Source organism: Pleurodeles waltl, chromosome 6 (assembly GCF_031143425.1).
Source record: "Pleurodeles waltl isolate 20211129_DDA chromosome 6, aPleWal1.hap1.20221129, whole genome shotgun sequence".
NCBI lineage: Eukaryota > Metazoa > Chordata > Amphibia > Caudata > Salamandridae > Pleurodeles > Pleurodeles waltl.
Genome location: NC_090445.1, coordinates 86,360,941 through 86,505,119, shown reverse-complemented (window position 1 = coordinate 86,505,119; position 144,179 = coordinate 86,360,941). Strand labels below are relative to the sequence as shown.

At 45.6% G+C, this 144,179-nt stretch overlaps 1 protein-coding gene across 6 annotated transcripts; it reads left to right on the top strand.

Moving 5' to 3' along the window:
• The first annotated feature begins 30,278 nt into the window (after positions 1-30,278).
• SH3BP5L (SH3 binding domain protein 5 like) lies at positions 30,279-86,693 on the top strand. 6 transcript variants are annotated; one of them, XM_069237398.1, is made up of 7 exons: positions 30,279-30,405; positions 36,582-37,276; positions 46,348-46,410; positions 50,097-50,225; positions 50,814-50,975; positions 65,593-65,766; positions 84,608-86,693. In XM_069237398.1, the coding sequence occupies exons 2-7, from the start codon at positions 37,094-37,096 to the stop codon at positions 85,004-85,006; spliced, it is 1,110 nt and encodes a 369-aa protein (XP_069093499.1). In that variant the 5' UTR covers positions 30,279-30,405; positions 36,582-37,093; the 3' UTR covers positions 85,007-86,693. The 6 variants fall into 6 exon arrangements, with proteins under 6 accessions (XP_069093499.1, XP_069093501.1, XP_069093503.1 ...); XM_069237400.1 differs by having other exon boundaries at positions 30,289-30,754; XM_069237402.1 differs by lacking the exon at positions 30,279-30,405 and adding an exon at positions 30,461-30,548.
• Positions 86,694-144,179: the final 57,486 nt, after the last annotated feature.

Genomic DNA, 144,179 nt, shown 5'->3' with positions numbered 1-144,179 from the left:
AATTCAATGTACACCTTATGCAAGCAGGTACCATAAGACTTAACTCATGGAAACTTCACAATTCAACATCCTCGAAAAACATCAAACATCAGTTTAACTTTATTTGCAAACCAGCAGAAACACTAGAAGCAGCACAGAGCAGCATGAGAGGGATATGAGAAAAGGTTACAGCAGTAGAACAAAAGAACTTCAAATCTGGCATGTTGTCGTGACAACAGGTCCAGGGTACGACTTTATCAGCAGGTGTAGAAGAGCAAAATGTGCTTTATGTTCCTTCTGTCATCATTCTGTCAGCAAAAATATCATTACATTGTTGCGGTTGGCCTGAATGGGCTGCACTCTTCATCATATCTGCATTAACTTCCCTGTAGCGTTTCAGGTACACACAGCTGGAAAAAACCTGAGCGGACCAGTCATCTGACTTACTTAAATGACGTTAGATGTATTGTATTGTATTGCAATAGTATTTATACTGTGCTTACTACCCCTGACGAGGCGTCAAAGCGCTTTTCGGCAAGTAGCACGCTACTCCGGACCCCAAAAGGAAATTAATGGTGGATTAGGATAGGGAAATATGAGTACAGTTTTAGTATTATTATGAGTTAATTTGAGCCGCGGATATGTGAGTTTGTTAGTTGGATTGACTAGAGTAATGGAGGGGTGGAGGAGGGAAGAATCCAGAAGTGTTTATTGGGAGTCTATAGTAATAGGATTTAGGCTTGGGATGAGTAATGGGGGGGGATGGAGGAGGGAAGAGTCTGTGGAAAGAGTTAGGGAGATCATAGTAGCAGGAGGGGTTTTGGATGAGTTAAAGGTGAGATAAATGAGGGAGAAGTTAGTAGGGTTGTTTGGGAGATCATGGTAGTAAACTGAGGTTCGGGTGAGTTAGATGTGGAAGAGGAGGGACAAGCTTAGGCAGGGTTATTTAGGAGATGAAAGTAGTAGAATGGATTTGGGATGAGTCAGAGTGGGAATGGAGGATAGATTGATAAGAGACATGACATGGTGATAGGTAGACACATACATACACACATGAATACACACACATATATGTACATATATATTTAAACCATGAGTAAATATACATTAAACAGGTTTAAAGAGCATGTGTTTAGTTTATTGTTATGACATAATAGCGATACATATTTTCTAACAAACTATATATAACTAGAATATACACTTAATAAGATAAAAAATATTTATAAACACAGGCATATACAGTTCATAGCTGTTTGAATATGGTGGTTATGAAGGAAAGAGACAACTCTTGAGTAGTCTTTTTAAGACAAGATAGTCATCTGTGGATCTTATAGTTGGGGGTAATGAATTCCATAGTGTGGCATCAATATAATTTATCCTACAAACCCATATAACACAATCCCAGGATATGACACAGCATTTGACATGGCCACTGTTCTGGAGACTACAGTGAGGAAGTATGCCCTGATCTGCATAAAGGGTATCTTCTAGTTTTCATGGTTTATGGAGGCAAAGAAAGAAAGATCAATCAGGGATCATTGTTGGACGATATTGTGATTTTATTTATAAAATGGATCAAACTAGTTTCTCCACAAAAACTGTTAATGGGAGCTACTACTGAATTCGGAAGGTCGTAAACCTTACTTCGCATTGCCAGAAATTAAACTTAGTGATTGACTGTCAGCAGTCACAATCTTTCTAGCATATTTGCAGCAAAGACTGCACTGGCCCGGCAAAACAGTATGACTACCGAACCATGGCTTTCAAACATGTAAAGCTTCAATGCAGCACCCTATCATGTAAACTAATTTAATCAGGCCCATCAACAGTTCCTAATATTGTAAATGACAAAAACTAGTTGTCTGAGGTGTTTTTCAATGCACCGCAACAAATATGGCGAGTAAAATATAGCAAGCAAGCCAACTATCTGATCGCAAGGCCCGTGGGTATTATAAAACAACTATTAAAAATAAATGTTATGTTTGATGTTTACTTTCATTTTGCTTTAAACCCATATCAAGCTAGCAAGTTGTCCCAGGTCATACACTTCCAGTCTATCCCTAGATTTGAGCCAAAAACACTTGAATACTGAATTTGTTGGGCCCATTCTTTCATTGTTAAATGTAAGACTACAAGCGAGCCTGAAGGTGCGGCAATACATTTTAGCAACCTGAACATTGCAGCTGTAGCTTTTAACAGTTTCAGGTAAACTAAAACTGAACTCCAGCGTAGCTCAAATCACTGTATTCTTTAAATGAAACCTCAGCACTGAGTTTTTTTCTCAAGTCTGATATCCACCCCCGTCTTAAGAGCGAGCCTAGCCCTGGTGACCCATTAGAACTGGCCCATAAGGCACTTTGTAGAAAGGCCAGTCATCACACTGTAGACATCCATACTTTGCAATAATATCACAGGTCCCTGCAGTTTTTTACAAAACAGTGTCAGTTGCAGGCGTGCTTTTACACAACACGCCCAATGTGTGCTTTCTTCTCTGAAACAAACGATCCCAGAGCTGTTTACAGGGGCACAGGAACAGGGATCTAAGCAGGATGGATTGACGGAAGGAAACAAGATGGAGGCGGTGGTGGTAAGTTAGGGTGACAAGACGTCCCGGATTTCCCCGGACAGTCACGGTGTCCCAACGCTTCTCCTAATTTTAAATAAATGTCCCAGTTTTTGGGACAAAGGTAAGATCATCTAGGGAAGCGTAAGTTAGAGAGTCCTAAAAAGTATGAAATAATGTAAGTATTTTATCTGTTACTCTCCGGCGACACAGTCCTCTGTCTGCTCCGAGCAGAGAGACCAGTGGTGGGGCGGAATTCTTTTAGCTGACTATAATGAGCAAGCCGGAAGTAGAAACGGGGGTTCTTCCCCCGCAAGACATTTTCAGAAAAAAAATATTAAAATGGTGGATTCTATAGCACATATTTACTACAAATTGTTGAATAAAGTGGTTCCAAATATAGCTTTTCAAGGCACAAGTGTGAAGAAAACATTATAAACATGTAAAAAAAATCCCAAACCCTAAAACTGGTCTGCTTGCAAAATGACTCCTGAGCAAAGCACATCAAACCAACAATCAAGTCATCAAGACCTACACAGGTGGTAACACTGTTCATGGCAGCTGCATCTGGCATGCAATGGCAGATGCAAACTTGCAACAGCGTAGGTGTACTTGTTTAGTAATTTCCAACCAAGTGACCGTGTTAAGCATGCCCCTAAGTAGACCCAAGGAAGATAAGGAGTTGCTTGCCATTGGCACCTTGAATGCTCCTAAGACATTAAAGGAAGTCAGCCCAGGGCGTGGGAGCTCTTTCAAGACCTAATGCAGAGCAGAGACCTCTGAGGGTGTTGATACCGAGAGGATGGACGGAAGCCAAGAATGTATTTTTGCAAAATGATTGGAGGAGAAAAACGGGTGGGTTGGGAGGGTGGTATACGTAAAGCTCCACGAGTCCTGTTACCAAGGCCCTTTCTTTAAATAATCCAGCACTTCTGACCAGGGTCATAGCTTGGTTAGTAATGTTGTGGCTATGTGAGCCTCAGATTTCCCAACAAGCAAGCAGGACATGAGAAGGGCATAAGGGGCAGCGCATATTGTTAGAGACAATTGTTTTGAAACTAACCAACATTTTTAAGACCTTCAAAACAGATGAGAGAGCGAGTGTGTGTGTTTGTTTTTGTCTAGGTGTATGTACAAATCTCAGGTGGAATCTGACAGGCACCTCAGCTCACCCAACTGAAAGCATTTATACTCAACTATTTACAACAGAATACATTTTGAGGGAGGTGTAACACCTCAAACAACCCCATGAAGCTACGCCTCTTCTTCTGGCCTGACAAGATAACACCCTATCCCTGCCAGCCCACACAAAAACAGACCACCACTTTGAACTTTCCGAGGAGAGTGTTTGTTACTGTTAGAAGAGGGTGCACTCACTGCCATATTCACTATCCCTACACCCCCACCATCACCAGAAAAGACACCTCCCCTGATGATCACATATTGGGTGTGACCACCTTCCCTCGGTGACGCATTCTCCCGTTCCCTGAAATCGCTCTGGGAAAGCAAACAGTATCTCAACATCTGAGTAGGAATGTGCAAACCAGCCCCCACCTCACCTCGCACTCACTCTTCACAAGCCCCTTCTGTTAGCCCCCCTGTTCCCTGTGAGGCCCGCTTCCTTAGCCACTTGTGTGACACCTCAAACCCCTTCCATCCTTCTGCCCTGCAGGAGCCTCTCATGTGACCACACTTCTGTATTCCCCCTCATATGAGCCCGTGAATATCCGTGTAAAGAATGCCTTGTTAAAGAGGCCCAACTTAAGAATCCCCACACCTCTCCTTCAAAGAAACTTCTTCAGTAGGGAGCTCACAAGAGGGCTTAGGAAGCATTGCCTATACAGGCACTGTACCGACTTGGTTCAAACAGAGGACATCTCAAGCTCCTGGAAGACTTCACCTGTTGCCATGTTGGCGCTGCCTTACCACACCCTAACGATATTCTTTGCTAAGGGGCCCCGATCCCTCAGCACACAACTATATAAGGGGGGGTTCCTGGTGGTTATTTACCGTCACTCACCCGTTCACCGTCCCACTTACCACCGCGCTGGACACCCTCCCTCCCCCAGTGAACAGAGGCTTCCAGACTGGCTGAACTTCCAGGAAATTAAATGGGGAAATGTCCCTGGTACCCGAAGCCTCCCCCGGCCGGCGGACACTGAGTCAAAAATAAACCGTCCTCCAGTTTCTACGCCAGCATGTGCAACGGCGGCCATTGGAGCGGTAAGGAAATTCCGATTACGACGTGGGCTCCCAGGCGGCGATCACCCCGCTCCAGCCCCGGCGGCGAAGGCCTCACCGCCACCACCCCGCCTGCAGCAACGGCCGGCAGAATCAGGGTCAGCAGTGATGTGAAACCATCCATTTGTAATTGTGTAAGGGAGAAAAGCATGACAACTTCTTGGAGGGCAGGGAGTTTGTATTGCTGCTTTAGGTTTTTGTTTTGTTAACAACTGGTGCATTCTGGAAGTAGTAGTACTGGTTCATTTCTGTTGATCAAGTAAACCTATGCACCTAAAAACAAGGCCAAACTTTAGGAAAAAAGCTTATCAATGCCCATCCCCGCTCCTTGATCTTATTGGACATATCTGTCTCTTTGACACCACTGAACGCCAGGTGCTAATAGTATGATTAACAATCCTGGCCTGCATTCGAATGGCACTGGCATAGTTTACCTCATTCTTACATTATTGCTCTCATCAAGTCAAATTGGGCCCATTTCTCTCCAGAGCAGCAAATACCAATTTTGGTGTCCCTTAGGATTAAAGTTGTCAGCATCGCTATTCACTGTTTACACGCTTCCCTTGCCTACATCTGAAATTACAACAAGATCAGCTATCACATGGATATAATGACACTCCTTCAAGATGAACCCTTCGATCTTCACAACTCACCCCACTGCTTTCTTATAAGTTCACCTACGGATGCAAAACAATTGACTCTGACTCGATGGTGGAAAATTGAAATCCTGCTTCTTCGCCCTGTGAACTTCACCAACTTCTATCTTGGCTAAAGGAATTAGGAGCATTTTCAAACTACATGAATAGAGTTTGCAACTTTGTTTCTTTTTTAATGTGGTCTCAAAGCAGTAGACCATCATCTACAACTGCTAAGATGGGTTTTGCTGTTGCTCCATTACACACAAAAAAAAAATCTAATTCTCAATGTCATAATTACTTGCTTAGACTACTGCAACAGTATGTACACTCTGGTGGTACTCTTATCTCTAAAGCTACTTAAAGCTAAAAACTACACACCCAACTTGGTGTTAGGGAATGAAACAGGATGCACATCACTCCAGACCTAAAATCCCTTCCCCGGCCTCCAATGCGAAAAACAACAGTTAATGAGCACAGTCAAGGACATAACATGCTCTATGTTTGTTCACAGAGCTACCTCAGACTACCTTAGACTATGCATGTCTGCCAACAGATAGCTTTTACTGACCATTCAACTAGATCAAAGAGATTTGGTGGTGGAACTCTTTACATCCAAGGGTCCTTTCTGTTGAGCTCTATAAGCTATTGACTAATTGCCCTACTGGACATGGAAGCAGAACCCTATGCATGAATCTCTGAAGTGAATTAGAAGACTGGATTGACAGTAACACAATAATTCAGTCTTATAACACTGGATTTAGACAGGGATGCTGCACTTTAGTATCTCTGCCATACATTGCATGTAATACCATCCTGCCTTTTTGGAGCCCTGCGTTCACCTGGTTCGTAAATAACTCTGAGGCTTTTGACAGCTAGACCATTAGATATGAGATAAATTGATGAACAGGGTTACTGAAGCAGATATGTTAATTAAAAATATTAATGAGAGTTTATGCATTTTGAATAATAAGAACAATGTAGAAATAAATAACATTGAAAATGTGCCCATGGAGAGTGGTCACCAAGATTCACAAATTATATTAAAAATGACTAAAAATATGTGAAATGTTGAAAATATGTAATAATAATTTAGTAGTAACTCATATTGAGATATATAACCTATGTCTTGCATTATACTGTAGAGCTAACTTAGCCGACATTGTGGCCTAGTTTTGCCAGGCCTCATGCAGAAGCTGAATTAACACGCAATGTACAGAAGCTAATGTGCTGAACTGACCATGAACCGCTCGTTGTTTAATAAAACTGCTTAGCTAAAATTCTCTGCGATGAACCGACGGACAGGAGATGATGGAATCAATTTTGTATATAAACTGGTGTGAAGCAGACGGGATGTACTTTCCCAGGAATCGAACAATGGAGACTCTGACTAGAGAAGAAAATGCAACATTCGATACCTGATGAGCCGGATGATGAGGACATCATACAGTGAACCAATCGACACCTTGAGAACTGCGTAATATTAGAATTCATAGATTTGAAAAACTAAGACTATTGGATAGAGTCATAACTGGTGATTAACTGACCAATTAGGAATTGGGGGATAGCCTGGGTGACTTTTGATATAATGACGTGAAAGAAGGGGACAGTTCAGATGTTACGTGCAGATGACCGGAGAGAGACTACAAGAATTAAGAGATTTGAGATTCTGTCATTGGGCTCAGGTTCTTGAAAGCCTGACGCGATGCTGATTGACTGAGGACCTGAAGACGGACTTTGTTGCTGATCCATACCGTGGATAGGTAGCTATGACAATGTGACTGTATTAATTCTTTGTGCCTTTTCTTTCTAGGTACCAACTGCGCTGTTTTAATAGCTTTCCTTAGTTAGAAGTTTCCAAATTTATGTTCTAAATTGTTTTCGCATGAAGCCCCATATGTTAATGCTAATCTGGGTTAGGTGAGGGTCCTATGCTAAGACGTTGACATATACAGTGACAAATGATTGACGGACTGCTTTGCTGAACTCTGCTACTCATGTTGATATATTCACCTTTGTTGGCTTATGTTGAAGCATTAGAATGCATGTTTTCTCAAGTTCTGATTAGATTGCTATTGGAGGTCACGAATGAATTAATCTTGAGTTGATTGAATAAAGTTTGAATTAATCCCATGAATTAGTATTGTAACCAATAGGGAAATAAAATTGCTAAAACGTATACTGAGTTGTGATTATTCATGAATGTTGACGTTATTAACTGCTGATTAATGATCTGATTATTGATTTGTGTATTTGATTGTTGATGGACATTGATTACTACATGACTAGGATATTCTATGCGAATGAAAAGGTTCATCAACCTATACGCGTCCCCTTGTAAGTTTACTTATTTAGGACCGGGCGCGCCAGCAGTTTTTGGTACCAGCTTGATAGTTAGTTTCCTTAGAAAACTAGTTATGTGGTGACTGATAGTTATGGTGGTAATTTGAGTTTTATTGTTAGTTGTTCATTATTATTGTGATTTGGATTTTATTTTTCGTAGTGGCAATTGCAGCAAGAATGATGTCCCCTTAAACCCAGAAATGGCTCTCCCACATCCTGGATCCTGGTAGTAAAGTTGGGTATGTTCTCAGCGTTCTACTGATAGTGTGAAAGTGGTAGTTTGCGCTTGGAAAGGCTTATGCAAATCGCAGGTGAATTGTGATGTATGAGAGGGAAGTAGGGAGTCTGCGTACTCTAGTTGAGGTTTAGTAGGAGTGTGCGTACTCCGCTGTATGAGAGTAGGGAAGTCGTCGAACTTCACATGTGTGTGGCGCTTTGTGCTAAAAAATTGTCCACGTGGTTGTTGATGATGTACAGACCCTGCATGATCTAAGACTCCGGAGTATATTGACAAGTGTAGGAGACACTTGGTTATATTTTGTAATCGGTCTGGTTTAGTAGGTTGATCGGGCGTGGTCAACAAATCGGTGTATAAGTTAAGTGAGTAAGAGAAATTTCAACTGAGATTTGGCGAGTCCTATGTGCACCAGGACAGACACATTGATGAGTTGAGGATGAAATTTGCGGGTCGAATTTTGCTAGCGAATGTGGGAGACTGAGAAAGAGGAATAGCTGCATGAGCAAAAGGGCCATCAGTGAAAATCCGTAAGGTCTCTGAAGCGATTGTGTACCTTCCTGTAGTATACCAGCAGGTTTGTTTTTGGTTTTTGGTTAGTGCTCGCGATAATTTGTATTTGTTACGTGTGAATTGGAGTTCAGGAGGACAAGCAGCAAGACTTTGTCAGCCGCAGTGTGTGAGTGTGGCGTCAGAGTGAGCCGCGCTGGGATAGGTTGGTTAGTGAGAAGAGTCGCGAAGGGATTGGCAGACGTCCGTGAGAGGCAATAGGTTGAGAAAGCGGGTAAAGTGAATCTTGGGAGTAAAAGTCTTTTTCTTATTGAATCGAATAAATACAACAGAAGACAGATTACGTTTTTCAAAGCGTTTAGGAGTGCCATGAAGGGCGATACATACAGAAAATGATCTGGCTTATATTGTGATGGAGGAGCGAGGTGTCGAGCCATGTCTTTGGTTAAAGCAGTGGTGCAAATTGACTGACAAACAGGGCTTTAATGTTTACGGAGCATGGAATGTTTAATTTGAGAATTTTGGATCCGTTGCGAATGACACTGTATGAGACAAAACCTCTTCCGAGACCAGCACAGTTTGAGGCATTAGCAGTCTGGGAGCTCATAGCAAGACAGCAGCAAGAAATCAAATTCCAGAGAAGAATAAGGAAGGTAGAGAAGTCCCTAGCAGAGGCAAGATGGGATTGGGAACAGAAGTGGTGGAGAACAGTGACATTGCAGGATGTTAAGTTGTTTCCTGCGATCACAGGGGAAGATGAGTCGGAAGGAAAAGAGGAGACTAGCAAAAGTGACGAGTTTGTCAGGGAGTAAAAAGAAGAAAAGGTCTTACATAGTAGAAGAAGATTCAGATGTCGAGGATCTTATTACTCAGATGCTGAGGAACAGACCTCCACCATATGCAGTGCATGAAGGGGGTCCAAGTACTGGTTCTGCTCCAATTGCCCCAGCTCAAGTGACTGGGACAGTGGGACTGGTGCAAACAGATAATGGACAGGTAGAAGGGGTAGTGCAGAGTACTCCTAATGCAGTGACTACTTCGGTAGTCCAGGCGCAGGTGCACCCACCACTGATACAGAGAATATACAGAGAGATACCAATTCTTGAGACAACCTTGAACTTAGTGGTTCCTACGGAGCAAGTGGTTCCGAGGCCCATGCTAGTTCAGACCGAGTCGACTCCAATGTGGATGCCTCAGGCACAGCCACAGGGTTTGCCGAAGTTCACACCAATGACAGGGACACAGTCAGATGTGACACAAGTGTTGAATTAAAGCATTGGAAAAACCGTTCCACCAAAAGCGGGTGTCAGAGCAGCACCAGATGCAATATCGCTGCCAATTACTGTTGGTCCAGCAGTACAATTGTTTGCACAAAACAAGCCGATTACAGGAGAACAGGGTGAAATGTCACAGAGCCTCGTGAGGAGGGGGGGCGAGAGACCATGTACAGGTAATATCATCTATGGGGTAGACCTTTGACGGATCTAGGCCATTAATCGATCTTAGTCCACTTGTTGCGCTTCCAGATACCGTAAATGGCCAGAGTGCAAGTCACAGATTGAAGCTTTTGATGCCACAAACTCCAGGTGCAGTGGTACAACAGGTGCCATTGCCGAATGCAAGTAATGTTTCATTACAGGGATTGACAGCACAGCAGTTATAGGAGTGATTAAATAGTATGAATACTCCACGAAACACATCCAAGGGTGAAGAGCAGATTGATCGTGTAAGGCTGGCTACAGAAATAACTGAATTAGTTGAAGGATCAATGGGAGTGAATAGGTTAGAATCATATACTGAAGAAGAGCTGAGATACTTGTGTCCGAGAATTACAAGAGAATTGGGCAAGATATATCAGAAACTGGCAGATCTGGCAGATAAACATGACACAGAAACTGAGAAAACAAAGCACTTGACAAGGAGTTACAGATTGGATTTTGAGTCAGAGGATTTTGAACACATGAAATCAGCAGGGATGAAAGCGCACCTCAAAGAATTATTGCAGAGTGCTCCGATTTGGGTAGCATTAAAAAAGTGGGACGGTAGATGGGCAAAGAAGAAGGACAAACGAGAATGAGATTCACAAGAAGGGTCTGAAAGTGTGCAGAAAGAAAAAGGATCCAGTAAAAGTTTTACCAATGAGGGAAATTCCAGGAGGGCAGTTTGTTCATGTTCCCTGGCACAGGAGTGATATCTGTCATTCACAAATGATTATCCCAAGCTGAGGGATAAACCGGTTGAGTGGTATCAGCAGACAGATAGATGTGTAAAGCTTTCAAAATGTTTGTGGGAAGACTTGAATACTCCTTTGGAGATAGTGGTGCCAGCTGATTTGTGGGTTCAGTGCAAGAGAGAGGTGGATTGGTCGACGAGTGAACCAGAAAGAGAGAGAGTTACAGGTGAACCATCACCCGAAGTGATGAAACATTATTATAAGGTGTTTGGATTCCTGAAGACAAGAATCTTGCCTAAAAATATTGACTGGCAGAGAATTGAGAGGACCGTGCAGGAAGTAAAAGAGTCAATACATACATACTATGAGAGATTGTTGAAAGCGTTCAAGGAGTACAGTGGTGAGGAAGCGATCGAGCCAAAAGACATGTTGCACTTTGTGTTCAGGTTTGTGGAAGGATTAAGACCTAAAGTAGGTCAGATGATTAAAAGTCATTTGATTTGCTGACAAGCAAAGCCGATTGATGAGGTGCTACAGTATGTGAAATACTGTAGTTGTGAGACTGAGTTGAAACAGAAGAAACTGAAAGAGAAAGCACTGGTGATGCAGATTAAGTTGCCACAAACAGGGGTGCAGGGAGCTTTTGTTCAGCAGATACCGCAGCAGCAGGGACTGTTATGTTCCAACCCCAGGTGCGAGGTAGGGGTCGTGGAATCACAATGAATCGTGGTCCGGATTTGAGTATGGTAGTGGTTCAGAATGATGTGCAGGGGATGAAAAAGATGCAGTGCCATGTCATCTTTGCGGAAACGTGGGACACTGGAAGCTGGAGTTTGCGATGATGGTGCAGGATGGTTTTGTTCAGCAAAGTGGTGGTGTCAATACATTTCAAACTGTGAAAGTTTCTAGAATGAGAGGACTTAATCCAAATTCCCAGAATAATATGAATCAAGTGCAGAATTTTCAACCCATGCAGCAGGTGCAATTGCCTTGTGCACAAATGACACAGTTGCAACCAATGCAGCAGCAGGTTTCTATGGTACCTAGACAGCAAATGTAGATACCTCAAGCCCAGATGGAACAGCAACAGATGATTCTTACTCAAAAGGTCACAGGTCAGAGACAAGACAGAAATAGTGACACAGTGCACCAATTCCCATTACATAGTGAGAATGAAACAAACGACGAATGGATGTGTGATAGTTTGGATGAGGAGCCATGTATGCTTGCAGCGTCCCTAGAGGTAGATCAAAGAGGACCCTTTGTGAGAGGAAAGGTGATGGGCCATAGGGTCTTATTTCTAGTGGACGCAGGAGTCACACGTTCTACAGTGAGAAGTGCAGAAGTTACGAACTTACCTCTTTCAGGCAGAACAGTTCAGGTTGTAGGGGTAGAAAATAGACAATTGATAAATCTAATCACAGATTCAGTTCAGGTTGAGAGTGGCAACTTCCAGGGACTGCAAAAGTTTGTAGTCTGTGACTCAAGTCCAGATGTTCGATTAATTGTTTAACTGCTGGAATAGACGAATAGTGATGATGAGGAAGAACAAACTCCTTAAACTGAGAATGGAACCATTAATGAAGAATACCCGTTGATTGAGTTTTTTCCAATGTTTACTGTGAAAGAATTGCATGCAGACCTGCAGGGGACAATACAGGAGAACGTGTGGGACCTGACAGGTAAAGAAGTGGGTTTCATCAAGGGAGTGAAGCCAATTAAGATCACTTTGAAGCCAAACGTAGTGTCCCTGCAGCTTCCACAGTATAACATGGTACAAGATATTTTGATTAAAGTGGCGCGGATAATTGGAGATTTTCTGAAACAAGGGGTTTTGAAAGAAGTGTTGAGCAGTCCATGTAATTCATCGATAATGGGCTTGAAGAAGCCTTGTAGGAAAGTACGCAGTGTGCAAGACTTGCGAAAAGTGAATGACATGGTGGTCAGGTGTTGTCCCGTAGTGCTAATGCCAGCGGTAATATTGTTTTAGATTCCATGCGATGCAGAAAGGTTCACAGTGGTTGATTTTTCACAAACTTTCTTCTCTCTGCCTCTTCATGAGGATAGTTAGTTTCTCTTTAGTTTAAAATTCCTAGACAGAGTCTACAGCTGGTGCAGGCTTCCTCAAGGGTACATGGAGTCACCGTCTCTGTTCAATCAGATCTTGAAAAAGAATCTGGAGTCGTTGGAACTAGCGTACCAATCAACTCTGGTGCAGTACATTGATGACTTACTGATTGCATCCAAAATGAGGGACGAGTGCAAGTACGACTCGATTGGCCTATTGAATCGTTGGGAAAATTTGGATATAAAGTGTCACCTTTGAAATTGCAGCATTGTCAGAAGTCAGTGAAATATTTGGGACACCAAATTGAGAAAGGGTCAAGTAGAATTTCCAGAGAAAGGATTACAATGATATTGCAGAGAAGTCCCCCGACTTCACAGAGAGATGTCACAATGTTTCTGGGAATGGTAGGTTATTGTCGTGAGTGGATTCCAAATTTTGCAGAGATTGCCAAACCATTGCAGCAGCTGACACATAAAGATGTTACAGATCCCATGACATTAGATCAGGACCAAATGAAAGCATTTACTGAGTTGAGAGAGTTGGTACAGAACTCCAGCGTTGGGAATGCCTGACTACACAAAGCCATTCACATTGTTTTGTCATGAACATGATGATTGTTTTTTGTCTGTCTTGACACAGGTCCATGGAGGTGCTTATCGCACAGTAGCCTATTTTTCAGCTAACTTGGACCCAGTTGCCGCAGCCTTACCGGGTTGTCTGCGAGCAGTTGCTGCAGTTGGTCAAAGTCTTTCTCAATGTGAGGGAGTAGTGATGGGATACCCTCTGACGGTAATGGTACCTCACTCTGTTGTGATCTTACTGACAAGGACGAAAACACAGTATTTGACTGGTGACAGACTGACAAGGTATGAGATGAGCAAACTAGGTGCTCCAAATGTAACATTGAAAAGATGTACAGTGCTGAACCCGGCAACATTACTTCCAAGTGATACTGTTGAAATTGAAAAGGAAGAAGACATTAAGCATGTTTGTCTTGAGGTAACCGAGTTGTGCACAAAACCAAGTCCTGATATTAGAGATACACGATTGGAAGAAAATGATCAAATTGTCTTTGTTGATGGCTCATGTCTCAGACATGGTACAGGAACATTGAGAGCAGGATATGCTGTGTGCAAAATTACAGGTACATTAGAAGCTTCTTGGCTTTGAGGTGTATATTCTGCACAAGTAGCAGAATTGGTAGCTCTTACTAGAGCGTGCCATGTATCTGCTAGACTGAGTCACTATCTATACAGATGGCCAATATGGATTTGGAATTGTTCATGATTTTGGTCAGTTGTGATCTCAAAGGGGTTTCCTAACCTCTACTGGTACACCAGTAAGAAATGGCGACAGAATAAAGGAGCTGCTGTATGCAATACAGTTACCTGAAGAAATTGCCGTGGTGAAATGCTGTGCACATCTAAAGTCACAGGACTACATCTCACTAGGAAATGGATATGTGGATCAAGTCGCAAGGTTTTTCGCATTGAACTGTATATCGTTCAAAGACAAGTGGGAACTGATGTCAGAAGAAGATAATATGTGTACAAGTTTTGCATTGAAAGTGATTGATACTTTGGAAGAGTTGAAAACACTGCAGAGTAATGTTGACAAGGAAGAGAAACAACTTTGGTCCAAATTAAAATGTGTTCAAAGACCTGATGAAATATGGGTTTCTGTGGAAGGTCAGATGGTCCTGCCAAATAGATTGTCACAAATGGCCAGATATTATCATGGCCAGGCACACATTGGGAAGGATGCCATGGTCCGTTTGTTCAAAATAGACTGGTTCAATCCCAAGGTTGGGCAGGCAGCAAAAGCAGTATGCCATCGCAGTATAATCTGTCAGCAGCTAAATGTGGGAAAAGGAACAGCGGTCAATTTGAGCCACATTGGAAGAGCAGGAGGTCCATTCAGCAGAATGCAATTGGATTTCATTGAGATGCCTGTGTGTGGAGGTTTGAAGTATGTGTTGGTGATTGTGTGCGTTTTTCGTCACTGGATTGAAGCATACCCCACAAAAAGGAATGACAGTCTCACAGTAGCAAAGTTGTTGCTTAGGGAGTTGATACCACATTTCGGGTTTCTGATCTCTTTAGAATCAGATAGGGGAACTCACTTCAACAACGAGGTGATTAAACTCTTGTGTGCAGCACTAAACATTGAGCAGAAGTTGCATTGTAGCTATCGCCCTGAAGCATCAGGACTAGTGGAACAGATGAATGGTACCTTGAAATCAAGAATTGCTAAGATGTGTGCAGCTACGAATCTGAATTGGTCAGATGCATTGCCTTTGGTGTTAATGTCGATAAGAAATACACCTGACAGGAAGACAGGGCTGTCGCCCCATGAGATCCTCTTGGACAAAGCAATGTGATTACCAGCAGTTCCAGCCAATGCACTTGTGAATATTACAGATGATATGATGTTGGACTACTGCAAAGGTCTGGCTGATGTGGTTTGTTCTTTCTCTCAGCAGGTGCAGGCCACTACCCTGCCACCCATCCACGATCCAGGGCACAATCTGAGAGCCGGCGACTGGGTCGTTGTCTGAAAACATGTTTGCAAGGTGTGTTTAGAGCCACGCTGAAGAGGGCCTTACCAGGTGGTCCTAACGACTATGACAGCTGTGAAGTGTGCAGGAATCCCAAACTGGATTCACGCGAGTCATATGAAGAAAGTGGCGTGTCCACTGGATCATGAAAAAGCGTTGTTGAGAGCACCGACAACAGTGAAACAGGTTTCCGCAACTGAACCAGAAAATAAACCAAGAGAGCCTGAAATTGAACAAGAGCTTGTGGAAGATGGTTCTATTACCCCTGTAAGAGACTAAAGTGAAGAATTACAGGAGGGTGTGGAAGAATCAATCTCAACGGAGACAGCAGGAGAGCCTAGCTCAATAGGGGCTCTCCCAGAAGCAGACGGTGCTGAGAAGCAAACAGAGCAAGTGCCAGACCAAGAGGGGAAAAGAGTTGACACAGATCAAAGTCAGTGATCCAACTCCTCCTGGGCCCGTTGCAGGTCCAGCAAGAGAAAACACCATAGAGAAAGAGAAGGAGAAGAGTCCAGTTCTGAGAAGAATATTGTCAGAAGGATCGAGAAAAGGAGATAATTGGCCTGAGTCACAAGTAGAAAAAGGAAAGGAAGTGGTCATAAATGAAACAACAGAGGAAGAAATAGATACCACGGGAAAGGGAGAATTGAGTTAAGGAGAACTAAGTGGTGACCGGAAATTGAAAAGAAAGAGAATAGCAAGTCGATGTTATGCAGGTCCTTAATGGGCGTATGCAACTTCTTATGAATGGCAACACAAGTTTATGTCCTTTTGTTTTGATAGAGAGGTTCTGAGTAAATACTTTGATGTAACCTGAAGGTGAACAAGAAGCTGAACTGTCGAACCAATCTGAAAAAAAACCTTAAAGAGACTGTCAAGTATAAACCGGAAAGAGACACTGATGAACTGATTTTGTATTAACCCGGATGTGACAAGCTGCCAATCGATTTTGACAAAGGAAAAGGGTTCCTGAATGTGAGACTGAACTGGGTGAGAAGAATTTTCCTTTATTTTTTATTTTTACTGCACTTTATATAAGAGTTACTTCTGCTTTCTGATTCTTTATAGATCATGGCTGAGTTGAATAATCAAGTTAGGAATGCTAGGCTCTGTAAATATATGAGTGTTGGATTGGCAGTTATGTGTGGAATTTTGTTCATAATAGTGATTGTGGGAACGTCTGTTCTTGGTGTAAAAGGAGCTAATTGTACTTCTGCTTTTGAGACTACTACACTAACGGCTTTAGAGAAGTTTAAGTTAGATGAGAAATATTTGCATGATTATACTAATGCTCAAGGAGAGCTTTCTTCTAATGTCTTCTATCGCTTGTTGAGGTGAATATGTTGAGACGATGCATGCAAGAGATTCTCTCGTGTATACTAAATTCCTTCGTCAGTAGAGGAAGGATTTACGTACCACAGTCTTCCGCTAACCTACAGAATAAGCTGTAGTTTGCTACTAACAAGGTTCTATAATCAACAGTATATACGTTTTTTTTATTCTAACTATGATTGGTGTTTTCATTTGTTCCTATTATTAGATATTTGAGTAAAGTAGCTAAGGATCATTATATAGTATTAGTTAGAGGATTCTTTGAGCTACACTAACATTTGTAACTGCATATGCGCACAAGAACCTCACATGCTTGCTTACACCTTTAGAGAAGAGCTTCATAGGGCATACTGATGACAGGAGAAAGGCATTCAAAGAAAAACCAGAAAAAGGCTTAGAGAAAAGGACTTATAAGAATGATTATGCTTACACTGCAATTAAAACGCAAGGGAAATTAGCACTAAATGCATTACACGTAGGGAAGCTTTGTATATATAGGCCAAAATCATGCACTGACACTATATTTATGGGAACAAGTGAATGTAGGCATGTGTTTTTGTTTCAGAGTAAATGGACCTTTATGCTGAATGGTCAGGACCCTGCAATTCATGGTATCTATTATATTTGTGGACTTAATGCTTATTACCGTCTTCCAAGAGGATGGTATGGGGCATGTTATTTGAGGATAGTTTTCCCAAAGATTTATCAGATAAATTACTTAAAGAAGTTTCCGAAATTGACCGAATTACATCATAAGCGACAGAGGAGGGAATCCTCTTCTGCAGTTTTGGGAGATATATTTGGTGTGGTGATTCCTTCACTGGGAGTCATCCTGAATTCGATCAAAATACGAACGTTGTCTACTATTGTGGATAACATGCTGATAAATTTTACAGGGGCAATACTTCTGATAGATACCGAATTAGCTGCGGATAGAGCTATGACGCTTCAAAATTGCCCAGCGAAGGACGGCGGGGTCTGTAAAATGATTAAGGCATTGCTATTCTTACATACCTAACAACAGTAAGGAGATAAGAGACTTACTAACCTGACTAACTCAAGTAAGGATTTAAAGGAATTGAAGGAACCAGGTGTTTGGGAAAAGGTTGGAAAGGGATTTGCTTTAGTGGGAAATTGACTTAGTAACATTTGGAATGGGGTATTATTAAAATCCATACAGGGAGTATTAATTGTGATTGCTTGCATATTAGGATTATGGGGTTCATGTAAATTGTGTCAAAAGATTAAATTGAAAAGGTCTAAAAATAATCAGAGGAGGGAAGAACGAAACAGGGAAAGAATTTATAGAGAAGATTTGAGAAGGAAACAGAATACTGAAGAAATTGAGTTATGAAAATGTTGATGGTAAAAGTAGTGTGAGGACATATTTAGTCATCAGAGGATGGATCGCTGAAGCAGGTGTGTTAATTAAAAATATGAATATGTGTTTATGCATTTTGAATAATAAGAAAAATGTATAAATAAATAACATAGAAAATGAATGTGCACGTTTGAAAATGTGCCCACAGAGAGTGGTCACCAAGATTCACGAATTATATAAAAAATGGCTAAAAATATGTGAAATGTTGAAAATGCGTAATAACAATGTAGTAGTAAGTCATATTGAGATATATAACCTATGTTTTGCATTATATTGTAGAGCTAACTTAGCCGACGTTGTGGCCTAGTTTTGCCAGGCCTCATGCAGAAGCTGAATTATTAACACGCAATGTAGAGAAGCTAAAGTGCTGAACTGACCATGAACCGCTCGTTGTTTAATAAAACTGCTTAGCTAAAATTCTCTGCGATGAACCGACGGACAGGAGATGATGGAATCAATTTTGTATCTAAACTGGTGTAAGCAGATGGGATGTACTTTCCCAGGACTCGAACAATGGAGACATTGACTAGAGAAGAAAATGCAACATTTTTTATACCTGATGAGCCGGATGATGAGTACAACGTACAGTGAAACAATTGACACCTTGAGGACTGCGTAATATTAGAATTCATAGATTTGAAAAACTAAGACTATTGGATAGAGTCATAACTGGTGATTAACTGACCAATTAGGAATTGGGGGATAGCCTGGGTGACTTTGATATAATGACGTGACAGAAGGGGAGAGTTCAGATGTTAGGTGCAGATGTCTGGAGAGAGACTATGAGAATGAAGAGATTTGAGATTCTGTCATTGGGCTCATGTTCTTGAGAGCCTGATGCGATGCTGATCGATTGATGACCTGAAGACGAAGACTGACTTTGTTGCTGATCCATACCGTGGATAGGTAGCTATGACAATGTGACTAAATTACCTTTTTGTGCCTTTTCTTTCTAGGTACCAACTGCGTTGTTTTAATAGTTTTCCTTAGTTAGAGGTTTCCAAATGTATGTTCTAAATTGTTTTCACATGAAGCTCCATATGCTAATCTGGGTTAGGTGAGGGTCCTATGCGAAGACATTGACATATACAGTGACAAATGATTGACGGACTGATTTGCTGAACTCTGCTACTCATGTTGATATATTCACCTTTGTTGGCTTATGTTGAAGCATTAGAATGCATGTTTTCTCAAGTTCTGATTAGATTGTTATTGGTGGTCACTAATAAATTAATCTTGAGTTGACTGAATAAAGTTTGAATTAATCCCATGAATTAGTATTGTAACCAATAATGAAATAAAATTGCTAAAACATATATTGAGTTGTGATCATTCATGAATGTTGACGTTATTAACTGCTGATAAATGACCTGATGATTGATTTGTGTATTTGATTGTTGATGGACATTGGTTACTACATGACTAGGATAGTCTATGAAAATCAAAAGGTTCATCGACCTAAACACATCCCCTTGTAAGTTTACTTACTGACTCCCCATGAGCGAACGTTACGTGGTACTCCGCTTCAACAGGACCACGTTAGGACTTACCAAGGTCCTTCTATCCTAGTACACATTATTTGATCTACAACTTCCTACCTGGGCGCGCTTATCTACTTGTCTCGAACAGTTTCTACTTTGTGTACGAAATCCCAACTTGGAACTTTCTACAATTTTGCCCATATTTTATAGAACAAATCTGTTTATTAAGTTTTAAATTTTAGAACATCGCACATGTATATGTACTACATCACAATATTGTGAACAGGCACATAGTTAGCTTATTCCATGCGAAACAATGAAAGAAAAAGGATTATATAGTTAACACAACTATGTTTCCCCACTGCTGGTTGGAAATACATTAATCAAACAATCTCAGGCTCTATTACCATGTAGTTCTAGTCCAGAATAAACATCCCCTCGTAGGTGACCTCCCAGGTAATCAATTCAAGTTCAGAACCCTCAGATAGGTTGGGCATGTCAGCTCTGAAAACTCCCCAGATAGAATATGTAAAAACGGTTGCCAGAGTTCCCTAAAGTCCCCACTCCGCAGCTGTGAAGCCAGGGACAGCTTTTCCATGGCGAGGATAAACCATAGCTTGTGCAGCCAAGAGACTGTTGACGGGATCTGCTCTGTCCCCCACACTGATAGCAAAAGCTGTACGGCAGCATTCAAGACCAAGGCCATCTGCCGACCCTTCAAAGATCTTAGGGGAAAAGTGAGCGGGTGGGGAGACCCAGCAAAATATAAGCAGGAAATCTAGGGATCTGAGTGTCAAAAGCCCTGTCCACAGTGTCTATTATATCCTTCCAATACCGGTGTAGTTTGGGGCAATGCCATAATAGGTGCACAAGCGTGCCCCCAACTCCCCCTCCAGCAGAGACTAGATTTGTCATGATTCCAAGCATGGATCCTGTTAGGGGTGTAATACCAGGAGGAGGCTACTTTATAAGCTGTCTCTGTACCTGCTGAGTTATAAGCTGTGTGGTGCACCCTATAAAAAGCACTCTCCCACTCATCCTCTGATAGCTCCCTCTCAAGCTCCTTCTCCCATCTCAATTGACCCTTAGTCTTGGTTGAACTGATCTCTCCCCGCAGGAGGGCATAGAGTTCTGAAACCACACGCTTATCATCCTTTTTCATTAGAATCCATTTTTCAAATGGGGTTAACGGCCTATTGATTAATATCCTATTGGCTGGGAGCAGTGCCCAGTGTCTTATTTGGTAGTACATCATCCTATCGGCCTCAATCAGGCCATATTGCTCCCTCAATTGGTCAAAGGGGATAACCCCCTGCTCATCGAATAAGTATCCTACCCTTTTGCATCCCCTCTCATACCACCGACGCAGTGCTTCCGGCTGTAGGCCAGGGCCAAAATCGGGGTTCGCGCCCAGTGGAGTCATTGGGGACGGGAAAGTCGTCAAACCCGCCCTGCCAGCCACCCGGTCCCACACTCTCATCGTAACCTCTGTAATCGGTGATATATACAACCCCTGCGCCCTGTGGCGGCGCCTAAGCCAGGGTTCCTTCCATATGTGAGAGCCCGCCACTGCTTGGTCCATGAAGCACCAATGCTTCTCCGAAGATGGCCGGCTCCATTCCAAAAGGAAGCGCAACTGTGCTGCCTGAAAGTATCGAAGGAGGCAGGGGACCGCCAGCCCCACCTCCCTCTTAGGACGGTACAGAACCTGCTGTGATATCCGTGCCGCCTTCCCTTCCCAAATAAATCTTAAGACCGCCGTTTGGAGGGACGCTATCGTTCGCAGGGGAGGTTCCAGCGGGAGCACCTGGAACAGATAAAGTATACGTGGTAGGATGGTCATCTTCACCACCGCAACCCTGCCCAGCCAGGACAGTTTAAGCCTCCCCATGACTCCAAGTCACGCTGCACCTCTCGCATTAGTTTCGAATAGTTCAACTTCGCTGTACTGGCGATCGTAGTGCCCAGCTCAATCCCCAAATATGGGAACGCCGAAGAGGTCCATGTAAAATGGAAACGGGCCTTCAGGTCCCTTTCATGCTCCGCAGTGATAAACTTGCCCAAAGCCTGCGATTTAAGCATGTTCATTCGGAACCCCGAAACCTGCCCTAATTCCTCAATAACACCCATTAGTGCCGGTAGTGAGTTAATGGGCTCCGCCAAAGTAAAAATGACGTCGTCCGCATATAGCGAAATGAGATGCTCATCCCCCCCGAACCTCATGCCCGTGATCTGAGGGTTGTCCCGGAGCCTCAGCGCCAGTGGCTCCATGTAAAGCGCAAACAGGAGGGGCGAAAGAGGACACCCCTGCCTGGTGCCTCTTTGGACGACGAATGGCAAAGAGAGTGTCCCATTAACCCGGACCGCTGCCTGAGGCTCTTGATAAATGCATCGAATCCATGTTATAAAACCTGAGCCCAGTCCAAAGCGTTCGAGCACCCTGAACAGGTATGGCCAGTGAACCCTATCAAAGGCTTTCTCAGCGTCAACAGACAGGAAGAGCGCCACCCTACGGGAACGTTCAGTTTTATCCAAGAGATGGAGCAATCGCTTGGTATTATCGCTGCACTGTCTATGAAGTATAAATCCCGACTGGTCGGGGTCCACAAGCCCCAGCATATAATAGTTGAGACGGTGTGCCAAAATGTCAGTAAACAGTTTGGCATCGATATTCAGGAGGGAGATCGGCCTATACGAGGCGCATTCCTTGGGGTCCTTCCCCGGTTTCGGTATAACAACGATAGTAGCGTCTAACATACTAGGCAAAAGCACACCCGTTTGTTAAAAAGTCGCACAAGAACGGGAACGAGTTCCGCACAGAAGGATTTATAAAAAAGCGCAGAAAAACCATCGGGCCAGGTGACTTCCCGGTCTGCAAGCGAGCAATCGCAGATATAACCTCCTCAGCCCTTATAGGTTGGTCTAACGAGGCTAAGTCTGTCACCGACAAAGGCGTGATTGCTATGTCCTCTAAGAAAGATTCTGGGGCTAGGTCACCGGGCTTCTCTGCCATATACAGACTTCGATAGAATTCCGCAAAAGCCTGCGCTATTTGGTCGCTCGTACGTGCCTCCGCCCCAGAAGGGAATCGTACCATTTTTATCAGTGACGCTGCACGCTGTGCTCTCAACCTATGCGCCAGTAGCTGGCCGCACTTATTGTTTCCTACATAATACTTTTGTTTGAGTCGGACTACTGCATACTCTGCCCTGTCCCAGTCCAACCTCCTCAGTTGCTTTCCGACCTTCTCGAGCTCTCGCCATATTCTAGGAGCACCGGTGCGTTTATGTGAGCGCTCTAACACCCTCACTCGCTGCTCCAAGTCCCCCCGGAGTCGAATCCTCGCCTTATTATCCATAGAAGAAAGCGACATCACCTCGCCCCTCAAGACAGCCTTCAGTGCTTCCCACAGTGTTGCAATGCTTGTTGTCCCGTTGTCGTTAAAGCTAAGGTAATCTATTATTGCCCTTTGGATCGCCTCTACCGTTGCGCCATTTTGAAGCATTGAGTCTCTAAATCGCCATCCCGATGGACTAACCCTCTCCATGTCCGTGTGAATCTCAACTGTTATCGGAGCATGATCCGACAAGACCCGCGGCTCGATCGCCGGGTCTCTAACTCTGGGGAGAAGCTCCTAGGATGCCAGAAACAGGTCTAATCTAGCGTATGTTTTGGTTGCCGGTGAGTAGAAGGAGTAGTCCCTCAATGTGGGGTGCGTGCTCCTCCACACATCCACCAGACCATACTCATTAAGCCACTGCCGCCCAGAATCCGACAAGGACCCAGTCTGACCATACCGTTGACCTGAGCGGGTAGGGTTATTTAGCCCCCTAACATTTAAGCTTATACATTTGATGGTCATAGCCTATACTGAGGAAAGCAAGCAGGGAAGACAAAAGCACAACCTAGGACTACCACCCACAATATTATCTAGACCGCCTAGTGCAATCATGCCTGAGGGTGTCTTCTCAAAAGACCAACATCGCGGGGAAAACCAACAACGAAAAACCAAAATGCACAACAGGTGCATATGACACAAAAGTCCTCGATCGTCCATCCTCACGAGGTAAAGTCTCCACGGGGCAGTATATTCCACCATGTCAGTAACTCGGTCCATTGCCCCCGCCGCCCCGACCCTCTGCAACAATCAACATATTATTACGACTGGGGCCTGCAGTAATCCCGGGCGCCTCCGGGTGCCCAAACTAGGTCGAAGTACCGGCGGCCACGCTGTTCAAATCGGCTTCTCTCTCCGATCTCAGCTCCAAGGCCGTCGGGCGTTGCAACTTCCTTTTCTTCTCTTTTCTCCGCCACCGAGGAGGGCCCCCCGCCGGTAGAGCCGCCCCCTCACTCGCCTCCCGGCCTATGTCCTCAAGGCCCAGGACGCGGCCAGCCTCCGTAACCAATTTCACCTGCGGAAGCTGATCCTCCCAGCGGAACACCAGGCGGAACGGATGGCCCCAAGAGTAGGACACATTGCGCACCCTCAGGTGATCCGTGATCGGCCTAAACTCTCTCCGTCTCTGCAAAGTCCGCACAGATAAATCATGAAAGAGCTGAAGTTCATGCCCTCGAAAGAGGACACACTGAAGGTTGCGGGCCCGCTGTAGAATCTTTTCTTTAAGGACAAAATTGTGGAGACAGGCTAAAATGTCTGGGGGCGGTCTCCAGGGGCCCCAGCGCGCCCAACTCGATGCACCCTGTCCAGGACTACCTCATGTGTCTCTTCTGTGCCAAGCAGGGAGCGAAACAAATCCACCACGTAGCCCCCAATGTCCCCTTTTTCCGCGCCCACCGGGGCCCCTCGTATACAAATATTTTGTCTCCTCAAGCGATTTTCCAAGTCCTCGACCGCCATCTGAAGAAGGTCCTGTTGCTCTCGGAGGCGGACTACCTCCTGTTGCAGGCCCGCGACCTCTTCACCGCGAGGGATCTCACTGTCCTCTAGCTGCGATACACGTTCACCCAAGGAGGTAACCTCCCGCGGGAGTGGCGCAACCTGGCCCCGACCGGAGCCGCCGCGCCCGGAACACCCGGGGGGAGCTGCGCGATGCGTGGAAAGCCTCCAGGCTTCCCCCAGGTCGCTTTTCCGGGCCGAGGCGGGGGAGCGCAAACAGGAACGTCCTAGCGCTCCTCCATCTTGACCACACCCCCTTGCCCATATTTTAGCCTTGAAAAAGTCACTTGTGTGACGAAACACGTGTTGGCTGTGTTTGATGGACGTTTCTTCTCATTGAACCAAACTGCGGTTTCAAAATAAAAAGATGTTTCTTATGAGGAATGTGGAATATTGATGTACTTCACTTACCGACGAATCCTTCATACTTTGGACTTTCCTGTTTATGCATTACTGCTCTGTACGCTGTGTGCTGTGGTCTCTTTTGCTCACTGTCATTTGTGTATATCCATACATAGCGACCTCTGACCTGTTTTCAGTCAAGAGCTCGCCCCCCCACATCCGCAGCACCACCCTGCTGTGTCTGTGTCCCTGACCCCCACCCACGATGCTGCTAGCGTGTTCGAGGCCCGTCTAGTGGGCTTCTGGTAAGCTTCGTCGAACCTGTGCGCATTGTGCTGTTTTCGCCGTATTTGTGACTGTATTCTGTGCCTTGCTTTATTGTGCCTTTTGACCCATTTTGCTTCCATTTGTGCTTTTGCTTCCATTTGTGCCTTTTTTGACTGTTGTAACCGCTTTTTTCGCCCCTTGTGCGCTCCCCCTTGCCGCTGCCTCCCTGCGGCCCCGCCCCCCTCGCGCCCCCATTCGCCGCTCCCTCCCCCCTCCCTTCTTAATGGCTGGCGCTGCGCGTCGAGGGTGAGTGACCTCTGACCTGTTTTCGGTCAAGAGCTCGTCCCCCCACGTCCGCCGCAGCACCACCCTGCTGTGTCCGTGTCCCTGACCCCCGCCCACGCTGCTGCTAGCGTGTTCGAGGCCCATCTAGTGGGCTTCTGGTAAGCTTTGCTGAACCCGTGCGCATTGTACCGTTTTCACCGTATTTGTGACTGTATTCTGTGCCTTGCTTTATTGTGCCTTTTGACCCATTTTGCTTCCATTTGTGCTTTTGCTTCCATTTGTGCCTTTTTTGACTGTTGTAACCGCTTTTTTCGCCCCTTGTGCGCTCCCCCTTGCCGCTTTCCCCTGCCGCTGCCTCCCTGCGGCCTGCCCCCCTCGTGCCCCCATTCGCCGCTCCCTCCCGCCTGCTATATGCTCCTCCCTCCCCCTCCCTTCTTAATGGCTGGCGCTGCGCGTCGAGGGTGAGCGACTTCTGACCTGTTTTCGGTCAAGAGCTCGCCCCCCCACGTCTGCAGCACCACTCTGCTGTGTCCGTGTCCCTGACCCCCACCCACGCTGCTGCTAGCGTGTTCGAGGCCCGTCTAGTGGGCTTCTGGTAAGCTTCGCTGAACCTGTGCGCATTGTGCCGTTTTCACCGTATTTGTGACTGTATTCTGTGCCTTGCTTTATTGTGCCTTTTGACCCATTTTGCTTCCATTTGTGCCTTTTTTGACTGTTGTAACCGCTTTTTTCGCCCCTTGTGCGCTCCCCCTTGCCGCTTTCCCCTGCCTCCCTGCGGCCCCGCCCCCTCGCGCCCCCATTCGCCGCTCCCTCCTGCCTCCCAGCTGCTCCTCCCTCCCCCCTCCCTTCTTAATGGCTGGCGCTGCGCGTCCGCGCCAGAGGCAAGCCCGTCTGCGCCCATCCGCGCCTGGACCGCGCCCAGCGCCACCCCCCCTGGTCCACACGACCCTTGCACCACCAGACGCCGCTACTCGGCCAACCAGCTCATCGCCCTTAACCCCGGCCGCTCCACAACATGTTTCCAGTCATCCCCAAAGAACACCAAAGGACCTTTCTTCTGCCACGCCTGCAACTTCACCTGCGACAGAACAAGGAAACCTGCAACAACCGCAACAAACCACCTCCACTGCATACTCCTCAACACACGCTCCGCACGCAAGCACGCCATCGAGCTCTGGGACCTGCTCAACACCACCGCCCCAGACGTAGCCTTCCTGACCGAAACCTGGTGGAACGGCTCCTCAGCACCTAACATCGCCATAGCCATCCCGGACAGCTACAAGATCACCAGGAGGGATCGCCCCAACGGAATCGGAGGAGGAATAGCCATCGCCCACAAATCCACCATCAAAATCCACACCCACACGGACGACACCCTGAAGACCGCCGAACACCTTCACTTCCGGATCCACACTGACCCCAACACCACTCTCAGAGGAACGCTCATCTACCGACCCCCAGGACCACGAGCACCCTTCTGCGACTCCATCGCCGACCTCACGAGCACCCACGCGCTCACCTCCACGGACTACATCCTCCTTGGAGACCTCAATTTCCACCTGGAGAACAACAACGACGCCAACACCACATCTCTAATCGACAACCTCTCCAACCTCGGCCTCAGACAACTGATCAACACACCCACCCACATCGCCGGCCACACACTTGATCCGATCTTCTCCGCAAGCAACCACGGCACCTTTAACCACACCACTGAACTCCACTGGACCGACCACCACTGCATCCACTTCACATTCAAGAAGCACATCAAACACCTCCGCACCCAACTACCACCACACCGCCGCTGGAGCAAAGTCACCGAAGGCCAGCTGACCAACACCCTCGCCCAGAACCCGCCCTCCGACTCCACCCACCCAGGCACCGCCGCACTCAACCTACGACAGTGGATCAACGACTGCGCCAACACCCTCACACCACTCAAGAGGTCCACCAACAACCAAGGAAAGAAAAAAGCTGCCTGGTTCACTGACGAACTCCTCACCTCCAAACGCGCCTGCCAGAAACTAAAGAAGAAATGGCTCCTCGAACACACACCCGACAGCCTTGCAGCCCACAAGGAGGCCACCCGCAAGCACCACCAGTTAATCAGGCTCGCCAAACGATCCCACTTCACAGAACGCCTGAACAACAACGCACACGACAGCAAAGAACTCTTCTGCATCGTGAAAGAGCTCTCCAACCCCAGCGCCAACGTCAACTACATCCCACCATCCCAAGAACTCTGCGACGCCCTGTCCACCTTCTTCTATCAGAAGATCGCCGACATCCACGACAGCCTCAACACCACGCCTCCGTCAGGCCCCACCCCCGACAACTCCACCTGCACCAACAGCCTGACCGCCTGGACCCACGTAGACGATGCTGAAACTTGCAAGATCATGAACTCCATCCACTCAGGATCCCCTTCAGACCCATGCCCCCACCACGTTTACAACAAAGCCGACTCAACCATCGCCCCCCAACTTCGAAAGGTCATCAACTTATCCTTCGAAACCGCAACTTTCCCGGAAAGCTGGAAGCACGCCGAAATCCACGCCCTCCTCAAGAAACCCAAGGCTGACCCCAACGACCTCAAAAACTTCCATCCGATCTCCCTCCTCCCCTTCCCGGCGAAGGTCACCGAGAAGATCGTCAACGCTCAGCTTACCCACCACCTCGAGGACAACTCCATCCTGGACCCCTCCCAGTCTGGCTTCAGACGTAACCACAGCACCGAGACTGCTCTCCCTGCCACCACAGATGACATCAGACAGCAAATGGACAATGGCGAAACATCAGCCATCATCCTCCTGGACCTCTCCGCAGCTTTCGACACGGTCTGCCACCGCACCCTACTAACACGCCTCCACGAAGCCGGAATACAAGAAAAAGCCCTCAACTGGATCTCCTCTTTCCTCTCCGGCAGAACCCAGAGAGTCCGACTCCCACCCTTCTGCTCCGAACCCACCAACATAATCTGCGGCGTACCCCAAGGCTCCTCGCTAAGCCTGATGCTGTTCAACGTCTACATGGCCCCCCTCGCACAACTGGCCCGTCAGCACAACCTCAACATTCTCTCTTACGCCGACAACACCCAGCTCATCCTCTCCCTCACCAAAGACCCACACACCGCCAAAGCCAACCTCCATGAGGGAATGAAGTCCATCGCCGAGTGGATGAGAAATCGCCACCTGAAGTTGAACTCCGACAAGACGGAGGTCCTCATCCTCGGACGCACCCCCTCGGCCTGGGACGACTCCTGGTGGCCCACCGCGCTGGGACCCCCACCAACGCCAGCCAACCACGCACGCAACCTGGGTTTCGTCCTCGACTCCGCCCTCACCATGTCCAAGCAGGTCAACGCAGTTTCCTCCTCCTGCTACAACACCCTCCGCATGCTCCGTAGAATCTACAAATGGATCCCGACGGAAACCAGAAGAACGGTGACCCAGGCCCTCGTCAGCAGTAGACTAGACTACGGCAATGCACTCTACACAGGCATCCCAGCAAATGACATCCGACGCCTCCAACGCATCCGAAACGCCTCCGCCCGACTGGTCCTCGACGTACCCTGCCGCTGCCACGTCTCCCATCACCTGAGAGACCTCCACTGGCTCCCCGTGGACAAGAGGATCACCTTCAAGCTCCTCACCCACGCTCACAAGGCACTCCACAACGCCGGACCAGCTTACCTGAACAACAGACTCAACTTTTACGCCTCCTCCCGCCAACTCCGCTCCACCAACCTCGCCCTCGCCTTCGTTCCCCGCATCCAACGCAAGACCTCTGGCGGCAGATCCTTCTCCTACCTTGCCGCCAAGACCTGGAACACCCTCCCGACCTCCCTGCGGCATACTCAGGACCTTCTCACTTTCAGGGGGCTCCTCAAGACCTGGCTCTTCGACCAGTAGCAGCACCCCCCCCCTCTCATCGCCTTGAACCCCTAACGGGTACGTAGTGCGCTCTATAAATACTGTGATTGATTGATTGATTGATACACATTTTTTGTGCTTACGGGTAGTAAGGCACCTGACCACTTGCACCATCTATAAACTTGGGTACTCTCATGCTCCTACCACTGTGATTACCTCCAGGAGGTGCGGTATTCTACACCACTACTACCCTCTAAGTTTACTTATTAAGGACCGGGCGCGCCAGCAGGGTCAAAGCCATTTATTCCCTTTATGAAGCAACGCTTGATAAAAGGGGGTTTATAGGCAAGGTGCCCAACATTCGCTATCTGCTCTAAGCAAAGAGCATGGTAAGTCACAGGGACCTGGGTCTAACTCTGGGTCTAACCCCCCCCCCCAAGAAAACCTGAGGACACTCCAGTTTATCTTCTCTGGCTGTCAGATTCCTTCGGTGGGTTTTGGATAAGAGGCGGTAGCCTTATTACTGCATATCCGTTTTGGATTTGTTAAATAGCTGTTTTGTTTGCTTATTGATCTGTGACTCTGTCACAGTTGAAGTTGGTTCATATGTTCAGCGCTGTGTTGGGTCCCCTTACCAAGCCCAGTATTAATTTACAAACTGCTTTTCTCTCCAAGGCCCCGTCCCACTACGTGACAGCTGTATACGTCACAGTCGCCCTCATTGCTATCGACCTATCAGTACTCCGCAGGAGGCGACTTTTGTCCGATTACAAGGCAGTGTCTGGAGCTTTTATTCATTTTGTAGTCAATCGCAGTCCGGAAATGCAGCGTCCAAATTCACGGTAGACATCTTGCAACGGTCGATTTATATTGAGCGCCCTGTGTTGAAATGGCATTTGATCGTACTTCTATGCCTCGTGGCGGCCATCTTCGAATGGTCTTGGCTTCCATGTTTGAAGGGACCGCTCAAATCTCTCCTCTCGAAATGGCGACTACTTAGCTCCTAGTTCTGTTGTGTCCAACGGCATGGTCCCAGGCATCATTATTCGTTAGCACTCTAGTCTTTGTATGAATTCTTCCAGCACTCCGTTTGCTTGATGCCTTCTCTACGCGTGACGCCACCGCGCAGCCCCCACCCCACGCTGGCCGTTTGACAGGCAGGTGCAGGGGGGGTGGTGGTTCGGATATTTTTTTCTCTTCCTGCCCCCGCGGTGCAGGGAAAATTAAAGGTCAAGGATTAGCAGGTAATTTGGGCGGTCCCCGTTAGTACACAAGTATTTACCTGTTACGTCACTGAGGGCACGCAAGGTTGCATTTCTTCTTTATGACGTCACTTTGACGTATGCGTTCCCATGGGAAGGTGATCTGGGGCTGTAGTACACACACGGTGAGAGGGCGTAGGGCACTCCATGCTGTACAGGATGGCCCAGGGGTGGCAGAGGATGCACTGACTCCGGCCCGTGAAGGGTGGGTGTCGGACAGCGGAGAGGGAACAGGTGGAGCTGCGCTGTTGATGCATGGCAGGGCGGCGGCTCTGCATTCGCGAGGATGGTGTGGCACGCGGGTGCATGCTTGGAATGTGACCCATATGGGGTGAGCGAGAGGTGATTATGCCGAGGGCTGTGGGGTACAGGCCGTGGGTTATTGGTTTGCGCCACTATGGGTTTATGTACCGGCAAAGGGTCAGTCAGCATATTAGGTGTTTCTATGGAGGAGGGCGACTCCCATCATACGTGTATTACTTTCTCTTTTCTAGAAATATAATTTGCAGACCAGCTGGCAAATACATATATATCAGTTTTGGAATCAGACGCCCCCTCTGCATTGTTTGGGAGGGGTGCGAAGAGTGGGGGGGGTTCTTATGGTCTCCAGACCTGGGTAGGGACCAGGGGCTGAACATAGAGAAGTCATTGCGCTATAGCCTACGCCGGTTTACCGGCGGGGGACTAAGACTGGTGGGTACAGTAGGGTGCAGTCTGGAGGGATGCTGGAAGCCCACAGACTAGAGCAACTTAGGTAACATTTAAGGTCAAGTAATAGAGTTGAAAGGTGTTGAGGTAGTAGCTCTATACGCCGCTTGAGGTCATTGACACTCTTGATGTAAGTGCATGGATAACGATGAAGACTAGGCAGGATTAATAGATGTCTCTTGTGTCATGGTGTGGAGTCTCTTATTATGTGATAGTGTCGAGTACAATTGTCTGCCTTTGATTTTCCTCCGGTTTGTAAGAAGCATCGCAGATACTGTTAAGGTGTGGAACATTGCTAGGCATGGGCAATGTGGGCAGCTGCCCAGGACCCCGCACATGCCCTTGTAAATAGAGAGCCTCGCATTTTTAAAAATCGCATGTGTTGCGAGGCTCACGGAGCATGGTTCAGCGCTGTGAAGCGCAGGGGAGAGATCCCCTCCTTTGGGCATCACAGCTATGTGCTCAAAGGGCATCATAAATCTAATTGCTGTATTTGCATGAAAACAGCGATTAGATGGGCCCTTAGATGTGAAGTGAGCCCTGCCCCTGCCTGGATGAAAAGCAAGGTGACTGTCAGGGCTTACAACAAAATATATAATATTGTTCCATTACGTAGGATGGAGGAAAGGGAGTCAGGCATCATCAAATTAAAAAAAAAAAAAAACATTTCTTTAACACACAGAAGAGTTTTACCTTGGTACATAGGGTTATATCACTGCATTGACATGTATTTCGTAAAAGTGACAGTTTTTAAACATAAACTGGGAAAAATTGCTGGCCCTGCCATTGTAATAATGGTATTAGTGAACTAAGACCTGGGCCACTAGAATTAAATGGCAAGTAAGTACCAACTTAGATGGTTTGGTTTACTAATTTTGCAGCAAGAGAAGGCAAATTATGTGGCATAACGAGGCTTATTTTGTGATAGTATTACCTCATTATTTTATCATTCATCCAGAAACAGCAATAAGCAATATAGAGGTGATCAGTTTGCAAAGGGCTTTCCAGTGCATAGCGACAAGTTTTGCACTGTTTCTAGTTACATTTGATCTATTTGAGCTAGAAAAAAATCATTTTTTATTTTTAAAAAAAGCTAGCCCTTATGGAGCAGATGGCTTATGCTGCAAGTGCAGCAAATTCACATCTATGCAGGGACTAGAGCAACTGTAAAATAAATTAGTTCCAGTGGGTTCATGTGTACCCTGCATGTGAGCTACATTCTTATTAAACATACAGGAAAATTACAGTCTATTACATCAAACAAATGAAGTGTTGTACAGCAGTGAATCCCAACCTTTTTATCGCTGCGGACCGGTAAATGTTTGATAATTTTTCCGTGGCCCGCTTGTTTTGATTTAATAAGTTTAATTTAATTGTATTTAAACATGCCTTCAAGATTTGAAGACCTCGGGCGGGCCGGTGCCAATTGATCCGCGGACCGGCACCGGTCCGCGGCCCGGGGGTTGGGGAACACTGTTGTACAGCACACACCCTAACTGCACATATTTGAATATGTTCTAATGAGTGATAATGAACAAAATAGAGGTTAGTAAAATAAAGCATTTGTCTATTATCACACAGTTTGGTGAAGCAGGGAAGCCAGGATTGATCTAGACTTTCCAGTTTCTGACTGAGCAATTCACCCACTACAGTGTCCTACAAAGTGATAATGGACAACAGTCCCCATGCACAATTTAAGTGCTGCTAGACCCTAAGAAGGGGCTAGATTCAAGTAGTAAAAGCAGAGAATCCACAGTTGCCTGGTGGGCCTATAACTAACCCACACTTGGTGAGAAGATGTTTTTGTTACTGTGGATAAACTCCTTGCTTGGGGTGGCTTGGCGCTGGTACAGCCTTATGGCTGGTGTACACAGAGTCAGTCTGACTGTGCTCAAAAGGACACCTGGCTCATTGTCGTGTGCAGATTGACAATGGGTCGGCCTGGGCAAGCACAGTATGATTTGCACAGCTTTCCACAACTAATAATCCCAAACCTTAACAAGTAGAGGCGTGGCCTGGAGAAGTGACTGCTTTCCAGGAACATAGTTAGAATTGGCCTCCTGTGGGAGGTGAGGAGAAGAAGGAGCAGTGTAAAGGAGATGGTAGATGTAGGGGAGGAGAGCAGCTGAGAAGCACGGGGGCATTCTGTAGAGTACATCTTTGCACACTGAGTGGTCTGGCAAACAACTGTGCAAGTAGGTAGTCAGTAGATTCAGGAAGAGAGAGTCCGAAAGATGAAGTGTTTGCTTAGGTACCCAAGGAGTGACAGGATTGACATGTGGATAATGGAAATGGTCTTGTATTCCTTTAAACAAGATCCCATGGATTTACGTGAGGACAGGCACAATTACAGTATTACCTCCAAGGCTAAATGAGTCGAGCGGTGTAGTTCTGTCCCTTTGGATATGGCAAGTGTCTTCTCAGATATTAAGGACATGTGACAATTCGTTTTAAACTGTAAGTCTGTGCTATTGCTCTAGTGTTAGTCTGCAAGTCACACAACACCTTCCCCAACTTACATATTCCATATGGCTACTTTTGATTTCTATTCATCTGTAAACTCTATAAAGTCTACTTTAGTAGGCCCTTTTTGCTTTAATGTACCTTTTTAGCGACTGGCACCCACAATGGCTTTAGGAGTCTTTTTGTCCCAGACAAACTGTTTTCCCTTTCAGCCATCCATTGTATATATATCCAAGTTAATTCAGTTCTTTACATATTTTACAAATGGAGTTTGAAAGTAAATGCTATGTTTAAGTGCTATGTAAGCAGGTGTGGGCCAGCCTTTAATGCTTCTGCCTGTCAGTACGTTAGCCACCCCTCCTGCGTATGACATTTGTGCCATCTCGGTTTCTTATATTCTGTTTGCTGCACTTCTTGCACATAACCTTTGTGCTGATTCCTCATGCCTACTGAAACTCAAATGCCTGATCTTGAACTTTAGAAGGAGGCTTGGGTTTCACTTGAAGTCCTGCTGTATAGCTCTGGGACAACCTGACTTGGAATTGTAATCTTGCCCTAATCTGGGAACGATCAGTGAACATTGTAGCAGTTATATCAGTTTTGGGAAGACCTAGGGCTAGATATATGAGCCACTTTGATTAATGGTATGTATTTCCACATGATACAGCTTTAAGAAATATGTGCATTTCATATTAGGAATATTATTTATATTTTTAGCCATTTTAGTGATAGCCACACCAGGTAGGTAGTTTCTTGCAAAGCTACGTTAACAATTCCAGGACATTAATGCTCAGTTGATGTCCCTTCTGATGATATATTTTTCTGTAATGTCACATCTTGCAGGGGCCTTGCATGTTCCTAATTTGCCAGGGGCCTCCCAAACCCTGGAACTGGCTCTGTTGCTAGGGTGTACTTTTTAGGTCTTGTCTCCACACAGCTTTTAACTGCCTGCTGTTGAAGGGCTATAGTGAAAAATGTCAATCTTTACAATGAGTTTTGGTTCAGCCCTTAGCTTTCCATTGGTAGGTTTTCTTTTCAGTCTCATTTGTCTGCATCTTCTTTGCTACCCTTTTTCATTGAACAATTTGTATCTTTCAGCTGTTGCCATTGATAGAACTTTTTTTACTTTTGCTTTCACAGGCCTTGAAAAATCATAAAAATGTTACTAGACCTGCAGGTCGAGTAGCTTGAATAATCTACTCGACCTAACTGTAATGTACTTGACCCGGAAACGGGTCTCAAATTGTGTGATGCTAGGCAAATATTGTATTTTACAGTCACATTTTTCTTCATTTTCACATATGAGTGCACCTTCAAATATGTGAGTTCAGCATTTCTGCTGTTAAAAAAAAAAAAAATCCTCCTTTGTTTGATTAAATACACGAAACGTTTGCTCCATGTATAATAAATTTAGCCCACATATAGGGTACGCATGAGCCATGCATGACTTGCCTCTTAGTTTATCAATAGCTTTGCCATCAGCGCAGGAGTGTTTCTCAGTTTATGTTTAAACACTCACTTTTAATAAATATATTACTCAAGCATGACATGGTAACGTACTGTCATTTACAGACAGTAAATTTCCAAGAAATGTAAAAAAAAACTTCCCCCTAACTTGCAGCTTTACTGATAAAACTATATAGTGTATTAACAATAATCTGTGAACATTAGGTTTCAGAAAATATTTATCATTTGCACATCTCCAAGTAATGTTTTCTGACTTTTTTTCATCCAATTAAAATATTTTTTTATCACACAGAAGTAGAAAAATGGTCTTTCACAGCTTCTGAAATATATTTTGAAATGTTTGTAAAGTTGACTTAGTTATATTATTGTGTGTTGTGAAAAACCTGATACCAAAAGCCTTTCATTTCACATAGGTCAGACAGTTCACCTTACAAAATCCTGGAACTCTGCAGTCACAAGGAAAAGTAATTGCATTGCAAGAAGACAAACTGAATTTTGACCTCTGTCTCTGAACATAGAGCAAAAGTGACAAGAATGAAATCTGTCTGAACACAGAGCAAAAGTGACAAGAATACGATTTAAAGGCATCTTAATTGCTAATTCAGTTTGTTACTAAAAAGGACACCTGTTATTTGTCTAGGTGTCAGAGGGTCGAGTGGAATCTAAAAATAGATTAAAATAAAATAAAATAAAATAAAAAATAAAATAAAGCTAGCAAGTGGTCCAGTAGATGTTTTGAGCCCTGTTTCAGCACTCCACGAGAGAGTATGTGTGTTCTTGATTTCTCCCCTTTGTGCTGCTTTCCCCTTCAGATCTCCGCCCGTGCTCTCCATGTGTCCCTCCACAGGCTCATCTGTTGCTTGCCCCACCCACCCCCCCATCCCAGGCTGCTTTCTTGTATTTTTTTTTTCTTTTCAATTTAAAACACCTCTCCAACTCTTTTGTTGCTGTTCTCCACCTCGCCCCCCCTAAATTGTGCAGTTCAAGGGAATTTACTTTTCTCTCTGATCTCCTGCCCCCCACTGTGGCTCCCCTGCCCTTTGCCATTACATGTCTTTTTTTTTTTTTTCTTGGATGGACTGGAAGCTGCAGATTGCTTTTTGAAAAAAATCCATTTGCGCACATTTAGCTTTCTTCTTTTTTAAAATTTTTATTCATTTATTATTTTATTTATCACTCCAGCATGGCAGACATGTTGTGCCATATGCTTGTACATGCATGGTGATGCATGCACACTTACATGTCATAACTGGATTGCTGTATCATCATGCTCGTACACATCATGCTTTAAAAAAAAAAAAAAATTGCTGATGCTGTTCAGTATCGGCAAAAAAGCATTTGGAAAAAAAACCTTTTTATTGATGCTGAACAGCATCGGTAAAAAACATTAGCAAAGCCAACAGGTCCACAAGACTTATTGGCTTTGCCAGAGCTTATTGTACAATAAGTGTAGTAAACAGATGCCTAGTGAGGCTGACTGCATCACTGCCTTACACTCTCTTTTGTTCCTTCTATTGCAGATAAACAACTGGTGCCCCTCGAAATGTAGACAGCTGTGTCCTTCGTTGACCCACATTTTGATTTATTCTTACCTTTCTCAATTTTCCGTGGTGCTCTGGGAGTGGTCTTGTTCCTCCTATGAGCACAGAAAAAGACTCTGCCCAAGCCTCGGGAGTTCGGTCAGTCACTGAGCTGAGGGGGTGGAGGGAGGATTCTGATGAATCCTGGTGCCTGAGTCCTCAGTATCTCCACCCCCTCGGAGGTCCCTTGATTCACATGGAAAAATCTCAGGACAGTAGACTTGAAGTCATTACTTCTATTGGTCCTTCATTGATGTTGGAATTCTCCCAGATCTCAATGTTGTGCGCCTCTCCTAGTGGTAGTTAAAGCTAAACTGGCAGTATTTCTCCTCTCATTTTGCTTTGCTAACCCTGAAACTCAACAGCACTTATGAATCTCCTTCTGACTGCAAGTTGAAATCCCTGTTGTGACGATTTGCTTCATTAAGACTGTGCAGGAGAATCTCCAGCTCATGGAGTCCAGAGATGGCCGCGAGACCCCGCCAGGGCAGCTTCGACTGCCCACCCCAGGAGCGGAGGGGAGGGAAGACAAATCCCTCTCTGATGGTGGGACCTTTAGCCCAAAGGACATGAAGGTAAAGACGGAAGAGGAGGAGCTAGTCGAGGAGCAGGAAGAGCTGGATCCCCGAATACAGGTGAGAGTTGCGAAAGCTCAAGACTTAACCTCTGCTTGGTAACTCTTTTCATAACCTCACTGCATGTCATCTGTTTTTAAAATAATTTATAAGTTCTTTCATTGACTATTTACAGCAGGATGAATTGCTCCTTCGTAATTTTTTTCTGAGCTATTGAGACTAGAATGCGAGAGTAGAGGGACTGTTCTTTACATGTTTGATGTGTGATCCATTTTGTAACGTGAAACCTTTGATACTGCTAATCCACTGGCATTCCTGTTGACCCATTGTATTTTTATTTTAATCTACTATTCGTGGCAGGAATGTTTTTTTTTTTTTTTTTTTTAGGGGCAGGTGGATTAAGAAGGTGTTGTACCACAATAATCTATACGAAGCATTGATCTATAGATGTATGGTGACCAAAATATTGACTCCCAAAAGAATGCCAATGTGGAGTTAATAGTAAACAATATTACCTGGGACGAGATTTGGCCCATATTGTTGTGACGTACAGACAGTGAGAACGTTACGGCTTTACCAGTGACATCTTGTTAATGGTTGGGTTCACGTGGAGTAGGTATCCGTCAAATCGGAGCATTTATGAAGTGATCAGCAGACCCACAAACAAGTCCAGTGGAGAAGAGGGTATCACCAGTTGCGAAAGCAGTAATATGTGGGCTACCCAAGTATGTTCTTAAATGTGCTCTGCTCTCTCCTATAAGAGTTGGTTAGACATTTGTTCTGTTGACTTAAATCTGCGACAGAATCTCAGAGCATCATTTTACAGCTTTTTAAAAATTGAGTGCATATTGAAGTTCATCATCTATACATGGCAGCATTGGATCTTTGCAGAGTATTGTTTATTATATTTCTAGGGCTCTCACATTCCCAAGATGGAGCGATAGGTAAGCTCCAGTACAGTGTTAATAGGCAGTTGGTGGCAGCTTTAGATGATTAGTGTTGTATTTCTCTTATCATAGCCTCCATAAGATGGGCTAATCCGGTGATCGGTATGAAGTGACCTCTTGGGATGTTAACACAGAAACATTACATCTCTCAGCATCGTGAGGAAACCAGTGGCTGGTAGAACCAGACAGGACGCATCATGTCACCTACTCCATGGTTTTTGATGTTTGTTCAAACTTCAAAACTAATAGCTGCAGATAATTTTCTTATGATGGCTTTCATTTAAATATACTAAAAACAAAATAGGAACTTTATGTACAGCTTACACATTTTTATTCAGTCATATTCCTCTGACCAGTAGTAATGTGGCTCACCACAACAGGGCACACCAGTCGTCTTCTCTTACCCTGCTTTCTCAAGGTGCTCAAACTTTCATGACAACATATGTTATCACAGGGTATATAGTCCGTTTCAGATCTCTAAAATTATAATCTTATACCTTCCAACGATTGCTATTTGGGGATTTGCATAATTTAAGAGTAAAAGTAGAGGTGTTGTTTTTATGTACCTTAGTCAACAATTTCTCAGAAAGGTCCCTGAGCAATACTAACTTCTGATTAATTATGGCTCATTACCCTGACCACATTAGCGTCAAATGATTGGAGCTTTATATAAGCCCATTAACAGCCCAACCCCCAGTGAACCAGTAGCCTCACACTACACTTATCTGTCGGTGTTCATTTATTTATTAGCAATATTTTTTAACGTGGGCAACTCGGGGATCCACCTTGGAGTTTCATGACTATATATAGAAATTCCTCAGTGACTTGCAATATCTTTGAGATATAGAAGAGGCTATTCTATCCCATATATATTTGAGGATTTGTGTATTAAAGCTATTTTAGTAAATTAAGTGCTTAATAATTCGTAGTACATTTATGTTAAGAACATTTAAATACCCTGAAAAAGCTGAGTTGTTTAATACGTCAGTACATTCCATAGTTTGAACTATGATTACCTTAGAAAAAATAAGATTTAAAAATAACACAGAGCAGATGCTGGGAAGCTTTGCACTTAGGAAACATTGCTAAATTTTGCAAACTTAATTTGCTTAAGAATTTTCTCTCAAAATCATTTTCCACGTAAATTCTCCCAGTGAATGAAGTTTTTGCTGAATGATTATTTTTTGCAAAACATATCGTTGAGATTTTTGTATACTTAGCAACCTTAGCTTTGAAAACAAATCCCATAATTTAGCAGTGGATCCTTGGCCGTTCTTAATCTTTGTTTAGTGTAATGAAATGTAGCCACTTTGTGTTTGTTAGAAGTTGTACAAACACATCATCTATGTGGAATGTCTTGGTGGCCGACAGGTATGGTTTTCGCTGTCTGAATTAGAAATGGTCCTGATATTGCCATGATGGAGATATTGTCATGAAGAAGTAATTGTTGTCCACAATTCATTTACAAAGTGCATACCTGTTCTCTGTAGGGTCTTCTGTACTCCTAAAGGTCCTCTAAGTTCTCAAATTCTGGGGTTTTCCATTGCCTTTCTAGAACACCAAGATCACCGTTCTCCGAATTTCATCTCCCAGGAAGGAAAGCAAAACCTTCATGACATAACATGGATTCTGTATTGAAACTGAGCAGAATAGCAGGCTTTTAGATATTATTCATTTGTAAGCTTTCAGTAAACAATATTTTGCCATGCAAACAAACGAAGCAAACAAGTCAAGCATCACAGTCAATTGAACAAACTGTCACTATTTGCTCTAAGTAGAAACCATTTTATTTTTTAATCATTTGTGCTACCTCATCAGTGGTAAGAAACACAACACTATGGGGGTTATTCCAACTTTGGAGGAGGTGGTAATCCGTCCCAAATGTGATGGATTTACCACCAGCCGTATTACGAGTTCCATAGGATATAATGGACTCGTAATACGGCTGGTGGTATATCCGTCACTTTACCGTCACTTTTGGGACGGATTACCACTTCCTCCAAAGTTGGAATAACCCCCAATATTTTGGGGTAGGTGAGTGTTGAAAGTGTTGAACTCTGGTCACTCAATTTGAATCTATTCATTTTGATACAGGACAGTAACATGTTTGCTAATAATTTAATGGAACAATATTTTCCTTGGTGATTTCAACTGGTACCAGATTGTCAATAAGGTTGCAGCAGCATCCCTGCAGTGTTCATAATTAGCAAAAAGCAACCGTATTCACGTTTTTTACACCTCCTACACACACAAGGGTAAATCTTAGACCTACTCATAACAGCAGGAATGAGATTCGCTACTGTCTTGTCTAGACTGGTCCAACCATTCCCCCGCCATTAATTGAAAGTTATTACCTATGGCTAGCTTAAAAGACCAACCAGTGTGCTTAAAAACACAAGAAACATTGATACTGCCAGGTTAGCATTGGAAACATCACATCAACAGTACTGTAACCCCTTGGAACATGACGTTGGTGATCGAACATGTCCGCACATTAAGATCAAGGAAGGAAAAAATGGCCAGCACAGTGAATAAAGAGTTGTATGGCAGCAAGGAACGTCTGAGATCATATGAATATTTTTGGCATCAACACCCCAACACAGAGAACCTAGCTCAACGTCTCAGTGAAATACAACAAATATACATTTGTCTTGAAAACCAAATCCACCAATATAATGGAGGAGATAGAGCAAGCAAAGAACCGCCAGAACAATCTATACGATACAGTGATCACATCTAGGGCCTCATTTCAACCTCAGCGGTCTTTTACCAAGACCGCTGAGGTACCGCCGTGCTGAAGACCGCCAGTGCGGGCGGTTTTCCGCACAGCTTATTATGACTGCTGGCAGCCCTCCGCCCTTTTCCTTACGGAGATCCGCCAGCAGCCATACTGGCAGTCGGCGATGAAGTGGAGGCGGCTCCTCCTCCACCGCCACGTCATCAGAACACCGCCCACCGAATCACAACCCATGATTCGGTGTGGCGGTGTTCTAGTGACGGGGAGCTGGCGGCAGAGCAGCCCCAATGGATCCCGTTCCCTCCTGGAGGATCACCGGACCAGGTAAGGTGATCGTCCGTTAGGGGAGGCGGGGTGTTGTGTGCGTGCATGGGGGTGTGTGTGTAGAGGGAGTGTGTAAGTGCGTGTATGCATGGAGGGGTGTGTTGTGTTTATGGAAAATGTGTGCATGAATGTCTGTGTGTATGTGTGCGTGGGTGCGTGTATGTGTAGTTGTGTGAGTGCGTGTCGATGTTGGGGGGGGGTCCTACCACCTTTGGGGGGTGGTAGGTGGGTCATGGGTTTGGGGGGAGGACTCTGGGGAGGGGGATGGGGAGACCCCTATCAGTGCCAGGGAACGTATTTCCTGGCACTGATAGTGCCTACCGCCATGGATTGTGTAGCAGTACAGAACCCCACAAAATCCATGGCGGTATGCAGGGTCATGATACCGCCAGCGGTGGTACAAATTTTAGAACAGGGCAGTAAAAATGTAAGTCATAAAATAGGAGACCACAAAGATGATGTATCCAAGTATCAAATTACATGGTCATTAGGACATTTTCATCCACACTATTTCAGCTATCGTGAAACAAAGAGTACCTCTAATACAGCAGTCCGTGTTATCAAAGTGGCAGGTATGTCACCTGATTTTACATTATAGGGAGGACAGTTTAAAGATGTTTTTGTCCTTAAATCTTGCTATCATCAGGAAGACATTGTGTTTTCTTTGAAGTAGGTGTTTACCACCAGAGATGGTCAGCTTTTGGGTAAGATATCTTGGGGTACCCAGAAACACAGCTTTATGCATAAGCACATACTGCTACTGGTAGCCGCTTCAGTGAGAACAATGCAGGTGAAATGTGGTCATAACGTCTTGTTTCCTGGACTAATCTAGCATTGAAGTTTGGTTTGAGAAGAGCTCCAGGCAATTTGGGAATACCTGTGAGAGGGGAGTTGTAATAAATCCTATCTTGAAAGAACAAGACACTTTATGATAGACTTTAAATCTGGTTCTAAGATAACAGTTTGATACCACAGAGGCGCTTGAGTTGGAATTGCGCTCAGTTAGTAACAGCATTGTTCCATGAACAAACTAGGGTAGCAACGAAGACAGACCCCTGACCTACGTCTTAATATCATTATTCCTTTGACAGTTCTGTTTTCTTTATTTTCCGTTTCTGATTTTTTTTTTCTTCAAAGCATGTGCGGATTGTTCTTATATAGAACATTGTGACCCTCTAGGTTCTTGCCCATGCTAAATAAAATTAGTAAGAGAGTACATTCTGTGTTCCTCATTTCTATGCCAAGTGGTCGCTGGGTGTGTCACCGCCCCGGTGAGCGAGAGAATCTCTGATGTGTTTTCTGCATGATTGAGGGCTCAGCCCGGAGACAGATCTGAGTAGATGTGCCGAGCTAGACACAACATCATGCATGCTGGTGGGGTGTATAAATTTAAAGAGCTTATAAGAAAAGATTTGTATTCTTACATAGCCAATAAAGCAAACGTTTGGACATACATGTTTGCAGGTACATACACTTCAGAGACCTATGTAAAGTGTTAATTTCCTTGTTTACTTCATTGTTTTCAGTCCCATCAAAGAGGTGTGGGTCAGGGGAACCTACGTGACAAGTGGCAGATCAGTTGGACAGCAAGGAGCTAGAAGTCATGGTGGCCTGCTGTCTGCAAGGCTCTCGGCTATGAAGTGTCTCCTTGACCTCTATCTTTAGCTTTACTCAAAACTGTCATTTTCATTTAAGTGCTCTATGGCTAAAAATGAGAAAATAAGTCAGTAGTGAAGTAAAGGTCACCTCTTTTAGGATGCCTTCATGAATCCAGCACCAAATAGTGACTCATGGACTTTGTACAATCAAGTCATGCAAAGAAAATGACTTTGCAGGTGATAATTAAGTAGCTGTGCTTTTGCAGAGCCACAAGAGGGAAATGTACAAGATGAGGAATATGTTTAGAGCTTGAGGTGGGGTTCAGGTCGTGTTCAGGACTCCAGACACGAACTGTGTAGCAGCATCAAGAACGGTCAAGCACTGTAGGAACCTAGGCTTCTTTGCAGATGCCCCCATCCACTTTTTGCCCGCTTTTACTAGCTACAAGATGCTGATTTTCGACTCTGACAGTGCACTGAAGCCTGCTAATCAGACCTCAGTGCCAGTGCTTTCCTTAAAATAAAGTAAGTCCGATTGTTTCACAATTGGCACAGGACTTTAGCACCCCTGTAAGTCCCTGGTAAATGGTGCTCCTGGTACCTAGCTCATGGGTAATAAATAGGGTCCGTTAGGGCTGAATCATACCATATTCCACTCTAAGAGACTCGCACACAAATTGCACATAGCTTACCATCTTAGACTGCATGTCCAGGTGCAAGCCCTGAGTGAAAACACAACATGGCACACACATTGTGTGCTCTGCAAAAGTCACTGCCTGCATTATATGCATATATGCAAGTCATCCCTACAGCAGGCCTTAAGAGCCCAAAGGCAGGGTGCATTATAATACATGTGAGGACATACCTGCATGAGCAGATATGTCCCTGTGATGTCTAGTTCAATTCCTAGACATTGCAGGTGATCGGACAGCCATCTTAAAGCCTGTACTGGACACTGGTCAGGACGAGTGACCCAGCTACAATATGGCTGCACAAAAAACAGTGGGGTTTGGTATAAAACACCTCGCCTTTATAAATCCATACTGATGCCAGTATTGGATTTATTATGACATTCACTCAGAGGGCATGTTAGAAGTGCCCCTTGAACCTACTAGTCCTCTAGTGTGCTGACTGACTGGTTGCGACCAGCCTGCCACAACAGATGAGTTTCTGACTCCCCTGGAGGTGAGAGCCTGGCAGGAGGTGTTATCACCCCCACCAACAGGTTGGCTAGTAAATCTACATACCAGGGACTTCAAAGTCCCTGCCACCTTTGGTATCTGACCCCCGCTTCTCCCGGCCCTGAAGAGGCAACCCCCTGCCCATTTGGCACCAGGACAAGTGGGAAAAGTAGCTTTACAGAAGATGTGTTGCACTTGCAGGCTGGACACACCTCTATGGTGAGCAGCCTGAAGTGAACACGAAATTAAGAATTCCACCTTCCTGTGTGTGGTGGAACTAGGAATTCTGGGTCAGGGTGATTTCCCCCACTCCCCAAAGGAAGTGGTCATCTAGCTGATGTAGTGACCAAAGGGATAAGTGGCCCATTGGCTACTACCTGTCACTCCCCTTAATGCCCCTAAAGTGAGTATTTAGGGGACCCCCCCCGACACCAGGAGAGAAGATCAAGTCAAGACTCAACTATTGGGAACTGAGAAAGAACTAAGAAGGACGGAGTAGAGCGAGTACAGAAGACCTGCACCAAAGATTGGCACAAAACCGCACCAGGCTGCTTGTGCTTCGACAATCGCTGGACCAACTTTGCCAAGAGCTGGACACCCTCCCCAAAACCCTTGGGGGACTGACCAGCACCTCAGTAACTGGGAAGATCTCCCTTAGAGCAGAGGAGCTGCTTCCTTGCCTCTGGAGGCACAATTTTCAAAGTCCGATATTCTGTCCCGTTGGCCATCGGGCCCTCCGTGGGAGCAGCAAACCAGCAGAAGATTGGAGGTCAGCCCTGCAACTTCACCAAAGTTCTGAGACACTGACCCCACCTAGAGGCTCCAGGCACCAATACCTGGGGTTACTGGACCCCTTTGCAGCAACCAAGGCTTGTTAGTGGTCCAATCCGGATTCCAACAGCACCAAAGCAGACCTACCATGGAGGGACGTCGGGATCCACTGGGCCATTCAGGAGAGTGGCCCCATTGCCCTGTTTTCAGTCGTCACCAAGACACAGAGCAAGTTTCTGACCACTGCAGCCTGACTCCTCTAAGCACCCCTGCACCTGAGTTCGAGGGAGTCAACTGTACCCACAGAGCCCTGAGTCCCTCTGAAGCTGAGCCCACCCTTGGGTTTGGCCAGACTGGTCCCCCTGTCACCTCTTGCAGCCTTTCTGCAGGCCCCCTCCAACCATGAGTATCTCCTGCACTGGTACCAGACACCAATAGACACCACTACACCCGAGCCCCCCACAGCCCGAGGAGGAGTGGACCAACGCTGTCCCTACATGCTGGAGCATCTCAAGGGTCGGGCACCCTTCTGGGTTCCCCCGTACTGGTCCCTCCAGTCCCTGCTTGCAGCCTCTTTCCAACCAGACTGATCTCCAGTGGACTGAATGGGACACCCGACGCCATAACACACATGTGCACCTAGATGCCGTAGAGACCCCTGGCCCCCAACGCTACCTGTTGGTGTGGCCTTGGACCTTGCCCCATACTCACCCCAAGTCCTGAAAGAACAGTCCTGTAAGTCGCTGACAGATGCCCGAATACAATGTTTTTTCCCCCCATAGGATAACATTACAGCTCCAGAAATTGCAGTGTCAACTTTTGAATTGTATACAAATTCATATCTCGAAAAGTACTTACCTGATTATGATGCTCGTGGTATGTAAATTCATGTGTTATTTCTTATAAATTTGATGTTGGATTTCTTTATTGAGTGTGTGTCTCGCTTACTGGCTCTTGTGTGTGCACTAAATGCTTAACACTGTCCTCTAATAAGCCTAACTGCTCACCCACACTAACACAAGCTTTTAGGGCTATTATTTTAATCCCTGTCAGCCAATAAGGGTCACCCTGGACTATCTGCATAATGTCCCCTTACATTGGTACCCTAGAAAGATAGCCAGCTTCCTACAATGACTGCTGAGGTACATGTAATGAATGGATTTAAAAGCCTCTCGGAGGGAGAAACAGTTGCGTCTATTTTTTTTATAAAGGTTTTCAGTGGTCCCTCTCCTATAGAGTAGGTCACTTGAGCTCTCTATCTTGGACCAGGATCAGTGTGTCACTCTCTTGCGAAGGTGGTTAGTGTGCCAGTCTCCTGGAGAAGGGGGGGTGTGTGATTTCCCTCTCCTGAAGGGGCGATCAATGTCTCCCTCCTGCAGAGGTGATCCCTGTGAGTCCCTCTCCTGGAAAGGTGTTTTGTATGTTCCTCTCCTGGAGAGGTTGGCCATGTGTCCCCCTTTATTAATAATTTGTTTCTAGGTCTTTCAAAGGATATCAATGGACCCTCCCCCCACCACCCCCACCCCCCCCAAATCACTTACCTGGTGTTAATTATGAACCTTTCCTCCCACAGGAAGAGTTAGAGCAGCTGAACCAGGCCAGTGAGGAGATCAACAAGCTGGAGCTGCAACTGGACGTGAGTACCCCCCGCCCCCTCAGTATTGCATTCATGATTATAGATTTGCTTCCCCGGAGAAGCTTGAAGGGGTCAGGCTACTAAAAATAATAATGTAGTTACATTACAGAGTTAGACCAGAAACACCGGGGCCTGGTGCAGCTATATTTTGATCCTTGGTACGTGTGGGTGCATCCTGTAAAGATGGGGTGTCTCTGTCACCCGGTGGAGAAGATAGTCTGTGGAGTGTGGAAGAAACCTAATGTTTCAATGTAGGTTTCTGGTACATGCACATCTCAGTTCTGTGCACTCAACTCTGGTTAAGATAGCAATAGTTGTTCTAGGAAGTAACATACATTTATGGTGCTGAAACCACACAGAAGCAAACGTGCTTTGTGAGTTTGACCTTGAGGTTTTTGTTTAAATGCTCGAATATTTTTGAAGCATATGAGTTGTTTTAGTAGGTTTCTAGAATTAATAGGGATGGGTAGTGGAATATTGTATTTGTGTTCAGGATGATTTAGATGAGATTAAAGGCTCAATTTGCCTTTATCTGCAGCAAGCCTCATGAGAGACTGGTCTATTACCACAGTTGTGAGATTTCATGGCAAGCTCGTGGACCTACGGCACAGCCCTCCTTTTTCTTGGCCTTAGCCGTCAATTTGTTACCCACACCCTCATTTGTTGCAGGTGCTATTTTGTTTGCATTTTGAAGTTTCCCATCCTGGTGCCCAGTTTGGGAATTTTGTGGGAAGCAGCAAGGCCTTGGGTTAAGGGATTGGTTATGTTTTAAAGCGAAGCACACCATGCACTCTGTCCCACCTGCCCCCAGGTCACAATATTAAGGCATTTAAAGATTCATGTTATATGTAGCGGGATAAGTGGAATATGATTTTCAGTTTGTGCTTCCATCTTTTTATATTTTCATACATTTTTACAATTAACAAAATGTGCTTTTTGCTCATCCAGCTGCCCAGATGGAACTGTGTGCTCTTGCATATGGGACTCCACAGCCCACTGGATTTGACTAAACTTGGAGCTGGTAGTCCCTCCACGCTCTGTGGGTCTCCTCCTAAGTTGGGACTAACTGACACTTCACCGTTCCTGTGACTGAGCTGCAACTCATCAGATCTCTAATGTACATCAGTTTTGTCCAGAGAAGGGGAACTGTTGTGCAGTGCACTCTGTGGGCCTTCTCCTACGTGAGACTAAATACCATACCACACAGGATTCTCCTCGCATGCGTCCTTGTGATTCCCAAAACACGCTCTTGACTTGTGCTTGATTTGGGCCATGCCAGCACTCCACACTCTTTGCACCTGTCCCGGTATTTAATTTTAATGTGACACTCCTTGGACCCGCTGTCTATAACTTGACACTTCACACTGTGTGTGAGCTCCGAGCAGATGATGCAATTCTGTGAGCCTTTCCTGGATCTGCAATAAAGGGCCATATAAATTCTGTTGGCCTGCTTTTGAGTTTGGGCACAATGGTCCACCACAATGTTCGGTCTGATCCTAAGAAGCAACTTGGCAGTTCTTCACACTCCCTGAATCTCCTCCTGAGCGCGGTCTGTATTGCAGTACGTGCTTCTGAGCTTCAGCTATATAGTAGTTCTTATGCTCTGAGCTGGGGTTTAGAGACCGTCCACACACTCACGGCTGATTGTGATCAGGACTTTAATACAGTCCATGCTCCCTGAGCTTGCCTTTGGTGGCAGCCTACACTCCCTGAGTCTTCTCCTGAGCTGGGGCTCTCCTGTAGTTCACATTCTTAAGCTGGGAGTATACAACAGTTTGTTTTCTGTGTTTAGACTTTGAGGCTGTCCATAACCCTTGTCCCGCCCTTTAATAAGGGTTTAAAGCAGGCTACACTCCCTGGAATGGGACGCTGCTTTCTGCTTCCTTGAGTGACTGGATGTCATGAGTGATGGTTTGGCTAAATGTTGAGAGGTAAAGAACAGGGACTGCAGTGCTGGATGTCCGTACCAGCTTACTAGATTATGAGCACCGCCCTGATCAGTTTTAAAGGGGTGTGTTGGTTGTTCAGATTCATTTCAAATATATACATAATTCTTGTCTTGCAATACAAATAGTAGGGCGAAGTTGTAACCTGTTGTACACTCAATCATTGAAGTTTTTTTGGGGTTTTATTTGACTTGCATTTAGTGTCTCTGCTGCATAGAATTGTGGTCTGTGTGATCATTGATAAGCAGCGTATGCGTCCGTGCTGTACACCAGAGCATGGTCGAACTTATTACCGTTTTCTTTCTTATTTGGGCTACAGTTTGCTTAGTTGAGCTCTGCCATAACTGGATGATCATTCTAAGTGAGACCATAGAAATGGCACCAGCAATTTCAAACCATTCCTTTGTAATCTTTCCAGCGCCTCTAAATCTTCAGTGCTTTGCTCGGGCAGCCCAGAGCTGCATACAAGTTTTCTTTTACCTGCATACACTAATTCATATTTATAGCCCAGTCCTCCCATTTCAGAACCATGGGGCCGCCTCACTGCCATTTGTAGTCTCTCTTAGCCAAAATCGGCCAGACTCCAGAACAGCAGTGTGTATTTCACAAGGGTTTGCTACCCCACAGCTCCCCAGGATTACAAGAGGGGGGGGGGGATTTTGACCTCCCTTCCTGTATCCAAAATGAATGTGAGGACAATCCCACAATGTGTGGAGCAACATTCCTGTTTCACCACAACCCCACAGACATTTGTCTGTGTCATTTTTCTCCATGTGGAGTAGACTAGTCATGGTAAGATGTGCTTGGTGCAATATCTTGATGTATACTAGGTGGAACCCTGCCCTAAGGACCACCTTTGATGGGGATCAGCATGCCTCTTCTCTTCACCCCCCTTCTTCCAGAATGCCCAGTTCTCTTTCCAATCTATCTTTCAATCCCCACAAGAGATGTTCTGTAGATCTGAGAGGCTGCAGGCTTTCTTGAGGGGACTGCCAGCAGCCTGTATTTATGTGTCTGAGGAGTGCATGGTGTAGCTGTATATATCAGAAGTGTTGAATATCTGTTAACTCATACTGGCGTTTCCCAAATGAAACAATTGCGCCTTCATGTGGATATTCCCAATATATTCCACTATCTTTGTCCCTCCAGGTTTGTAAGTTCTGCCAGTACATCTGACTTCAGTAGAGGAGTTTCCAGTATTGCTCTCCCTTCCCACCCCAGGTGCAGTGCCTCTTTTGTCCAGATTTCAGTCATCAGATTTTTTGGGGAAAGGGTGGGGGGAGGGTCTAATTGTACTTTTCTTAGCAAAATATATATTCTTGGCATTACAATAGATACATTCAACTCCTCATTCAAGATCAGGGTTGGCTTTGTTGGCGTATGGTAGAATAGCTCTGAAATGACTGTTTCTTAACATATGACAAGATTACACGGTTTTAGACATTTTTCTTGAAGCTTCCTTATCTTGGTGGTAGCTGCCAAGGCTCAGCAGGCATCTGTTAAAGGTATACTCCCTTTTCACACCATTATTTTATAAGTGCAAACATCTTTGTAGACAGCATTGCATAGATGTGTGGATGTGCAGATACACTCCTTACTAGTCATCCTAGATAATACATTCTCACTACTGTCCCTTCTCGAAATGTGAGACACCGTTTCTTAAAACCAGGGTGCAGAACAGTGTTGAATTTCCTCTAGACTTGGGGGGTTACATGGAAATAACTTTGCCATCTACTGCAGGAAGCCCGGACAACATACCGCAGGATCCTCACTGAGTCGGCCAGGAAGCTGAACGCCCAGGGATCTCAACTAGGTAACTGTATTGAGAAGGCACGACCATACTATGAGGCCCGCCGGCAGGCCAAGGAGGTAAATAACACAACTGTGAAATCCATTTGCAGACATCAATCACTGCACACAACCACTGTACAGCCCACATTCCTTCCCTAATCTCTTGGCACTCTTGCAACACTCACTTGTGTCTGCATACTTTGTCTACACCCTGATTGCCAAGTACTTTGGCAGTAAGCTTGATTCCAAGCCTCCGTCTGCATTTCCATTCCTACACACTTGAGCCAACCTTCTCTGTATGTCCACTCTTTGCTGTGCCCTTTGTGGCACTCTGATGTTCATCTTCAGGCACTTAACAGACACTTGACAACTTTGCTTTTGTATTGCCTATTTACCACACTTGGTCGGCTTTCTCTCGCCAGTCCTTCTTTGCCTCTGTCACATTTTTCAGCTTCTCTATCTGTCAATGAATTTCCTCTATCTCTGTTTCAGCCAATAACCGGTATTTTCTTACCTTTTTACTTACTTGGACAATTGCCATGTTTCTTTTTTTCTTCACCCTACCTATTGGCCAGTCACTATTTTTCTAATCTTTTCTTCTATTCCTGTTGTTTCCTTTTCTCTTTTCCATGATAGTGTTTTTCTCTTCTTCTTCCTCCTTATTAGGCACAGCTGGAGACTCAGAAGGCTGCACTCCGATACGAGCGAGCAGTCAGCATGCACAATGCCGCCCGGGAGATGGTGTTTGTGGCCGAGCAGGGATTGATGGCCGACAAAAACCGGCTGGACCCAACCTGGCAGGAGATGCTAAACCATGCCACAAGCAAGGTGAGAGATGAAAAGAATGTACAGTTCACGCTTTTATGTAATCGGATAACATGTTCATGGCTTACTGCATTTTCTCTGGAAGGCTTCTGGGCTGCATGGGTGCTGATGATATACGTGTGTACTACAAAATTGTAGTAAACGTGACAAAGGCTTCATATCACGTTCTGCTCACTCCAACTGTAGGTCTCAGTGATACCGGTTTCAAAGTGGTCACTTCCTACTTTCAGTTATTTTGCAATTCTTTCTGCTGCTTTCACTGTATAAAAGGGTTGATGTTTTTGTTGTTGTTTGCATTGTGTTCTTCCAGTGTTTGGTTCCGGGATCTGTTGTCTTCCCTTCTGGGTGTTGCGAAATATCCATAGTCTATTAATTTGTTTTATTTATTAATTTCAGAGTTTGTTAGCTCTTGTCTTCTGCTTGCTTTTGGAGGTACTTATTTTTTATCCAGGTTGCGTTTTCTTGTTGTAGGTTCTGGACTTTATGCTAACGGGTGCCTGTTTCTTTGTTTTGCTTGGTACTTTGTGCACATTAGTGCCAGTACAAGGTGGCTGATGGAAACAGAGGCCCTTTTTTGTGCTCATTCCAGAGATGAGAAAAACATGCGGGAAGATAATGACTAATACAGCTCACTTTTTTATACAGGGCTTCTCTTGTTTGTAAGAGATGTGCATAAATCAAGTTTGATTTGAATTTGTGACTTGCCAATAACTACAAATTTCAAGTCTTCAAAGGGAAGGGACTAGAAGTTCCTGTTTCAGAGTTCTTAAACAAGGAAACATTGTCCTCGGTCCATGACAGACTCAGCCCTGGTCAGTCTTTCCATTTTCATTCTTTTTTCTTCTTTTTTTGGGTTGTTGTTGCATCTCCTTCAAGGACAGTCCTGGAAATTAGATTTGACTGGGGCGACTTACAACATCTTGTTGGTCTAGTGCAGGTGTTTCCTACCAGTCAGTTACAAGCTACCAGTAGCTTGCAGACACCTTCAGAGTAGCTTGCAGCCTTTTAACTTAATCATTAAGTTAACTCTTCATTTTAATTTTCTCCCACTGCAAAGTGTGGGATTTACAGACAGCAGGCCTCTTGCTCCCAGTGGTCATTGGACACTATGCCATATTAAAAACAAGAATACGGTCATTTTTGTTTTAAATGGAAGAAATTTAAATTAAAGAAAAGGAAAATATTACTTACATAGGAATCATTTGTTTGTGGCATGTAGTGCTGTATATTCACATGTTGTGCATACTCCTGCCATCTAGCGTTGTGCTCAGATATGTTAGCTGTTTTTCTTGGAAGAAGTTTTTCCGAGTCACAAGGTACTGTGTCTCCATCTAGTGCTGGTAATGTGCATGGATATCGGCTGCATTGTTGGATTGTTTTTTCCGCACGCAGGCAGGGTGAAGATGTAGCTGGAAATGCAGAAAGATGACCATGCGAAGGGAAGATTATAGATGAAAGTTAAAGAGAAAAGGTTTGCAACACTGAAAGACGTTGTGGAAGTAGGTTGGGTGCATGTGAATCTACAGCACTACATGCCACGAACAGATGCTTACAAAGTAAGTAGCTTTTTCTGTTTATGACGTGTAGTTATACATACACATGCTATGCATAGACTGTAAAGCAGTCCTCCCAAAAAGCGTTGGCTAGGCTGAGGATGTTGCAGAGAGTTGGAACAGTGTGCATAAAGCAGCCTGACCAACCTTAACTTGTTGGAGTGCAAAGACATCCACCCAGTAATGTTGGTTGACCTGAGGTCGAGAATGAGCCTTAAAGATCCGTCTTTTTTTGGGGCTGGGAGTACACACCTTTGCCTCTTAGGGCAGTACTGGTTCTGTTGTCCCTTTGCTGTGTAATTCTTGCATTGTGTCTTGGAGGTGCTGATGTTGTGGGGAGAGAATGTGTGTGGGGAGGAATATTTGGTGGTGTTTCTGCGAGTTCTGTGCAATACCCCTCTGCTGTAATATCTAGAACCCACTGATCCAAGGTGATCTCTGCCCAGCGGGGCGGAAACCCTTGTAATCTTCCCCTGCCAGGTGATGGAGGGAGGGTGTTTTGCAGGTGCAGTTACTTTGAGAGACTCCTCTGCCTTTTCTATTGTTGCCTCTGTATCTTTCCTTGCAGTAACCCCTGGGTTGGTGGCTGCTGTTGTTGCTGCCTTGTTTAGGACGTAGAGGCGTCAGGTGTTTAAAGCCAAACATGCGCAGCCCCTCCTGTTTGCAGAGAAGGACACTAGTATTGACTGCACACGCAGCCATGTCCACTGCATCTAAGGCACACCTGATGTTGGTGTTGGAAATAAATCTTACTTCCGCCACCAACTCCTACCCACGTTTTCTGTATTGCTCAGGAAGATGCTAAATTAGATCTTCAATGACACGGTTCCCAGCCGCATCAGTCTTCTTGCTCTCAGGGTCTGAAAGGGGAGCATCGCCTGTACCCTGTGAATTAGCATGCTGCAGCCTTGTGTACCACCAGAGAGTCCGGTGGAAGCTGCCTACTGATGTAGGGGTTGGGTGGGGAGTCTTTATATATCTTACCCACTCTAGGGGTGACAACACATGCCTTCACTGGCTCTTTGAAGATGTCATGCGCTGGCCATAGCATACCCTTCAGCATAAGCAAATATTGCATTAACCTATGCCTGGAGGAGAGGTTCTCCATGAAGAAGTACTCCTATTCAGGTTGTGCATTTCCACCTTGTGGAAGGTGGCTGTGAGGGCTAAGCAGGATAAAGTTCCAGATTTCTATCAGCTGGAGGTTCTATGTGGTAATCATCCCAGGGATTCTTGTGGTTGTGTCTCATAAGAGGGGGGGGGGTCATGTGGGTCATAGAGAGACGTTGGACTTTTCCCACCCCCTGAAGGAGGAGATCCTTGTGGTGAATGTGTCATAGGGTCCACAGATGGTAAGTGAGATGTGGGTTGTGGTGCAGGAGGTAGATAAGGAGAAAGAGGAGGAGGCACTGATTGAGGGTGCTTCCAGGGCATTGGTTTCAAAGGCTAGTTTAGTGCCTCCTTGTAAGTTAATTTCTTTTTAGAAGGAGAGAGATCTTTAGGCTTGTCTGAAGGCTTAGCAAGGATCAGACCAGTGCCAGGCTGTATGTGTATTCAACTCTGTCTGGCATCGAGCTCCTCCATGTGAACGTTGAAGTATTGGTTGCTTAGACTCCTCCTGAGCAGCAGAAGATGCATGTGTGGACGGCGTCTTCCCTGGAGCCTGTGGTTTATGAGGCCCGTGCAGAGTCAAGGTTGATTTCAAGTCCGGCACACTCTGCTCCAAAACAGGTATCTTTGGTTCAGGGCCAGTGCGACTGCTGAGGTGGAAGGGTGAGGCTTGAAGGCGGACTTTGGTGCCATAGTATGAGCACGCATTGGGTCTGTGACAGTGTTCACCTGGAGGCCTCATCAGTACTTTTGGAGCTCGAGGTTCTGACTTCTCAAGGATTTAAATAATGACGAGGAGTCGTGTGGTGGGTGCCAGTACTCACTGAGACCACCTTGGACTGTCTTTTTGCTGGCAGGGGCTCTAACTCCTTCACGTCGGAGCCAGAACTCTCAGCCGACGAGAGCTGACACTTTGGTGCACTTTTAGCACATCTTAAACCTTGCGAAACTGTACATATGAAGAGCAAATAATCACAAATAACAGGCTTCACTAAATTTAGTTCACTGTGCTTCAGTGGTGGGCTTTTTACTAAAATGCTTCTAGCTTCTTTTCACCAGATCTCCCAGCCACTTTGGATAGAACGACAAGTTACCATGGTCAACTTGACAGTCGCTCATCTATTTGACCAGTGCACCACCCTGTCCACACATACAGGAATCAGGTGTTTGGTAAAAGATGTAGCACTAGAAGGGCACAATCTCTCTAAAGTCTTAATCGAATGCAGAATGTGGTACATAATCTCTCCAAGTCTTACTAGAGACTTGCAGAATGTGGCAGTTCTGTTTGACAGATCAGGACAGGCTATAACATACAACGATGAATGATGGGGGCATTGACCCAGACCTCCTGCACTGTAATTCTGCATTTGCATGGTTTCGCCTTAACTAACCAGTCGGCACGTTCTGGAGGTGGAGAGATCAGAAGGACGTAATAGTGTTTACAAATGTCCTTATCTGCTTGCAGATTTGAGGGTAGGTTCACACACTTATAGATTCCAGCCTCAGCTTTTCAGTGATTTGTCTTTCCTCTTCTGCTCGTTCTGCTCTCCCACTTCCAGAACTCACCCGTATTTGCACAGATGCCCCTCCCTCAAAATCCTTACTAAGACTTTACTGGATTGTGGGAAGTTCATGTACTCCTTCATCAGAAAGGTTTTCTTGACTGAGGCCCTATTCTGGTCATCTAGGAATTCAACCCCCTCTATGGATTCTGTTGCCTCATCTGTGAACCATTTAGTGATCCTGCCTCAGTTGACTCCTGTGCCTTCTCATCAACTCATCATCAGTGTTGACCTCAAGCAGGTTATGTGGCTCTAGCTGATCTGATTGTGCCACAGTTAGTGACTTGCACTCTTTAGCAACACAAAAGGATTATGGACGGAGTGCTGAAACTTCTCATACACTCGCTCCCAGTCACAGATCTGGGTTTAATCCATCGTTCTTTTGCCCACCATGCCACCCCAGTTTGGACCCAGCCATATGCAAATCAGTCTTGACCAGTCAGCCTGAACTGCCAGGCCAGGTGCTCCTTGGACGGGAAACAAGCATCCTGGGACCGGTTTCGGGGTATCACCCTTCATCAGCCAGGTTAGCTTGAATCCAGTGGCATGTGAGCACCTGCAGCTGGTTCTGCTCTTTGTGGTATGTTTACAAAGGTTTTAATTTAAGGACATGCCAGGGCCTTAAGGCACAATATTGGAATGCCCCATGTATTCCCGTGTAACATGCACCTGGACATTAACAGCAGTTAGAAGATGCTTCATTGTCCACCAGTGAAGATGCAGCTGGAAATAACTAAGAAGGTGTCAATGAAGGCAGCTTTATATGGTTCTCACAAAATTAATCCTTACAAAAATATCTATTTTGCTCTGAGGCAAAACGTTGCACTGGATCAAGTTAAGTCAGAAAGGAATGGTTGGGAACCATGGCTTAGTGAAGCAAGTTAAGAAATTGACCATGGCTTGACTCAAGAAGCAAACAGTTTAATGCAAGGCAGATACAAAAACCAAACCACGGTATCAAGGTACTTGTGTTAGGATCTGCCAGTATTGTCACTTCACTGGCCTGTTGAAATATTTGATCTTCAAGTGCTAGTCACACTTCTGAGCACTGTTAACTGTTGATGACCTAGTTTGAAGCTTGCATGTTGTAGATACACTAGCTCTGCACGGTCTTGCCATGTAGTGTTTGGTTTAATGTTGCCACTTGGTTTTTCCTGTCTTTTCTCTTAATGGTTTTTGTCGTACATTAAATGACATATGCATTCAAGCCTATATTGCAGAGGGACAAATGCCAGATTACATTTTTCTGATATTGTGTTTGTAGTGCTTGTTTTGTGAAATCTTTTGGTACAAAAATACATTTTGACTTCAGAAGGAACAACTGATGGGTGTATTACGCCATGCTGGCCGTTAGGGTCTCTGCCCGTAGGGGCTTTTGAAGAGGAGTTCGAAGAACATGCAGAAGGGGACATAAAGGGTTATCCTTGGTATTTGATGTGGATAAAGCAGATTTGCCTAGTTTTGATTCTCCCTTGTGCTTCTTTCGTCCACCAATCTTAAACCACCCTCCACTTCTTGCCTCTTTATCTCATTCTTCCAGCGCTCCCTTTGTCACAGTTTTGTCACATATTTCCCCTCCTCCTTTTTCCCTTCTGGCTTTCTGTTTTGCTCAAGATTGAAGTCTAATGTAGTTTTGGTCCCTCAAAAATGAGTGATAGTGTGCGCAAACCCTACCCATGCAGCATTAGCACTGATTGGATTCATTCAACTTCTGAAGATCCAACAGATTATGGAGGAGGTGTAGCTCGAACGATTCTGTAAAAGCCCTCATTGGCCATGCTAGAAACTGCGCCCAAGGCACACGGAAACTGCTTCAACGCCACCAACATTGAAATGATTACCACACATGGGTCCTTCACCTTCAACACGAGTCTAACCTGAGTGATGCAGTTAGATTTAGGAATTTGGAATGGCTTCCTTTGTGCTTCAAAGAGATGTGCAACCTCCCCCCAGACATTACTTGTCATACCTCAGTCAACTTTACCACCACTTCAGACTGTCATAGTTTGAAAAGGAAGGAGAATGGGAAGACCGGGAGGACGGTAAATGGCAAAATGGTGTGTGGAACAAAAATAGGTTGATTCACCAGGATTCAGAATCCTCTGTAACTCAATTGCTCTTGCTTCTGGCAGGCTTGATCAGGAGAACTTTTTTTCATGCATCTGAATCTGTATGATTTTAAGGGAGAGACCCTGGTCTAGCCTTAACCCCAATGATTTAAATAATTTAGCCAAGGAATTTATATCTTTTCAGGAGCATTGCTAAATAACTTGTTAGTGGCTCAAGTTGATGCCAGACAGAGAATTTTTGTTTTGCTGGTGTTCTAACTTGAGATAATGTTGCAGCATCCAAGCCTAGACCACCCTCAAAATGTTATAGTGAGGTCTAGATGTTCAGAATGTCAATTGTGTGTTGTCGACATCTGACATTACTGTGGATCTGGTAACCTGGGGCAGTGAGTGCATGTATGTGTTGAACAACATCGTTGAAGAAGATGATCCTTACAGGATGCTGCATTTAAATGTAGGGGACTAGTAGGGGGAGGTGAGGCTACTGAAGGGTTCTGCTTTCAAGGAAAGAGGAAACCCCTGTGTGATCTACACCTAAGATCCCTGGTTCAGCTAGTAGAGTCAGCAGGGTGAAATGGATTACTGTGTCAAATACTGATGAAAGTATGAATGCAGCTCAGGCCCCCTGACCCAAAATCAGTCAAAGCTGATCCAGTGCAAATTTCAAGGTTGACTCTATGCCTAGACTAGGGTGAAAGTCAAGATGCCAACTTTTGAATCATCTAAGTGTTAAGTTAGTGTGAAGATATCTTATGAAGTAACTTTATGTAAGCAGCATGCCTGAACAGTGATTAAGAATGTTATATGATATCTGTGAGGTCCTATGGAATGTTGGTGAGGAGACCGGAAGGAGAGGGAGAGAGCTGGAAGGTGAGGGGCTCTGCTGGAGATGTCATGTATATTGCACTTATATAAATAAATAAGTAAAGAAGAACCGCATGCCTTCATCTTTAATGTTAGTTGTACGTTCACAGTTTGTTTGGCCATAATGAGAAAGTAGATTTCAGTTAAAGATCCACACAATTTTTTTATTTTTTTATTTAAGTAGGATGTACTTACCCTGGGCGTACATTGTAGAAGGGACGTATCTGAGAAGAGTGAAAGATTTACTATATTGGAAAGAGTGAAGACCGGAACGGATATGCAACTGTGAATTAACGTGTCTGGCTTGGGTCATCATTGAACCAGATATAACAAGGCTGACAACCACCATCATTTCCTCTTTGTTTGTTGGGCTTAAATTCGTTTTTTTGGTAGGAGTTGTGGGAGAGAGGGAGTGGAAGTGTGATTGACCATATTATAAAAGTAGTTTAGTCCCCATTTTAAATTTTGAAGGTAACGAACTGAGCTTGTCCTTTGCAGAATGTACTGGAAATGCATGGTCTCGTTTCTGAACATCATTCTGAAAGCGTTTGAAAAGTGATAAATAATTTGATGTTATTTTTAGCCCCTTGGTGTTAACAGGTTATAGAGCCATGTCTTTTAGAGTTGTTCAAAATGTATTCCTGTCTACAGATTGTATGTTGTCTTTTGTGTAATTTGTTTAACCTCTCTTGACAACATACAGTCTGGAGTAACAAAATTCAAATGATCTCATCACCCTTCATTTCTTTATTGGTTATTTCATTTATGACTTCTAGCAGACAGACATCAGTATAGGCACTGTCACATCATAGGAAATAATGGAGTCTCTCTAGAGCATTTAACTAACATTTGTGCATGTACTGAGGCTGGCACAAAGACCAATATCAATGTGAGCAGGTGCCAAATGTGAAGTAGGCAAAGCTTTAAGCTTTAAGATGCCAGGCCTTAGTCGTATGAACCAAAGCAGCAATTGCTTGGTTTACAGCAGTGGTAAGCTCTGAGGTTAAAATGCTGTCTGTGGATTGGACAAAAACAGCAGTTGCAGCAAGAGATCAATGGCAGTAGAATAAGCAGGAAAGTGACATTGGGGTCCATGTTGCTTTTTGTCTCCCTAGTGCCAAGCCATTCTGTTCACAATAGAAAATAGTAAGCTAAGGTTTCTCGCAGTCAGGAAGCCCCAATGCAAGGGAACGATACAGGTTTCTTTTAAGAGTTAGGTGTGAGTTTTCAGCTTCAGGGGTCTAAGGAAGGGGATCTGCGACAGTACGTTTACTGACGTCATGCAATAGTTTTGATGTTGCCGGGAATCCATTAGCAGCAGCCTGAAATGCCCAAAAAGTTGCAGATCGAAGCCTGTGCCTGTAGCCTGGCAGATGCAAAAGAACTGTAGTGGGGTTCGAGGATCACGGGTAAAATGTACTATTGTGTTTATGGCCCTCAGGTCCTGCACAGATCAATAGGTGTCCTTGCGTGGCTTTTTAACACACAAAATAGGCATGTCAAAATGGCTAAATGTTGGAACTATTGCCCCCTGAACTGGAACACAAACAACCTAGGTCACAGATGGGGGTTCTGTGCACACACAGTGACTGGAACCAAGATATACCTGGCTGATGTGCCTTAATCAGGGCATAACCAGAGATAGTATGATGTACAAAATAATGATGGACTGGGGTGCGGCCAGAGTAATTACCATGGGTGGGATGAATTGAAGCAATTTAAGCATGCATTCCATCCATCCATGTTAAGTTATATTATGCAGATTTGTATAGCACTCATCACCGGTGAGGGTATCTAGGTGCTTTGCAGGGCAGTAGGAAGCAGTCTCCATGGAGATAATGCGAAAATCCAGGTCCTCAGCTGTTTGCGGAACAAATTTATTTTCTTTTTTTATTACATAATGCAAAATTCATATAAATTATACCCATAAATAATCCATCCATTAATCCATCCATTGATAATCCATCATTTAGTATTCCATTAGGATATAATTAATAAGCAGCAACAATTCCGAAGAGGGGATGCAGACTGAAGCATACATTATCATTAGCATGGGCTAATCCCTTATGCAGGAGGTCTCCCTGAGATGTATCGCAGCTCCCCTTAATTAAACCCACAATCTGGATGCATGAGATAAGACCAAATAGCCAAAAATCTTTTAACACCCCTCTCATGCTTAGCTTAACCATTTTCAAAATTGCATATTTTAGACATTTTCTCACTCCACCTCTGCAATGTGGGAACCCGACTGGACCTCCAGTTTGTCAGGATTCGTGATCTAGCCACTGCTAGTGTGATCATAATATAGCATTGTCCTGCTTTACTGATTTTACAGCTTGTTAGATACAACGATTAGCACCAGACCAGCTTCGGAGGTGAGTGTGGTCCTCACTCCTTTACTTAGCCATAAAAAATGGCTCAGTCAAGAATATATGTATCCAGTTGCCTGTTCTTTCCAAATGGCAGCGAAAGCATTGACCATGCACTTCAGGATACATTTTGAGGGTCATTCTGACCCCGGCGGGCGGCAGGAGCCGCCCGCCTGTAGGGAGCCGCCATATGGCCGCTCCGCGGTCGAAAGACAGCGGAGGCCATTCTGGCTTTCCCGCTGGGCTGGCGGGCGACCGCCAGAAGGCCGCCCGCCAGCCCAGCGGGAAACCCCTCCCCACGAGGAAGCCGGCTCCGAATGGAGCCGGCGGAGTGGAGGATGTGCGACGGGTGCAGTGGCACCCGTCGCGAATTCCAGTGTCTGGAAGCAAGCTGCGCCGCCATGGGGGATTCCCAGGGCAGCGGAAAACCGGCGGGAGACCGCCGGTTTTCCTGGTCTGACCGCGGCCAAACCGCCGCGGTCAGAATGCCCTGCGGGGCACCGCCAGCCTGTTCCCGCATCCCCGGCGGTCCTTGACCGCCGGGGTCGGAATGACCCCCTTTATGTAGGATGTTCGAAGTATAGTAAGCCATCCACCGCAAGAGGAGGGTCATCTTTTTTTTTAATTAGCTGCTCTCAGTGATTTGCCCCCTAATACCGAGAACCTGTCAATCGCTCTCTGATAATCTGCACCCAGTGCTCTCGTAAATTCTGTCCAAATGCTTGGGAACAACACCCTGCTTTGATACATTCGGGAGCAATCTATCCCAGTTGCCTGCCTCGTGAGTTTGGATCTGACTAATGAAGGCATGATCTGATGTGGTTGTAGGCTTGCATCATCTGAGTCGGAGAGAAGGTGGGCTAACTGGAGATAACTCCACCTTATCTTCTAGGCCCTCGCACCGTTGAGTAAACTCCTCCCCCCCAAGTTAATAGTCTTCCTTGAACCACCAGGTCACCCAACACTTTGTACCATCATGAAGCCAAGAGAGATACCACTGCCCTGAAAAATGAAAGGCCAAAAAAAATTTGCACTCTGAAATTGGCAAGTAATAGAAGAAAGCCGATACCATCTACATCTTTTATGTGTTTGACAGCCTGCTACACTATTCCTGTAATGTCTTATACCTGTGTTTTTTGGGGTAATTTTGCGACTTTAATAAAAGCAGGGCCGCAGATTCCCATGCCTTTTTCTTGATAAAAACAATCCCGTAGCATGCCCCTACCACCCAGAAATCTAGCTCCTAGGGCCATAATAGCTGCCTGATAGTAAACACGGATATGTGGAGGAGCCACTCCACCCTGATCTTTTGAAAGCTGCAATATGGGTAACTGGACTCTGGGGCCTTGTTATGCCATATAAAGCTTCTCAACATAGAATCGACTTCCTGAAAATATTTATTATTAACCTTGATTGGAACATTTAAAAAAAAAAAAAAAAAAATATGCAGTGGCAAAATCCACATCTTAACCAATGCCACCCGTCCAATCAATTTTTAATGGTAAAAGAGACCATCTAATGAGTAAATCATGGATTTTCCTGCACATGACAATATAGCTCAGTTGAAAAAAAACTGTGAAAGGTCACTACTGGATATATACCCAAATGCCTAACTGGGCCTTAAGCCCTCGCCTGTGGATGCAAGAAAGCTGGGGGCATTAAAATTTAGTACCTCTGTCTTGCTGGCATACACTTTATAACTAGCAATATCAGAGTAGTCTTCCAGTAGCTTGAGTGCCAACTACACATTGACCATGTCAGGCTTAAGATGCAGCACCATATCATCTACAAATAATGTTAGTTTGGGCATCCCGTCCAATGGTGCAAGCAACCCAAATGAGTTGCATAATTTGATGGCCAGGGGCTCAATGAAAAAAGCAAATGGTATGGGAGATAAAGGACACCCTTTGTTGGGTACCTCTGTTGATGGAAATCTCCCCTACAATACTAGAGTTCATAAGCACCTTGGCTCCTTGATACAGATTTTGGAGCATGGCCACGAATTGTGAGGGCAAGCCAGATTGCAATAGGGAGGAAAACAGGATATTCCAATTGACCATGTCAAAAGCCTTCTTGGCATCTACGATGACTACCACAGCCAGCGTTTGGTTACACGATAAAAAAACAAAAACAATCAATGGCGTGGATCAAAAAGTTAATATTAGAGGCCATCAATCGATTAGAGACAAAGCTGATCCTCATGTATCAGTACTTGTGCAGCAGACATTCGTGTTGCCATGATTTTGGTCAGGATCTTATAGTCCAGATTAAGCAGACTGATTGCTCTATATGAGTTGGCATTGAGTGGAGATTTACCTTTTTTAACAAAGCATATTATCAGAGATCTGTTTGCGGAACTCAAGAAGTGATGAAGGTGCTCTGATGGTCTGTGGGAGACCTTTCCCTGCTTTGGAGGAGATGTATGTGAAGACGCAAACTACTGCTCTGCCTTTGTGCATTGGAGGAGGGTATGTGTGCCAATGAGTCATGCTGAGTGGAGGTGTCTGGAGGGTTGGTCCAATGTGTGTGGGGCTATCACGTTTTGTATACTTCTTTGACATTTGACAGCAAGTATGAAATGCACGTATGACTTCAAATGTTTACTGAGCAGGTTTGGATCCTAGAACTAACTGAAACGTAGTAGATTTCACACAGTGTGTTTAATCTGCTCCCCATACTCCTCTCTCGCCCTTTTCCAATGCCCCCACAGTATTTGACATTGAATGGTTCTTCAGGAGAGCTTATGGAGTTACTCCACTGTTCTTGCTGAAGACAGACTCCTATTTCGAGATCTCTGCCAGGCAGGTGAAGATGTTTGCTTTCAAAGGAGTCACAAATGTTAGGCAGCAATGTTGTTGTTTTTTTTTTCTATAACATTTAACGAGATATTCTCGAACATTTAACAAAATATATATAATGACACAAATGCATTGTGTCTCCAGTGCCAAAACCAGCACAATTACGACGTTTTCAAAGTGAAATCCAGCTAGTGGCTTAGGGCCAGATGTAGCAAAGGTTTTTACCCATTCTGTGTCTATGGGAAAAAGTGTTCGTACATATGGCTCTTAGTAACAAACAACTTCATAGGATTCTTTTACTTCATTTTAGTCTAAAACCTGTAGTGTAAGAAACACAAGATTGAGCTTGAATAAACACATACCAAATCTGCAGGAGACAACAAGTTCAAGCGATTTAATAGAATTCACCCGAGTCTTAGCTCTGTATCCAAGCATTAAAAAGCATACATCTGTTGGAGCTCTGACAATAAGGCGCAGGTTATGAGGAGTCGATGCCCCTGAAGAGCAGCCGACTGAGTGAGTCCACCCTTTCAATTATCCTATTCCGCAGACTACACCTTCATCTAAAATAATCCAGTTTGCTGGTGCAGTTTTGTTTACGCTCAGGAATTGGCCATTGGGAGGCCATCTCTCAGAGATTGTGGGTGAAAGCTCTGATAAAGTAACAGAGGGCGATAGGTTTCCTGACTAGGGACTGTATTCATTTTCCATCATCATTTTGGATTAGGAGGTCTAAAGAAGGAATCTCTTGACCATCTCAGTGGCAGGTGAATTGTAGACTTGTCTGTGTTTGATTAAGATATATTGCAAACTTCTTTAGCTCTGAGAGATGGCCTTCCATAGGGCCAATTTCCCCCAGCCCCTCTCCCTCGCAAATTCATTAGCTGATGATATGTTGTAATAATGCCATTAACCTCTATTGTTTTTGTTTATCTTTTTATATGTCTCTTTTGACACAATATTATGCCCTTTGGAATTATGTTCAGCTCCACAGTATTGATGCTGTTGATTCCCAGTAGATGGCTATACCTCCTTTCACTATGAACAAGTTTCATAGTAATGCTCGCCTCGAGGTTTGGAACACGCCATGTTCCAACTATTGTTTTTAATCCTTTCCTGAAAGCTCATCTAATGCAAGCTCTGATACGGACAGTACACCCGCTCTGGTTTGTGCTTGTCTGGGGCATCGACTCCTCATGGCCTGCTTCTTATTGTTGGAGCTCCATCAGATGTATGTTTTTGATGCAGGGGATTCAGAGCTAAGACTCAGGGGTGAGTTCTGTTACTGTTCTTGCTATTAGCAGGCGCTTTTTCTCTCCTGCTAAAGTGATTTATGTTTATTCAAGCTTAAGCTCGTTATTCTGTATTTCTTACACAACACATTTACCCCCCTGAATGACCTATTCATTCCTATCCTCCCTGCCCCCCCCTTAACCTTATTCCCTTTTCATCATCGAGCTTTCAGGTAACTCCTTTCAAGTTTACACTACTAGTTAGTCCACACAGACCACCACTTTGCCCTAACTCTTTTATTCCCCTTTTCTCTTTCCATTTATTATACTAGATGTCTCCTAGTCCTGAGGAGACCCTTGTGTCTCATTTAAGGGTTGTACCATCGTTGACACAGTTCACAAACAAGAGACTGCTAAAATTTAGACTAAAATGAAGTTAGAGAATCCTGTGAAGAAGGTTGTTACTAAGCCACTAGCTGGTTTTCACTTTGTAAACTGTGTATTTGTGCTGATTTGCACTTTTAGCCTAATAATAATTCAGCTACTCATCTGAAGGCACTGCAACTTTGATGAGTGACCGCCACGTGTAATGCAGCAGGTCAGCAGAGTTTTTTTCAAAAATAAATTCCCAAAACAGGATAAAAAAAAAAAAAGAAGAAGAAATAAATGTTCCTTCCGCGTGAAATGAGTCATTTTTTTTACTTTCTTGTTTGGAACTGCAGGGATTTTCCTGGGTTGCCTGAGTTTACATAGAGCGGGCAAACCAGAGGTTTCATCAATCGTGTACAGTCCCACAAGTACCCTGCCTGCTCTGGAGTGTGCAGTCGGGTTCTGGAATGCATTCTGTATTGTGTCAGCGAGACCTCTTTGGGGACTATCCCTTAAAAAAAAAAAAAATTACCTTTTGTTTTTTGGATCTCGCATCCGAGATTACAGGCATTGTCCCACCCTGAGCATGTAGAAGGAGGATGATTAAGTGGTAAAGGAGAATAGATGCATTGTGTGAACCTAAGTTCTCTTTGACATAAATCCATGACACCATTCCTTCTTGCCTTCCTGACAGGTGAATGAGGCGGAGGAGGAGCGGTTGCGCAGTGAGCGGGAGCATCAGAACGTCACCCGCCAGTGCCAGCAGGCAGAGGCAAAAGTGCAGACACTGCAGAAGTCACTCAAGCGCCTGATCGTCAAGAGCAAGCCGTACTTTGAACTGAAGTCTCAGTTCAACCAAATTCTGGAGGTGAGCTAGAGAGCTATAAGGTGGTTGTTGAATGCTGATGAGAAAACATAATGTAGAAGCGAAAGGAGCAAGTGAGAGACGAGATGTGTCCCCAAGATATGTAGATGATACATAAGCGGACGCAGCAGGAGGAGTTGGGGGGACACACCAGGTGCCTCAAGGGGCATTGCTTAGAGATTCTTGGGAAAGACTGGGAGTAGGTAGACATGGGATGTGGAGGAAGCATGCCCTCCAGGGGTTATATGCAGAGGGCCATCTGGATGAGGCGATAGTATTAGAGAAATAGCACAAGAATGAGAGGACATGTAGATGGTACACATCAGAACACCTAGTGGCTCCTAGACCGGGATGAGGAGGGGTATCAGGAATAACTAGACCTACTTAAAGAGGCTCCACATGAGGAGGATGTGTAAAGTATGGAGGTCCAACGTAGAGTGATGGAAGCACAAGAATGCACAAAGCGTAGTTCTACTGTCCATACAAGATCTTCCAAAAGAACCAGGATTTGTTACATCATTTGCAGTAGTGTCCTGGGTTCTGAAGTTGTCAATCTGCCATAAAACTTTCTTCAGAATAGTTTGTATAACCTATGGCTTTTTAACCTTCCTATTTTGGAGAATTAGTCTTTTTTCAACTGTGTTTATTGGATTTGGAGAACTTAAGCATCATACATTTGCATGACCTGACAAGCTTTTTTGTGTGACAACAGTGTCAATTATGTGACTTATAGTCAGCAGGTACTTGCTTACGTTAGTTCACATCAACATATAAGTAGTTGCCATATCATAACCCTGTTCAACCACTTTAAAGTCATAACTTGCACATGAAGACAGTGACTGTGTACCACATCACATTCTGTGGCACAGTCAACAAGTCTGTTCATTATACCCTTGTATGCCTGAAGTATGTCTTCAGGGGATGTGCAAATCTAGGCGATCCCATTTATGAGCGGGATCAAACACGTGTACAGTGTTTGATCCCATGCCCAGATCTTTATTCCAGTGAGGAAGGATAGTGTATTATATGGTGTGTTTGTGAGACCTCACTGTAATATACTACCAACCAATTAAGGACAAATCAGGTTTCGTTTGTCAAACCTTTGTTCAACCCTAGGTAGCTGTAGCTTCAAGCAGACAGACTTCAACAAAGGAACAAGGGCAAAGCGTATATCTAGCACAACATTTTTTTTTTAGGAAGAAAAAAACTTGCCAGTCAAGAAATCTGACACCAATTTATAAATGTTGAATATATTTTTATAAATTTGTGAATACCAAAGCAAAAAAGATCCACAGGAGAGAAAGATTTTACAAGCAACTCTGGCAGGAAGCCAGTCAAGGGGACCAGCAAGGTAAGAAAAAACAGTTACCCAACAAGAAAAGCAGTCTTTGGTCTAGTTCCAGTGTTGGCATTCCCTTTCTATTGATTACAATGGAGTGGGCCTGATGCAAGGGATACAATGCTCAAAGATGATGTGCAGTCGAAGGTCTTCGTGGGGCCACTCCTTGGTCCATGGTCCTTCTAGGGTGACTTTGGCCAAAGGGGTTTGTATCCCTTGAAGTTCTCTTTGGTCTAGTAAAAGTCAGTCACCGCTGGACTACTGGCCACCAGTCACAACAAATGTAACACTTTATTTCTTTTGGTGTTAACACTACTTCTGGGTGACCAGGCTGAACTACGGCAACTCTCCCGGGTCCAGCAGACTCAGGAGCAACTTTTGAGCATCAGTTGTTGGCCTCCCAGGCTGCACAGCAGCAAAGAGCAGTGAGCTAGGCTACTGACGTCCCTCAGCAGGCTTCTTCAACTTTTGTGGCCCTGTGATGTAAACAGGAAGTCAGACTACTGACTGTTGGCGCCTCTGCTTCTGGCTGGGCTCGTAGAAAAAAGGCTTCAAGAGCAGGACATTTGCTTTGCACGCACAGTCCTTTGCTTTGCTAGCCCAAGAGGCAGCAGGTAGAGTCCAACTTCTGGGCATCCTCTTCTTCGCCTGTTCCAGGTTCAGCAGGGGAGTCCTCCTTCAGTCCTCTTCTCCAGTCAAGTGAGATCTAAGTCCTGTGGGCCGGGGTGCCCCTTTTATGCCCAGAAAGTGCCCTCATTGTAAGTCGTGGTCACCAGCCTATGGGCTGCTAGGTTCCATCGCGCCTGATGACAATGTCCTGTGAAGTGTAGCATCTTGGTATCCCAGAGTGCTCTATTGTACTCACTCCCAAGATGTCGGGCCCCTCTCTTGGTGTGTGGAGCTCAGTAGTCCGCCATAGAGGTGTGACTACCCCTGTCCTAGATGCCAACCTGTCCACCCGAACAACAGGAAAGCCCCTCTCTAGTGTGTTCATCATTTGCCCTTTAAAGGTGGCTTCCCCTTAGCTCACCTTTTGAGCCAACACCTGTGTGGCTTCTTGCCTGGAGGAGGGAACACCTCCTCCAGCAGCAGGGCTTTATTGTTACCTGTCCTAGGAGCCATGGACACGTCTCACCAGGTTGGCAGAAGGCACAGCAAGTGGCCACTGGAAAACCTGGCAACCTAGTGGCAACTTTCTAAAAGTTTCAAATGGCAACAAGTTAGATTAATTTCGACTTGGGCATCAAGTTGGGCTTAATGTAATGGGTTGTTTGATACCTTGAAGTGCCAATTTTGGTAGTCCCATTCAGACGTTAACACAACTGAGGGGTCAACATGTAACTCTGTAGTTGCTAATGGAGCTACTAGGATCTTTCCCAGTAAAAAATAGTTGCAGGTTGTTACTGCCAGATCATGTTAAACAAATGTTCTACTTTCCTAATAGGCATCATCCTGCCTTAGGACTCGATAAGCCTGTCGGATGGGAGACCTACACACATTAAAAAGGGAGTTTGGGCTTTGCCATTAAAATGGCAAAGTTGAGTTTAGTAGTTTTAATCTGCCCTTCCAGTCTTCAGTGGTCCCACCCAGGGTGGCACAACAAGTGCAGCAGTTCCTGAAGGGACACTCTAAAGTTCAGGCTTTGGGCACCCATAGTAACATATACTAGGACTTAGAAATAAGTTCTGTTATGCCAATTGGGTATAGACTAATCAAAAATACACATTTAAGGGTCAGGGCACTGGTACTGAGGTCTGGCTAGCAGGCCGCAGTGCTCTGAGTCGAAAGCCCAGCAGCATCCGTCCAAACCAAAACTTTGGGGGACGACCTTACAAAAAAGGCTTTTTTCTTTTTTAACAGGACCTTGAGTAGTAGTCCGATAAAGGAGAGTTCAGGGTGGTTTGTCAGCATTGGGTTCATTCCTAAAGCATTGCATTATATGTTCCCATGACATTGTGGTCCTAGCAGGGCCCATCTCTTTACATTTTCCAGAGCAGAAGATCCCAACTTCAAGGTCTACTCAGTAAGTAACATTGCAGATTTACTGCTTAAATGCAGGACCCTAATTGATTTTGAGGACAATGCACTGGGCTGTCTAGCAATTACTTGAGCCAGGTCGAGGCATCTATTACCTAGCTTTTCTTTGGTAAACCTGTTTGGTGTAAGATGCATCCTGTGCAGTTGAGTTAATTTGTTGCACCTTAAGCTTGAAATCTTTACACACCTAAAGGGTGTTCAATAATACCAATATTCAGTCTTCTTTAGTTAAGTCCCCTGTCCCCCTAAGTCCTGTGACCACCAGTTTTGCAAATTCACTAATGCAATATTAATGTTTTTAGTAAGAGTTTTTTATGGAGTAACAACACCATCCTCCATCCAATCCAGGCCCAATAGTGAGTAGTATCTGCAGAAGGATACATGGTCTCCCCTATAGTGAGTGTATGAATATACCCAGTCGGCCTTCAGTTTGAAACTGAATACTGTATTCTCCAGTGGTGTGTTGGAAAGCTTTAAATCATGGCTGATAGTTTTCCCCCTTATTAGGACCCTGTTGGTATCCCACCCCGTTGACCATTTCCCCTCCAATCCAAACATGTAGCTTAGGATATTGGGGGTTGTTAGAAATTGGGTCACTAGTTGGCAGAGGTATGCACCCTGTCCAAGTGGGGACCACAATCCTAGTCAGAGTAAGTTGCAACACAACCTAAATTATCCTGTGCTCACCCTCTGGTAGCTTGGCACAGAGTAGGCAGGCTTAACATAGAATGCAATGTGTAAAGTATTTGTGCAGTAACTCTTACAGTAACACAGTAAAGACACCACAAGAAGTACTCTACGTCAGTTTAGGAAAATAGATATGTTTTTCAGATAAATATTAAGACCAATATGAAAAAAATCAAAAATGCACAAGTCGAAATATCACTTTTTAAAGGTTTAGGTGGGTCTTACTCCATAAGAATCAGTGGTTGTATCCTTTTAACACACGGTATCTGGGATGCGTCAAAAATAACGACTCAGAGGAGGTGATGCTTCAGAAAGTAAAGCAATGTGTTGATTTCTTTTTTATTTCTTTTTTAGTTTTTTTATTTCGTTTCATTTTTTTTCTTGACGTGGTGTCGGTGATGCGTCTATTTCCAGTTTTGCAGCCTTGGCTCCTTACTGCGTGGAAAATACAGAATGGGCTAGGAAGATGAAACAGGTGCTGCATCGCATAGTAGGCAATGCAGTGATTTTCAGCAGTGAGACAGCCGCTACGTAGATTTCTGCAGGCTCCAACGTTTCAATGCCGTGGATTTTCTCTCTCAGATTAAGTCTTTGATGGCCCTAAAACTTAAGAGGAGGCAAGCTCAGTCCAAGCCCTTGGAGAGCACTTGTGGGGGAAGGCAAAGTCCTTCTAGCAGAGTCAGGGGCAGAAGGGCAACAAGCAGAAGAGTAGTCCTCCCAGAAAAACAGTCCAGATGAGTCCTGTGGGCAGCAAGGCAGTCCCTCTGACAGAGGCCAGTTGTAGGTCCAGAAGTGTCTGATTTGGTGGGGTCAAAGACCCAGTATATATACCCAAATGTGCCTTTGAGATCTGTGGAGTGTTATCAGTCCTTTGTGTAAGGTCAGGTCACCAGCCTTTGAAGTATGAGAACCCCTCCACCCTTCCTGCCCAGGAAGACCCATCAGTATGAAGATGAATGCAGATGCAGCTGAGTGTCCTGTGTTTATGGCTGTCTGGGTGGAATGCATAAGAGGAGCTGTCAACCAACATAGACCAGACGTGGATTGGAGATACAGTTTGTGAGGCACCAAGAGCAGTATGTGCTGAGAAATGTCCACTTTCTAAAAGTGGCATTTCTAAAATAGTAATGTTAAATCCAACTTCACCAGTAAGCAGGGTTTCTCACTACCATACCAAACATGTCAATGCCACTCCTTTCAGATCAGAAATTACCACTTATAAGTATATAAGGGAATTCCCAATGCCAGCCTATGAGAGGAGCAGGCTTCTCAGTAGTGAAAAATGACTCTGAAGTTTTTCACTACCAGGACATGTAAAACATTTTGTAAAATATTTTTAATTATTTTGATTATTTGCATTTGTTAAAAAAAACAAGAACCATCAAGCAAAACAAAGTTCCATTCACAGACAGTAAGCAGCCGGCGCAATCTGCAAAGGCTGCTGGTAGAAATAACAACCATGGTCATTCAACAGAATAAGTAACAGGATAAAGTAGTCCTTTGTCGGAACATTATCATCCAGTAATGTACATGTGAACGTGAGGAACAAAGCATAGGAAAAGAGGTGAAAGAAGGAAAAACAGAGAAAGAGGGAAAGAAGGAAAGAAGCAGCAGCAGCATAGCCATCTTAACGCCCCTGGAAAGGGGACCCACATCCTAACACTTCCTGAGGAGGCCAAGCTCAACAAAATGTTCTAGGAGGAGGCATGGAAAGCTAATCATTTCACTGGGCACGGGCTGCAAGAAACGTCGTCAAGGGGGAGACTATATATCGCACGGGCGGGAGCCCTCTGGCATCAATTACCAATACGTCGCCAACTGTTCCTGACAATACGCAGAGTCCGTCAGCCATACAGCACACCGGGGTGTCTGCTTCTGGCCCCAGCACATAGTCACCCTGCGCTTTGCTACTAGCAACAACAATCCCAACAACCGTCTGGACTTCCTTTACATATCCCAGAAGCACCACCAGGCCCATCATCTCATCAAGCGCACACAACACCTCAGACCAGTATTCGCGCAGCATCCCATAGTCCCATGCCAAATGCAGACAGTCCGCCTCTAAAGCCGAACAACGTTCACATCGAGCATTCACCTTTAAACCCATTCTTTTCAGTCGGCTAGGCGTGTAATACAGACGCTGTAAAAATTGTTAATGTTTGAGGCGAAGCCTATAATTAGGGGAGAGTTCCCTCATCTGAGCGCAGCAATAACGCCACTTTTCCTCTGAAATGGGCGCACCCAAATCCGCCTCCCAACGCACTCTAGCCCTGGATACAGCAAAAGGCCCCGTATTTTGCAAACCGACATACATACACGTAATAAGTCGGCGGGTGGACTGCGCCTTATACAGCAACTCCAGCGCCCGACACAGCAGGGGCTCCTCGGGAAAACAAGAGTACTGCTCCCTTAGCAAGGCCCGTATTCTGAAAAGTAATAGTCGATGAATCGCAGAATCACTGGTCACCCAATGCCGTCTCCAAGGAGACAAACATTCCCGCCGGGAACCAAGACCCCAGCGTGGTCATATCTAACTCCTGGAGGTGCTGAGACAGCTGGCCATCCTCTAACGGGGACAGGCCCGCCACATCCTGCACCGGCATCGACGGAGCAAACACCTCTCACACCCCAGCCCGCTTTAGCAAGCAAGTCCAAGCTCACGCCGAGCATGCCACAGTATCTCCTCCACGTCGACGGGGCTGAGGCGGCCTGCTAACCACCCCATCCAATCTATCCGGCCACACTGAGTCATATTCATGGGCCAGATGCGGTAAATAACGAACGGGATGCAGCCAGAAATAAACAAAGTGGGCCTGTGCACAATAATAACAAAGTTCTAGGTCCGGGGATGCAAGCCTGCCTTGCTCGAATGGCAGAGTCAGAGTTTCCCATGAGATTCTGGGCTTTTTCCAGGCCCATGCAAAGGCCACAAGCGAGGATCTGAGCCGTCTCAAAAAGCTAGCGGTAAGAACAAGAGGCAGGTTGATGAAGAGATACAAAAATTTAGGCAAAACCACCATCTTAGCTATCGCCGTGTGTCCGGTCAGCGAGAGTGGCAGGGAACGCCAGATCGCTACCTTTTCCTCCAACCACATAACCGCCGTACCATAATTAGTCAACCACAGCTCATCCACCTTCCGGCTCAGCCAGATACCGCACCGGTCTGTCCGCCGAGCACAGGGGGTAACCAGAGGGCACCGCACAGTAGCTTCAGATAAGGGAAGCACCACCGACTTAGACCAATTTATCATAATCCCGGAGATCCGACCAAAGTGAAACACTTCATCCAGCCAGGCGTTGAGATGTAACTGCGGATCACGGACATACAGTGCAACATCGTCCGTATAAAGAGAGATTAGGATAGGGTGCTGTCAGAACGCCAACCCCGTATGATTATGATGCTGGCGTAAACGTGCCGCAAGGGGTTCCATAGCCACCGCAAAAAGTAGCGGTAAAAGAGGGCAACCTGGACAAGTGCCCCTAGCAATCTGAAAAGAATCCAAGAGCGACCAATTAACCCTCAATCAAGCAGTCGGCTTGGAATACAGCAGACGGATCAATTGAATGAATCTAGTGCTAAGTCATACCCTGGCCAGTAGAGCAAACATGTACGACCAGGCCAGCGAGTCAAACGCATTTGCAGCATCCAAAAAAGACCCCCACTGCGCGATCCTCCGGCCCGACCATAAGAGAAATCGCAAAAAAGGTACGGAGATTATACGATGTCGATCGACCCGGCACAAAACACGATTGGCCCGGCAATATCAAGGAGGGAAGCAGGGGCTGCAGATGCATCACAAAAAGTTTTGCCAAAATCTTATTGTCTATGTTTATGAGCGAGAGCGACCGGTAAAAGTCACACCTGCTAGGATCTTTCCTGGGTTTTAAAATCGTCACTGAGTGCCTCTCACAGCGAAGCCGGAAGGATGCCGCCTTCAAGTGCTTCAGCGTAAACCTCAAGAAGGCACAGCGCTAGGATATCTGCATATTCCTTATAAAAGGCAGGCGTCAAACCACCCAGACCCGGGGCCTTATCACTGGGTAGGCTACGTATCGCATTAACCACATCGTCAACCGAAAAGGGCACATCCAAGGTATTGTCTGTGGAAGTCCTCAAGCCAAAGCAAACTAATCTCCTCAAAGTAATTGACGGCATCCAAAACATTCACCCCCGGGCGCTCGGCATTCAGGTCCAAGTAAAAGTCAGACATAATGTGCTGAACCTCAGCCGTGCCTGTTCGAAGCGTCCCCTCTGAGTCAGTAAGTTCCACTATATAATTCCCAGCCCATGGGTTGTGGAGCATAGCCGCCAACGTCTTCTCAGCCTGTTCACCTTCCCCGTCGCCTCTTCACCCAGATAACATACCTCGCGCAGTGCCCCTTCCTCGTAGCAGGACAGGTCCTCCCTGAATTCAGCCAAAAGGCTCATACACCAAGCAGAAGCTAATCTCCTCTCCATATCGGCCAGTCGCGCCTCCAGCTCTCCTATAAGTGCTCTCGGCACCACATGCTGCTTAGCGAGACAAACTTCCCGGATGACAACCTTGAAGGCCTCCCAGAGGATGCCCGCCGAGCACACCGATCCTTGATTTATTTCCAAGTAGTCTACGATAGCAGTACGGATTTCTTCCTGGAAGACAGGATCTCTCAGCGCCCGCAAGGCAGCCGCCACGAAAACGCACGGCCAGGGCACCCAGGCACATGCAGCTCCAACAGGACCGGCAAATGGTCCAACAACGTGTGGGTCATACCCTCAACAGACTTCGTCCAGTGTTTCACATCTCTGGTGCCCAACCAGCGATCTATTCTAGACCAGCTGACATGCGTATAATTGACACACGTTCCCTGCCTGTCCCCACCATGCTTGGCCCTCCATAAATCCACCAGAGCACCTTCAGCCATAATATGCGCCAATTCCCTTGCCGCTGCTACATGTTGAGGTCTGGCCCGACTCTCCTGGTCCGCCGCCGGGTCCAGGACCACATTGAAGTCTCCATCCCACAGTAGAGAACCCGGGCCCAGCGAGCCAATCAAGTGCCAGACCTCCGCAAAGAACTCAGGGTTGTCAACATTGGGGTCTATAAAATGAAACAATGCAAGATGGCCTATCATACAAAGTGCCCTTCAACTTGACATATCGGCCACGCGGATCCAGCAGCACCCTACCCATGCGCCATGGCAGTCCCTTCCTAATCAAAATTGCTACACTCTGCGCATATCCAGAGCATGACGCCATGTGACTCTCACCAATCTCGCCAGCTTTTACCCTCGCTTTCGTTCCTTCAGACAGATGCATCTCCGGCAATATACATCTATCAACCACATGGTGTTGAACATAGTCTGATAACAGTCTCATCTTACGACCATCATCTTCCCCCTAACATTCCAAGTGAGACACCTAACAGCCGGCGTGCCTATGGTCACCACCCCAACAGCCACTCAAGCGCATGCCATCCCCAGCCATCCTACAGAAAGCAGCAGCTGCTAAGAAAAGAGAAAAAGAGAGAGGAAGAAGAGACAGCACCAACAACCTCAGTAAACCAAACTGCCAACCCCCCCCACCCCCTCACGCTGGCTCCCCAGTCGTGCCAGCCCAGTAGACCCACCCACACCCAAACTCAGAACCCACACCAAAACAGCAGACGTCTAATTTTGGACTCATCCAACGGGGCATAAGCGAGGCCATCCGGTAACCGCCCTGGTAGAGGTGGGTGAGCAGGAACATCAGGATACCGTTCGGAGTCCAGCACCGGCCACAACCGAACCAGCTCATCTCACACCTGGTCCAGGCCCAGCCCGCAGACAGAGCAGTTAGTGTGATCTGCAGCGACAAGCCAGAGTCTAATGGTTATCATTTCCATCAGGGAGTTCATCGCCCGTCCCCTCCGCAGAGGCGCCTTCCTGGGGATGGTCTTGACATACTTGGCCGCCAGATTTGTGTCAGTAAAAAAAAGTGCAATTTGCCTTTGTAAATGAGAGAGAACTTAGCGTCCGTCTGGCTCAGGGTACGCTTGACCGGGAGAAATGCCCGACGCGCAGCCTGCACCCCAGGTGTATAAGCTAGAAAATGCTGATCTCATTATCCCTGTCCCGGTAGTTAAATAAATGCACAATGATCGGCCGCGCAGCACCCCCGGAGGCCAAGCAATCGGTGTGCCCGTTCCAGCACCTGAGAGAGCTCGCCAGGGAGCAGTGATGTAAACATAGTCTCCACATAATCTTCCATGCGTCCCATGGCCGTCGAATCCAGCAAACCCAAAATGCGAACATTATTGTGGCGGGATCTGGCCTCAAGAACTTAGTTTTTATTACAAATGAGCTTTAACATGTGTTCCATCCGCAGCAACCTCTCCTTCCTCGCGGAGGTTGTCTTCCAAATCCGACGTCCGAGAATCTACGTGGTCAAGACAGGTGGCATGTCCATCCACCCTCTCCTTTAGGCGATCCACCTGCACTGTTAGATGGTCCAGCTTCCCATCAGTACTGGCCAGGCTGTGTTTAAGATCGGCGAACATAGCCTTCACAGTGGACAATTGTATGTCTTCTTCCTGGGCAGGTCATCTGTCGACCTACCCACCTGGCTACTTTTCTTTTTGCCCTCAAACATCAGCTTGGACTGTTTCTGATCCGCCTTCCCCATGTCTGATCACACTCGCCACCGCTCGCAGGTGGTCGCCGTGAAAGTCGCCTGCCCAAGTGTCCACCCGGCCAGAAGTTCGGGAGCACCACCTGCCTCCCAGCTGGGCCAAGGGTCATACACTGTCAGTGGCAAGCGCGAGACAAAACCAGCTTGTTGCGCACGCAATGGCTTTGCCGCCAAGGCGTAGGCACAATATGCATCAAGGCCAAGCGTTACCGTGCAGCCCCCACATCAAACACCACCTCTAGAGGCCACGAGTCGCAAGGCCAACCTTCATGCACCAAGACAATGCAGAAGGGAGCCAGGCCGTGCAGCAGCAGTCAGGGGGGCACCATATAGCCGTCCCCTCCGGTGTCCGGGCCCAGGTGCAGCAGCAGGGCAACTTCAGGCGCCCTCTTCCCCAGGCAGACCCGGGTACACGGAGCGTAAGCCGCCCTCCTAAGCCGCCAACCAACCAGCCAGCAGCAGCGTCCACGGGGCCCTCAGGCCAACTCACCTGCCAACTGGGCCCCGCGAGGAGCCCACCTGTCAGGGAACCGCGCGGCTCCGTCCGCGAGCCGCGCTGCCACTGGCACCCCGAATTTAGGATGGGAGGTGGCCCGAGCAGCGTTAACCACCCGCGGGAGCGCCGCGATCCAGGCCGCTCCAGCGTTGCACCAACGAGGCAGGCAACAGGCCCAGCGCAGCCCAACTCTCCGCGCTGCAGCCGCCAGTCCCGCAAGGGAATCCGCAGCACCCCAGGTCTTCCCCGCCACCCGACGCTTCCCCACACAGGGTACAGTTTTGGCAAAAAATGGCAATAAGCTATTTTAAAAGTGGACACAGTGCAAAAATCAACAGTTCCTGGGGGAGGTAAGTAAATGTTAAGTTCACAGGTAAGTAAAACACTTACAGGGTTCAAAGTTGGGCCCAAGGTAGCCCACCGTTGGGGGTTCAAGGCAACCCCAAAGTTACCACAGCAGCAGCTCAGGGCCGGTCAGGTGCAGAGGTCAAGGAGGTGCCCAAACCACATAGGCTTCAATGGAAATAGGGGTGCCCCGGTTCCAGTCTGCCAGCAGGTAAGTACCCGCGACTTCGGAGGGCAGACCAGGGGGGTTTTGTAGGCCACCGGGGGGACACAAGCAGGCACAGAAAGTACACCCTCAGCAGCACAGGGGCGGGCGGGTGCAGAGTGCAAACAGGCGTCGGGTTCGCAATAGGTTTCAATGGGAAACCCAGGGATCCCTTCAGCGATGCAGGCAAGCGGGGGGCTCCTCGGGGTAGCCACCACCTGGGCTAGGAAGAGGGCCACCTGGGGGTCGCTCCTGCACTGGAGTTCGGTTCCTTCAGGTCCTGGGGGCTGAGGGTGCAGTGTCTTTACCAGGCGTCGGGTTCCTTGAAGCAGGCAGTCGCGGTCAGGGGGAGCCTCTGGATTCCCTCTGCAGGCGTCACTGTGGGGCCTCAGGGGGGCCAACTCTGGCTACTCACGGGGTCGCAGTCGCCGGGGAGTCCTCCCTGTAGTGTTAGTTTTCCGCAGGTCGAGCCGGGGGCGTCGGTTGCAGAGTGGAAAGTCTCACGCTTCCGGCGGGAAAGGTGTGGTCTTTAAAAGTTGCTTCTTTGTTGCAAAGTTGCAGTCTTTGTGGAACAGGGCCGCTGTCCTCGGGAGTTACTTGGTCCTTTTAGATGCAGGGTAGTCCTCTGAGGCTTCAGAGGTCGCTGGACCCTGGGGGATGCGTCGCTGTTGCAGTTTTTCTTGAAGTGGGGAGACAGACCAGTAGGGCTGGGGCCAAAGCAGTTGGTGTCTCCATCTTCTCTGCAGGGCTTCAGGTCAGCAGTCCTCCTTCGTCTTCAGGTTACAGTAATCTATCTTTCTAGGTTCTGGGGGCCCCTAAATACTCAATTTAGGGGTGTGTTTAGGTCTGGGAGGATAGTAGCCAATGGCTACTAGCCCCGAGGGTGGCTTCACCCTCTTTGTGCCTCCTCCCTGTGGGGAGGGGGGCTCATCCCTAATCCTATTGGGGGAATCCTTGCTGCCAAAACTGAGGGCAGTGGCCGGAGGGGCGGGCCTCTCCATTAGCTGGGATGCCCTGTGGCGCTGTAACAAAGGGGGTGAGCCTTTGAGTCTCACCGCCAGCTGTTACAGTTTCTGCAGGGGGAGGTGTGAAGCACCTCCACCCAGTACAGGTTTTGTTCCTGGCCACAGAGTGGCAAAGGCACTCTCCCCATGTGGCCAGCAACATGTCTGGTGTGTGGCAGGCTGGCAAAAACTAGTCAGCCCACACTGGAAGTCGGTATGTTTTCAGGGGGCATCTCTAAGATGCCCTCTGGGTGTATTTCACAATAAAATGTACACTGGCATCAGTGTGCATTTATTGTGCTGAGAAGTTTGATACCAACCTTCCCAGTTTTCAGTGTAGCCATTATGGTGCTGTGGAGTTCGGGTATGACAGACTCCCAGACCATATACTCTTATGGCTACCCTGCACTTACAATATCTAAGGTTTTGCTTAAACACTGTAGGGGCATAGTGCTCATGCACCTATGCCCTCACCTGTGGTATAGTGCACCCTGCTTTAGGGCTTTGAGGCCTGCTAGAGGGGTGACTTATCTATGCCATAGGCAGTGTGAAGTTGGCATGGCACCCTGAGGGGAGTGCCATTTCTCCCCACCAGCACACACAAGCTGGCAAGCTTTGTGCATGTGCTGAGTGAGGGGTCCCCAGGGTGGCATAAGACATGCTGCAGCCCTTAGAGACCTTCCCTGGCATCAGGGCCCTTGGTACCAGTTACAAGGGACTTACCTGGATGCCAGGGTGTGACAATTGTGGAGACAACAGGTACAGTTTAGGGAAAGACCACTGGTGCTGGGGCCTGGTTAGCAGGCCTCAGCACACTTTTAAATCATAACTTGGCATCAGCAGAGGCAAAAAGTCAGGGGGTAACCATGCCAAGAAGGCATTTCCTTACAATGTAGTTTTAAATGCCAAGTCGAAGTGGCAGGGAAACTGTACACATAGGCCTTGTAATGGCAGGCCTGAGACTTGGTTAAGGGGCTCCTTATGTGGATGACATAATCAGTGCTGCAGGCTCACTAGTAGCATTTAATTTACAGGCCCTGGGCACATACATTGCACTTTACTAGGGACCTATAGGTAAATTAATTATGCCAGTTGGGTAGGAGCCAATATTATCATGTTTAGGGGAGAGAGCACAAGCACTTTAGCACTGGTTAGCAGTGGTAAATAGAGCAGAGTCCTAAAACCAGAGAAAAAGGTGATCAGAAAAATGGAGGGAGGCAAGCAGAAATTTGGGGGAAGACCACCTTAAAGCTGTCAGGTCTAACAGGGGCATATATTGTCACAATGGATGTTCTCTTCAAACTGTGCATCTAGCAATACCTGACTGTTGCTGGGGTTGGACATTTTCAAGTTGTTTTTCTTCTAAGAAGATTCTTGAGTAACGAGATGTGGTGTGACTCCTCTTCTTGGTGTAAGTTGCACCTGGGCACGGATGCAATGTTTGATTGTTATGTTCTACCATCCGGTTCAGGCTTATACCGCGTGGGCTCAGAGTTTGTATTGTTCTGAACAAGTTCCGAACAAGTACCTTTTCAATCCTATGGTGTCAGATTCAGCGAACTTATTATTCCTTTTCCTCCCGAAGCACGAAAACCTTCAACATCAACTAAAACAATGGTTGAGACCCACAAGCCCCTCATAAACAGGGTGCTCTCTCCAGTCCTTCATCATCTGAGAATGTTGTGGGAATGATAGAATGGACACCTTTTTCAAATTGCCCCCTCTGCAATTTGAAATACCCGTAGTCTGACTACCACAAAGTTTTTAACCTGTGCCAAGACCACAACAATACCTCCTGGATTTATGCCTAGCCTCCATTCAAAAATGACACTGCAGTGCTGAAGGTAATGGCACTAAGCACACCGGATGATGTACCAGCAGAGCTCTGCTTAGACCCCGGATATCTTCAATGCAGAAGAACAGGAAGTAGCTGGACTTCTGACTGCAGTCCACATCCAGTCTGGAGACAGTGTCATTGAGCACATTGGAACACAAGAAGGACAACATTGAGCCGAAGAGTAATGTCCTTTGTACCAAGACCACACTGTGGACTTGGGTATTCCATTGGCCCCTGAGGCCTATACCACCAGGCTGTCCCACGCCTAGATTGAACACTGCTCCTACATGATTTGGCCTTCAAGCCCTAAACAAGGATGCAAACAAAGGCCAAGCCCAGGATCCCCCCACCTACCACCACCCCCACTACCTTCGGGTTTTGAGTTGCAGTGGGAAAAGGCTTCACAGCCTAGCAAGCTTCTAACTAAGGTTGACTACCCCCATCAAGCTCAAGCCACATTAAGCGCCCAAGGTAAGTAGTGAAGGCTCCATCTGTGCCTGTGCATAAGACCCCGTTTTCACCCAAACTTTCCTGGATGCTGAAACTGAAGTTGAAACTTGGCTCAAAGCCCCAGTTGACGTTCAGAATCAAGGAAGTTGCAGCAGGAGCTTGATGGCTGGCAGAAGTGCCTGTTTATGTATCCTATTACAAGTAAGATCTCTGTGAAAATGCCCTAACCAATTCCTCCAGAACCTCTTCCTTGAAATAGGAGACTGGCCTTTGAGAGGGAACATTCCTTCAAGCCTTGCTCCCTGAAGCCGCCACTGAATAACCAGAAGGACAGAGCCACCAGTCCTCTTCCTCTGCAGCAAACCACCCCCAGTGCCTCCACCAGAGATGCCAAAGGGGTCCTCTTTCTCTGTTTCAGACACATGCCATCTGACCCAGCCCCCAGATCCGATTTCCCCCCCCCCCCCCCCCCAGAGATTTCAGAATAAGTCCTTCTGGACACTACTATCTCAGGTACAGGACTTAAGGTCAGGTCAAACTTGAACAGAGACCACCACGAAGGTCGGGTTCTCTTTGAGTTGCAACTGGTCACGCCAGGAGAAAGCCCTCTTGCAGCTTTTGATGTCCTTGTAACCTCATAGGAGGTCAGCCACTGACCCCCTCCCCCTTGGAGTTCATTTCTTTGTCCAGGGTGTAAGTGAGAGGAGGTGCAACCCTTTAGGTCTCCTCACAGGTTTCAAAGAGCAGGGTCAGTCCTCTTCTGTTCATCCACACGTCCAGAAAGCATTCTGGTGAGCTGTGAGCAAAGTGCTAACTTTGTACTGTTTACTAGCCGGTGGGTGGAGGTAACTCCTGGATATTTTCTAACCACTGGGGGAAAAGTTCCTGGGACCAACCCTTCCCACTTCTTTAGCATATACTGTTTCCCTTCCTGCAAACTATCCCACAGCGCTCTATTCTAAGAGAGATAGAAGATAGCACAGGCCTTTTTTCCCTGAAGGGGACCTGTGGACCAGCCTAGGCATGTGCCTAGGGAAATGACCTGTCCCCTCCTCCTCAACTATATCAAACTGGTTATGGGACCAAGTCTCCCTCCATCTGGGCTTGTGCCCAATTAGCTACAGAGGGCCTTCAGATCAAAGACTTCACTTCCTCAGGCTTTCCCTTACACTTGACTATGAGTGAACAGGTTTCACCCTTGTCCTTTTTTAACTAAATTAATATCCTAAACCTTCCGAGCTGCTGTTTCTGTCCAGACCTCACCCCCTGCTCATCCTGTCACCAGGCTTAAGCAGTTTTCACACCTCATTATGGTCAGTCACTGGCAGGGAAAACTGCTGCCAGGCTAATGCAGGCAGGAAGAAGGTAACTTTCTAAAATGTACTTTTCCTTAATATGTAGTAAAAATGTAACTTCACAATCGAATTTGATTGTCGTTTCTTTAGCTTATCCCAAAACCAAGATAGCAAAATTTATATATTGATCTGCACTCTAGTTTTCCTCATAGGAAAGCCAGAACCTTCCATGGTGAAAATAGCTTTTGGTCAGGGGCACGCCAACATCACATTTCTACATATCCTGTTTTTAAGTGTTAGGCACAATACCCTATTGGGTGACATCGGTATTTAAAAGGAGAGTTTTTCCCTTGTCAGAAGTGTTGTTGTAGGTTTTAACAGCAGCAGTCCTATTATATTTCTAGACCTAAAGCCATGTTTTTCTTGTCACACAAGTAGATGGCACAGTAAGTGCTTTTGTCCACAGGTGGCATTTAATTTTCCATGCCTTGGGTGTAGTTTCTACACCATGTACTATGGCAGTACAGGGGAATTAAATATGCCAATCTGGGATTAGCCAATTTTACATGTCTTAAGGACCAGAGCACATACACTGGGCACTAGAAGGCAGTGCCCCAGTGCGTATAACCTAAAAACCATCAATAGAATTCAGCTAAAATAGTGGTGACTATACAGAAAATGGGTATTTTCTCATACAAATCACCTTTTGGAGGATACCGGATTGCCCCTCTGGGAAGGAGTTGTGTCAGGCAAGGGGATTCTAGCAGTGGTCCAACACTGCTATTGCCTCGAACAACACCTAACCCCTCCCAACATCCCACCCAATACATACGCTCTCAACAAAGAATATCTCTTCCAGGAAGAAGTGAACGCCCCCTTACAGAAGTGCACCATAGAGAGGGTCCCCCCCCTACAGTATGACGGGAGAGGCGTTTACTCTCACTACTTTCTCATCTCCATAAAGGATGGCGCTCAAGCTTATCCTCGACCTCAGGGCACTCAAATTCCACATCCTATCAGATCATTTTCACATGACCGGTCTGCAGAATGTCATCCCCCTCCCTCAACATGGTAATTTCATGACATGACTCTATCTCAAGGACTCCTGTGCCTACATACCTATCCACCTTGCTCATCAATGGTACCTTTGCTTTTTGGTAAGTGGACAACACTACCAATTTAAGCTACTTCCTTTTAGGGTCACCACTGCTCCAAGGGTGTTTATAAAGTGTCTAGCAGTGGTGGCTGCACATTTGCAAGGGAGGCTTCTTTTCATACTTTGTTCATGTGGTCACTGAGGGAATCTTGAAAAACAGTGGGTGCACAGGGCGTATGCATTAATTGGAAGTTAGTTATTGGACCTTCTCTGGCTCCCAAAGAGGAACCATCCTTCTATAATGTTTAACTCTGAGGTTATATACACCCACTTATGGAAATGTGAGCAGAGGTATTGAGAGACTGGCAAATTGCTGCTCTCCTGTTCTGTTTACCCATATCTACTTCAAATAAAGAATGGCTCCTGCTTTAGGAGAGATAATTTTGCTAGGTGAAGGATGGGGAACTTCAGGATGCTGGGGGGATATGTTCCACTCGGGGTTATAAAGACTTTTAACACCTGCACATGAGAACACTGTTCAGAAGAAACTGATAGGTTACAGCAGTGGTTCCCAACCTGTGGTCCGGGGACCCCTGGGGGTCCGCGAAGCCTCCTCAGGGGGTCCGCGACTGCTCAGAAAATAAGCTAAAATTAACAGATTAGGTCCCCAGCTTTCAGTAATGGCTTAGTAGGGGGTCCCCAGACTCCAATAATATTCAGTGGGGGTCCCCGGGTTCCAGTAATGATAAAGTGGGGGTCCACAGATGTGAAAAGGTTGGGAACCACTGGGTTACAGTATCTTAAGTTACAGTATTAACAACTGCACTCAACTAATAGAAAGGGAGCAGTGTGAGACCTAACCCCCCTTCCAAAAACCTTAGGACTAATCATAAACACATACACACCATTGAAATATAAAATCTCACCGTCAAATGGGACCTTAATGTGCACATCATGCAGTAGGTATGGCATAAATTCTGGCAGTCTGCACTGAAAACTCGGAGAAGTGTCCAGAATAGGGAAATGTGCTACAATGCTGATGTACAGTTTGTATTTCACTCCTCTCCTAGGAAGCTAAAAATCCTGTACCCCACTACTTACTCCTAATGCTCTGACGTGCGGAGATGAGAAAGATGTATTATAGGCTTGCCCAAAATTGCATATCTTCTGACAAGATGTTTTAAACCACACGCGAATAGACACTGGGCAGATAAGCATGAACTTTGAGGAGGCTCTGATTCATGCCCTCGCATTAGCTCATTGATGTTTTGTAAAATTATATTGATGCATCATTGTTTCTATTACGTTGTTTTGTTGAGCATTATTTGAGCTTGGAGGTGGATAGCTGTTCTACCCCAGAGCTCAAACTGGCTTATAGACATTAAAAAACATAATTTTCTCTCGCAGGAGCACAAGGCAAGGGTGATCGAGCTGGAGCAGAAGGTCTTGCAGTCTAAGACCAAGTACTCTGTAGCACTTCGTAACCTGGAGCAGATCAGCGAGCAGATCCACGCCCGCCGCCTGCAACGTCTCATCTCGCGGCGGGCCTCTCCAGTGGGGGCTGAGGCCATCTACCCCACAGAAGCTGGTCAGCTGGGAGCCGAATGTCCCTGCTCAGACACTTCCTCTGTGCTGAGCCTGCTCACTATTGCCTCGGACCTCCAGAAGTTTGACTCGGTGGAGCATCTTGCAGGGATGTCAGATGCAACCAGTCTGAACAGTGATGAGACCGAGTCTGAGCTTTCAGGCTATCGGGGCCACCATGGACAGAATCACTTTAAACATCACCGCAGTGTTAGCCTGTGAGATGGGCTTGCACTGTGGCAGGAGACTCTGAGGAGGTTGTCCAGAGCAGTGCAAGCCAGTAAGAAGGTGGTAAGTGGGAGCCTGTGAGAGGGGCACCACAACAGTGACACATTTTTATGGGGCTGTCCCAATGGGGACATCTGTCAGGGATCTGCCATTACAGTGTGAGCTTTTGTGATGGTGGGAGTACATAGTGCAAGTTTTTAGAAAAGCCATGGCAGAGGGAGCTTGAGATTTATCCATGCATTGATCAGTCATTCAGTCTCTTTAAACAACATGCAGTCCTCCTGAGGACCTCTTGGAATAGTAAAAGACTGAGGCAGCGGCTGGGTCTGCAGGGGTGACAGTCATGCACAAAGACTGGAGACCGAAGGAACGTGCAGAAATGTAAAGTGGCTGCTGGTGTGCTTCACAGCTGAGAGCAGGAAGAGAAAGACGTAAGACTGGCTGGAAAAGGCAACACTACTGGAAGTGGAAAGATACTGACATCCGGAGCGGAGGAAGACTCTAATCAAGGGGTGGATGCGTGCAACCCACTCTTCTGTTTAGTCTACTTGTGTATTATACCCCCCACCCTCCATTCTTCGAGCTTTCCATTTCAGCACTTCTCTCCCATCATTCTCTCCTTTAGCCCCTCACTGCCTTCCTTTCTTAATTCGTCTATTGCCCCTTGTTCCCACCAACAATGATTTTACCCCGGTCTCTCCCCGTTTTATCCATTTGCCTCCTTTTCACCCATTCTGTCTCTTCTTTCCTCCCTTTCGCCCACTTTGCCTCCCGTCTCCTTTCTCTGTGGCACGGTTCATCACATCTGTGCCCGATGAGCACCTTTGTGCAGATCATTGCCCAATATCAAAGAAGTGCTCCCGAATCTTCGCTGCCAGGAGTGCTGTGAAGCCAGGCATGTTGGACCATCTGGCTGGATTCCCTAACCCCTAAGGCCTGCATTACACTGGTGCTTCCCATCAGTCTCCACGAAGACCAATATTGCTTCTATCATGGTGTTATGAACTGTAACCCAGCTTGTAGGACACTGACATAGGGGTGGAATCATGCTGCCCTGTGCACTTCCCCAGGGAAATCCCCTCTATAAGGATGTTACTGTGGGAAACCTTTCCCTGCAGTTACCTAGCTCTTGTGTACCCCTATTTAGTCCATCATAGCCCCAACAATGCTAAATGGGGGGATCCTTTACTGCACGGTACAAGCTAAACTCCCCTACTGCTCAACTTTGACAGTTTTATCTCTCTTTCTGTAGGTGTTTCCTGGAAATGTATCTATTTATTTTATATTTTTTATATACCCTAATGTCATGCATCAGATCCTCTCCTACCTCTTCCCAAATTCCCAGATGAGGTCATACGTATAGAATATGTTGTAACTTTTGGACTTCAGCAGCAAGTTGACCCTTTCTCATTATCCTTTGCAAATCCATACTCCAGCTCCCAACAATAAAGGAAGCCATCTAATGAAGATAGGCCCCAGTTTGCCTCCCTATAGATATCTGGTTTACGTTGTCCGTGCTCGCTGTCGCGGGTCTATGGGAGACCTGGGAGTTCTTCTGAACGGCTGTACAGTCTGGTCCTGGCTGTAATGAAACCTTCCTTGGGTTGAGGCAGCAAAGGACGTGGTGGTTATCTGTCATTATGCCCTGCTAAACCGGATCTGAAATAAACTTTCTTCTGACCTTGTGGTTTCTGCATAGCATGTTTTCCCTCTCTACTATTCTTTTTCTAACCTGCTTTTTATTTCAGAGTTCCTAAAATCAAAATTGGGAGCCTGTGAGCAGGACTCGTGCAGCAAGGACTTCTGCTTGTTCTCTGCTACCTCAGTTCCACTGCTGCAGATTATTAATATTTGTCCTAGTATGAATTTGTCCTGCTGAGGATCCTTCCCAGATTCATAACATTAGAATAATGTGATACTGCCAAGAAGGATACGGAAACACCATGTCCATCATAAGCTCTTCAGTAATATCCATGGACTCTGCTTATCTCTGCCCACATGCGGGTACACTTTTGTAGCTGAAGGGATTTATGTTAAAAACTGGAGAATCAAAATGATCTTTAAAAGACACTGAGCAATACTGCTGCACTAATCTTTTTTTCCTTTTAAAAGAAAACTTTTGGGTGAGTTTACCAAACAACGCGTGCTGTCTGGTTGGAAAAGACCTAGTGTGTGCTTACCAAGAACTTACAGCAGACTTACAGCCTGTCCATTTCTTACCGTTGGTTGGCTTTATTGTCACCCATTTGCTTGCTTCTTATTTGATGGCTTTTCTTATCCATCTTGTGTTTCTCCCTTGCCTGGAGCGTAGACTATTTACATCCTTTGGCTTGGCTGACTTGTATCCTTACACCACTCACTTTTAGGCAACTACTTTTTTCTTTTTTTCTTAAGCACTGCATGAGAGTGCATGTGGTTTTCCAGTTCTCTCTTTTGTGCTTCTTCCCTTCCCTAAGCTCCCCTATGCTCCATGTTTCTGTCTCTGTCGTGTTTCTTCCTACCTAACTCTCCCCACCCCCACACTGTTGCTACCCCTGTGTCGCTCTCCCGCTTATGCTCCATTTCCCCTCCCCACTCCCTGTTGCTTCCCCCACCCACTCCGCTATTGCCTATCACCGGCTCTGTTTTTTTTTTTTCTTAAAATATTTTAGTATTTATTTTTTGGGGAGGAGAACATGGCTGCTGGCTCCTCTATTTTAAAAAAACACACTAATTTAATTACATTTTTTATGATTTATTGATCAATCTCTGATCAGGTAAAAAAATAAAAAAATGGTGCCCACGTCATTTTGTAGGCAATCCATACATAGTGTTGCATACATACTCATCAGGCATGCATGCTCCTACCTAATCACGCACCTGCTGCAGTCATGTCATCATGCTTCCCCCAACACGAAACCAAATGGCTTTTCCATTGATTGTTTCATGAGTATACAGAGAAAAGCTGCACTGCGCCCCCAGAGGACAGCATAGTGGCAGCTGTTTCTACTGAGTGTTTTTTTTGCTCTTTTGGAGTAGCTTCTCTGAACCAGATTTTGGTCTTCATCTGTTTATAGAAAACACTCTTAAAAGACTATTAGTGTCATTTTTTTATAGCAGCGGAGACACACTTTTCTGGATGGGATGTGGATGGGGCGATCACTTAAATAGAGGCAGCAAGTGCAGAGTGCAATTGTTTTGCACGACCGAATCAGAAGCAGGCATTCTAGTGAAGCACAAAGCTATGAAGTTTGAATTGGGGTGTCTACTGATCTAAATACATAGAAGCATGCCTCTGCTACAATATTCATTGCTAATGTAATTTGGCTTGCGCCAACATAGGCCAGATACTTCTTGGGACCAGAAGTCAGACTTCCTGTGTTGGCACTTCACCCGGAAGAGAGGAAGTCTTTGACCCTCATAGAGTAGATATCTTCATCATCATATAAATCTTTATTTGGCTGAGCAGCCATAAAAGCACATAAGAACTGTCACAATATAATATATAAAATTAATTAAAATACAAGTGTTATAAATAAGTTGTAAAATTGTTGGATCTGATCATACATGATACAATATACAAAACTGAGATAACAAGACAATATGTACCTAAAATAACTTATTCTGGCAGAGTACAGCAAATAACACTCAGCACAGCAAACTTTGTGCAAGGCCTCCAAATGTGAATTAAGACGCGAGAAACTGCAAACACGATGGGTTGTCTGGCATCGCTTCTCGGAATCCTAATGGCTGCACTGTGTTCTCGAAAGCCCAGATTGCGAAAATCGGAAAAGTCAATTTTCTTCTGTACCTCCAATATTCTGGACTAAATAGTTCAACATGAGCTATTGTTTCGTTAACCTTGGTACAGAAGGAGCAGAACTGGTCAGACTACTTAGGGAAGCGCTGCCATTTAGCTATAGTTGAGCAAAGTGGCAGGATCCCTAGCCACAATTGTATGTAACGTGTCTTCGCATGAGGGGGCTCTATCACACTTAGAAAGGGTTCCAAAACATATTTGTCTTTAAACTCAAGGAAGGAATCTGTGAGTGAACCTACCCTTGATGGTCCAAGAAGGGAAGCATGTGTGCTGCTACTGTAGGCCCTTTAAGAAAGCTTTGGCGACACCACGGTATTCAAGGGTGAAGACAATAAATTCTCTCAGCTTATCTTAATAAGGAAGTGTTCTGTAAATTTAAGCCAGGGGGTCTTTAATGCCCCAGGTTGCTGCAGAACATTCTCCAGACCCTGTCAATAAGAAATCAAATCAGATGTTGCCCAGAGTCTGCGCCAGTACAAAATGGGCCTCAGACCCTCTTTGTCAACAATTGATCTAAGACCCAAATCCAGGCATAGAAGAGTAAGAGGGGTACACACAGGAATGTTCATAAACAATTTCATAAAGCGATTTTCAACTTCCTCCAAACAACTTGCTTCTTTGTAAGCGCCATAAAAGTATAAAAGTCGCCCCAAGTGCTTCCAGATTTTACATCTGAAGGGCTGGAGAAATGTGGCCAATTGTGGAATCCCTCTGCGACCTTGTTATTCCCCCAGAACACTGTTCTAGTTTTAATCTACGCTTCAGGATATGCGGTGTCCAGTCAAATTTCTCAGTGAGCATAACCCCTAAATAGTCACATTCAGGAATTCACTCTAATGGGGTTCCATTCAATGTTGGATTGGTTCTAGTAGATGAGTAGATGCACAGGGATTGAAAACCATGTACTAGGTTTACCCAGTGTTAATCTTTAGACCCCTCTGTTTGTGAAAAAGCCCAAACTGGTTCAAGAGTTGATTATGAATTCCACTACTAAAACTAGAGGTAGAAGTGGGCCGGAGAATGGGGGATTGACGTTTCCAGGCCTTATTAATTTCCAGCGCTTTTTTGAAAGAACCACTGTACCTGAACTGTTGAGATTTTTTTTTTGCAGTTTTATATAGCAAAGGACTTGGCCCAAAAGTAGTGGAGCTCTTAATGTGAGCACCAGTTGCATAACACAAGGTCATATAAATGTTTTCCAATTCTGGTTTAGGCAAGGGGAGATTTAATGTTTTTTGTTTTTTTCTCTTTTGTCCTCCTTCACCTCGGACTTCCGGTCTTCTCTGAGACATATTGATTCGCACCCTTTAGTTTTCAAAGCAGACCTTTGACCAGGGAGGCCACATCTCTCACACCTTATCCTGCTAGGGGGAGAGTAAATGCTTTGCCTAAAATTAGAGGATGTTAAGCCAGTGCCAAGAGTCGAACCTGGTTCCCCTGTTCCAACTTCAGCAGCTTCGACCTTTGCACCACATCTCCCTGAAACGGGAGAAGGGCTTGCTCTACTGTGAAGTGAAGAAAAGGGGAGGAAGCGAAGAAGCCAGCCTTTTCTCCAGGGTCCCCGCACAAGAAGGAAATGTAGTTTTGTTCAATTAGTTAATCAGCAAATCTGAAGGCCGTTAGGGAGCCAGTATAGGCTTTAATTGAAAGAATCTGGATTGTCCTTTAAATGGAACCATATAAAAAGATTTAGTCTAGGTACAGTAAGCATATTACTAAAATAACAAAGCACTATAAACATATAAACAATATTTTTGCAACAGGCTGTTTACACTGTGTGTAATAACTTTTTTAAATTAAATAACATGCATAAGCACAATGGTTTCTGCCACTGGCTTGGACTTCTTAGCACTGTAAATACACATTATGGTTTGCCCAATGCACCTACCAGAATTCACATTTACATTAATCAACCGAGCTTTCCTACCAGAAAAACTGATTTACCCACAGATAAATATGTTGCATTTATTTTTCAATTGATTATTTTGTTCTTTTTAGCCTTGTCCCTGACGCCGCCCGTGCACTCATTGACCCTGTCTTCATTGTACTCGGGATCACTGTTCCCATACTTTTCTTTATGCACTTTGAACACTGACTAAAACATCGATATCTGCCCTGCACAGTGCTTATGAAATCATTCTTGGCTTCAGAAGTAAGGAACAGCTGCCATGCCTTAGTAGTCGCGAACCGTAAAACTTCTGAAATTCAAGCTAAGGTCCTACCCAGAACCCTCAGTTCATAATTGTTTCTTTACATATTTGCACATTCGAGTTCCATCACAGTTATTTTACAGTATTTATAAATATTGGCAACATGATGAACTTGTTTTTGCAAATATTTTATATAGACTCCTGTTGTGTGTACCAGAGAAGCCAAAATACGAAAGACAAGATTGTTAATGTGAAACAATTACAAATGGATGCACGGGCCACTGTCAGCAAAAAATATAATTCCATTTTTGTGATTTCCTATTCTAACAAAAAGATTAGTGGAGCAAACCACTGTTGAAATAAAAAAAAAAACCATTAAATGTTTCTTCAGAATAATAGACTAGCTATTGTGTTTACATTCTTAAGTTTCCTAGTGGAAAAATATATGTTGGAAAGAATGAAAATAAAATGAAAGTGAAACCCAGTGAACACGAACAATATCAGGACTTGAAATCTTTATCAGTAATCATGCAATTTAATTAAACTAATCACACAGTAACTTTTGTAACTTATGGTTCCCGATTTTGATTATTGTGAACAAATCCTACAGGACTACTACTTCAGTGAGAAGTATTTTAAATTTGGCATTATGACTCATTACAACTTAAAGGCCTTAATGATCGATTTGACCTTGTGTTTTTGGTAAAGAACCTTATCAAATATTTCAAGAAGTCACGAGGGACCAGACAACTGAGAAATGGAGGCTACCATTATGTATATTACTTTTATTGCTTTCCAAACATACAGCCCTTTAAAGAACATTAAATACATCCTAAACAAAATATTCCAAGTTGAAATCTTCTTAAACCGTATATAAGGCTATGTCCCTCCAACACATTCCTCTTTAGGGTGCGATGAAACATCAGATTCCCTTCTGGGTTGATAGAGAATATTTCTTACTGCAAATTCTCTGAAAGAAAAAAAACAAAGTGATATGAAAAATACAATCTCATTGAAAGAAATCATACATCTCATACTGCAAGGTAACAGTAGATCAGTTATTCCAATACATTCAACGAATAAATGTATGCTATTTGCAAAAAAAAATACAACTCTTGGGTGAGGTAGGGGGGATAATGTTAGCCTCCGTTGTCTTTAATGAAATCAAGATTCTCTCTGTATGTTAACTGGAGAATCGCCATTTAATTACAAGACTGGAGGCTACCATTACACATGATTAAAGCTGTCCAGCGCTAGACTACTCACATGCTCCACGTGTTATAAATAATATTTTGCAAAAGTGCTAGCACTTGACCAGTCTGCCTCTTTTAAAATCTCTGTAAGTTTACCACCTGCTCAAAAAACTTAACTAGCAATCCTAATCCCATAGGAGTGTGCTCCAAATTTAGACAAATCAATTGCAGCTTCAGACATGACTGTCCTTATCCACAGTGAAATAGGCACTAGTGAGACTGCCTTAAAGTGTTTCACAGAAGAGATCAACAACTGATCTTCCCCATGTGCTCCGAATTCCAACATTCTTTGTTTGTAAACTCTCATGCAACTCATCACACATGAGCCCATCTAGTGAATAAACCCTATTGCACACCTCCAAAGCTTTAACATCTGAACCTCTTCTAGAAGTGATCAGATATAGCAAGATTGCCAGTTTCCATGATAACTGTCTCAAAGAAAGGTAAAGATTATCTGGCCAGTATACAAGCAGATTGAAAACCAGATTGACATTCCATAAGAAATCATAAAGAGCCTTAGGCGGTTGTTTCAATCTTATTTCCTTCATTACTCTGCAGATTGAAGGATCACTACCTACAGCCAAATCATTCATCAAGGAATGCCCAGCTGCAATACCAGATCCATAACAATTAACTTTCCTGTATGATAAACCTGATTTGAATAGTTCTGCAATATAATTTGCCGTTTCTACTGCAGGAGACTCCACAGGATCCAAATTCCTCTCCATGCACCAACTACACCACTTTCTCCAAACTCCTCTGTATCTTTTCCTGGTGCCCAGGACTCCTCCAATAACTGTTTTATGCCTCTCCTGAAAAGCCTGAATATCTATCTGAACTCCTGAAATCCTCAAAGCAAGAAGGTTCATGTTGCCCTCTAAAACTAAAAGGGTGATCCCCTCCATCCTGCCCTTCTTAAAGGCCTGAACTCACTGGAATGAAACGTGGAATTCCTACTGCTAGCTCCATTACTCCTGTCAACCGTACATGAGATGTCCAAAAGGGAATTATCAGAACGATGCTGCAATGTTCCTTTCGAACTTTGAACAACACTCTTTGAATCCGTGCAAGTGGTGGGAATGCATAACCGATCCCCTCAGAAGACTGCACAAAAGCGTTGGGATCCGGCTTCCACCTGTAATACCTCTGCCTCTTCACCTGAAAGGTTAATCTGCTGGCAAACCTAGCTGAAAGGGACACCACAAGCCCTGAATTTTCATAAAAATCACTGGATTGAGTTTACAGTCTCTGTGATGCGTCAAGTTCCTTCAGTTCCAGTCTGCCTTGATGTTCTGTTGAACTGGGATAACTTCTGCTTTCAAAACTGTTTTGTGTTTCCAACAAAAATGCCAGTTTTCCCTGGCTAAATCTATAAGATGTTTTGATCTTGCTCTCCCTACACGATTGATATAAGATGCAGCTGTGAAGTTTTGTAATCTAATCAGAACTACACTGTTTGTTATAATCTTTTTGAAACTCATTGAAGCATTCAAACCTGCTGATATTGCTAAACAATTTATGTGTAAGCATTGTTACTTGCTGGACCATTACCCTCCAGCCTCTAAAGCTCCTGAACGAGCTCCCCAACCAAGATTGCTGCCATCTGATTCCACAGTGAATTCTGGAACATTCCCAAATATAGTCTTGCCGTTCCAGCTCTCTAGATCGTTCAACCACCATTCTAGATTCTTATGGGCCTCTTAAGATAGGGGAACTATGTCTGCATACGACAGACTCTAAAACCTAAGGATTTTAATTTCTGTGGTGCCCTGTAATGAAGGGGACAGGTGGGAACGGCCTGACAGGAGAACAACAGAAGTCCAACCTCCTTTGCTAAATCCCACAAAGTCACTGCCTCCTTTGATAAAACATCACTCACTTCCTTTATTCTTATCAGTTTTTTTAGTTTCTTTTGAGGGATACATAACTGGGCAATTTTTGTGTCTACCTGAAAACCCAAAAATTCTAAGGTCGTAAGTCGAAGAACAGACTTCTCTACACTGCCAATGAAGCCTAAAGCCTCTAGGAGATTTTTTGCCCACCCCTTGTGCTTCAGCATTTCTTGTTGAACTTGAGACATCACTAATATTTTGTCTAGGTAAATTATTACTTCCTCCCCCTCCCCCCCTCAAAAAAGCTAGCACAGGACGCAACACCTTGGTGAAACACCAAGGAGCTGACGACAGGCCAAAGGGTAGACAGAACTGATACAAAACTCCTCTCCATCTGAATCTTAAATATTTCTGACAATACGGACTGTGAAATGGGCATCCCTCAGGTCTAACTTCACTAACAAGCCTATTTCCTTTAAGATATCCCATAAAAGATAGATTCTTACCATCTTAAAATGTCTGTACACTAAAAACTGGTTTAGATCCTTCAATTTTATTACTCCGTCGCCAAACTTTGTCTTTCTTCTTGACCAACAAAACAGTACTTACAAATCCCTTTTCTGAATCCATGACTTCTGAAATTGCCCATTTTTCTAGCATTTGAGAAACTTCCAAGTCTACCAACTCCATCTAATCACCTTCTCAAGTTAGCTCCCTTGGCTGTTTCTCTTGGTAAGGAATTTCCCATAAGTCTATCTTGAAACCTTTTACAGTCTGGTTAACACATGGATCTTTCAATATCATTAACCAGTTTTTAATGAAAAAACGTAATCTTTCCCCCTACCTTTGTATGGGAAGAACCAGGTACAGAGCTGAGACTTGCCTTGATCTCCTAGACCTTAAGATCTACCTGTGTTCCTATGGGAACAGTGAAACACCCTCTTTGCGGGAAGAAACCTATGTTAGGATGGTAGTTCTGTCCATAGCCTCAAGGGTTTTGAGAATCCTCCTCAGATAGAGTGTAAAAATCCTCTTCAGAAGGAGAGGTCCCTTTTCTTTTGGCAAAAACATCTTCCACTGCCTCTCAGAGAAAATTTAAATTCCTTTTCAGAATATTTTTTTAAACATATCCTTATTAATGCTCGAGGAACAGGTCCCCTGTGAAATAGTCATCTGGCATAATTGCAGTTAGGAATCTAACTTTCTACAAGAAGTAATGTTATAAATCTTTCTTCTCCTTTTTAATTTGTTTTAAAATTAATAATACCAAATAATGCCCATACATCAAGGCAAAACTGTCCAAAATCTCAGACGACCTCAACGGTGACAGTTGCCTGTAGGTGTTGTCATAGCAACGCAGCATGTGCAATATTAGTGATGTTTTCCAAACAAACAAAGGGAGTCGACCCATTCAAAGATAGCGCCCACCTCCAAGTTATATTTATCTACAAATGAGGAATTGGTGAGGAGGGCGAATTAATATTGCGACTGTATCTGAAAATAAGACGCGCTCAAGACACACTCCATACGTGCTCCTCCCAGCCCTCAGTCGAGCAGGATGAGTGCTGTATCTTTCTAAACATTAAAGAACGACCTTTAGTGCAGCTCCCTCACGTACATTTTAAAATGAATAAAAATTGCCCCAACTTGCAAGTTAGCTCAGGGAGCAGAGGTCAGAGTTTTTCCACAAATGAACATGATGCTCCATGAGGCTTTTTCATTCGCCAAGAAAAACGTACCTTTTGTAAAAAAAAAAATGTTTTCAAACAACTAAAGAAGATAAGTGGGCTAAGTAGCCCAACCATCAATTGGTGGTATCAACAACATAAATATTTACCAAGAAAAAGTAGGTATAGGACAGATGATCAAATATAAGGATATATACTTATCTTCTTGAGGAGCAGCCAATAAGAGAGGAATGTGTTCTTGTGACATAGCATTGTATACTGTTTATGAAGATTCCAACTTGGGATATTTTGTTTATGATATATTTAATATTCTTTTAAGGGCTACATGTTGGGGCAGTCATAAAAGTAATGTAAATAATGGTAGCCTCCAGTCTTGTAATGAAATTGTGCAGTACATAATTAATTAAGATTACACTCACTGGAGAAAGGCCTATTGTATAAGCATGCGCACCTACATATGTTTGGGTTTCATTTATCTGTGCATAGTGGTCCATTGAACGATTTTCGTGTGCACATATTATTGACTTTGGGCAACATTCTAGAACACTAAACTGATCCATTCAATGCTGTAGCCCCCTCCCATTTCTCTTTTTCTCCCAGGTCCACTGAGAAACTAGGACAAAGGGCTAATGCATACGGCACATGTGTAATATGTTTGACATGTAGAGCCATTTGCGAGTAATGTCCATAAAGAAGAACTAGTGATGACCTGTGATCCCTGTCCCATAGGATAACATTAGCCACAGACGTCAATGTTATTGTGATACCAGTACTGTGCCATCAAGGCAATTTTAAACTACTTACGGTCATATCTCAGCCTATTGTCTTCATGTGTGTGGCTTTTTATTTTTTTACTGTCTTTACCAATTCAAAACTAAATATCTGTTCATTTGAAAGAGATTGCTCTGGAGTGGAGCTTAGCCACTGATCTATGGAGAGCCAGCACAGCTCTATTCCTTCGGCTGTGATTGGGAGCACCTGTGCCGGAGAACCTGTGACACTGGAGATCCTGCCTTCCACTCATGGAAATGGAGTTTGATCTACCTGGGGCGATCAGGATAACATCTGTAGTTACAGGTGGGCTGATGGCCGATTAAGTACTGGTTATCTTCATTACTCTCAGCCATTGCTTTTGAGGTTTGATCCACCTCAGGACTGGAAACAAAACAGGAATGCACCCTCAAAATGGGTGATAATAAGCTAGCATTCCACCAGCACTTTCTGTAGCACCAAACAATGTCACAGGGCTGATCCAGGTAAAGTGGGAAGGATGTGATGACCAGGACTGAGAGTAATGAAGATTACTGGTAAGTGATTAGGCCATTACCTCTACGTCTCTAGTTCTTGTCTCAGTCATCACTTTTGAAGTATACCCAAGCCAACAAGGCCTTTGGCCCTTATATCTTTGAAATAGCATGTAAACATGCATATACTAAAACATTTAAGTAAACAGAAGCAATATAATACAGTGTCTCATGATTTATTGGAAGTATAGTGCTTATACTAGAGTTAGTAAAAAATAATTTCAATTATATCATCCATTTACTGATTACAGAATTTCTGCATCAAAACCCTTCCTATCAGGGAGATGGTTCTGCAGTCAATAGTGTTGAACAAAGGTGTGCTTTGAAGCCCAAGACCTGGCTCTCAAAATTTCTTCAAGTAGCACACCCTGCAATCTGCCCATGAGGCTGCTATTACATTAGTGGAGTGACCTTGAACCTGTCCTGCACTTTGTAAATCTTTGATTTGAGTAAGCAAACTCAATTGTCTCTAATACAGAAACTCAAAGTAATCTTAAATGTCTTCTTGCCTCACACAGGTAAACCTAAAGTGACAGACTGTTGGATTTCCTGTACCTACTGGATCTGACAGTGCAAAAAGACGAAGCTTGTTTAACATCCAGCAAATTCAATATTCTTTCATCTTCCAGTAGAAGGAAGGAAAGAAGGGAGTCTAATTTCTTGAGAAGAATGAAACTTAGAATTTACCTTAGAAAAAGGTTGGATCTAAGTTAAGAACTACTGCATCATTCAGGTAGTTTAAAAAAGAAGGGTGTCACAGAAGAGCTGAAGGCTCATCTAGAAGTGCAAAAGTAAGAGTTACAAGAAAAAAAAAACCTTGAAAGAAGGAAACTTTTAGTCTGTGTCAGAGGGACACAGAGATTGCAGACATTTTATACCGAAGAGAGATCCCGAGGAGGAGTCATAGTATGAGAAAGAGGTCTAGCAATGGAAAGGCTTTTGCATAGCCTTCAATCAATCAATCAATCAACATTTTATAAAGCATGGCTTGGTGCTAACTGGGGGACACAGGTCAGTCGAAGAGCCAGGTCTTTGGGGTCCTTCCTGAACTGAGCTAGTAATGGGGACTGCCTGATGTGGAGCGGCATCGTGTTCCAGGTCTGCGCTGCAAATTAGGGGAAGCATCTTCCTCCAGCTGTGTTCTTCCGAATCCTGGGGATGGTAGCGAGTGTCTGTTGCCCTGGGCGGGGTTGCCTGGATGGGGTGTTGAATGAGAGGCATTGGTTGAGGTAGGCAGGTCTGATGTTGTGGAGGGCCTTGTATGCGTGGGTCAGGAGTTTGAAGGTGATGAGTTTGTTGATGGGGAGCCAGTGTAGGTCTCTCAGGTGGGCGTAGATAGGGCTGTGATTGTCCAGGATCAGTCTAGCCGCGGCGTTCTGTATTCTCTGGAGTCTTGCTTGGAGCTTTTTGTTGATTCTGGCATAGAGTGCGTTGCCGTAGTCGAGTCTACTGCTGACGAGTGCCTGGGTGACTGTTCTTGTGTTGATGGGGATCCACTTGAAGATCTTCCAGAGCAGGCAAAGGGTGTGGAAGCATGCTGAGGAGTTGGCGTTAACTTGGCCGGCCATGGACAGTGATGAGTCGGGAATGATGCTGAGGTTACGGGAATGGTCAGTTGGAGGTGGGGCAGTTCCGAGGCTACTGTGCCCCCAGGAGTTGTCCCAGACTGAAGTGGTGGGCCCCAGGATGAGGAGCCCCGTTTTGTCTGAGTTGAGCTTGAGGCAGCTGTCCCTCATCTAGTCGCCGACTGCCTTCATTCTGTTGAGAAAGTTTTTTTTGGCTGTTGATTTGTTGGTGAGGGAGAGAATGAGCTGTGTGTTGTTGGCGTATGAGACGATGTTCAGCCCATCGTGTCTGACGATCTCGGTGAGTGGGGTCATGTAGATGTTGAAGAGGGTGGGGCTCAGGAAGGAGCCCTGGAGAACTCCACATCTGGTTTCCGTCAGCTTCGAGGTGAAAGGTGGGAGCCTGACTCTCTAAGTTTGGCCGGTGAGGAAGGAGCAGATCCAGTCCAAGGCTTTGCTGTGGATGCCAGCGTTGTGTAGCCTGGTGCACAGGGTGGTCTGAGAGACGGTGCCAAAGGCAGCAGATAGGTCAAGGAGGATGAGGGCAGCTGGCTCGCCGTGGTCCAATAGGGTGCGGATGCCATCCGTGGCTGCTAGGAGTGCGTTTTTTGTGCTGTGGTTGCTCCTGAATCCAGGTTGGGAGGGGTCGAGAATGTGGTTGGCTTCAGTGAAATCGGTGAGCTGTGCGTTGATCACTTTTTCAAATACCTTGGCTGTAAAAGGGAGCAGTGAGCTAGGTCTGTAGTCTTTCAGCTCCGTTGGGTCTGCGGAAGGTGTCTTCAGGAGGGGCTATATCTCCGCTTGTTTCCAGGTGTCCAGGGAGGTGTTGGTTTAGATGGAGCAGTTGATGGTGCGCCATATCTCGGGGCAATGATGGCGCTGGCTTGATTAAAGATGATGTGAGGGCATGGGTCCCAGGGTGCCCAGAGTGGGTGGTATTCATGAGCTTTAGGGTGTCTCGCGGGGTGAGGAGGGTCCAGTGCTTCATGATCGATTAGTGATAAGTGTCTGTGGTGGTGCTGGTGGGCAGAGGGAAGTGGTTCTTTGCTTGCAAATCCTTTGTAGATATCCTGAATTTTCAGGTGAAGGACGGTGGCAAGGCTGTCACAGAGGTCTTGGGAGGGTGGGATGTTTATGGTGTCCGTATTGAGTTTTGTGAATTCCTTGACTATGGTGAAAAGTTCCTTGCTGTTGTGCGTGTTGCTGTTGAGTCTCTCCTGAATGTCTGATTTCCTAGTCGATCTGATGAGCCAGTGGTGTGATGTGACAGCATCTTTGAAGGCTTTGTGATCTGTTGCGCTCTTACTGTTTCTCAACTTTCTCTTGAGTCATCTGCATGTGCTCTTGGATTCTTGGAGGCCGGGTTAGAACCAGCTGGGTCATCCTGTGGTGATGATTGCTGGCGGGTTCCTTAGGAGGGGCTAGGGTGTTGACGCAGTCGTTGATTCATTGGTGGAGGTTGTGGGCCGAGGCGTTGGCGTCCGCGGTGTCTGGTGATGGGTAGTGGAGGAGTGTGGTAGTGGGCTATGGTGACCTTGGTCCAGTTCCTGTGCAGAGGCGGTGGGCTTGGTGCTATTCGATTGTCTTGGTGAAGGAGAAGTGGACACATTGGTGGTCGGTTCAGTGGACTTCGGAGGTATGTGAGGAGGTGTGGTTTCCAGCCGAGAAGAGAGGGTCGAGTGTGTGTCCTGCTGAGTGCATGGGGAGATAGACTAGTTACGTGAGTCTGAGTGTGGCGATGTTCTCCATGAGGGTAGAGGTGTTCGGGTTGCTGTGGTTGTCGAGGTGAAAGTTGAGATTGCCAAGGAGTATGTAGTCCGTTGAGGTGAGGGCATGGGGGGGGCGATGAAGTCAGCTAGTGCTTTGCTGAAGGGTGGGTGGGGTACGGGGGTCTGTAGATGAGCGTTCCACGGAGGGTGGTGTTAGGATTAGTCTGGATCTGAAAGTGAAGGTGTTTGGCAGCAGGGGTCTGAATGTTGACGCTGGTCATGAGGTGGAGTCATTTTTTGTGGACAATAGAGACATCTCCTCCAGATGGATTGATGCGGTCTTGGTGCATGATCTTGTAGCCGTTGGGGATGGCAGTGGCGATGTCAGGAGCTGAAGAGGTGGTGATCCAGGTCTCTGTGAAGAAAGCGACGTTGGGCCGATGGAGTCAAGGAGGTCCCATACTTCTATTGTGTGCTTGATCAGTGAGCGAGTGTTGACTAGTATATATCTGAGGTATCCAGGAGGTCCAGCAGAGGGGGGTTAGGGTGCAAGCACAGGTGAAGGTGTGGTAGAGACCTTGGGCGAGGCGCGGTGGCAGGTGGCTGAGTCGCCAGTGTTGAGGTCGTGTAGGTCCTGGCGTCTTATCGGTGGATGGAGTGGGAACCAGGGTCTGTGGCGCTGGTTGCGGTCCAAGTGCCGACCGGCTTGCCTTTGGCACGCCAGCGGCACGCCCACTGCACGGCTGCACTTCGTCCACCATTAAGAATGGGAGGGAGATAAGAGGGATCACTAAGCTGAGAGGCGGGAGGGCAAGGAACACAGCACTGGGAAGGGGCGGGGTCACAGTGGCAGCAGCGGCATGGGAGGCGGCGGAAATGGAGAATGGAGGAAAAAAGTCAAAAAGGAGATAATACAAAAAGAAAGGAAGTCTCTCAGTCAATGGAAAGAGAGGAAATACACATAGGAGTTTCTCTGGCCGTTGAAGTAAGAGTATCCACTCCCCATGCTCCTTTCTCTGGGAATCTGGAGCAAAACCTCTGGTATTAGAGGTTTGACTTGAACACAGATAGAACCACAAATAGAATGCCAAATCTCTTGCAAATCTTGTGAAACACTGTATTTGAGATTCAGATTGTTTGAGGAGGAAAGCACCTCCAGATTGTCCTCCCCCTTTATGTGTACAGCTGAAATGAATAGTAGCTGTTTCTCTGCCTATGTTCCCAGAATGCATACTACTTTGTTGAGGTACCTTCAATTGGTACTGTCTTAATTATTTATATAGGCTACAGTTACTGTGTTGTCAATTCTTAGCAACACATTGGTCTCCTGAAGGTACTGCTACAACTTGAGCAGTACCTGATACACTGACACCTATTCTCTACAATTTGAAGAATTTGCTGCTTCCTAGCCCTTTAAGGTATCCCCCACTTAATCACTGCTGCAACAGCGACTGGATCTATGGTATTACTGGGACCATGTTCTCCAGGTTCCCGAATATTCAGGGCAGATAACTGTCCAGGTGCCATAATAAAGGTTGCAGATTAGCCTCACCTACTGGACTGTAAAGGCGCAAGATGTCATGTGGCCCTGAATTTTCATCCACATCCTAACTGGAGCTTTCTGCAGTTGAGAAGGAGTGGCCAGATACAAGCATCCTCTCTGTTGGCAGAAAGACTCTATCCAATCTTGTCCTGAACCTAGCCACTTTGAATGTCAGGTCTTTCTTCGGGATCAATTGACACTTTGGGAAATTCGTAAGAATTCATGCTGGTTTAGTGTAGTTATGCTGTTTTGCAAGAACTGGAGTAATTCTGTTTCTGATGCTGCATGAGTTATTAAGTTATCAGGGTGCAGATAAACTAGAATTCACTGGACATGTAGAAGAGCAACCAAAAAAGCCACTACTTTGATGAACACTCTCGGGATTTAATGCAACCCAAGTGGTAGAATGCTGACTTGCCAGTGACTTTTTTGGATACAAAAATGTTGATATTTCTGATGACACTTGGCCATTGGCACAGACTGGCATGCATCTAAAACATCAAATGTCACCATGTAATGATCCCTTTTAACCAAAGGGATTACTATTTGGATAGTTTCATTGATTGATATTTTCTTGAGGTATCCTTCCTCCCACTTGCCAAGGCTGACGATTCATTTCCTGGATATGTGCATTGTCAGGTACGCTCATCTTTGTTATTTCCTTTCTGACCTTGCTTCATAGGATATTTTAAAATGATTTGGATTGTTTTGTTCTGATTGGCTGCTGAAAGGATGCTTTGTTCCTTTATGAAGAAGTGCCAGGATTCTTGGGCTGATCCTTCCAAAGGACAAATAATGCCTCCTGTCCATAAATATTTTATGCAGTTTCTCTTCCAGGCTAGCTCTAAGCTATCTTTTCCATTTAAACAGCATTCTCAAGACAGTTGCTCTTTGTGCTGGAGCTGTGGTCCAATCTTTTAGAAACAAGTTGCGACTAGCAGCATTAGAGGCTGCACAAGCCAGAGTTGAGGCTCTTATGGTGTCAAACGAAATGTCAGATAAACATCTGTGGCATCCAGACCCTCCTGAATGGCTTAAAAACAGGGATTTAAAGTTTGACAACAAGGGTTGGGAAGTGTAAGCACTATGTCCTGCAGCTGCCAATGCTATATGTGTTACAGAATACACTTTCCTTAGGGCTGCATCCACCTTTTTCTTTGCCAGATCCTGTAAAATATTTTCTTCCGCCATGGAAGACCTCCCAACCAGGCTTGCAATCCCTGAACACACAAGTATAGAGTCAGGCAGATTTCCTTCCATTTTCTACAAAGTGTACAATTTTGCCATAAAACTTTGGAGATTCATTTTATCAGGATCATTCTATTCTTTCAAAATCACTTCCATTACATTATCATGAACAGGCATTCAAATGCATGGGTGTTTTTATTTTCTTAATACAGAGTCCTTAGAGGTGCAATGAATCTCATCATTGGGAAACCCCGTATTATCCTTGACTTGATTCAGTATTTCTGGCAGAGTTTCTCTTGAAATATTTATTTTGAAATCTGAGGTAGGAGAGGACGCATCGTCAGAATCCCTCTGATACTGACACATCAGAATATAAGTCAGTCTCTTAGCATCACCGCTCCCAGTCTTTTTCTTTTTTTTAAAATGCCAAAGTCTTCAAAATAATTTTCCAAATTCTCTCGTCCTCTAATCCATCTCCTTTCGCCCTTGTAGGACAAGGAGAATGAGAATCCCGAGGTGAGCAGAAGGTGAACAACACATGCCACCTTTTGGTTGAATGCTTCCCCATAGGTGTCACCAAAAATAATATTTGCTGTAACCGTGGCCGCTGGAAGTAGGGATGTGAACAACCAAACTGGAGTTCCAAAGGTGAATGAGCAATAAAGATGCATTTTAAAGTTATTTTTATCTTGTCATGTTTATTGTGCTTTCAGAGACAGAGGCCTCATACAACCTATAAACACAAATGAGTGCTTCCAGTGCCCAAATGAAAACTCGAGCATGCACGGTCAACTCATTGTACCATACATGTGTGAGCAAAGGAACACTAGACTGGGCTTCTGTCTCTAATATGCATATTCATTCCAAAACGCAGGTGTGTCTGCGTTCTGATGCGCCTGCTTGTTGTGCAAAATATAACATGAGTGTAACGTAAAGAAAAATAAAATGGCAATGTTTTCCAGTGGTTGCATGAGGGAACCACACATGCAATTACCACCCATACCTTTACCATGCGTCCATTATCACGCAGTGCCTTTTCCAAGCATTGCCTTTAAAGACCAGGCATATGCCTTTATCGCACATGCCTTTACAACAAAATTGCAAGTATATATCAGGTAAGTAATATATATATATATATATATATATACATATATATATATATATATATATGTTCGATGGCATGTGTAGCTGCAGATACACATGCTGTGCACATCCCGCCATCTAGTGTTGGGCTCGGAGTGTTACAAGTTGTTTTTCTTCAAAGAAGTCTTATCGAGTCACGAGATCGAGGGACTCCTCCCCTTTCGGCTCCATTGTGCATGGGCGTCGACTCCATCTTAGATTGTTTTCTTTCCGCCATCGGGTTTGGACGTGTTCCTTTTCACTCCGTGTTTCGGTTCGGAAAGATAGTTAGAATCTCGGAAAATTTGACGGTATTGTTTGCGTTCGGTATCGGGTTAGTTACAACAGTTCGACACCGAATTTTGAAGAGCTCCGGTGGCCCTTCGGGGTTTTCGATCCCCCGGCGGGGCCTGGTCGGCCCGACCACGTGCATCTTCAAAGCTAATGGAACGGACCCCATTCCGCTTCTGCCCCAAATGTCACAACAAGTATCCTTATACAGATCAGCATCTGGTCTGTAACTTGTGTTTGTCTCCAGAACACAAAGAAGATACTTGTGAAGCCTGTCGAGCGTTTTGGTTGAGGAAGACATTAAGAGACCGAAGAGCGAGAAGTCTACAAATGGCGTCCGCGCCGACAGGACAAAAACACTTGGAGGAGGAAGAAGAAACCTTCTTCATCGAGGATTCGGACTCGGACAAGGTCGATCCCGAACAGACGCCGAAAACCGTGAGTAAGACGTCGACACACAAAACACACGGAAGGACCAGGGGACGCCACCGCCAGCAGGCCATGGCTTAACCCGGAAAATAGGTGACCGACCATCGACACCGAAAAAGGGCAACCATGTGTCGAAGGCATCCGACTCCGGTTGAGATACCGGCACAGAGCAGACTCGACCCCGAGACAGCGGGTCAGAGCAATTTCGGCACCGAGAGGGCGGCACCGAAACGAGTCAGCACCGAGAGACCAGAACGCCGAAAATTTAAAAAGTGTTGTCGGAACCGAAAAAGACTGCCGAAAAAGTTTCCATACTGAAACATCCGGCCTCGGAACCGAAATCAAGTTCCTACACAGAGGAACAGGGACTGTCCTCACAAATGCAAGGACATAGGTTCGGACAAGAACTAGAGTCAATGGAGCCAGATTACACACAGAGAAGGCTCCACATCCAAAAAGACACAGGGAAGATCAGTACTCTTCCACCAATTCGGATGAAGAGAAAATGTGCCTTCCAAGAGAAAGACAAGCAGCCACAGGCAAAGGTGGCAAGACAAGTAACCCCGCCACCATCTCCACCACGCTCAACACAACAATCACCGGTAGCCACTCCACCACTGATACAGTCCCCAACTCATACTGGAATGAGTCAGGACGATCCCGACGCATGGGATCTTTATGATGCACCAGTATCAGATAACAGCCCAGACTGTTATCCAGCGAGACCGTCACCACCTGAGGACAGTACAGCCTACACACAGGTGGTGTCAAGAGCAGCGGCGTTTCATAATGTCACCCTGCATGCAGAGCCTATCAAGGATGACTTTTTATTTAACACACTATCATCTACACATAGCCAGTACCAAAGTCTCCCTATGCTACCTGGAATGCTAAAACACTCCAAACAGGTGTTTCAGGAGCCTGTGAAGGGCAGGGCCATAACTCCAAGGGTGGAGAAGAAATACAAGCCGCCACCAACAGACCCTGTGTACATCATGCAGCAATTAACACCAGACTCTGTGGTAGTAGGGGTAGCTCGCAAGAGAGCGAACTCACATACCTCAGGAGACGCACCACCTCCAGACAAGGAGAGTCGCAAGTTCGACGCTGCGGGGAAAAGGGTTGCAGCACAAGCGGCCAACCAATGGCGCATTGCCAACTCACAAGCACTGCTTGCAAGATATGATAGGGCTCATTGGGACGAAATGCAACATTTCATTGAACACTTGCCCAAAGAGTTGCAAAAGAGAGCACAACAAGTGGTGGAGGAAGGACAGAGTATCTCAAACAATCAGATACGCTCTGCAATGGATGCAGCGGACACAGCTGCTAGTAAATACAGCAGTGACCATAAGGAGACACGCATGGCTGCGTACATCTGGATTCAAGCCGGAAATACAACAAGCTGTGCTGAATATGCCATTTAACGGACAGCAGTTGTTTGGGCCGGAGGTGGACACTGCCATTGAAAAACTCAAAAAAGACACAGATACGGCCAAAGCCATGGGCTCACTCTACTCCCCACAGAACAGAGGCACTTTTCGGAAATCACAGTTTCGGGGACAGAGCACAGAACCCTCAACCTCCCAAACAAGGCCCACTTATCAGAGTCAATATCAGTGGGGAGGTTTTCGGGGACACTATAGAGGGGGACAGTTCCCAAAGAGTAGAGGGAAGTTCCAGAGTCCCAAAACTACACCAAATAAACAGTGACTTCAACGTCACAAATCCCCAACACATAACACCAGTGGGGGGGAGACTAAGAAAGTTCTACAAACACTGGGAAGAAATAACAACAGACACGTGGGCCCTAGCCATTATCCAGCATGGTTATTGCATAGAATTTCTACAATTCCCTCCAAATGTCCCACCGAAAACACACAACATGTCCAAACAACACATGGAACTCTTACAACTGGAGGTCCAAGCGTTGTTGCAAAAAGATGCTATAGAGATAGTACCAATTCATCAAAGAGGAACAGGAGTCTACTCCCTGTACTTTCTCATACCCAAAAAAGACAAAACCCTAAGACCTATATTAGATCTCAGAACACTAAACATCTACATCAGATCAGATCACTTTCACATGGTGACACTACAAGACGTGATCCCACTGCTCAAACAACAAGACTACATGACAACACTAGACCTAAAGGATGCATATTTCCATATACCTATACATCCTTCCCACAGAAAGTACTTAAGGTTTGTATTCCAAGGAGTACATTACCAGTTCAAAGTGTTGCCATTCGGGATAGCAACAGCGCCAAGAGTTTTTACAAAATGCCTGGCAGTAGTCGCTGCTCATATCAGAAGACACCAAATACATGTGTTCCCGTACCTAGACGATTGGCTAATCAAGACCAATACGCAAGAACGGTGTTCACAACACACAAGGTACGTCATAGAAACCCTTCACAAGCTAGGTTTCTCACTCAACTACAACAAGTCACACCTACAACCGTGTCAAATACAACAATACTTAGGAGCAACAATCAACACAACAAAAGGGATTGCCACTCCAAGTCCACAAAGGGTACAGGCATTTCACAACGTAATACAAGCCATGCACCCAAAACAAAAGGTACAGGTAAAATTAGTGATGAAACTACTAGGCATGATGTCCTCATGCATAGCCATTGTCCCAAATGCAAGATTGCACATGCGGCCCTTACAACAGTGCCTAGCATCACAATGGTCACAGGCACAGGGTCAACTTCAAGATCTAGTGTTGATAGACCGCCAAACATACACCTCGCTTCAATGGTGGAACAATATAAATTTAAACCAAGGGCGGCCTTTCCAAGACCCAGTGCCTCAATACGTAATAACGACAGATGCCTCCATGATAGGGTGGGGAGCACACCTCAACCAACACAGCATCCAAGGACAATGGGACACTCAGCAGAGACAGTTTCACATAAATCACTTAGAACTACTGGCAGTATTTTTAGCGTTGAAAGCATTTCAACCTATAATAAGCCACAAAGACATTCTTGTCAAAACAGACAACATGACAACGATGTATTATCTGAACAAACAGGGAGGAACACACTCGACACAGTTGTGTCTCCTGGCACAAAGAATATGGCATTGGGCGATTCACAACCACATTCGCCTAATAGCGCAGTTTATTCCAGGGATTCAGAATCAGTTAGCAGACAATCTCTCTCGGGATCACCAACAGATCCGCGAATGGGAGATTCACCCCCAAATACTAAACACTTACTTCCAAAAATGGGGAACACCACAAATAGACCTATTTGCAACAAAAGAAAACGCAAAATGCCAAAACTTCGCATCCAGATACCCACAGGATCAGTCTCAAGGCAATGCGTTATGGATGAGTTGGTCAGGGATATTTGCATACGCTTTTCCCCCTCTCCCACTCCTTCCATATCTGGTAAACAAATTGAGTCAAAACAAACTCAAACTCATACTAATAGCACCAACTTGGGCAAGGCAACCTTGGTACACAACACCTATCAGTAGTACCTCATGTCAAATTACCAAACAGACCAGATCTGTTAACTCAACACAAACAACAGATCAGACACCCAAATCCAGCATCGCTGAATCTAGCAATCTGGCTCCTGAAGTCTTAGAATTCGGACATCTAGACCTCACACAGGAATGTATGGAGGTCATAAAACAAGCAAGGAAACCAACCACAAGACATTGCTATGCAAATAAGTGGAAAAGATTTGTTCATTACTGCCATAATAAACAAATACAACCCTTACACGCATCTGCTAAAGACATCGTCAGCTACCTGCTGCACTTACAAAAGTCAAAGTTAGCTTTTTCATCCATTAAAATACATCTTACCGCAATTTCAGCTTATCTGCAAATTACGCACTCAACATCACTTTTTAGGATCCCAGTCATAAAGGCTTTTATGGAGGGTCTGAAAAGAATTATCCCACCAAGGACGCCACCAGTTCCTTCGTGGAACCTTAACATTGTCTTAACACGGCTCATGGGTCCACCGTTTGAACCCATGCACTCATGTGAGATACAATACTTAACATGGAAAGTAGCATTTCTAATTGCCATCACATCTCTAAGAAGAGTAAGTGAGATACAAGCATTTACCATACAAGAACCCTTTATTCAGATACACAAGCATAAAGTAGTTTTACGAACAAATCCTAAGTTCTTACCAAAAGTCATATCACCGTTCCACTTGAATCAAACAGTAGAACTACCAGTGTTCTTTCCAGAACAAGATTCTGTAGCTGAAAGAGCACTACATACATTAGACATCAAAAGAGCGTTAATGTACTACCTTGACAGAACAAAACAAATTTGAAAAACAAAACAATTGTTCGTTGCTTTCCAAAAACCTCATACAGGGAATCCAATATCCAAACAAGGCATTGCCAGATGGATAGTTAAATGCATTCAAACTTGTTATCTCAAAGCAAAAAGAGAACTGCCTATAACACCAAAGGCACACTCAACTAGAAAGAAAGGTGCTACCATGGCCTTTCTAGGAAACATTCCAATGACCGAAATATGTAAGGCAGCCACATGGTCTACGCCTCATACGTTTACCAAGCACTACTGCGTGGATGTGTTAACAGCACAACAAGCCACAGTAGGACAAGCAGTACTACGAACTTTGTTTCAAACAACTTCAACTCCTACAGGCTGAACCACCGCTTTTGGGGAGATAACTGCTTACTAGTCTATGCACAGCATGTGTATCTGCAGCTACACATGCCATCGAACGGAAAATGTCACTTACCCAGTGTACATCTGTTCGTGGCATGAGACGCTGCAGATTCACATGCGCCCACCCACCTCCCTGGAAACCTGTAGCCATTTGAAGTTGATCTTGAACATTTGTGAATTTGTAAATATATGCTTTAAACCACTTTATGTACATACCTATTTACTCCATTGCATGGGCACTGTTACTATAATACACAACTCCTACCTCACCCTCTGCAGGGAAAACAATCTAAGATGGAGTCTACGCCAATGCCCAATGGAGCCGAAAGGGGAGGAGTCCCTCGATCTCGTGACTCGAAAAGACTTCTTCGAAGAAAAACAACTTGTAACACTCCGAGCCCAACACTAGATGGCGGGATGTGCACAGCATGTGAATCTGCAGCGTCTCATGCCACGAACAGATGTACACTGGGTAAGTGACATTTTCTATATATATATATATATATACACACATACCTAGTGGCGATTGCCACTAGGTAGTTATAGTTAGGACCTAGTTTCTAAAGAAAAAGCATTTTTTTACGTTCCTGTACCTATATCTTTGGCGCCGGTTGATGAATCTTCAAGAAATGTTTCCCAAAAAATCGCTAGTCACGTCAGCTGCTGTATGGAAAGTTTCAGGGTGATCCATCACACAGGGACCGAGAAAAAAGGGGGGTCCCAAAACTCGTTTTCCCCATTCATTTTTCCATAGGGATTTTGAACAGCAATAGTGCCGAAAGTACTGGACAGAATTAAACCAAATTTGGCAGAAAGGTAGCTCTTGGTTCAGAAAGTGATCTTTTTGTTATGTTGTGTAAATCTGTTCAGTAGTTTTAGAGAAATTAAAGAAAATCCAAATTTGTATTGCGACGCAAAGGATTTGTGACCCCTCCTGATCTCGTGCTGAGATCTGATTGGTTGCCAACACTTCAACAAGGAAGTGTTGGCAGCCATCTTGGGACTTGGCTGGTGGATCGCAAGTTATAGTTACCTTAGGTCACGAGTTATAGTTACTTAAGACAACTCTAACTATAATTGGTGAATTTCTGTGGTTTGGTACGTTTAAAATGTAAGGCTAACTATAATGTCTCTGTAACCTTTGTTTTTTTTACAGTGAATTTCTTTTTTTTTTTTTTTTTTATTCTATTTCCTAACTGTAACGTCCCTTTAACCTTTGTTTTTTCAGTGAAAATAAAATATACATATATATATATATATATATATATATATGCATACACACACAGATATATATATATATATCTATATATCTTCCCTGATTGACTCCTAACCACTAAACTCACCCACCCCTAAATCCTAAAAACACCCTTACCACCAAATACCCTTACCCATGCTAAAACACCCTTACCACCCAGATACTCTTACCCACCCTAAACACACTAATACCACCCAAATACCCTTACCCACCCTAAACCCTAAAAACACACTGCTCAAATGCCCTTGCCCACCCTAAACTGTAAAAATACCCATAATACTCAAGTACCCTTATCCATCCTGAACCCTAAAACACCATTATCACCAAAATACCCTTACACGCCCCTAAAGTCTAAAACCCTAATTACCACCCAAATGCCCTTACCCATTCTAAACCCTAAAAGTAAATATACACTACCCAAATGCCCTTACTCATCCTAAACCCTAAAAATAGCTATACCACTCAAATGCCCTTACCCACCCTAAACGTACCCATACTACCCAAATATCCTTACCCATCCTGAACCCTAAAAACGCCTGTATATGTATATATGTGTGTATATATATATATATATATATATATATATATATATGTGTATATATATATATATATATATATATATATGTATATATATATATATATATATATATATGTATTTTGGCTGAAAAAAACAAAGGTTATATGGACATTATAGTTAGGTCCTGAATTTACTCGTACAAAACCGTAGAAATTCAGCAGTTATAGTTACCTAAGATAACTATAACTTGCTCTCCCGTAATGCACAGCTTATGACCTCACATATTACATCACCCATGACATGGTCAGTGACATCACTGATGACATAATTGAAGACGTCCATGTAACCTTTGTTTTTTTCTGTGAATTTCTAAGGTTTTTTAAATTCTATTTCCTAACTATAGCATCCCTGTAACCTTTGTTTTTTTTCAGTGAATTTCTAAGGTTTTTTTTAATTCTATTTCCTAACTTTAATGTTCCTTTAACCTTTTGTATTTTTATGGAACTGCTAAGGTTTGTTTAAGTGTCTTTTAGAACTATAACTAGTGTATAATATTTGGGTTGTTTTTTAAGTAATTATATATTTTTTCTCACATATACTTGGATCTTAACCCCAGATGTCTGGGGAAAAAAAGTGTTAGGAATCCTTTCATTAAGCTCTCTGCCACAATTAATACACAAACCCTGTATAGTGTGGCAAAATGAATTGAAGAGCCCAATCCTTCTTATAAACCTGCTGCTGATACTTTTTATAATTTATTCAGTATTTACACAGTTCTGAAGTAGTACTGTAATATTATTATTATTATTTTATTTTTTTTAACTTAATTTTGGAACCGCGGCACCATCCGCGGTCCCGAAGAAGCAAAGCGGTGAAGCGCTATGGTTTCTTTTCTGATCATGTGACCGGAATGAATCAGCAGTTCGGATCTGCAGATTCGCGATAATTATTATTATTTTTTTAAATTACAATATGCACCCCATTCTTTCCCATATAAACAGAAGATTGTACATATTTACAACTCACAAACATATTTAATTTATTTACACTAGAACACAAAACATATATATTACATTTTTTTCATGGAACCGCGACTCCAATTCGGAACGGCAGAGCCCGCTTGGTGTGTGAAGAGCAATCTGGCATTTCATTGGTTACTTTTGAACCACACCTAGTTTTGGGTAGGGCTACGCCCTAAAATTTTTATTATTCTGGTAGCTCTTGAGGGAGAAGCATCTCAGCTGTGATCCTACTGCTACAGAAGTTTACAGAATGGCTGAAGGGAGTGCTCCACCTCCACCTGCACAGTCTCAAGATATTCCTGAAGAAGATGATTCTCAACAGGTGCCTTCTTCATGTAGAAAAGAGAGTGATGTATGGAATTTTTTTTACCATACCTAGTGGGGAAAAAAAGTCAGTGCAAGAATTGTGAAATGCAACCTCTGTGAAAAAAGCCTCTCTCGTGGTACATCAAAGAAATACAGCCACGGTACGTCGAGTATGTGGAAACATCTGCGCACAATCCATAAACGGTCATACCGACGAATGATGAGAGAAAAAGAACTGACACATTTTGATGCAGAACCTGCTACATCATCATCTAGCCAAGCTACTGCTCAGAATATCAGTACGGCAGCCACATGCACCGAATTAGGTCAAATAGTAACATCCTGCAGCATATGCCATAATCTTGTGGTTGCATAAGTTAAAAATGTCAACGACTTCTTTTTATAGGTCAAAAACCACTGTTGCAAATTTTTTCACAAGGTTTTTCTTTAAACTAGCTGTTATTGCACACTGTTGTGCTTTCATAATGCAAAAGCATTGCATTTTTGTTTCTCCCAAGTTTCCAATACATTTTCTGAAAAACAAAAATGAATAAAAATAAAAACTTGTTCTATCAAAAACTACAAAAAAGTGGTTCTTGTTAGAACCACCACTGAATCAAACAAAGAGCTGTGTTTGAATCTTTATTACTCAGCAGTATTTCCATACCTGTGTGAGTGTATATATAACTGTTCATTTCCATGTATACGTTTATTTATCAGTTTCAGTCTAGGTGTCTCAATCTATCCATAATTGTGTCCCTGGGTGTGTTATTGTATGTATAAATCTGATCCTGGGTATGTCAATGTATATGATAGTGTCTACCTGTATGTTTGAATGGAAGCATTACTATATAAGTGGCTTTGTTTCTCCCTGGGCCTCTCAGTATATGCATCAGTGTGTATCTCGGTGTGTTAGTGTGTGTATTAATGTGTCTCTGGATGTATTACATCAGTGTGCATCTGAATGTGTCAGTGTATGCAATCATGTGGGTCTGAGTTTGTTAGTGCATGCATCATTTTGTATTTGGGTGTGTCAGTGTATGCAGTAGTATCTGTATGGCTGTATCAGTGATTTCTGTCTGGCTATGTCAGTCTATGCATCAGTGTGTGCATGTGTGTGGTAGTTTATACATCAGTGTTCTCCTGTCACTCTATCCATCTCTCTCTCCCTGGGTGTCTCAGTGTATTTTTCACTGTACATCTGAATGATTCTCTGAATACATCAGTGTCCACCTCGCTGCATCACTGCATGCACCAATATGTGCCTGGATCTGTCAGCGGATGCATAATTGCATCCCTGGATGTATCAGTAAATGTAAGAGAGAGTGTCTGGATGTATCACTATACATTAGTGTGTGTCTGGCTCTCTCAGTCTATAGATGAATGTGTCTTGTGTCCCACTACATGCATTACTGCATATCTAAGTGTCTCAGTGTATCCCTAGATGTGTCAGTGTATGCATCACTCTCACCTTGATATTATAATGTATTCATTACAGTGCACCTGGGTGTCTCAGTCAGTGCATCTGTGTCCACCTAGTTGTGTCAGTGCATGCAACAGTGCATGCCGGGGTGTGTCACTGTAGTCAGTACGCGTCTGGGGATGCTAATCTATACATCACAGTGGGCATAGGTGTGTCAGTGTACAGATCAGTATGTGCCTAGGTGTGTCAGTGTATGCGTCAGTGCGTCCCTGATTGTGTTATTTAATCTATTAGTGTGATCCCTGGTATGCGGCTTGGTATATTAGTATCTGCATTAGTGAATACATAAGTGACCTTATGACTCTTTCACTAGATATAAGACTGACTGTATCTTTTCCTTATTAGCTATATAATTAACATACGTTCTAGTAGAGTGCATATATACCTGGGCATATGCCTCTACAACCTTTCATCTCAGTCAGTAAAACTCAGAACAACATGTTTTATCTTTTAATAAAAATACACTCTATCCTATAGTCTAAATGCATCTCACTTAAAGGGTGACTTTTACAACACACAGTATAAACCTACTTAAACACATTTTCTAATATCAAGTGCACTTAAAAATGAAACTATGTACCTATGCTCACAATTAGTACCCTAAACCATATTTAAACCACAATTTATATAAATAAGAATCTATATTATCAATATACAAAACTACATATTGAATTCAGTATATTACATCCTAAATACATCTCTTGCTGCAGCCTATGTACTTAAATTCTCTATGTCTTTATCAAGATACAAGTGGTTGTTAATGTCTCTAAATGAGTATGTCTCCCTTTATATTTGTATTATTTTCTATCTCCTCAACAGTATGCATTAGACAGTATACATATACCTTACCATAGCAAATGCACGTTTACCACAATAAACATGAAAACACTTTTTTCTCTTCTATAGACACAGCAACCTCCTCTTCAGCCTACACACAGTATATCTGACCCCTTCACCTTTAAACAATTCAAGCTGCTCTCACCCAATCCTTGTTCTTACCTTTTCAAGTAATATAGTTCACTCATGTCAATGTCTAACTCATAGTGAAATAACCTCTATCATCTCTCAATAGATGTGTGAATATGCATGAATTCAACATTGCTTTTATACGTACCCATTTCTGTACAGACAAACACATTAAATTTGTAGAACTCAATGTAACATTTTTAACCATTAAATTACTCATTAGTGCATTCTCCACACTAGCTTCAGCCTACATGAGGTATCACTTTAATATACTGATATAAACTGGAAACATCCATAAAACCCCTTATCCAAGTTGAGCTGAATACCTTGCTTATATAATGAATTACTTGTATAATTCCTTTACATAAATCACAAACCTAGTATTTATATGTTTTATAGCATTTGTGAACACACTGCTTACTTTCTTTAACCTAATGTTATTCTATTCAAATACTAACACTTTCTTAAGTAAAGTACATTTCACTACACATACCTGAAAATTATTTTTCTTATGCTCTATGTTTCTCTTTCAGTATCAGTTAGAATTTCTTTTCACTGAACAAAGCTCATTAAACCTACCACAAGAATGGAAGACCACTCTTATAGCAGGCAACCAGTAATGGCAACATCTTCAACTCTCCTTTCAACGTTACTGAGTCAGTAAACCAATCACAATCTCCCTTTCATGTTAATACAATGTTCTTCAACTTCTCACTGGATAGTATAATTAATCATTTGCAGTGCTCCTGTGAAATTAGCCAATACAATGTGAGCTTCTTCTTTCCTCAGGGACCATAACATGATTTCTATATACCACAAATTACGATTTGATATGGAGGGTATAAACAGAAATGTCGGAGTTCAGCTAATAGAGAAAGGCAACAAACTGTTCCTGCATAGCTTGAGAGATCCTCTATCATGTGTATTAATCACCTAGACATCGTAAACACAAAGGTCTTTTCAGAGCCAATCTACTACCCATATACATAGATATTTCTATTTATGTACTTCTTTTTTTTTTCCAAATCTCACTCTGATCCATGAATGGCTCTGTGCATCTAGTAAAAGGAAAAATCACTTTTTTTGGATGCAAGGGTGGGTGTGAGAGTGAGACTGTAGGTGTGAGAGTGCTTGTAACTGTGTCTGCCTAGATGTCAGACTGGGTGTGAGAGTAGCTGTCTGGATGTGAGGGTGAGTGTCAGAGTGTGTCTCTGTGTTTGACATTACATGTGAGAGTCTCTATATTACTGTGAGACTGAGCATGAGAGTCTGTGTCTGGGTGTGAGAGGGAGTGTGACAGTCTCTGCCTGGATGCGAGGGTGGGTGTGAGAGTGTCTCTGAGTGTGAGAGTGAGTGTGTCGGTGTACATGTGACAATGGATGTAACAGCATTTCTTTAGGTGTGAGAGTGTCTGTCACAGTGTCTGCCTGAATGTCAGACTGAGTGTGAGAGTACCTATCTGGGTGTGAGGATGAGTGTCAGTGTGTCTCTGTGTTTGACATTACATGTGAGAGTCTCTATGTTAGTGTGAGACTGAACATGAGAGTCTGTGTCTGGGTGTGAGAGGGAATGTGACAGTGAGTGCCTGGATGCAAGTGTGGGTGTGAGAGTGTCTCTCTGAGTGTGAGACTGTCTGTGTAGGTGTGAGAGTGCTTGTAACAGTGTCTGCCTGGATGTCAGACTGAGTGTGAGAGTAGCTGCCTGGGTGTGAGGGTGACTGTCAGAGTGTGACTATGGGTTTCACAGTACATGTGAGAGTCTATATGTTACTGTGAGACTGAATGTGAGAGCCTGTGTCTGTGTGTGAGAGGGAGGGTGACAGTGTCTGCCTGGATGCGAGGGTGGGTGTGAGAGTGCCTCTCGGAGTGTGAGATTAAGTGTAAGAGTGTCTGTGTACATGTGACAGTGGGTGTAACAGCATCTCTGTAGGTGTGAGAGTGGGTGTGACAGTGTCTGCCTGCATGTCAGACTGGGTGTTACAGAGTCTCTGTGTGTAATACTGAATGTGGGTGTCTCTATTAGAATTTAATCCTTTTTTTTTACATTTTCCAAGCTCTGCAGATTCATCCACGGATTCACACCGGACCCGCACTGGGCCCCGCGGGTGGATCTGCAGATCTCGCAAAGCAGCTAAAAAAACATTTTCTGCATTTCAAAGGTATTATTTGTCCCATCACCACAACTATATCACCCCCATGGGGTCAGGGAACATGTACGATCAACTCAACTGCCCCCCACATTTCAGCCCCGGGGACCATTTGCCGAGAAAAGAAAATGGCAGCCGCAACATTTCTCTCGAGTTGCGGGCAGTTAATCATATTCATCCGGTGGTGAGTGGATCTGCGGATCTACCCATGGTGGATCTGTGGAGGATCTGCATCCCTATATATATCTATATTTTTTTTACCTTAACTTTCTTCAAAACTACTAAATAGATTTGCACCAAATTATAAAAAGCGGGATCTGCAGAACAGAATCAAGCTTTGTGCCAAATTTGGTGTAATTCCATTCAGTGGTTCGGGCTGTAGGCGTGTCTGAAGGTCCTATGGAAAATGAATGGGGAAAATGCATTTTGGGACCCCCATTTGTTCTCGCCCCCGCTTGACAGATCACCGCAAACTTTCCAGACAGAAGCTGAACTTAGTAAAGTATAAGTTTTGCTAATTTTGTGAAAATTAGTCAAGCGGCATCAAAGTTATAGGCAAAACAAAAAACGCTCTTTCCGTAGAAACTAGATCCTAACTATAACTACCTACTGGTGACTGCCAGTAGGTAATATATGTGTGTGTGTGTGTGTGTATATATATATATATATATATATATATAATGATATATACTACAATTTTGTGGTTGTAAAGGTATGCATGGTAAAGGCAATGCACAGTGCAGGCTTTGCATAGAAATGGATGCGCGGTGCAGGCATTGCATGGTAATGGATGCGTGGTAAGGGTTATTTCCCCTTCCCAGTTTTTAGTGCATTATCAGAGCCAGTGTCCTAGAGAAACACTGTAACAACTATTTTTACCAGAATGTGCCTCCAAAGCGAGCTGCAAATCTTTTCCCCCATAGTCCCTTGCTCACCTAAACTGTAAAGCAGGGGGCTTCAAATTGGGGGATGGGCCCCTTTAAGGGGGCCTTTACTGATCCCAGGGAGGAGGGGTGCACCAGGTTCTGGCCAAAAGATGTAGTATGCTGATAACAGTGCTTTGTTTAAAGGTGAAGAACAATGAGCAGCAGTAAGCCACTCTGTGATGGCCCATAAGTAACATCTTGTCATACATATCCAAGCTGGGAGTGTGCGTCAAAAGGGAAAGGACTCCAGGTGTTCCTCAACACCTTCCCCGATTTTCTGATAGTCACACTGTGGATACTTTTACACATTAGTAAAGCCTAACTAACCAGAATAGTATGTTTGGCAGTCACGTATTCAATTATTTTATGACATTTTTAAAAGGGGTAGCATAACTTAACTGCAACGTTTAAATAAGTGTAGACATATTTAAGCATTGCCAAGGTAATAGAATAATTGCGACAAGTTAGAGGCGGGGCGGGCAATGATTTTTTTTTTTTTATACACTGGGGGACCCGACAATAAAACGTTTGAGGACCACTGGAGTAAAGCAAGGTTTCAACATGCGTTGAGCAGGGGAGAAACTTTGGTTAATGAAGAAGACGCCAGCCCTGTTACCATTTCAGCATTCCCTCGTTCTTGTCCTGCACTGAAAACAAAACAGGAAGTGCTGGTGATAGCCTATCATAGCACCCACTTTAGGGATAGTATTCCTGTTGTGTTTCCTGTTCTGAGGTGGGTCAAACCTCAGATGTGATGACTGGGACAAGGACAAGTGATGTAGGGGTAACGTCCTAAGCCGGCTGTTCATTCGTGTTGGTGGGCTTGTGGCCCGCTTGGGCGGCCATGGGAAGCTCCTGAGGGTTCTTCATGGACTCATCAGCACTTGTTAGCCTCATCCCTTGCATCCACCATCCGAGGCCCTTCGGGGGCGAGTGACAGTGATGTGGATGTATTTGGATTTATAGAGCGCGCAGCTAGTCAAACAGTGCACTGGTGCTATGCAGTGCAGCAAGAGAAAATAAAAGCAGAGCTACTGAGCAAATAATCATATTTTAGGCTTTTTCCTGAACAATCCTTTATCTGGTGGCGTTCTAGAGGCAAATTGTTCCAGTTCACTGGTCCCAAGAAGGAAAAAGAATGCCCGCCGGCCTTAGCCAGGCAAATCCTAGAGATCATAGCCAGAAAATTATTGGCAGATTGCAAATTTCTCGAAGGAATGCAATAGGAGTTCCTGGGGGACAGGTAGCTGTGTCCAGCCTGATGAAGCAAAGTCTTGAATGAGATCTGCTTATTCACAGGAAGCCAGTGTAAGCTTTGTAAATGTGAGAAGATATTCTCCCTTCCGAGGAGACTGAGAGCAATCCTAGAGGCGCCATTCTGGCCAGTCTGTAGTGTCCTCATCAGATACTGCGGAAGCCCTGCATATAGAGCATTAGCATAGCCCAGCCTGGACATCCCTAAGGCCAAGATCACAGTAATACTTACTGGGACCGAGAGGAAGTGCAGGAATTTCCTTGCCATGTGCAGTGTGCTGAAGCTCAAGCTCACCACCAAGTTAATATGAGTATGGAAAGACAAAGCTTTGTCAAATTTGACCGGCTATTTTTTTTTCTAGTACTTCCGTTTGGATATTTGGTGGGGAGGCTCCTTCTGGCCAGTGAACTTCCAAACTAAGATCAAAAGTGTGTCTTATGCTGAGAACCTCTGTTTTTCAGTGTTACACTCCAACTGATTGAGGCTCATCCAGCGAAAGGCAGTAGGACACTACAAATGTGGTAACTGTGTGGCCTGTAAGTACAGTTTGAATATGAATATGTTTGTCCGTAATGACATAAAGATCTCATTTGATGAGTTTTCCTAATTGCAACACTCAGGATGTTATCTATGTGATTTGGTGTCCCTGTGATCTTATTTATGTGGCCAGACCACACAGAAAGTAAAATGTAGGATCCTGCAACATAGCAGGAGTGTCAAATGTGGAGCAGCAGGAGCCCCATTGGTGGAGCATTTCCAAAGACAAAATCATTTATGGGATGATATAAAGTGGCAGGTGGTGGAGTATATCACTCTGGGGCCACGTGGCGGAGGCAGACCCAGAGCACTACTGTATGAAGGCAGGAGCCGTTCTCAATGGACAAACTGGATTCCATTAACAAGGGACTCCATACAGTGGAAGAATGGAGACAAGCAGCATTTATTCAACCTCCTCCACTTGAGACACTGACAGTCCATCATTCTTGTGATTGTGTTGCTGTGAACATACAATTTGGTTTACCTTAAAACTATGGATAATTTCACGTACATAGTTTTCGAAGTTACCCTTCCCTCTAGACTAAAGTACTTCCTTTATTTTACAATTTCTAATAATGTGTAATTTTACCGTATGAGCTGGCTATAGTATATGTCATACACTGAGTACACCTGTCCTTCGTCTTGCACATCGCCAATTAATCTGCTTGATTTCATATATATTTATCCAAAGACGAAAATCATTTGCAACCAGACACTAAAGATTGTTGTTTTCAGTGTACCGTTTTTTGTGATAATGCATTTTACACAATTCCAGGGCCAAGATATTTCCTACCTCATCATCCTCTATTATGTCTGCTTTATATCTTTAATGCCGTGGGGCTTCATTCTTTAACCCATTCGCTCTTAGGCCTTTTCCCCCTCAGGTGCCAGGCCTTTTTTGGCTATTTGTGGCAGTTCACGCTTAGGCCCTCATAACTTTGTGTCCACATAAGCTACCCACGCCAGATGTGCGTCCTTTTTTTCCAACATCCTGGGGATTCTAGAGGTACCCAGAGTTTCTGGGTTCCCTTGAAAGAGACCAAGAAGTTAGCCAAAATATGGCAAATTTTTTTGTTTTTTAAATGAGAAAAAAGGGCTGCAGAAGAAAGCTTGTGATTTTTTCCCTGAAAATTGCATCAACAAAGGGTTTGTGGTGCTAAAATCACCATCTTCCCAGCTTTCGGGAACTGGCAGACTTGAATCAGAAAACCACATTTCTTAACACAATTTTGGCATTTTACTGGGACATACCCCATTTTTACAATTGTTTGTGCTTTCAGCCTCCTTCCAGTTAGTGACAGAAATGAGTGTGAACCAGTGCTGGATCCTGGACAGCTAAACATTTCTGAAAAGTAAACAAAATTCTGAATTCAGCAAGGGGTCTTTTGTGTAGATCCTTCAAGGGCTTCCTACAGAAAATAACAGCTGAAATATAAAATATTGAAATTGAGGCGAAAACAACAGACATTTCTCTCCATTTCCTGCGATGTCAGATTTTCAAAAGAAATATACCGTTACGTCTGCTGGACTCTTCTGGTTGCAGGGATATATAGGGCTTGTAGGTTCATCAAGAACCCTAGTTACCCAGAGCCAATAAATGAGGTGCATCTTGCAATGGGTTTACTTTGTATACTGGGTATACAGCAATTTATTTGGTAAAATATTGAGTCAACAACAGGTATCAAGGAAACCATTATATTTCCAAAATGGGCACAGGATAAGGTGTTGAGAAGCAGTGGTGATTTGTACATCTCTGAATTCCGGGGTCCCCATACTAGCATGTGAATTATATGTCATTTCTAAAACAGATGTCTTTTTTACACACTGTCCTACATTTGGAAGGAAAAAATGTAGCGAAAGACAAGGGGCAATAACACTTGTTCTTCTATTCTGTGTTCCCCCAGATCCCCCAATAAAAATGGTGCCTCACGTGTGTGATAAGCCCTAATGCCCGTGACAAGAAACATGGACACATCACATTTTTACATTTAAATCTGACGTGTTTTCTGGAAAGTGCCTAGCTGTGGATTTTGGCCTCTAGCTCATCAGGCACCTAGGGAAACCTATGCATTTATGGAAAGTAGACACGTAGGGGAATTCAGAATTACGTGAATTGTGGGACTCTCTCCGGTGTCTATTACCCAGAACCCTTTGCAAACCTCAAATGTGGCAAAAAAACACTTTTCCCTCACATTTCAGTGATGGAAAGTTCTGGAATCTAGGAGGAGCAACAAATTTCCTTCCACCCAGCGTTCCCCAATTCTCCAGATAAAAATGGTACCTCACTTGTGTGAGTAGACCTAGTGCCCCCAACAGAAACGCCCCAAAACACAACATGGACATATCACATTTTCCCCAAAACTGACCTGTTTTTTGCAAAGTGCTAAGCAGTGGATTTTGGCCTCTAGCTCAGCCAGCACCTAGGAAAACCTAGCAAACCTGGACCTTTCTGAAAATTAAACAACTAGGGGAATCCAGAATGGGGTGACTTGTGGGGCTCTCACCAGGTTCTGTCACCCAGAGTCCTTTGCAAAACTCAGAATTTGGCAAAACAAACACTTTTTCCTCACATTTCGGAGATGGAAAGTTCTGGAATCTGAGGGGAGCCACAAACTTCCTTCTATCCAGCGTTCCCCCAGGTCTTACGATAAAAATGCTACCTCACTTGTGTGGGTAGGCCTTGTGCGCAAGAAAGGAAATGCCCTAAAACACAACATGGACTGATCACATTTTCCCCTAGGAAACCTGACCAGTTTTTTTGCAAAATGCCTAGCTTTGGATTTTGGACTCTAGCTCAGCTGGCACCTAGAGAAACCTAGCACACCTATACATTTATAGAAAGTAGACACCTAGGGGAATCCAGAATGGGGTGACTTGTGGGACTCCCTCCAGGTACTATTACCCAGAATCCTTTCAAAACCTCAATGTGGCCAAAAAAAACGTATTCCTCACATTTCGGTGATGGAAAGTTCTGGAATCTAAGAGGAGCCACCAATTTCCTTCCACCCAGCGTTCCCCAAGTCTCCCGATAAAAATGGTACCTCACTTGTGTGAGTAGAACTAGTGCCTCCAACAGAAACGCCTCAAAACACAACATGGACACATCACATTTTCCCCAAAACTGACCTGTTTTTTAAAAAGTGCCTAGCAGTGGATTTTGGCCTCTAGCTCATCCGGCACCTAGGAAAACCTAGCAAACCTGGACCTTTCTGAAAACTGAATAACTAGGGGAATCTAGAATGGGGTGACTTGTGGGTCTCTCACCAGGTTCTGTTACCCAGAGTCCTTTGCAAACCTCAAAATTCGGCAAAACAAACACTTTTTCCACACATTTCAGTGATGGAAAGTTCTGGAATCTGAGGGGAGCCACAATCTTCCTTCTACCCAGCATTTCCCCTACATCTCCTGATAAAAATGGTACTTCACTTGTGTGGGTAGGCCTAGTGCCCGCGACAGGAAATGCCCCAAAACACAAAGTGGACACCTCACATTTTCCCGAGGAAAACTGACCTGTTTTTTGCAAAGTGCCTAGTTGTGGATTTTGGCCTCTAGCTCAGCCTGCACTTAGGGAAACCTTGCAAACCTATATATTTATGGAAAGTAGACACCTAGGGGAATCCAGAATGGGGTGACTTGTGGGACTCCCTCCAGGTTCTATTACCCAGAATCCTTTGCAAACCTCAGAATATGGCAAACAAACACTTTTTCCTCACATTTCGGTGATGGAAAGTTCTGGAATGTAAAAGGAGCCACACATTTCCTTCCACACAGGATTCCCCCAATTCTCCTGATACAAAAACGGTACCTCACTTGTGTGGGTAGGACTAGTGCTCGCAACAGGAAATTCCCCAAAACACAACATGGACACATCACATTTTCCCAAAGAGAACTGACCTGTTTTTTGCAAAGTGCCTAGCTGTGGGTTTTGGCCTCTAGATCAGCCGGCACCTAGGAAAACCTAGCAAACCTGGATATTTTTGAAAACTAGACACCTAGGGGAATTCAGAATGGGGTGACTTGTGGGGCTCTCACCACGTTCTGTTACCCAGAATCCTTTGTAAACCTCAAAATATGACAAAAAAACACCTTTTCCTCACATTTCGGTGATACAAAGTTCTGGAATCTGACGGGAGCTACAAACTTCCTTCTACCCAGCATTTCCCCACATCCCCCAATAAAAATGGTGCCTTACTTGTGTGATAAGCCCTAATGCCCGTAACAAGAAACATGGACACATCACATTTTTACATTAAAATCTGACGTGTTTTCTGGAAAGTGCCTAGCTGTGGATTTTGGCCTCTAGCTCATCAGGCACCTAGGGAAACCTATGCATTTATGGAAAGTAGACACCTAGGGGAATTCAGAATGGCGTGAATTGTGGGACTCTCTCCGGTGTCTATTACCCAGAACCCTTTGCAAACCTCAAATGTGGCAAAAAAACACTTTCCCCTCACATTTCAGTGATGGAAAGTTCTGGAATCTAGGAGGAGCAACAAATTTCCTCCCACCCAGCGTTCCCCAAGTCTCCAGATAAAAATGGTACCTCACTTGTGTGAGTAGACCTAGTGCCCCCAACAGAAACGCCCCAAAACACAACATGGACATATCACATTTTCCCAAAAACTGACCTGTTTTTTGCAAAGTGCTAAGCAGTGGATTTTGGCCTCTAGCTCAGCCAGCACCTAGGAAAACCTAGCAAACCTGGACCTTTCTGAAAACTAAACAACTAGGGGAATCCAGAATGGGGTGACTTGTGGGGCTCTCACCAGGTTCTGTCACCCAGAGTCCTTTGCAAACCTCAGAATTTTGCAAAACAAACACTTTTTCCTCACATTTCGGAGATGGAAAGTTCTGGAATCTGAGGGGAGCCACAAACTTTCTTCTATCCAGCGTTCCCCCAGGTCTTACGATAAAAATGCTACCTCACTTGTGTGGGTAGGCCTTGTGCGCAAGAAAGGAAATGCCCTAAAACACAACATGGACTGATCACATTTTCCCCTAGGAAACCTGACCTGTTTTTTTTGCAAAATGCCTAGCTCTGGATTTTGGACTCTAGCTCAGCTGGCACCTAGGGAAACCTAGCACACCTATACATTTATAGAAAGTAGACACCTAGGGGAATCCAGAATGGGGTGACTTGTGGGACTCCCTCCAGGTACTATTACCCAGAATCCTTTCAAAACCTCAGTGTGGCCAAACAAAACGTATTCCTCACATTTCGGTGATGGAAAGTTCTGGAATCTAAGAGGAGCCACCAATTTCCTTCCACCCAGCGTTCCTCAAGTCTCCCGATAAAAATGGTACCTCACTTGTGTGAGTAGACCTAGTGCCTCCAACAGAAACGCCCCAAAACACAACATGGACACATCACATTTTCCCCAAAACTGACCTGTTTTTTTAAAAGTGCCTAGCAGTGGATTTTGGCCTCTAGCTCATCCGGCACCTATGAAAACCTAGCAAACCTGGACCTTTCTGAAAACTGAATAACTAGGGGAGTCCAGAATGGGGTGACTTGTGGGGCTCTCACCAGGTTCTGTTACCCAGAGTCCTTTGCAAACCTCAAAATTAGGCAAAACAAACACTTTTTCCACACATTTCAGTGATGGAAAGTTCTGGAATCTGAGGGGAGCCACAATCTTCCTTCTACCCAGCATTTCCCCACATCTCCTGATAAAAATGGTACTTCACTTGTGTGGGTAGGCCTAGTGCCCGCGACAGGAAATGCCCCAAAACACAAAGTGGACACCTCACATTTTCCAGAGGAAAACTGACCTGTTTTTTGCAAAGTGCCTAGTTGTGGATTTTGGCCTCTAGCTCAGCCGGCACCTAGGGAAACCTTGCAAACCTATATATTTATGGAAAGTAGACACCTAGGGGAATCCAGAATGGGGTGACTTGTGGGACTCCCTCCAGGTACTATTACCCAGAATCCTTTGCAAACCTCAGAATATGGCAAACAAACACTTTTACCTCACATTTCGGTGATGGAAAGTTCTGGAATGTAAAAGGAGCCACACAATTCCTTTCACACAGGATTCCCCCAATTCTCCTGATACAAAAACGGTACCTCACTTGTGTGGGTAGGACTAGTGCTCGCAAGAGGAAATTCCCCAAAACACAACATGGACACATCACATTTTCCCAAAGAGAACTGACCTGTTTTTTGCAAAGTGCCTAGCTGTGGGTTTTGGCCTCTAGCTCAACCGGCACCTAGGAAAACCTAGCAAACCTGGATATTTTTGAAAACTAGACACCTAGGGGAATTCAGAATGGGGTGACTTGTGGGGCTCTCACCAGATTCTGTCACCCAGAGTCCTTTGCAAAACTCAGAATTTGGCAAAACAAACACTTTTTCCTCACATTTCGGAGATGGAAAGTTCTGGAATCTGAGGGGAGCCACAAACTTCCTTCTATCCAGCGTTCCCCCAGGTCTTACGATAAAAATGCTACCTCACTTGTGTGGGTAGGCCTTGTGCGCAAGAAAGGAAATGCCTAAAACACAACATGGACTGATTACATTTTCCCCTAGGAAACCTGACCTGTTTTTTTGCAAAATGCCTAGCTTTGGATTTTGGACTCTAGCTCAGCTGGCACCTAGAGAAACCTAGCACACCTATACATTTATAGAAAGTAGACACTTAGGGGAATCCAGAATGGGGTGACTTGTGGGACTCCCTCCAGGTACTATTACCCAGAATCCTTTGCAAACCTCAGAATATGGCAAACAAACACTTTTTCCTCACATTTCGGTGATGGAAAGTTCTGGAATGTAAAAGGAGCCACACATTTCCTTCCACACAGGATTCCCCCAATTCTCTTGATACAAAAACGGTACCTCACTTGTGTGGGTAGGACTAGTGCTCGCAACAGGAAATTCCCCAAAACACAACATGGACACATCACATTTTCCCAAAGAGAACTGACCTGTTTTTTGCAAAGTGCCTAGCTGTGGGTTTTGGCCTCTAGCTCAGCCGGCACCTAGGAAAACCTAGCAAACCTGGATATTTTTGAAAACTAGACACCTAGGGGAATTCAGAATGGGGTGACTTGTGGGGCTCTCACCACATTCTGTTACCCAGAATCCTTTGTAAACCTCAAAATATGACAAAAAAACACCTTTTCCTCACATTTCGGTGATACAAAGTTCTGGAATCTGACGGGAGCTACAAACTTCCTTCTACCCAGCATTTCCCCACATCCCCCAATAAAAATGGTGCCTTACTTGTGTGATAAGCCCTAATGCCCGTAACAAGAAACATGGACACATCACATTTTTACATTAAAATCTGACGTGTTTTCTGGAAAGTGCCTAGCTGTGGATTTTGGCCTCTAGCTCATCAGGCACCTAGGGAAACCTATGCATTTATGGAAAGTAGACACCTAGGGGAATTCAGAATGGCGTGAATTGTGGGACTCTCTCCGGTGTCTATTACCCAGAACCCTTTCCAAACCTCAAATGTGGCAAAAAAAACACTTTTCCCTCACATTTCAGTGATGGAAAGTTCTGGAATCTAGGAGGAGCAACAAATTTCCTTCCACCCAGCGTTCCCCAAGTCTCCAGATAAAAATGGTACCTCACTTGTGTGAGTAGACCTAGTGCCCCCAACAGAAACGCCCCAAAACACAACATGGACATATCACATTTTCCCAAAAACTGACCTGTTTTTTGCAAAGTGCTAAGCAGTGGATTTTGGCCTCTAGCTCAGCCAGCACCTAGGAAAACCTAGCAAACCTGGACCTTTCTGAAAACTAAACAACTAGGGGAATCCAGAATGGGGTGACTTGTGGGGCTCTCACCAGGTTCTGTCACCCAGAGTCCTTTGCAAACCTCAGAATTTTGCAAAACAAACACTTTTTCCTCACATTTCGGAGATGGAAAGTTCTGGAATCTGAGGGGAGCCACAAACTTTCTTCTATCCAGCGTTCCCCCAGGTCTTACGATAAAAATGCTACCTCACTTGTGTGGGTAGGCCTTGTGCGCAAGAAAGGAAATGCCCTAAAACACAACATGGACTGATCACATTTTCCCCTAGGAAACCTGACCTGTTTTGTTTGCAAAATGCCTAGCTCTGGATTTTGGACTCTAGCTCAGCTGGCACCTAGGGAAACCTAGCACACCTATACATTTATAGAACGTAGACACCTAGGGGAATCCAGAATGGGGTGACTTGTGGGACTCCCTCCAGGTACTATTACCCAGAATCCTTTCAAAACCTCAATGTGGCCAAACAAAACGTATTCCTCATATTTCGGTGATGGAAAGTTCTGGAATCTAAGAGGAGCCACCAATTTCCTTCCACCCAGCGTTCCCCAAGTCTCCCGATAAAAATGGTACCTCACTTGTGTGAGTAGACCTAGTGCCTCCAACAGAAACGCCCCAAAACACAACATGGACACATCACATTTTCCCCAAAACTGACCTGTTTTTTTAAAAGTGCCTAGCAGTGGATTTTGGCCTCTAGCTCATCCGGCACCTATGAAAACCTAGCAAACCTGGACCTTTCTGAAAACTGAATAACTAGGGGAGTCCAGAATGGGGTGACTTGTGGGGCTCTCACCAGGTTCTGTTACCCAGAGTCCTTTGCAAACCTCAAAATTAGGCAAAACAAACACTTTTTCCACACATTTCAGTGATGGAAAGTTCTGGAATCTGAGGGGAGCCACAATCTTCCTTCTACCCAGCATTTCCCCACATCTCCTGATAAAAATGGTACTTCACTTGTGTGGGTAGGCCTAGTGCCCGCGACAGGAAATGCCCCAAAACACAAAGTGGACACCTCACAATTTCCAGAGGAAAACTGACCTGTTTTTTGCAAAGTGCCTAGTTGTGGATTTTGGCCTCTAGCTCAGCCGGCACCTAGGGAAACCTTGCAAACCTATATATTTATGGAAAGTAGACACCTAGGGGAATCCAGAATGGGGTGACTTGTGGGACTCCCTCCAGGTTCTATTACCCAGAATCCTTTGCAAACCTCAGAATATGGCAAACAAACACTTTTACCTCACATTTCGGTGATGGAAAGTTCTGGAATGTAAAAGGAGCCACACATTTCCTTTCACACAGGATTCCCCCAATTCTCCTGATACAAAAACGGTACCTTACTTGTGTGGGTAGGACTAGTGCTCGCAAGAGGAAATTCCCCAAAACACAACATGGACACATCACATTTTCCCAAAGAGAACTGACCTGTTTTTTGCAAAGTGCCTAGCTGTGGGTTTTGGCCTCTAGCTCAACCGGCACCTAGGAAAACCTAGCAAACCTGGATATTTTTGAAAACTAGACACCTAGGGGAATTCAGAATGGGGTGACTTGTGGGGCTCTCACCACGTTCTGTTACCCAGAATCCTTTGTAAACCTCAAAATATGACAAAAAAACACCTTTTCCTCACATTTCGGTGACACAAAGTTCTGGAATCTGATGGGAGCTACAAACTTCCTTCTACCCAGCATTTCCCCACATCTCCCGATAAGAATGGTACCTCACTTGTGTGAGTAGACCTAGTGCCCTCAACAGAAACGTCCCAAAACACAACATGGACACATCACATTTTCCTAAAAACTGACCTGTTTAATGCAAAGTGCCTAGCTGTGGATTTTGGCCTTCAGCTCAGCCGGCACCTATGAAAATCTAGCAAACCTATACATTTATGCAAAGTACACACCTAGGGGAATCCAGAATGGGGTGACTTGTGGGGCTCTCACTAGGTTCTGTTACCCAGAATCCTTTGCAAACCTCAAAATGGGACCAAAGAAAACACTTTTTCTTCACATTTTGGTGATGGAAAGTTCTGGAATCTGAGGGAGTCACTAACTCCCGTCTATCCAGCATTCCCCCACTTCTCCTGATAAAAATGGTAATTCACATGTATGGGTAGGCCTAGTGCCGGCGACAGGAAATGCCCCAAAACACAAGGTGGACACATCACATTTTCCCCAAGGAGAACTGACCTGTTTTTACAAAGTTCCTAGCTGTTGATTTTGACCTCTAGCTCAGCGATCACCTTGGGAAACCTAGCCAACCTATACACTTAGCAAACCTCAAAATTTGGCAAAAAACACTTTTTCTTCACATTTCGGTGATGGAAAGTTCTGGAATCTGAGGGGAGCCACAAACTTCCTTCTATCCAGCGTTCCTTCAGGTCTGCCGATACAAATGGTACCTCACTTGTGTGGTAGGCCTGGTGCGCAAGACAGGAAATGCCCTAAAACACAACATGGACTGATCACATTTTCCCCAAGGAAAACTGACTTGTTTTTTGCAAAGTGCCTAGCTGTGGGTTTTGGCTCCTAGCTCAGCCAGCACCTAGGGAAACCTAGCAAACTTATACGTTTTTGGAATGTCATTTTTTTGAGGTTTGCAGGGAATATGGGTAAGAAAATGTTGGGGGATCCACGCAAGCCACACCTCTCTGTACTTCACCGGGTTTCTATTTTTCAAAAATGTCTGGGTTCGGTAGGTTTCCCTAGATGACCGCCACACCCAGGACCAAAAACTCAGGTGCCCCCATCCTGGAAAAAGAGGTAGTTTTGCAATAGATCATTTTGATGTATCCACATCCTTGTGTGATGTTCCAAACAGTAAACTTATGAAACGAAACGCAATTAGGTTATGTTAAAAAGACCCCTCACCCACCAACCAAGTTGGTGACATGCTTCATCATCGGGGTCCCACCCGAGACACTTAGGTGGTCTTTACAACCCTGGCGGACGGTGTTAAAGCGGCTGTAAAACCGCCAACAGGCCGGCGGAATTTTTTTGGGAATTACGACCGTGGCGGAAACCGCCAACAAAGACAGCCACTTTAACACTCCGACCGCCACGGCGGTACAAACAAACAGCACGGCGGTCACCGCCAACAGACAGGCGGAGGACAATGTACCGCCCACACTATTATGACAGGCCAATCCGCCACCTTTTCCGGGGCGGATACACCGCGGATAAAAACACGGCGGAAACAGGAATTTCGAAGGGAAAACGCTCACCTCTATACACTCCACGAGGAAGGAGGACACCATGGACCCGGAACTCCAAATCCTCCCTGCGATAGTCTTCCTGCTCCTGTACCAGGAGCACCAACGCCGGCGGCGAAGACCACAGTGAGTACTGCACCTACGACACAGGGGAGGGGGAGGCAAAAAACAGGGACACACACATGCAACGCCCCCACCCCCACCCCCCCCACCCACTACAACACACACACTAATGCATATCTATACATTATAGTTACACCCCCCAACCTCCTGGAAGAATGCAAAGACAAAAGGAAATGAGTGCCAATGTAATATATCAAAATTCAGTAAGCAAAAATATACTTTTATACACTATCAAGAAAATATACACCAAGAATAGTAGTCCAGGTATTGCACCATTCATAGTCTGTGGACCACTGGGCCCAAAATGCATGGGCGAGGCCCACACCCGATACCAGATCAAAACAGAGAGAACACTGCAGGGGCATCAGATAGAAATACAACAGGCACCTCAGGGGGAAGGGAAGGGGGGGCACCTCAGCCGGATGAGTGCACGACGCCAGCTCCACGAGGGGGCTCCATGCCCATTGATGTATCCTGGGGAGTGCAAAGCCACAGTCTCTCAAGTCTCTACAGTGGGTGGGTTTCCCACTGCTGCATCCTGGGGAGTGCAAAGCCACAGTCTCTCAAGTCTCTACAGTGGGTGGGTTGCCCACTGCTGCATCCTGGGGAGTGCAAAGCCACAGTCTCTCAAGTCTCTCCAGTGGGTGGGTTGCCCACTGCTGCATCCTGGGGAGTGCAAAGCCACAGTCTCTCAAGTGGATAACATTCTCCACTGGTTTCTGGAGGGGGCTTGGTGCCCAGAGTGCTTCATCCTGCCAAGGACTAAGCTAGTGGATGTGATAATCCACTAGTTCTGGAGGGGGACTGGTGCCCAGAGCGCTTCATCCTGCCAAGGACAGACATAGTGGATGTATTTCTCCACTGGTTCTGGAGGGGGACTGGTGCCCAGAGTGCTTCATCTTGCCAAGGACTGAGGTAGTGGATGTATTTCTCCACTGGTTCTGGAGGGGGACTGGTGCCCAGAGTGCTTCATCCTGCCAAGGACAGACGTAGTGGATGTATATCTCCACTGGTTCTGGAGGGGGACTGGTGCCCAGAGTGCTTCATCCTGCCAAAGAATGAGGTAGTGGATGTATTTCTCCACTGGTTCTGGAGGGGGACTGGTGCCCAGAGTGCATCACTCACCCGTGACGGTCCCAGTTGCGTCAGTGCCCCTGCCGCTCATGGGCTAGCGGTGCTTGAGTTGGCGGTCCTTGCCCTGTTCAGCGGTGCTTGAGTTGGCGGTGCTTGCCCTGTTCATCGGTGCTTGAGTTGGCGGTCCTTGCCCTGTTCAGCGGTGCTTGAGTTGGCGGTCCTTGCCCTGTTCAGCGGTGCTTGCCCTGTTCAGCGGTGCTTGAGTTGGCAGTCCTTGCCCTGTTCAGCGGTGCTTGCCCTGTTCAGCTGTGCTTGAGTTGGCGGTCCTTGCCCTGTTCAGCGGTGTTTGAGTTGGCGGTCCTTGCCCTGTTCAGCGGTGCTTGCCCTGTTCAGCGGTGCTTGAGTTGGCAGTCCTTGCCCTGTTCAGCAGTGCTTGCCCTGTTCAGCGGTGCTTGAGTTGGCGGTCCTTGCCCTGTTCAGTGGTGGTTGAGTTGGCGGTCCTTGCCCTGTTCAGCGGTGCTTGAGTTGGCGGTCCTTGCCCTGTTCAGCGGTGCTTGCCCTGTTCAGCAGTGCTTGCCCTGTTCAGCTGTGCTTGAGTTGGCGGTCCTTGCCCTGTTCAGCGGTGTTTGAGTTGGCGGTCCTTGCCCTGTTCAGCGGTGCTTGCCCTGTTCAGCGGTGCTTGAGTTGGCAGTCCTTGCCCTGTTCAGCAGTGCTTGCCCTGTTCAGCGGTGCTTGAGTTGGCGGTCCTTGCCCTGTTCAGCGGTGCTTGAGTTGGCGGTCCTTGCCCTGTTCAGTGGTGGTTGAGTTGGCGGTCCTTGCCCTGTTCAGCGGTGCTTGAGTTGGCGGTCCTTGCCCTGTTCAGCGGTGCTTGCCCTGTTCAGCAGTGCTTGAGTTGGCGGTCCTTCATTGCCCAGCTGGGCTGGGGCTGGCGGTCCTTCATTGGTCAGCTGGGCTGTGGCTGGCGGGGCCCTCCTGGGCAGCTGGCCTGTGGCTGGCGGGGCCCTCCTGGCCAGCTGGGCTGTGGTTGGCGGGGCCCTCCTGGGCAGCGACGATGGGGCGGGTGGGGCCCTCCTGGGCAGCGATGATGGGGCTGGTGGGGCCCTCCTGGGCAGCGACGATGGGGCTGGCGGGGCCCTCCTGGGTAGCGACGATTGTGCTGGCGGGGCCCTCCTGGGCAGCGACGATGGGGCTGGTGGGGCCCTCCTGGGCAGCAGCGACGATGGGGCTGGCGGGGCCCTCCTGGGTAGCAGCGATGATGGGGCTGGCGGGGCACTCCTGGGCGGTCTTCTCCGCTGTGCTGCTCCTCCCAGACTTGCCGGGTTTCTTGTGGCCCTTCACCACCTTGGGAGGAGTCACAGCTGAGTCCACACTCCCACCGGGACCCCTGGGAGCGGCTTGGGTGGCTGCAGTCTTCCCCCTCGCCCGCCGGGCACTGGCCAATTTCTGGTGCTTCACAGGGGGGGACTGGCTGTGCTGTTGCTCCGTGCCACACTGGGTGTCCTGGTGGCCGGTGCACTCCACATACCTGTGACAACAGGCACCACTGGTCCCGGAGATGTTGTGGCTGAGGTGCTAGTTCGGGACCTATGAGTTGGACGGGGGGGAAAGAGGTTAAGGGTGGATTGGAAAAGTTGTTTGGACACACTGGGATGGGTAGCTGGAGGGGGTTTGGGAGTGGAGGAAGAGGTGGTGGTTGTAGGAGGTGTACGTTTTGTGGCTTTGGGTACAGGTGCATGCGCTGGAGGCTGTCGTGAGGTGGATGGCTGTTGGGTGGGTGTGTGCCTGCGTTTGTGTATCTTGGGAGGGGGCTTCACAGACACACTGGGAGACGACACAGGGGACGTGTGAATGGTAGTGGGGGTGTTGACTGCACGTGAGCGGGGTGTGCTGGTGGGTGTGCTGGTGCGGGACATAGTGGTTGTAGAGGTAGTGCATGCAGGTGTGAGTGTAGACGAGACTGGGAGGGAGGAGGGAGACGACGAGGAGGGGGACACAGTGGAGGCAGTGGATGTTGGTGTGTCTGTATGTGTGTGATGCTTGCGCCAGTGCCTGTGAGATGTGTGGTGCTTATGTTTGCCTGAGCTTCCCTTGTGTGGTGAGGTGTGTGCAGGCTGGTCTGATGGTGTGCTTGGGATAGGCAGAGGTACAGGGGATTGGGTCTGGGTGGAGGAAGTTGGAGGGGGGGGGAGGCTAGACACAGGGACAATGGCTGCCATCAGTGCTGAGGCCAGAGTTTGAAAGGATCGGTGAAGGGCCGCCTGACCAGAATGAATGCCCTCCAGGAATGCATTTGTTTGTTGAAACTGCCTTTCTACACCCTGGATGGCATTCAAAATGGTAGACTGCCCAACAGTGTGTGACCTGAGGAGGTCAATGGCCTCCTCACTGAGGGCAGCAGGGGTGACAAGGGCAGGGGCTGAGGTGCCTGGGGTGAAGGTGATGCCCACCCTCCTGGGTGAGCGGGCATGGGGCAAAGGCTGAGGGGCTACTGGGAGGGCAGTGCTGGTAGGTGGGGTGGCGGCTGTACCTGTAGAAGTGGGGGGCACAGATGTTGCCGCCACCACAAGGGAGCTCCCATCGGAGGACGAGTCCGTGTCGCTGGTTTCAGCTCCTGTCCCCGCCGTGGTGCTCCCCTCGCCCTCCGTCCCACTGGTGTATTCGGAGTTCGTAGTGTGGCCCTCCATGGCCATGTGGGATGCAGCTCCCTCGTGCTCCGGTGCCACTGCTCCTCCGCCTGTGGATGCTAATGCACACAAGAACAGGGAGACCACAAAAAAGGGGGGGGGGAAGACAGAAGAAAGACATGTTGAGTGCATGGATTACCGCTACCGTTGGCAGACAATACAGACACAGCAGCCCCCTGCACTATGCCGTGCTCTAGGCCTCTACAGATGCAGTTCCTGGGATATGGCCTACATGCCTATGAGTGTCATCTGTCCACATAGATGACACAGGGGCATGTATACCTGTACTTGGCACTCTACAGAGGTGGGGTGGAGTGGCACATGGCCTGCATTCTGGAGGGGCCTAGCCTACGGAACTCGCCCTGGCCTAGGGAAACCCACAGCCCTCCTCCCCCACCCAGACACCTCCACTGCGCGCAAAGTCAGCTGAATGAGAGTGTACTCACCCCCTTGTGTCTGCTGTGATGCCCTCAAGCGCCCATCCAACTCCGGGTAGGCCACCGCCAGGATCCTGAACATCAGTGGGGTCATGGTTCGACGGGCACCCCTCCCACATTGGGAGGCCATCCCCAGCTGAGCCTCCGCCGTCTTCTTGCTCCAGCGGCGAATGTCCTCCCATCTTTTACGGCAGTGGGTGCTCCGTCTGTGGTGGACCCCCAGGGTCCGGACATCATTGGCGATGGCACGCCAAATATCCTTCTTTTGATGGGCGCTGACCTATATGAAATGTACAGGGTAAGAAGAGAAGTCATTACCAACTGCGCCGTCAAAGTGAGTGGCCCCCATCCCTGCCCTTGCCATGTGGCGCATGCATTCACACTCCTTCATGCTCGCATAACTCTGCCCCCTTCCTACTTACATCCAGCCCTCTCCACCCAGGCATACAACATGCTCCCTGTCCACGAGCTTCTCCAACTCCTGTGCAGTGAAGGCAGGGGCCCTTTCCCCAGACGCACGTGCCATTGTCTCTTCCAGACCGAGGTCACAGCAGCACTTGCAGTGTAGGTCCTCTCCTGTCCAAGATCAGGTATCGAGTGATTGAACAGATAGAAAATGGCGGTCACGTCCGCGGCGGTGATGTCCGCCGCGGTGCGTATCATCACCGCCGGCGCACTTCGTCATTGGCTCCTGGGGCCCATAGGGTCCAATGTTAACCAATGCAGAATTGCGCCGTGGTCTTCGACCGCCTACCGTGACGGTGTACAACGCCAGCGCAGTTACCTCACATCCAATTGTCCCAGTTTAGAGGTCAGGCAGCCGCCATTTCAGGGGCCCACATGGCTTCATTTACAACTGCGTCACACATACCTAGGCCTGGACTCAACACACTTACAGACAACTTTTTGGATTATGTTTCGTGTACTGTGTAGCTGTGGGTACATACCTCTGAGTTGCTTGACTCTGTGGTCGCTGTTGTCCTTCCTAGGCACCGTCAGCTGGGACATGTGAGGAGGTGGCGGAATCCTCCGGTGTACCGACCGCTGGTGGACCTGTTGACAATGGAGGAGTGACATTTAATCATCACCTACAGGTTTGACCGTGCCACAATCCAGGAACTGTGTACCCAGTTGGAGCCAGATCTGATATCACCAATCCGCCATCCCACAGGAATCCCCCCTCAAGTGCAGGTGCTGTCAGTACTCCATTTCCTTGCAAGTGGGTCATTTCAAACAACAGTGGCCATGGCCTCAGGGATGTCCTAGCCTATGTTTTCCAACGTGTTGTCCAGAGTGTTGTCTGCCCTGCTGAAACACGTGAGGAGCTACATCGTTTTCCCTCAGGTGGAGGATTTGGCTACAGTTAAAGGTGACTTCTATGCCCTGGGACATATCCCTAACATCATAGGTGCCATTGATGGGACCCATGTGGCTTTGGTCCCCCCCCCACAGGAGTGAACAGGTGTGCAGGAACCGGAAGAGTTATCATTCGATGAATGTACAGATGGTATGTTTGGCAGACCAGTACATCTCGCAGGTAAATGCTATGTTCCCTGGCTCAGTGCATGACGCCTACATCCTGCGGAATAGCAGCATCCCTTATGTGATGGGTCAACTTTAGAGGCACCGTGTGTGGCTATTAGGGGACTATGGTTACCCCAACCTGTCATGGCTATTGACCCCAGTGAGGAATCCCAGGACCAGGGCAGAGGAACGCTACAATGAGGCCCATGGGCGGACTAGGAGGGTGATCGAACGCACCTTCGGCCTCCTGAAGGCCAGGTTCAGGTGCCTCCATATGACAGGTGGTTCCCTATTCTACTCACCAAAGAAGGTGTGCCAGATCATCATCGCCTGCTCTATGCTTCACAATCTTGCTTTGCGACGCCAGGTGCCTTTTCTGCAGGAGGATGGTCCAGATGACGGTGTTGTGCCAGCTGTGGAGCCTGTGGACAGTGATGAGGAGGAAGCAGAGGAAGAAGACATTGATAACAGGGACTCTGTCATACAGCAATATTTCCAGTGACACACAGGTGAGTAAAAAAATGTTACTATTACATTTACTTTCACACTTCTACCTCTATCCTGTCTGTCAATTTGAAGCAGTATATGCTAACTGAGTTGTACATTTCCCTTACGGTTTCACAGGTGTGGTTACCAACGTGTGTCATCTGCTTGCATCCTTCATGGGCTTGTGATGTGTGACATAGGTATGTTGACATTACATTTTCAAACGGATTTTGTCATTGTCATAGATAATACATATGTTCATAATCACAGACTGACTCCTGATTGTTTTGTGGTTCAAGGGTGTTTATTGAAGTGCTAATTATTGGAGGTGGTGGCAAAATGGTGATGGGTGATGGTGGAGGAATGTCCACGGCAGAGTCCAGTCTATTAGTCTCACAGGTGCACTGCCCATATGGGCATAGGAAGTGGAGCTGGAACAGTTCCAATCTGGACAGGGTAACAAAGTGGGACAGTGGGATGACAATCAGGGTGGTCTCATTTCCTGGCGGGGATCTTGCCATCGTGCTCTGTCCTGTTCCTGGATCTCAGGGACCGCTTGCGGGGTGGTTCTCCCTCTGCAGGGGGTGGGGTGCTGGTGTGCTGGTCCTGTGGCGGGGCGTCCTGTCCACTAGCGCCGGCGGAGGTGGTGGGCAGTTCATCGTCCAGACTAGTGTCAGGGGCCCCTTGGAGTGCCACGGTGTACCTCATGGTCTTCTGTATGTCCTTCAGCACCCCTACGATGGTGCCCAGGGCGGAGCTGATGGTTCTGAGCTCCTCCCTGAACCCCAAATACAGTTCCTCCTGCATGCGCTGGGTCTCCTGAAACTTGGCCAGGACCGTTGCCATCGTCTCCTGGGAGTGGTAGTATGCTCCCATGATGGAGGAGAGGGCCTCGCGGAGAGTGGGTTCCCTAGGCCTGTCCGCCCCCTGTCGCACAGCAGCCCTCCCAGTTCCCCTGTGTTCCTGTGCCTCCGTCCCCTGGACCGTGTGCCCACTGCCTCCAGGTCCCTGTTGTTGTTGGGGTGGTGGGTTATCCTGGGTTCCCTGTAGTGGTGGACACACAGCTGATTGACGTGTCCTGGGAACGGAGGTATGGGCCCGCTGGGTGGGTGCTGTGCTGGTGTTACCAGAGGGTGGAAGGTCAGTGTTGGGCTGTGCCTATGCGAGGGGAACCGACTGTCCCGAGGCCCACAATGGTCCGGGCTGGTCATCTTGATCCAGTTGGCCAGAGCTGCTGTCATCACTGTGGGCCGGCCTCTTCTGTGGGTGGGGTAGAGATGTCTGGACCCTCCTGTCTGGTGACGTTAGGTAGTGGTCCTGCATGGGTATAAAAGCATGATTATTGCATCTGTGTGTGTCATGGTGTGCAATGGGTGGGTGAGCGTGTACCCCAGTGCTAGCATTCCTGTGTGGGGGCTTGTGTGATGATGGTTGGGGGGGTGTTATGGGTATGTGCAGTGGGCATGCTTTAGTGATGGGTGTCCATGCTTTGTTGTGTCATGCAGGGCTTGGTGTTGGGATGGGTGGTTTGTGTTATTAGTACATTAGTGAGGAGTTGGAGTGATAGGGGAGGGGGTGAGGGTGGGGGGGTGTGATAGCATGCAGGTAGGGTGGGGGATATGATTGTTAAGATTTGACTTACCAGTGTCCCATCCTCCACCGACTCCTCCGAGGCCCTCTGGATGCATAATGGTCAAGTCCTGCTCCTCCCCTGTTGTTAGTTGTGGGGGAGGAGGTGGGGGTCCGCCGCCAGTCCGCTGAATCGCAATGTTGTGCCTGGAGACCACGGAACGCACCTTCCCCCGTAGGTCGTTCCACCTCTTCCTGATGTCCTCCCGATTTCTTGGGTGCTGTCACACTGCGTTGACCCTGTCGACGATTCTTCGCCATATCTCCATCTTCCTAGCTATGGAGGTGTGCTGCACCTGTGATCCAAATAGCTGTGGCTCTACCCGTACGATTTCTTCCACCATAACCCTGAGCTCCTCCTCCGAAAACCTGGGGTGTCTTTGGCGTGTCATGGGGTGGTGTAGGTGATGTGTGGGGTGGTGTATGTGGTGATGAGTGTGGTGATGTGTAGTGGTGTGTGGTGTTTTGTGCGTGGATGTTGTGTGGGTGATGGTGTTGTGTGCCTCTGTGTGGTGGGGTTGTCTATTGCTGTGCTCTCTCTGTCGCCTTCGTCTCTAATTTTTGGTCGTAGGGGTTTGTGGGTGATGTGGGTGTGTGTTTTATATTGTGTTGGGTGTGTGGGAGTGGTGTGTGTATGTGTATCAGGTGTGTGTATTTTGAACTGTCCAATGTGGCGGTGTTTTGTAGAAGTGTGTGTATTTTGAGCGCGGCGGTGTGTACCGCCAATGGAATACAGCGGTTGAAAGACCGCCGCGTGGATTCGTGTGTCGTAATAGCATGGGCGTGTTTCTGTTGCCGTGACGGTGGAGGATTTGTTTTCGCCAGTTCATCACTGACCTTTGGTGTGGCGGAGTTGTGTGGGTGTCTGAATTTCGGCGGATTCCGTGATGTGGGTCATAATAGCTGTGTCGGAATTCCGCAGCCGCGGCGGTGTATTGGCGGTCTTCTGCACGGCGGTAAGCGGCTTTTACCGCCGATGTTGTAATGACCCCCAAAGTGTGGCTTTATCACAAAGAGTTATGTACTCAAAAAATATCCCACTCACTTGCCTGAAAAAGCTAGACTCACCAGCGACTACTCTGCCCAGACACAGCAATCACCAATGATATCCCACTAAAAAGAAAAAAAGAAAAGAAAATTAGACATAAGACAACACAAATATCATTGTGCACAAAAAGGAGAAATAAACTGTTATAATCACAAATGCAAATACTTCACCAGTTGACAAACACCCCGCCACCAAGCATTTAGAAAATTTCCCTTGTGCCTAAGTGGATTCTGAGATGGACGTACAAAAAATAGCCTGATCTGCCCCCAAAGGGGGCAAAAATGTCCAACAGTTGTATGCCCCCCTTGGGGGGCAACCCTTGCCCAAGGGGCCGCCCCCCACACAAACAAACAAAACTTAAAAAACATCCCTGGTGTCTTGGTGGTTTCTGCCTCCCTTGGGGGCAGATGAGCCTAATAAAAAGGCTGATCTGACCCCCAGGGGGGCAGAAATGGCCATTAGTCATGTGCCCCCTTTGCGGGTGACCCCTGCCAAAGGGGCCGCCGCCCACACAAAACACACACAAGATCCCTGGTGCTAAGTAGATTCTGCCCCTCTTTGGGTCAGATGGGCCTAAAAAAGATAGGCCGGTCTGCTCCCAAGGGGGGCAGAAATGGCCAACAGTTCTGTGACCCTCAACACAATAAAAAACAAAGACAAAATAATTCCTGGCGTCTTAGTGGCTTCTGCCCCCCTTGGTGGCAGATAGGCGTAAAGAAATAGGCCGATCTGCCCCAATGGGTGCAGAAATGGTCATCAGTAATGTGCCCCCTTTGGGGGGCACCCCTTGCCAAAGGGGCTGTCCCCCCACACAAAACACACAGATGTGATCCCTGGTGCCTAAGTGGATTCTGCCCCCCATTGAGTGCAGATGGGTCTAAAATAAATTGGCCGATCTGCCCCCAAGGGGGGCAGAAATGGGCAACAGTTCTGTGCCCCCTTTGGGGGGCGATCCTTGCCAAAGGGGGCACCACCCCAACACAAAAAAAAAATAAAGAAAAAAAATCCCTAGCGTCTTGGGGGCAGACCGGCCTAAAGAAAATAGGCTGATCTGCCCCTAAGGGGGGGCAGAAATGGCCATCATTAATGTGCTCCTTTTGAGGTGGCATCCCTTGCCCAAGGGGTGCCCCCAAGATACAGAAAACACACAAACACACACAACACTCCCTGGTGCCTAGTGGGTTTTGACCCCCCCCAGAGGGCTGATGGGCCGAAAAAACAGCCGATCTAGACCCAGTGGAGGCCAAAACATGGACACAATAATGCCCCCAGGGGAGCGACCCTTGCCTAAGGGGTCGCTCCCTAAAATAAACTAAAAAACATCCCTGGTCCCTAGTGGGTGGATTCCTGCTCCACAATCGCAGGCCTCGTGGAGCAGGAACACGTTACTTTCCCCCTGTGTCTGTTCCCCCCCCCAAAAAAAAACAAAAAAAAAGGAAGTCCTCTCTCCAAACGCGCGGGAAGCAAATGGCTTCCAGCGCGTCCCCAGCAGCATTTGATGACATTGGCGCGCTGTGAGTGCGCTGACGTCATCAGATTCCTGGGGGGGTGGAAGGGGAAGCAATTCCCCTTCCATCCCTGACTGGGGGGTGTGTGTGGGAGGCCCACTGGGAGCGCTAGCGCTTCCCCCATGGGCCGGGTGTAGGACAAGCTGGTCTCGTCCTCGGCACACGGCAACCATGGCCGAGAGCGAGACCAGCTCATCCAGGGCACCCAAGAGGTTAAAACACAATACCGTAACAATTCTGATAGTACCGATTGCGTTGGAGAGGACTGTTGTTTTCGGTATGTGCAGTGCGTAATTTGTAAATAAAAAGGGGCTGGCGACCCAAGCTCTCCTGTGAAACATGCGGCTGCTGCATTTAAATGTGAGAGCATGGAATACTGGGGCAGCATAATCCTGAAGCCATCTTGGGCCTCTTTAATCCATTTACAGGCACTCCCTGCCCCTTCAGCTCACTCTTGCAGCTTTTTGCTTTTTCCCTCTGTGACGCTTTTTTCGTTTTTCTCTTCCTCCGTCTTTTCCGTTTGTGTCTTTTGCTCTCAATAAATGCTTGAGGCAGAAGAATAAGTGCCGGCACTCAAAAATAAGTGCTGGTGCCTGCACTGGAAACAACCGTCTCAAATTAAGCACTGCGTTTTTTTTGGGTAATTCAATTTTTACCTATTTGTTGGGCAATGTTTCCTCTCTCAGGTGCCCTCGGCAATCTACAACGTGTTGGGTCCTCACTTGAAAGTGTTTTTTTCTCCATCTCACTTGAAAGATTTATTTTCATCTAATGCGAGTCTAAGCATTTAAAATCCATGTCCTTAGGGCACACGTGCTTTTGATCGTCTTTGAGTGAGGGGACACGAATATCCATTCTCATTGTAAGGCCTTAGGTGCTACCACATATTCAAGATGGTTTGATCCGAAGGGGTTGAGGGTTGTGGGGGGATTGCCCCAGTAGCTAATCCTAGGAGGTGAGCTTCTCACTAGTTACAGGCTATGAGTTCATTTCCTGAGGGTTTGTGAAACCTTGTGATTGGGCTTGTAACATTGCATCTCTTGACAGGACTCATTACTCTTGTGGCGCTGCTTGAGTTGTGCACAAGACCGTTCCCTTTTTATTCGCCGCTCTAAAATTTTATGACCACGCCTTGGGGCTTCCAAGGCAAACAAAGATTTGCGATGCATTGAGTCTCGCATTTGCTCGAGTTTGAGCTATTAGCGTTGTAAACTCCTAACCGAACTTTTCTTGCCACACCAATTAAAAGAAAAAAACGCAGTGCGATCGCGCTATGTAAAATGCAGCACAGTTGCGCTGAAATTGAAAATTGAAAAACTGAGCTCGATTGCACTATGTAAAACCCCAGCACGATTGCGCTGCGTGGAAAATAAAAAGATAAAAGAGTCTGGAAACCATGCTGAAAACATGGAGCTTCGTATGTTTTCAGTAGTTCACCAGTGCTGTGTAGGTGGGCTAAACACTGGAAAAGGCATTACGTATGCATGCCTTTCACAAATGAAAGCAAGCGGATTTTAAAAGGCAAGCCAACAAACCAATGAAAGTGACTGACACCATGGGCATGGTTAGAAGCCCAAAGACAGATTACAGCAGGGAACGGAGCGCTTTGCGCTCGCCCCTAATAAAAATGACACTACGGGGTTTGACCTAGTGACACAGCATGTTTTAGCGTATTTAAAGTGGAACGCCGCAGGCCCAAATTTATTTTCTTTTTCATGACATTAAATTGTTGTGCATGGCATCGTCATTGATAGTTTCGCCACTCCTCTCTACCCCCCCATAACAATAGAGGACAGCATTATCTGTATATCCTGGTGCCCAAGTTCAATACTGTGCAGTGCTTAATTTGAAAATAAATATGTGCTGGTGCCCAAAACTCTTCTCTGAAACATGCGGTTGCTCCAATTAAATGTTTGAGCACAGAATACTGAGGCAGCGTAATCCTGAAGCCAACTCAGGTCTCCTTAATCCATTTACAGGCATTCCCTGCCACTTCAGCTCACTCTTGCAGCTTTCTGCTTTCTACCTTTGTGACACTTTCTCTTCCTCCGTCTTTTCCATATGTGTCTTTTGCTCGCAGTAAATGCTTGAGGCAGAAAAATAAGTGCCGGCCCTCAAAAATAAGCGCCGGCCCTCAAAAATAAGCGCCGGTGCCCCGCACCAGAAACCACTGGCTCAAAATAAGCACTGATACTGTTTAGGTACACTGCAATCTTTCTATGCCCCCCTCTTCACGGTGTGCATTTTGTTCCTTTTTTCGAGTCCCTTGTTCTGAGTCAGGGGTTCCGTCCCCAAATGGGTCAGTTTTTTTATACCGTTGAAATTGAGGCCGTTCATGAATATTTAGTTCGACAGATCGCAGGTTTGCCACTGGGCTTGATACAGTCTCTTTGAGGTGGTTGCAATTTTCACTTTTGAAAATTAAACTAGCACTGTTTTTAGATGATTTCATAATCTGTTTCACAGCCTGGAGATCTTACCCTGAAGGGAGTGAGACTACAGATCTTCCCTCTAGCTCAGTGGTTCCCAACCTTTTAACTTATGTGGACCCCCACTTTATCAGTACTGGAACCAGGGGACCCCCACTGAATCATTATTGGAACCTGGGGACCCCCCCTCTGAGTAATTAATGAAAGCTGGGGACCTAATCTGTTAATATTATTTCATTTACTAAGCACTCACGGACCCCCTGAGGAGGCTTCACGAACCCCCAGGGGTCC

Coding starts and splice junctions, on each gene's coding strand:
- SH3BP5L (XM_069237397.1), top strand. CDS start 30,504: ATGCGTTCCCATGGGAAGGTGATCTGGGGCTGTAGTACACACACG. Junction 50,226..50,813: donor CCCGCCGGCAGGCCAAGGAG/GTAAATAACACA, acceptor CCTCCTTATTAG/GCACAGCTGGAGACTCAGAA. Junction 50,976..65,592: donor TAAACCATGCCACAAGCAAG/GTGAGAGATGAA, acceptor CCTTCCTGACAG/GTGAATGAGGCGGAGGAGGA.